Source organism: Vigna unguiculata, chromosome 3 (genome assembly GCF_004118075.2).
Source record: "Vigna unguiculata cultivar IT97K-499-35 chromosome 3, ASM411807v1, whole genome shotgun sequence".
Classification (NCBI taxonomy): Eukaryota; Viridiplantae; Streptophyta; class Magnoliopsida; order Fabales; family Fabaceae; genus Vigna; species Vigna unguiculata.
Genome location: NC_040281.1, coordinates 43,659,737 through 43,803,915, shown reverse-complemented (window position 1 = coordinate 43,803,915; position 144,179 = coordinate 43,659,737). Strand labels below are relative to the sequence as shown.

General features: G+C 30.2%; 11 protein-coding genes, 1 long non-coding RNA gene and 1 other non-coding gene across 23 annotated transcripts in view; 9 read left to right on the top strand and 4 right to left on the bottom strand.

Moving 5' to 3' along the window:
* Nucleotides 1–2,512, top strand: part of LOC114179641 (cytochrome P450 90B1-like) — a 3,983-nt gene extending 1,471 nt beyond the window's left edge. The window contains exons 5-8 of the mRNA XM_028066053.1: nt 113–208; nt 432–510; nt 684–790; nt 2,168–2,512. Of these exons, the coding sequence (XP_027921854.1) occupies nt 113–208; nt 432–510; nt 684–790; nt 2,168–2,392 (507 nt within the window). The 3' untranslated portion in view covers nt 2,393–2,512. The remainder of the gene's footprint in view (nt 1–112; nt 209–431; nt 511–683; nt 791–2,167) is intronic.
* A 10,755-nt stretch (nt 2,513–13,267) lies between these two features.
* On the top strand, nt 13,268–20,852 carry LOC114176517 (succinate dehydrogenase [ubiquinone] flavoprotein subunit 1, mitochondrial). Its single transcript, XM_028061581.1, has 16 exons — nt 13,268–13,611; nt 13,723–13,890; nt 15,071–15,158; nt 15,335–15,481; nt 15,564–15,704; nt 16,669–16,754; nt 16,849–16,941; nt 17,030–17,093; nt 17,221–17,364; nt 17,579–17,766; nt 18,661–18,835; nt 18,917–19,087; nt 19,212–19,281; nt 19,381–19,501; nt 19,587–19,624; nt 20,395–20,852. The coding sequence occupies exons 1-16, from the start codon at nt 13,546–13,548 to the stop codon at nt 20,495–20,497; spliced, it is 1,863 nt and encodes a 620-aa protein (XP_027917382.1). The 5' UTR covers nt 13,268–13,545; the 3' UTR covers nt 20,498–20,852.
* Nucleotides 20,853–24,958: 4,106 nt separating this feature from the next.
* Nucleotides 24,959–29,743, top strand: LOC114177129. Of its 2 annotated transcripts, XR_003603102.1 has the most exons (3): nt 24,959–25,210; nt 25,285–26,417; nt 29,171–29,743. It is a non-coding gene; the product is annotated as an uncharacterized LOC114177129 (long non-coding RNA). The 2 variants fall into 2 exon arrangements; XR_003603101.1 differs by lacking the exon at nt 29,171–29,743 and having other exon boundaries at nt 25,285–26,507.
* A 17,043-nt stretch (nt 29,744–46,786) lies between these two features.
* On the top strand, nt 46,787–50,609 carry LOC114179075 (phosphatidylinositol transfer protein 3). Of its 4 annotated transcripts, XM_028065279.1 has the most exons (7): nt 46,828–47,068; nt 47,326–47,427; nt 47,783–47,876; nt 48,289–48,465; nt 49,084–49,182; nt 49,267–49,512; nt 50,103–50,609. In XM_028065279.1, the coding sequence occupies exons 3-7, from the start codon at nt 47,811–47,813 to the stop codon at nt 50,403–50,405; spliced, it is 891 nt and encodes a 296-aa protein (XP_027921080.1). In that variant the 5' UTR covers nt 46,828–47,068; nt 47,326–47,427; nt 47,783–47,810; the 3' UTR covers nt 50,406–50,609. The 4 variants fall into 4 exon arrangements, with proteins under 4 accessions (XP_027921082.1, XP_027921079.1, XP_027921080.1 ...); XM_028065281.1 differs by lacking the exons at nt 46,828–47,068; nt 47,326–47,427 and adding an exon at nt 46,787–46,805; XM_028065278.1 differs by lacking the exon at nt 47,326–47,427 and having other exon boundaries at nt 46,812–47,068.
* An 8,228-nt stretch (nt 50,610–58,837) lies between these two features.
* On the top strand, nt 58,838–58,911 carry TRNAI-UAU. Its single transcript has one exon. It is a non-coding gene; the product is annotated as a tRNA-Ile (tRNA).
* Nucleotides 58,912–59,019: 108 nt separating this feature from the next.
* LOC114176289 (EEF1A lysine methyltransferase 3-like) lies at nt 59,020–60,116 on the bottom strand. The gene has a single exon (XM_028061273.1). The coding sequence runs from the start codon at nt 59,917–59,919 to the stop codon at nt 59,122–59,124; it is 798 nt and encodes a 265-aa protein (XP_027917074.1). The 5' UTR covers nt 59,920–60,116; the 3' UTR covers nt 59,020–59,121.
* Nucleotides 60,117–61,458: 1,342 nt separating this feature from the next.
* Nucleotides 61,459–67,473, top strand: LOC114178227 (AP-3 complex subunit sigma). Of its 5 annotated transcripts, none has more exons than XM_028064018.1 (8): nt 61,459–61,679; nt 61,902–61,981; nt 62,081–62,123; nt 62,234–62,256; nt 62,683–62,779; nt 64,583–64,653; nt 65,049–65,140; nt 67,060–67,473. In XM_028064018.1, the coding sequence occupies exons 2-8, from the start codon at nt 61,913–61,915 to the stop codon at nt 67,124–67,126; spliced, it is 462 nt and encodes a 153-aa protein (XP_027919819.1). In that variant the 5' UTR covers nt 61,459–61,679; nt 61,902–61,912; the 3' UTR covers nt 67,127–67,473. The 5 variants fall into 5 exon arrangements, with proteins under 5 accessions (XP_027919819.1, XP_027919816.1, XP_027919820.1 ...); XM_028064015.1 differs by having other exon boundaries at nt 62,195–62,256; XM_028064019.1 differs by having other exon boundaries at nt 61,463–61,719.
* Nucleotides 67,474–67,543: 70 nt separating this feature from the next.
* LOC114178226 (pyridine nucleotide-disulfide oxidoreductase domain-containing protein 2) lies at nt 67,544–74,872 on the bottom strand. Its single transcript, XM_028064014.1, has 15 exons — nt 74,355–74,872; nt 73,606–73,785; nt 73,423–73,480; nt 72,633–72,683; nt 72,331–72,413; nt 71,705–71,792; nt 70,026–70,067; nt 69,854–69,928; nt 69,700–69,768; nt 69,108–69,223; nt 68,846–68,958; nt 68,607–68,686; nt 68,325–68,445; nt 68,061–68,127; nt 67,544–67,937 (listed from the first exon to the last, which is right to left on the bottom strand). Exons 1-15 carry the CDS (start codon nt 74,768–74,770, stop codon nt 67,805–67,807), a joined length of 1,692 nt encoding a protein of 563 aa, XP_027919815.1. The 5' UTR covers nt 74,771–74,872; the 3' UTR covers nt 67,544–67,804.
* Nucleotides 74,873–80,082: 5,210 nt separating this feature from the next.
* Nucleotides 80,083–83,909, top strand: LOC114177383 (maf-like protein DDB_G0281937). Of its 3 annotated transcripts, none has more exons than XR_003603130.1 (9): nt 80,083–80,262; nt 80,529–80,600; nt 80,692–80,766; nt 81,731–81,820; nt 82,463–82,532; nt 82,626–82,717; nt 82,900–82,926; nt 83,053–83,189; nt 83,501–83,909. XR_003603130.1 is itself a non-coding variant. In XM_028062702.1 (9 exons), the coding sequence occupies exons 1-9, from the start codon at nt 80,236–80,238 to the stop codon at nt 83,570–83,572; spliced, it is 621 nt and encodes a 206-aa protein (XP_027918503.1). In that variant the 5' UTR covers nt 80,091–80,235; the 3' UTR covers nt 83,573–83,898. The 3 variants fall into 3 exon arrangements, 1 of the variants encoding a protein (XP_027918503.1); XR_003603129.1 differs by having other exon boundaries at nt 82,900–82,941; nt 83,501–83,908; XM_028062702.1 differs by having other exon boundaries at nt 80,091–80,262; nt 82,900–82,941; nt 83,109–83,189; nt 83,501–83,898.
* A 12,998-nt stretch (nt 83,910–96,907) lies between these two features.
* On the top strand, nt 96,908–98,919 carry LOC114179115 (GATA transcription factor 18-like). Its single transcript, XM_028065337.1, has 2 exons — nt 96,908–97,811; nt 98,249–98,919. The coding sequence occupies exons 1-2, from the start codon at nt 97,389–97,391 to the stop codon at nt 98,522–98,524; spliced, it is 699 nt and encodes a 232-aa protein (XP_027921138.1). The 5' UTR covers nt 96,908–97,388; the 3' UTR covers nt 98,525–98,919.
* A 13,308-nt stretch (nt 98,920–112,227) lies between these two features.
* LOC114175249 (epoxide hydrolase 4-like) lies at nt 112,228–115,556 on the top strand. Its single transcript, XM_028060020.1, has 4 exons — nt 112,228–112,968; nt 114,952–115,035; nt 115,118–115,185; nt 115,281–115,556. Exons 1-4 carry the CDS (start codon nt 112,315–112,317, stop codon nt 115,408–115,410), a joined length of 936 nt encoding a protein of 311 aa, XP_027915821.1. The 5' UTR covers nt 112,228–112,314; the 3' UTR covers nt 115,411–115,556.
* A 2,176-nt stretch (nt 115,557–117,732) lies between these two features.
* Nucleotides 117,733–127,714, bottom strand: LOC114175641 (sugar transporter ERD6-like 6). Its single transcript, XM_028060411.1, has 18 exons — nt 127,515–127,714; nt 127,340–127,402; nt 127,158–127,247; nt 123,701–123,760; nt 123,544–123,609; nt 120,406–120,471; nt 120,226–120,301; nt 119,734–119,798; nt 119,546–119,638; nt 119,372–119,452; nt 119,155–119,239; nt 118,996–119,042; nt 118,823–118,885; nt 118,683–118,742; nt 118,511–118,576; nt 118,357–118,416; nt 118,093–118,207; nt 117,733–118,002 (listed from the first exon to the last, which is right to left on the bottom strand). The coding sequence occupies exons 1-18, from the start codon at nt 127,650–127,652 to the stop codon at nt 117,887–117,889; spliced, it is 1,410 nt and encodes a 469-aa protein (XP_027916212.1). The 5' UTR covers nt 127,653–127,714; the 3' UTR covers nt 117,733–117,886.
* Nucleotides 127,715–130,280: 2,566 nt separating this feature from the next.
* On the bottom strand, nt 130,281–135,755 carry LOC114178979 (sugar transporter ERD6-like 6). Its single transcript, XM_028065150.1, has 18 exons — nt 135,183–135,755; nt 134,676–134,738; nt 134,496–134,585; nt 134,325–134,384; nt 134,190–134,255; nt 134,023–134,088; nt 133,847–133,922; nt 132,693–132,757; nt 132,432–132,524; nt 132,245–132,325; nt 132,055–132,139; nt 131,555–131,601; nt 131,402–131,464; nt 131,235–131,294; nt 131,087–131,152; nt 130,939–130,998; nt 130,689–130,803; nt 130,281–130,618 (listed from the first exon to the last, which is right to left on the bottom strand). Exons 1-18 carry the CDS (start codon nt 135,375–135,377, stop codon nt 130,506–130,508), a joined length of 1,464 nt encoding a protein of 487 aa, XP_027920951.1. The 5' UTR covers nt 135,378–135,755; the 3' UTR covers nt 130,281–130,505.
* Nucleotides 135,756–144,179: the final 8,424 nt, after the last annotated feature.

The following is a 144,179-nucleotide window of genomic DNA, read 5'->3' as shown; positions in this document are numbered from 1 at the left end:
GATGATGATACGTGGAATATTTTCTCAGGACAATTGCAAACCACAAAATTCAAAAGATTAACTTTTTTCCTAACCAATAATTATATTTTGCATTTTTCTTCAAAAATAATAGGAGGAACACGTGGAAATAGTCGCTTCCAAGAAGAAGACAGGAGGGGAGGTTGAATTGACTTGGGATGATTACAAAAAAATGGAGTTTACTCACTGTGTAAGTGTCACATATACGATAAACAAATTGGGGTTTTATCTTTCTGTCCTTTTGTGACCCTTTTTGTGATATTATTACTAATTATTATTCTTTTTTTTTTTAAAAAAAAGTTATTATTACTGGGGGATATGATATGAAGGCCGACATTAAGGTGTCTGCAAATCACGTGTGCAATGAATGTTCTACGTTAATAATAAATTGCTCTTTCTTTGTGTTTGGGAAGGTTTTGAACGAAACACTTCGACTAGGGAATGTTGTGAGGTATCTTCACAGGAAGGCTATTAAGGATGTTCAGTACAAAGGTGAGAAATAGGATAGGATGATACAGTATCTCACTGTTTTTGTGTACATATTTGGTTGAAAGAAACGAAAACGAAAACGAAAGAGGAAGGGTTAAGTGTTATAGTAAAAGGGAAAGGTGCCAGAATTCCAAAACCATATATGTTTATTGAAAATGTGTGTTTGTGTTTGAAAGGTTATGACATTCCACGTGGGTGGAAAGTTCTTCCGGTGATTTCAGCTGCACATTTCGATCCTCAACACTATGACCAACCTCACCAATTCAATCCATGGAGATGGCAGGTAACTTCTATATATATAACCATAGACTCTTTTTTTTCTTTTCTAAAGATGATTATCACCACATGCAATCACTCCATTCATGGCAGGTGTGGCCCGTGAATGAACAAAAACTCAATCCCTGATTCATAACAATCACATAACCCTATGTCATTGGAATTATTTAGGGTGTGTATTAAGAGAAATGGGGAATTCAAAAATTAATCAGGGCTCACGGATATTCTTTCTTGTTATATTTTGTTTTCAATCGTTTTCCATTTTCATTGTATTATATTTTTACTAACTCTATCTGTCTCATGTTTGACGCATGGACCATAGCTTTTGTTTCTTTCTTGTTTTTGTAGAATAACACACATCACTCTTCTGTTTCCTACTAAATGTTATCTCTCCACTTCATTTTCCCTTTTAAAAAGAGAAAGACGAAAGAGTTGAATAAAAAAGAATAAAAGTAGTTGTTATGTTATGTTATAGGTAGGTTTTTTAGCTTGGGTTTGTAGGTTCCTTTATAGTACATAATAACACTTTACATTCGGCGCTTCAGAATCAGGCCCCCACATGAGGTAGACACGCCGTACAGCTTTGACGAAACTGAAAAGAATGCTTCATCATCCTTTGATCCTCCTTGTTGACTTAGTCCTAACCAGATAGATACTTCCACTGCACTCAGATTCTCTTCAAATTATAGCTCCCATTTAAAAAAAAATAAACATTCCACTGTTTCATCCACTTTATTATTTTCTATGTTTATCCTTCCATTTCTAAGCAATCATAATCTCATAATTATGAAGCTCAAAGTACACATTTTATGGAAAATTAAAAATGGGTAGTCTGAGATAATCATTGGGTTAAAATCTCTAATCTTGGTGCCTGAATAAAATTAACATGGCATGGAAAAGGAAGAGGGAAAATAGTAGAGTTGGTAGATTAGAGAGAAGAAAGGATCTTGGGAACAGTGGTGGGTCCCAGTGGATGCTGAACACGCCTCTTTTTGTGCACGTGTGTCCATGGCCCTGTTCTCTCTCTCTCTGTCCTTCCACATTATAAATGCCCGTGTGCAAGTGGGTCTCTCCCATCCCACGTGCATCTCTGTCTTTTCCTTTTCCTTCTTTTCTCACTCAACCTTCTTCATTTATTACCTTTTTCTCTCAGTTATTCAAGGACCAAGACCTTCTCTTTCTAATATTGCCTTTTGCTTCTTCTACTCTTACAATTACTAATTGTACCCCGTCATCACTGTGCAATGAAAAAAAACATGGAGGCCCTATTACTAGGCCCGGTAGAAACCTATACGTCATCCACATAATATTTCCCTTTGAATTAAATGTAGAGTAATTATTTTTTGGTATATTAATATGTATTTTGGTGTGGTTGGAATTGCAGGGAAGTAATAGTAAAACTGATAATAACCATTTCATGCCATTTGGAGGAGGATCAAGGTTGTGTCCAGGGTCAGAGTTAGCGAAGGTGGAAATGGCTGTGTTCATCCACCATCTCATCCTGAACTACAACTGGGAACTTCTTGAAGGTGACGAACCTTTTGTATACCCTTATGTGGATTTCCCCAAAGGTCTACCCATCAAAATCCAAGCTACATCATCCATCTAAAGTGCAAACTCTCTCCACCTGCAACATCATTAGATCTTTTCTTTCGTTTTGGTTCCTAGTTGTTTTTTTTTTTTTTTCATTTCATGCTTTTAGGAAATAAAATAAAAAACTATGCTTGTTTAGCTTTCCTTCTTTCTAATAGATGGAAAAAATTTAAATAATAAAAGTCTGTTTCGTTTAGCATTTTTTTACTGAGTTGCAAGTTTATCTAAAATTATATTTAGTTGAATTTGTGTTTTTTATGAATAATTAAATAGTATTAAATCGTGATGTGCTAGCTTACGCTTGATTGTTTTCAAAAGGAGTATATATGTTAACTTTTAAGAACTGATTTAAGAAGATGAACGTGGTAAGATACTCAATGTCCTTAAAAAATGTGTTACATGGTTTAGGTAATAGATAATCCAAACTTATTCAGTAATATTTTTATTAATATATCTTATAATCTTACGTCGTTAAATAGTAGTTGTCAAAATCAATTTAAATATACATTTTTTTTTGTCAAACCCTTTTTAAGGACAATATCATGATTTTGGATCCGGTGATTGATTTCATCAATATTATCTCAACACATTTGAGAATGGAAAATTAATCATTAAATATAATTTATTATTGATAAAATATCTTGCCTGCGAAATATCTTTTTTTTTTTAGGAATGTCGAAGTCATTAGGAACTTGACCAAACCTTCAAAAAATCACTTCCAAATTAAAGTTCTATTTGATTATCACTATATTGAATATATGGTTGAGAAAAGTTATTTTCAAACTTAGTTGGAGAAGTATGTTCACTAATAAATGTCTCATCATAATTAATTCTTCTATTAAGAAAATAGAGATGCAATGTGCCCAAACACCTATATCAATTTATTTGACTTTTATTTTAAGGTGTAGAAGAAAAGGGTATTGAGTATTTACCTTTAGAAGAATTCTTTTGTAAAATGGACATCTTAGAGAATTTTGAGAAATATTTATCTAAAATTGTATGTGGTTGAATTTGTGTTATTTTTTAATGAATAATTAAATACAACATAATTGTATATATTATTAAATTGTGGTTTGCTAGCTTATACGTGATTGTTTTCAAATGGAGTATTTTAACTTTTAAGAAGTATATTAGCAAATTAAGGTCATAAGATAGTCGGTCTCCTTAAAAAAGGTGGTTTATGTAAACAAATCTTAAATACACTATTTTTCTAGAATAAACATTTTCTCAAGTGATACTCTAATGCTCTCTTTAATACTGGAAAAGTAATAACGAAACAAGAAATAGGTAAGTACAAAAAGAAATATAATTAACAAAGATTGTTTTTTAAAAAAGATGGAAGACCTTATTTAATTTTAGAAAAAGAGCAAAGTATAAAAAAATCAAATTACACCTTAATAGCATATGATAAGGACAAATTAAATATACACATAGAGATGGCAAATAAACCCGTGCCCGTGGGTATTACCCGAACCCGTCCCCATTTTGACGGGGAATCTCCGCTTTGACTGGGTATGGGTATGGGTATGGGTAATACCCGAAATTTTTAACTGGGATGGGGATGGGGATGGGGATGGGGATATATATATACCCGCCCAAATACCCGTCCCCGCTTAAATTACTAAACTATTTATAATTTATTAAATAATCTAAAAAATATATATAAATAAATAATATATTTACACGTAAAATATAATATAATATAATATAATATAGTATATATACATATAAATAAAATATACTTATATATATATATATATATATATATATATATATATATATATATATATTTACACATATACATGTAATATAATATAATATAATATACATATAATATATATACATAATAATATAATATAATATATATAATATATACGTATAAAACAAATTAATCATTTAACTAGTGAGATCTTTTATAAACAAATTTATAACATGACAAATTTATAAAAATTTAAAAGAAATATATATATATATATATATATATATATATATATATATATATATATATATATATATATATATATATATAAAAGCATAAAATATCTACGCATATACATATAATATATATACATAATAATATAATATATATTATTATATTTATATTATTATATAATATAATATAATATATACTTAAAATAAATATATATCTATAAATATATATATATATATCCACACATATAATATATATACATAGTAATAATAATATAATATATAATATAATATAATATATATAAATAATTATATATATATATATATATATATATATATAAACATAAGATATCCACACATATAATATATATATACATAGTAATATAATATATAATATAATATAATATAATATATATATATATATATATATATATATATATAACATATTTCTCATTCTCTTTGTTTTTTGTTATACACTTTGTTTACTCTCTCAATTTGATATCCTATCATGGTGGAAAATAAATGGGTTAAAGTTTCCAACCCTTCAAGCAATTGCAAGGGATGTTTTAGCTATTTCAATAACAACTGTAGCTTCTGAATCTGCTTTTAGTACTGGTGGTCAGATATTAACTTCTCACCGTAGTCGACTTCATCATATTACTATAGAGGCTTTGATGTGTACAAGAAGTTGGATATGGAACTCAAACCATCTAGGTAAGTTACTCAAATTTATTAATATTTTTTGTTAGTATTTTTTGTGAATTCTCATCTAATATTCTACATTTGGTGTTTGTAGGTGTTAAAAAATTAAAAGGAAAAGATGTTCTCATGAGTGAAAATGAATCTGATGAAGAAGGTACATTATATTCTAGTAATTAAAATTTTCAATTTCAATTATTATATCATATCTAATTTTTCATTTTTTTTCTATGTGTAGGTGGATCGAATGCAAATGAAACCACTGATCATTTGTAAAATTAATAAATATTTTGGTTATTATAAAATTTTAGTAATGTGTAATTTTTTAGCTTTTATATAATTATTTGAATTTTATTTAGTTGTTATTTGATACTTTAATTTGAGATTTATACTATTATAATATTTTTCTTAATATTTGACATCATGAAAATAAAAAAGAGTATGTTATTTTAATATTGAATATTTTGATAGTATCATAATTCCGTTGGTGTGATTTTTAAATTTTTTTTATAAAAAATATTTAATTGATATATGGAACAATAAAAAAATGGGTATGGGTATAAGAAAATACCCGTTATCCGGTGGGGATGGGGATGGGTCAAAAGTTGTATACCCGTTGGGTTTGAGGATGGGGATGAGAATGAATTTTTATTATGGGGATGGGGATGGGATCATAATACCCGTACCCGCTCCGCCCGTTGCCATCCTTATATACACATTTTTCATCTAATTGTTTAGGAGTCTGGACAAAATTGCGACAAAAAGTTTAAAAGTATATAATATATAATATCTCATATGTGATGATTAATTTTATCAATATTGTCTCAACTTGAAATCGGAACAATAATCATTAATTATAATTCGTTGATAAGACATTTTAAATGCAAAACATTTTCTATTTCAGAACCGTCAAAGTCATTAGGAACTTGACCAACACTTTAACAAATCACTTTTAAATTGAACTTCTATTTGATTATTACTGATTGAAAGATACGGTGGAGAAAAGTTGTTTCCAAAACTAATCGAAGAAGTATATTTAATAATGAAAATCTCATTAGGACGTAAATGGAACAGGTGAGATATGGATAGTATTTCTTATCTGCATAATTTTATAATATCCATGAATATCTGCGAGTATTTATAAAAGAATAAAAATAAATATTTATCAACATATTTTAGTTATAAATTCAAATAAAATATAGTACATAACATTCATAAATTTTAAACAAAGTCCAAATAACTCATTTGAATAGAGAATAACATTGAATGATAGTTTACAAAGAAATAATTTTTTTTAAAACTAATTGATAAAAAAACAAGTCATTCAAAATCAATTTGTTAATATTTTAATCATATTTTTTATTTAAAGTAGAATATAGCGGGTACGGGTATTCACAGGTACGGATACTATGATACCCGTACCCGCCCCGTTAAAGAGCGGGTATTAAAAATACATGTACCCATTATCCATGGATATCTATTTACAATATTCATTTCCTACCCGTTGCGGATTTTATATATGGATACCCGCGATTATAGATTTTTTTTGACATCCTTAGTCACTAGTCCTTATTGAGAGGTCCTTGTTCACAGGTCCCATGTCACTTGTTGCGGATCACTCATTTGTATAGCTTGTATAAAATGAAATCATGCTTTACTCTTATTACTTTTCTATCCAACAAAAATAAACTTATATTAATTTAAATTTAGACACGTTGTTCTTATATTTAATATTTTTTAATCTTCGTCATCCAAAATATTAAAGTTTGAAGGGAAATACTAAAAAAATTACAAATTAAAATATCAATTTTAAATTAATAAAATTTAATGAAATAAAATATATTTAATTAAGTTTTAAGTAAAATTAAGGTATTTTTAATTAATTTTTTATACTTTTAAAATAATTTTTTATTATTTATTTTTTTTATTAGGAAAATATAATTATTATTTTATTCTATTAGAGATCCATGATCACTTGCTTGGTAGTTTTTGGTGTTTGTTTAAAGGTTCTTGACCACTTGCTGCAAACCACTGAGTTGTATAGTTCTATGAGATAAAATCATGCAAAAATGATGTACTCTTGTTACAGTTAGAGATGGCAACGGGGCGGGGCGGGCACGGGTTTCGCTATCCCATACCCATTCCCGTAAAAAAAATTCATCCCCATCCCCATACCCAAACCCAACGGGTATTAAACTTTTGACCCATCCCCATCCCCACCGGGTAACGGGTATAATCTCGTACCCATACCCATACCCATACCCATTTTCTTACTACTTCAATATTAATTTTAATTAATTTTTATAAAATAATAAAATTTTTATGATAAAGGAAACATAATATTATCAAATATTCAATATTAGAATGATGATTGTTTCTTCCATATCAAATACTTTAAAATAAATTATAATTGTTTACATTTTATATAATAATACCAAATAAAATTTCATTAGAACTAAAATAATTATTAAATTTGCAAATATTAATGAAACATAATTGATAAAATTTAAAAATATTTTTTTTAAAAATATAAAAGAAAAAATAATATTCAAATTAAAATATATTTTAAATGTTTGTTTACTTCAATCTTTTAAATTCTAATAAATCTTTTTTTTATACACTAATAAAAGTTATAATACATCATTTGATCAAAATGATACAAAGAACATAATTGATATTTTAAATGTTTGTTTACTTCAATCTTTTAAATTCTAATAAATATCTTTTTTATACACTAATAAAAGTTATAATACATCATTTGATCAAAATGATACAAAGAACAAATAATAATCATAATAAAAGTTTAAAATAAATTATAATTGTTTACATTTTAGATTATAATACCAAATAAAGTGAACCAACACATTTATTAAATTTACAAACATTAATGAAACCTAGTTGATAATATTTAAAAATATTTTTTTAAAGTATAAGCACAAAACAAATATTAAAATTAAAATATATTTTAAATGTTTGTTTATTTCAATCTTTTAAATTCTAATGAATATCTTTTTTATATACTAATAAAAGTTATAATACATCATTTGATCAAAATGATACAAAGAACAAATAATAATCATAATAAAAGTTTAAAATAAATTATAATTATTTACATTTTAGATTATAATACCATAAAAAATTTTATGAGAACCAACACATTTATTAAATTTGCAAACATTAATGAAACCTAGTTGATGAAATTTAAAAATACTTTTAAAAAAATATAAAAGGAAACAAATATTAAAATTAAAATATATTTTAAATATTTGTTTACTTCAATATTTTAAATTCTAATGAATCTCTTTTTTATACACTAATAAAAGTTATAATACATTACTTAATCAAAATGATACAAAGAACAAATAATAATCATAATAATAAAATTTTAACATAGATCTTGTATCTTTTGAACTTCAATTATGTTGGATGGTGATAAAAAAATATTAATGACAATTACATTAAATTTTTATATTGTAGTAAATAAAAGTTATTTATATAATTATAGTGAAAAAATTACAGTATGATTGATAATGAGTTAAAAAATAAAAAATAATTAAATAAAATATATCGAAATAGTATTATACATAATGAAAATAAACAAGAAATAAAATATTAAAAAATTAAAAAATGTTTACAAACAATTTGAGAGACTATTGAAAGAAATCGCACAAAAGAAAACAAATGTATAATTAAGGGTATGATAAGCTGAAAAATATCTTAGAGATCTAAGAAAACTTTTCAAATATCAACATATATACTCGGTATTTTAGAAATAACAAAAAATGTTTTAGTGAAATAAAAAAGTTATTCAAATGAAACAAAACTAATAATAAGAATAATAAGTAAATAATTTTTTTTTATATTACCTAGTAAACGAAATGTTTGTGCTATTAAATACTTAAATTGAGAGTATTAAACATTTTCATGTGAAAGAAAAATATACATTAAATAAAAATATTAAAAAATAATAGAAATATTCAAATGTGAGACATAAAATTTTTCAATTAACATACATATTTTTGAACATAATTACATAAAGATTATGATAAGATGAAAAATATAATTGAAATGCAAAATTAGTTTAATGACAAACCAAATAATTAGAATAAATAAAAAATAATATATATATATATATATATGTGGTTATTTAATTAATTAGAAATATTTTAATAATTTAAACGGGGACGGGTAATATGGCGGGGATATGTACATCCCCATACCCATCCCCATACCCAATTGAAAAAGTCGGGGATTCCCCATACCCATACCCATACCCAGTCAATGCGGGGATTCCCCGTCAAAACGGGGACGGGTTCGAGCAATACCCACGGGGACGGATTTATTTGTCATCTCTAGTTACAGTTACTTCTCTATCCACGAATAACAATCGTATATTAATTATATTAATTGAGTTTAAACACGTTCTTAAATTTAATTTATAATTTTTAATCTTCATACTTAAAAATTACTTTATTTAGACGGGGATATTCAACTGTGTCTTTGCTATTCATCCAAAATATTAAAGTTTGAAGGGAAAAACTAAAAAAAAAGTAGAAAACAAAATATCAATTTTAAAATAATAAAATTCAATGAAATAAAATATATTTAATTAAGTTTTAAGTAAAACTTATGTTTTTTTTTAATTTTTTATATTTTTTAATTAAGTATTTATTATTTAATTTTTTCTTATTATTACATAGATATAATTGTTATCTTAATCTATTACATATCACTAATCATTCGCTGAGAGGTCCCATGACACTTGCTGTGGATTACTGATTTGTATAGCTTGTATGAAATGAAATCATGATTTCCTCTTATTACTTTTTTATCTAAAAAGAATAAACTTATATTAATTTAAGTTTAGACACGTTGTTCTTATATTTAATATTTTTTAATATTCGTCATCCAAAATATTAAAGTTTGAAGGGCAATACTAAAAAAATTACAAATTAAAATATCAACTTTGAATTATTAAAATTTAATGAAATGAAATATATTTAATTCAGTTTTAAGTCAAATTTAGGTATTTTTATTTAATTCTTTATATTTTTTAATTATGTATTTATTATTTACTTTTTTTTTTATTATTATGAAGATATAATTGCTATGTTATTCTATTTGAGGTCTTCATCACTTGTTGAGAGGTTCCTAGTCACTTGTTTAGAGGTCCTTGATCACCTATTGAGAGATCCCTAGTCACTCGCCAAGAGAGGTATCTGGTCAGTCGCTAAGAGTTCCCTGGTCAATATTTGACAGGTCCCTGATTATTTGTTGATTGGTCTCTGGTCACTTGTTGAGAGGTCCATAGTCTATATTGAGAGGTCCTTGATCACATGTTTGAGAGGTCCCTGATCACATGTTTGAGAGGTCCTGGTCCCTTGTTGAGAGGTTCCTAATCTCTACTGAGAGGTCCTTGGTAACTTACTAAGAGGTCTCTAGTTACTTGTTGAGAGGTTTTTGGCCCCTTACTGAGAAGTCCTTAGTTTTTACTTAGATATCCATGGTATCTTGCTGAGTGGTCCCTGGTGTCTTACTAAGAGGTCCATAGTCTCTACTGAGAGGTCCCCGATATATTGCTAAGAGGTCTATTGTATTTTGCTAAGAGGTCTATTGTATTTTGCTAAGAAGTCCCTAGTATCTTGTTGAGAAGTCCCTGGTCTTGTGAGAGGCCCCCAGTCTCTGTTGAGAGGTCCATGGTCACTTGTTGAGAGGTCCTTGGTCACTCGTTGAGAGATTCCGGTCTCTATTAAGAGGTCATTAGTCTCTTGTTAAAAGGTCTCTTATCACTTACTTAGAGGTCTCTGGTCACTTGCTCAAAGGTCCCTGCTCATTTGCTATGAACTACTTATTTGTATAGTCCTATAAAATAAAATCATGCTTTACTCTTGTTACTTTCCTGTCCAACAAGAACAAACCTATATTAATTAAGTTTAAACTTGTTCTTCCTAAATTTAATATATATTTGTTAATCTTCATCATTAAAGAACACTTGCTTTAGTCGGGAATCTTCAAGTGCGTTTTTACTATTCATTCAAAATATTAAAGTGTGAAGGGAAAAACTAAAAAAAATAGAAATTAAAATATCAATTTAAAATTAATTAAGTTTAATGAAATAAAATTGATTTAATTAAGTTTTAATTAAAATTTAGGTATTTTTAATTATTTTTTTATATTTTTTAGTTAAGTATTTATTATTTAATTGTTTTCATTATTACTAAGGTATAATCTCTATCTTGTTCGATTAGAGGTCCCTGGTCACTCGTCATTCGCTTGAGAGGTCTTTAGTCACTCATTGAGAGATCCATTGGGTGTCTGCTTAGAAGTCCCTATCCACTCTTTGAAAGAGGTCTCTGGTCACTTGCTGTGTATAGCTATATAAAATAAAATCATGCTTTACTTTTATTAACTTTATCCTCCAAGAACAGACTTATATTATTAAGTGTAGACATGTTGTTCTTAAATTTAATTTATATATGTTAATCTTCACCGTTACAAAAATACTTGGATTAGTTGGTGAATATTCAATTGCAGTTTTGCTATTCATCCAAACATTAAAATTTGAAGGGAAGAATTAAAAAGAATAGAAACAAAAATATCAATTTTAAATTAATAAAATTTAAAGAAATAAAATATATTTAATTAAGTTTTAAGTAAAATTTAGATATTTTTGAATAATTTTTATATTTTTTAATTAAGTATTTATTATTATTATTTTGTCATTATTAGGAAGATATAACTGCTATCTTATTCTATTATAGATCCTTGGTCACTGGTTAAAAAATTCTTAATCACTTCCTAAAAGATCACCAGTGTCTGTTTAGAGATCCTTATATTTTGTCCTATCAAACAAGAACAAACTTATATACTTTTATTAATTATATTAATTAAGTTTAAACACATTGTTCTTAAATTTAATTTATGTTGTGTAAATCCTCTTAGTTAGAAATTACTTACTTTAGTCAGTGAATATTCAACTGCATTTTTGTTATTCATCCAAAATATTAAAGTTTGAAGGGAAAAACAAAAAAAAGAAATTAAGATGTCAATTTTAAATTTATAAAATTTAATGAAATAAAATATATTCAATTAATTTTCAAGTAATATTTATGTATTTTTAATTAATTTTTTATATTTTTTAATTAAGTATTTATTATTTATTTTTTTTTATTATTACGAAGATATAATTGTTATCTTATTGTATCGAAGTCTTTAACCACTTGAGAGATCCATAATCAATTCTTGTTTATAAATTTTTAATCATTTGCTTAGAAATTTTTAACAAATGATTTACGTTTGCACAGATGACTCTGAAAGTGGTGCTACGTTATTCAGGAACGGTTTTGTTGCATGCATTGGTCTAAACCCTTAAGGTATAGAGAAGAAAAGAGTGTAATGTTTTTACACTTAGAAAAAAATATTTTGTGAAGGGATGTTTAGAGAATTTTGAAGAGTATTTATCCTTTTAAAATTTAGTTTTATACTTTCAAGAAAAATAATAAAAACGATTATAATGAGTTTTTTTTTATCTCATTATATTCATCATTCATATTGACCTTAAATAAAATAATTTTTAAATCTTTGTAATACTTATCTACCTCTCTTAGATATTCGAAAGGAATTTCTTCCTACAATGGTAGGAACCAAATGTATGTTTTCAAATAATATCTATAGACTATATTTAACCTTTTATTTAACTTAATATCCATCACAATTTTATAACACGGTTAATGATATATTGTCATATTCTTAAATTATAACTAATTTTACACTTTACTTAGATCTACATAAAAAATAACAAGAATTTGCTTTACTTTAACTTCCAATTTTAGTTATATATTAGATCACAACTTTTATCAAAGGAAAGTAAGTCATTTTTCAGTGAGAATCTCGTGGCTTTAGCTTTTGATATTGACTCTTTCTTATTATTGGTTTTTTTTAAAAATTAATACAGTTTTTTATAAAATAAATTCCTTCTCCCATACGTTTGTTCATCGTCCGTTTAATCAGTGATGAAAATACAGCCATATGATCATATCTAGCTTTGGAATGCTACGGTGCGTTTCAGGGCTACGTGGACTATCTATATCGTATCAGTCGTGGCATAAAGAACACCACCCACCCTCGCTTTTTCCTATACAAACACTCTTGTCTTGCCACGCGTCACTCTCTCAAATATCTTACGTGGACCACTTCACTTTTTTCTTATTATATACGCAACACTACCCCTGATAGTCACGTTTCAATATATCCATGCATTCTTTCCAAACAACCAAAACCCTCATCGTAAATTCCTGCGTTACTTGCCTAATCGCATTTCGCTTTTTCCTAATTTGGCTTAATTTTCATTCACTTTAAAACTCAGTATCAAAATTAGTTTCTTGCATTTGCTACTTGTCCAAACCAAACGCCAAACACACACATCAAACTATGCAACCAGGGATGCAAACACTATCAAATTAGAATTCCACACCAAAATCACTGAAAAATAAACAAAATATTAGAACGGGGTGGAAGAAAGAAAAGAGAGGGTGCTTCGAAATGTGGCGATGCGTGGCTCGTGCGAATCACCAATCACTGAGATCTCACGTGTCAAGATTTTTCTCTGTGCGAACAATTTCGTCAAATCTCTCATTCTATCTCTCCATTTTCAATTTCCGATTCGGTCATGGAAATTTTGTTTTGTAAACGGCGTTCTTTTGGTCGTTGTGTGTGCAGAGTAGTGGAAACTCCTCCTACAACGTGGTCGATCACAAGTACGATGCGGTTGTCGTGGGTGCTGGGGGTGCAGGGTTGAGAGCCGCCATTGGACTTTCCGAACATGGCTTCAACACTGCTTGCATCACAAAGCTCTTCCCAACTCGTTCGCACACTGTTGCAGCTCAGGTGCGAGATCTTCTCCCACTCTCCACGTTTTGTGTTTATGCATGTTACTTGTTTGTCGCAATTCAGGATTTTAACTTTTTATTGAATCCTTTTGTTTTTTGGCTTTTCGGTTGCTATAACTATGGTACAAGTTGTCTGCATACGTGGAGTTATTCATTTAGTAAGGGTTACCGATAATAAAATCAGTTTGTTGGTCCTTGAGGATCATGACATGAGGGACAATTTGGTTTAGACGAAAAACACTCATTCAAGGACATTGAATGTTATTTCCACATTTTTCTTGGAACTAATAAGCCCTATAGCTAGAAGGGGCCGCTATTTTGATTATTTACTCTAAATTAATCTTTTTATGGACCACAGAATGAGGGCTATTGGCGTGGTTTTAATTTGGGCTGTTAAAAAAGACTGAATTGAATAAATTGATACTGAATTGAATTGTATAAAAAAAAACTGAAATGTTTTGAAAGAAAACTGAATTGAATTGCTCTTTAAATAGAACTATTTGAACTAAACTTAATTATAACTTGTATGATTGAAAAATATGCTTTAAAAATAATATGTCAATTGGTAATAGTTCAAACAATTCTTATAGTAATTCAAAAACAATTCAGAGTAAATTCAGTTTGATTCACTCAAAGCTATCTCAACTGTAATGCAGTTCAATTCATTTAAACAATCAAATAGTTCCGTTTCGTTGAACCACTTTTAGAGTTTAGTACAATTTTACTATAATTCCCTTCTGTTCAATCATTTTGACCACCCCTAGTTTTAACTGGATGACTATAGCAGTGGTAACTTGAATAACTTCTTTCAATTTATCATCTCTACTCAGAAACTTTTAGGCATGTTTTAAATTTGATATTACGCCGGTTATAGTGGGATAGGTGATGTAATGTATTCTCCTTATCGTCTTATGGTCACTTAACACAATAAGACACCTCATCTTTGTTTGATACCACTTTTAGGGGATGAAAGACATTATTTTGGCTATTGTTTTGCAATGATATATGGGGATTTTTCTTTCTTTTCTTACCATACCTTTATGTTGTATTTGTTTGCATGGCTAGTAAAGTACTGGTTGATGCTCAAAAGTGGATTAAGTCGGCCTAACCAGACCAACCTTTTCTTCTGAATTGAATATACTGATTATGCTCATGCATGGCAACAAATTTGTGTGTAGGGTGGTATAAATGCTGCATTGGGAAATATGACTGAAGATGATTGGAGGTGGCACATGTACGACACTGTCAAGGGAAGTGATTGGCTTGGTATGAACTCACTCTACCTTAAAATTTTAAACTTTTTCGTTTTGTCCTTCAAAATTTTCATATAATAAGAAGATGATTAGTTTGCTGTTATGAATATCAAAGCAGAGACTCTTGTATGTCCATTCTTTCTTTTGTTTCCTTTTTGGATATGAAAAGGTAAGCTTCGTGTTCTGCAGGGGACCAAGATGCCATCCAATATATGTGTAGGGAAGCACCAAAAGCCGTCATTGAACTTGAAAATTATGGACTGCCATTTTCAAGAACTGAAGATGGAAAAATATACCAGCGTGCATTTGGTGGTCAGAGCTTGAACTTTGGAAAAGGTAATTGCAGATGGTGGAATATTAGCACTTTTTATCTGAGAGTTCTGATTTTGACCTTTTTTTTCATGTTGCTATGCTACAGGTGGTCAGGCATATCGTTGTGCGTGTGCTGCTGATCGAACTGGACATGCTTTGTTGCACACTCTCTACGGCCAAGCTATGAGACATAATACCCAGTTTTTTGTGGAATATTTTGCACTAGATCTATTAATGAACAGTGATGGTAAGGTTCTCTGGAAAGTAGTTTATTTCTCTGAACAATTTGCAATCAATTAATTGCACAACGTATCAGCATTCATAGGAAAGGATTTAATAGCACAGGACGACCAGAAAGTTTCCTGCACTGTGCTGGCGGAGAATTATATCCTTCAAGTGGATTTTATGCATCCACATTTGCATTTTAGAGTCTCATATTTTCTTTCAACTGTTCAAGTATTCGTCCATTTATTAATAATCCGCCAAATTCGAAATAGTTCTTGTGTCATTGACAGAGGAAATGAACTACAGTTTTGCCAAAGCTATAATACAAAGATAAATAGGTCACAATTTTTCTTCTGCTTGACATTAGCTACTAAAAGGCACATAAAGGAGAGTATGGGATTATAGGAATAACACTTCACTATGTTGGTATGTCCACAAGGCTAGGAAAGCAATTTCAAAATTCAATTGCAAACATGGTTGCCTGTTTTGCCCAGCTAATCTTGAAATTAAAGTTAACCAATACAATGGTATAGTAGAAAGTAAAAACTGAAACTTTAGTTTTTTGTGCATATCCGGGAAATCTAAAGAATTTAGCTTTCCTTCTCACCTTGCCTGCTGACTTCTTTGGTCATATTATTACTAGAACGCAAGCTGCAACACTGGTGAGAGAAGAACAAGAGTAAGTAAAATTATTAAAAATTCTGTCTCATGACACAGTTATAGGACCAGTTTTATGAATGGTACACCAAAAAATATACTTCTTTTTTTATTTATATTTAATATTTAAGATTTGAGATTAAGTGGCTATATGTTCTCATCATTTATTTTTTCACAACTATGACCTGTCCCTCATATGTACAAATATGGCGTTACTTGTTTGTGATGCTCACTGGATTGTCAAACATGTGCAGTGCTGAAAAGATGTTGCTGACTGTGTATGTGTAGGAGTTGATAGAGTTAACAATTTTTCCTTGTTTGAAATACAGGTAGTTGCCAAGGAGTGATTGCGTTGAATATGGAGGATGGAACATTACATCGTTTCCAAGCAGCTTCAACAATTTTGGCCACGGGGGTACATTATTTTCTTTTGCATGTTAGATATTAATTGAAGTTTACAATTGTAATTGTCATGAACATGTATGTGTTAATCTTCTGTTTTGCATCAGGGCTATGGTAGAGCATATTTTTCTGCCACCTCAGCACATACATGTACTGGAGATGGCAATGCCATGGCTGCACGGGCTGGGGTCCCACTTGAGGTATATTTTTAGGCTTTGCAAATTTTGTTATTAAGCTGAAATCTTATATAGCAAGTGTTTTAACATTTTCCTGTCATAAATTTTGAAGGATTTAGAGTTTGTGCAATTTCACCCTACGGGCATATATGGAGCGGGTTGCCTTATCACGGAAGGTTGGAATGTCTTAGTTCTTATTTGCATATAGGCTATCTTTTGATTGTATACTATTGACAGTTATGTACTTTGGCCAATTTAGTCGAAATATATATTGCTTCTCATTTTCTTTCTTGGACCTTGTAGGTTCTCGTGGTGAAGGTGGGATTCTCAGGAACAGTGAGGGTGAGAGGTTTATGGAACGTTATGCTCCTACTGCAAAGGATCTTGCATCAAGAGATGTTGTTTCCAGATCAATGACTATGGAAATTCGGGAAGGCCGTGGTGTAGGTATGGTTGACCTTAAATTAATACTTCTATGTTCTGATAAAAAAATATTCTAACGTATAACTATGCTGTTACTTTGACGTTGTATATAATTGCGGCTATATTATTTTAGTGGGACGTTGTCTTCCTCTAGAAACTAGATATGCACGATATTTTCTTGAACCTTGACCTTCCAGTTAATTTGGACAATTAATTTGACCATGGAAATTGTTTGCAGGACCCCATAAAGATCACATCTATCTACACCTGAATCACTTACCCCCAGATGTTCTCAAGGAGAGACTACCTGGTATCTCTGAAACAGCTGCTATTTTTGCTGGTGTGGATGTTACTAAGGAGCCTATTCCTGTTTTGCCAACAGTGCATTATAACATGGGTGGTATTCCCACGAATCATCATGGAGAGGTACAATATTAAAAGTAATTGTTTAACCTCCATTTGAGAAAAGGAAAGAAAAAGAAAATATGAGAAACAAATTAAAAAATGAAAAATAAATTTAATTAGTCATTGTCATGCCTATATATATTTTTTCTAGAGCAACTATTTCCTATCATTATAAATTACTGCTCTCCGCTTTCTTGGTGCACAATAGTTGAGAAGAACACATACCACAACAGATAATTGTTTGGTTTTATTTTGACGACTCGAACCTTTTCATTGGCTTGAAGTTATGTACCTTACACAAAGAAAAAAGAGAGACAGAATGTGCCAGAAAGGATTTGATTATTCTATGTTATTAAAGCAATTTTCTATGTAATTTGTATTATCACCAAACACCTAAACTTTTAGTTGTTTTCTATGCTTCATCGAAACAGTTAGAAACGGATATAAAGCTGAGTTTGACATCTTTATGTGTTGAAAAATTTTGTGGTATGAAGTTCTCAGAAAACCGTGATTTAGGAAGTCATGTTTGGTACCTAAATGTCTTTCTAATATTTTTGTGAATCATTTTGTACCTGTAGCGTTACGTTATTCCCATTACTATATGTATGTATGTATTTTTTGTAACTAACTAGCACCACACCATTTCACTTCTATCTACGAGAGAGACTCTTGGAGAAATCTATTTATTTCTCAAATTGCTTCTCCAGGAATTTGAATATGTATGTCATTGCGTATGTCACATTGCAAATAATGATATATTTTATTAATTTTCGTTTATGAAATACTTGATTACCTGTTTGGTTTATGGCATGCTATCTTGTCCTATGAATTTTTTATATTTTCATTAAATTTTTATTTAAACAAAGCGAAAAAATGGAAAAAGAATTAGTCTAATACATCTTTTTTCTCATTTAGGTGGTTACTATTAAAGGTAATGATCCAGATGCAGTAGTTCCTGGATTAATGGCTGCTGGGGAAACAGCCTGTGCTTCAGTTCATGGTGCCAATAGGCTTGGTGCAAATTCACTTCTTGACATTGTTGTTTTTGGTAGAGCTTGTGCAAATAGAGTTGCAGAAATCCGTAGGCCAGGCAAGATTCATTCTCAGTTATAAATAGATTGTGCACGTTGAAATGAAGTGAAAAAAAGTTCACCTGTTTAATATTTTGCAGGAGATAAACAAAAGCCTTTAGAGAAAGATGCTGGTATGAAAACAATTGCTTGGCTGGACAAATTGAGAAATTCAAATGGATCATTGCCAACTTCCAAAATTCGGTTGAATATGCAAAGAGTAATGCAAAGCAATGCTGCTGTGTTCCGTACCCAAGAAACATTAGAAGAAGGTAGTACTTTGTTGATCAATAATTATTGTTCTTCTTATCCCCTTCCTTTGCTCAAAGTACACTTATAACCTTTACTGCTCCCATAGTTATATTCTCTCTTTGAATATCATGTACCTTGTGACAGGTTGTCAATTAATTGATAAAACATGGGAGAGCTTCCATGATGTCAAGTTGAAGGATCGAGGTTTGATATGGTAAAAATTCTTTGGCCTATGTCACTTGGGATCCCTATTATTTCAAGGAATCAAATCTGTTCTTTCATTTTAAAAGGTTCTCTGTCTCAATATTCTCAGGAACTCTGACCTGATTGAGACCATTGAGTTGGAAAATCTTTTGATTAATGCCTGCATCACCATGCATTCTGCTGAAGCAAGAAAAGAGAGTAGAGGTGCTCATGCCCGTGAGGACTTCACGGTTAGTATAAACTGCTGTATATATTTCACCCCATTAATATGAATAGTGGGTCTGATTGAATACGGTGCTTGCTTTTAATTTACAGAAAAGAGACGATGAAAGCTGGATGAAACACACTTTGGGGTAAGTCATGTTTCAATTAATGTGCTATTTACATGAGTAGATATTTGGATTGCGTTGGTTCTCTTCATTTCTAGTGGGAATCCTGATGCTTTTAATGTATACAATCCTGTTGATTCGTTAGTGCATCAGAGCTTGCGTCTTTAATCTCTTGTATTAGTAGAGAAGTCAAACCATCAATAAACCAGTGGCGCAAGTGGAATAATATTTTTAGTTTAAGTGCATCAGAGCTTGCGTCTTTAATCTCTTGTATTAGTAGAGAAGTCAAACAATCAATAAACCAGTGGCGCAAGTGGAATAATATTTGAACCAACTTTAAGTTATCCTTTCTTGAAGAACCTCCGTCTCTGGGTAGTTTAGTTGTCATTGCAGGAAGGGACAAGCCTTTATGTAATCCAGTGTCTTTTGCTGTCTTTTATTTAGTAAACCCATCAAATTTGAAGTGGTGACAGGATTCAAAAACGGATATGCATCGATTTTTGGTGGGGAATTGCAACAAATGTTTTTCTGTTGAATGTGGTAATTTTAGATGAAAATTCCATACTCACTATAGTAATTGTGCTGCTATCCGTGGCACGGTATATATTCTGGTTAGTGATCCATTAGGCTTCTTGCTTTGCCAAGGCAGAATGGTAAGGTGCAGGGCTTGCTGGCCATCTAAAACAAAAATGAATATGGTTTTCTGGATTTACCGTAACACTTTCGATGGTGAAAATACTTGTATTTACAAGTTGCTTTGTTTTTGTTAGTGAGCTTTTGTGCATGATTTTCAGATATTGGGAGAATGAGAAGGTCCGGTTAGATTACAGGCCAGTGCACATGAACACTTTGGACGATGAAGTGGAATCATTCCCTCCTAAAGCTCGTGTTTATTAATATACTTGTTAAATTACTACTATGGATGATTTATACGGATTCTTTCACCAAGTATGAAATATGAAATGGCCAGTGCAAGTGAAAAAGGATTCAATAAAAGTGTTGTAGATGCATGATCTTGATGATAATCGTTAGATTCATCATCACTCGATAATATACGATGTCTGTATCGGATGCTGAGAATAATACCCTTCAATTTGAGATGATTTTCTGCACAATAGTAGTTTTAGTCTTTTTTGTATTCATTTTTATTTTTCTAAACTAAGTAGCAAATGAAAGCCTGATTAAGTGTCTTGTGTTGGACTCTGGGAAAGATTAAATAAGTTGTGGAAAATAATTGAAGTGTTATTTTGAATATTGCGAGTTTGTGAAACAATTATATTGTGCTTGTTTAATTTTAAGTGATTGTTGTAAACAAGCTTTTGATATGAAAATTTGTAACAACTTTTTTTCATAAATAAACTGTAAGTGATTTTAATTTTGTAAATATTATTATAATGACTAAATCAAACTCACGAATGAGCAATGCTACAAAATTCACTTATTATATATATCGTAGACTATAGATTTTCGTATATATAACAATTGTTATTTTATCTATTTTTATTTATTCACTTTCGATCGACAACTTTGTTTTCCTTGAGAGCCATTTGAAAAATGAAGGGAATTGTTTAGTTGTCCGTAAATTTGAAATTGGAAAACAGTGTTTTCTAATATCCTTAAAAGAATATTATGAAAAAAGAGAGGATAATTTAACTCTTTCAAGTTAAAAAATATATTAGTTGAAAAGTGTTATTCTTGTTAAATTATTTAAATGATAATTGTATCTTCATACTAGATAGGTCAACTTATGCGATCCGGTTGAACTTTCACATGTTCAATTTCTTGGAACCTGAAACAAATAAAATCCCATTTGATGCAAATTTGTAATATGTAGGGACAAAATCTTAATAAATCAGAGAGACCATTTGGATTGTGGCAAATTGTGAACATGAGATGTAATCATTTAAATAACAATTTTTATTTTGAAATTATTGGTCAAGTCTTGATAATGAAAAAGGCATGTTATGTTGTAGCGATTTCGCTATAATTGAAATGAAGTTGTATCAACTTTAAACAATTTCTTTTAAAAAGTTAAAGTCGTCATAACTTGAGACAATTTTTATTAAGGTAAATTATATCATAAACAAAGTTGTGTTATATTGGCATGATTTAAGTTGTGTTGTGAAGTGTAATGAAGTTGTGAAATGTTGTGATGAATTGTGTTTATAGAATGTCAGTACACTTCACAACATAATTGAAGTTGTGCTAACATGATACAACCTTACTTTTAAGCATAAAAAGATAATTCACCTGAGGCGCGATGACTTTAACTAAGCAAAGGTTGGAGTTGTGTGCTCTCCTCCTCAACCCTCTGCATGTCTTCCTTAACATGTTTATGTACTGGACCACACGGTGGATGCTAATGTTTCGACAGAAAGTTGTGTTGTTTGGCTTCTCACCTAGAAACCACTTATTCATATAACAACTCCTTCCTAAACCAAATAAAAAAAATCCTCCCCTCTCTTTAGAGTGCTCTTTGTATGTATAGGTATTTACAAGGGATATTTTTTCCCCAGAAGCACGGATAGGCAGTTACACGATAGTACTATTCCTCGCTCTATTCTCACGCTGCCTAACTTGGTCACCTATAGCAAATCATGATGTGGAGGTTTGAGAGTACCCCTGATCTGGTGACGTGGAGTGGGCCTTGGGATGTATCCTTGAGCTCAGCCCACCATGCAGTCCCTTCTCCTGGCACAACTATGTGGAGGCTTAGTTGTCAAGGTATAGGTTCTTACTCAATAAAATAGTCATTCTTTTTATTTATTTTGTAATCTTTCGACTTGTAAATTCATGATTTAATATTTGTAGTTGTAGGTCTAATTATTAATGTTTAGATTAAGCTTTGTTAAACTTTCACGAATCCAAGAAAATATTATAAGAGACTACTAACATTAAGACAAAAAACGTTTTAATAAGAGAAGAAGAAAGGAGCATCACAAAGTCAAAATTTAATGTCGAATTCATTAGGTAATTCTCAAACAAGGAAGAGATCATTATGAACATGGAAAACATATTGAAACTAGGGGTGGCAATGTGCGCTTGGCTCGGCAGGCTGGCCTGCCAAAAAAACGCGGGGCGAGACGAGATATTAAGCCCGTTGGCCCATGAAAGCCCGACCCACATAGCTCGCGACACGTGCGAGTTGTCCTGCATAAAAAAAACTTATACTTGTGTATATTAGTTACTTTCTTTCTGGACTTCTGCATGAATGTTCCAAATTCTTGTATAAGTAAAAAAGACAAGTACTATGTATTTTTTAATGTGTTAAAATTTGAAGAATAGATCATGTATATCAAAGTATGAATATGAATATGATGAAAATGTTAAATTATCAATTTATGATCTAAATCCCCCAAAGTTTTTGCTTAATTTGGTGAATTTGTTAAAGTTTCCCAATTTATTGAACATTGAAAATTTTATCATAAAAATTTATAAATAAAAAAATAGATTAGCTTGTAGATGAGACTTTGCAACCTATATTGAAAATGCAGGATGAGCCAAATGCGGGAGGGGCCTAAACAGGCCGAGCCGACCCACATAACATGTGTAAGCATGAAAAGCACCCTCCTAAATCTTGTCACCATTGAAGATTCTTTTGAATTTCTTTTTTACTTTCAAAATTCCAATGTTTTGTCCTTTTTATTTTATTTCTTTAAATTTTCGGTCACACTTAGGAGAGGTCTAGATCTCTTATTTACATTTCATTTAGACTTATTTGAGTACATTTAGAGTAGGAATTTTGGGAGGGCATATGTTATAAATAATCATCTTCATCACTTATATTCTAATTTTGGTTATATATGAATGAGGTATTGAATTTAGGACACAATCGTGAGAGCAAATATATACTTTAAATCTTATCTTGAGCTTATTAGAATCAAGAGACAATTATATATCAAGATGATCATAGAAATGAAGAACTCTTTTTCATCTTCAAATGACACTCAACTTTTCTATCTCTTAATCAAGTCCTTTTACTTTTACTGCTTATTATTAATTTCAATCACTATGCTATTTCATCAGTTTTTTTATCCTTATTGGTCCTTGTTATTAGATATTTATTTTAGTTTAATTGTCATGGTCATGTGTGTACCTTGAAATCTTAATGTCAATATAATCATTAATTAAACTCCATATGCAATTCAATTACGAAAAGAAAAATAAATAATGATAAATTGATAGTTATTACTTGAATTTAATTACTTGTTGACATCATAAATTTGCAATACATATTTGATCTTTATAAACTTGTAAGACTAAAAGCAACCAATAAAAGGTTTTTCATGTCTGAAATAATAATTATGTTCTTCAAAGTTCAAGAAAAAAAAATATTTTAATCTTTTTCTCTAATTTTTTTCATTTAAATAATAATAAATACGTTTCCATATATTGTGGTTGTTGAATATTAAAGATTACTTAAATAATAAAATTTTTGAGTTATTATTGACTTTATTTTAACAGACTTGCTATATTATTAATGAATTTTATCATTGAGAAACTTAAATATGGTATGTTAGATTTGTTTATTTTATACTTGACTTAACATTATATGTGATGACTTATCACATTTTCAAGTGAAGTTTTTAAATTTAATTTATATATTTATATTATTAGTTTATTTTTTTTATTAAGATTGTTTCATATATTATATTAGGCTTTTTATTCAATTAACGACCGTATGAGGAGTGAGGTTTAAAAAGCTGTTTAGTTTTCTCTGTAAAGAAATAATAATTTGTCGTTGTTAATTTTTTTAAAAACCAACTTGCGATAATCAGGGAAATATTGAAGAGATAATTTTATTTTTCTAAAACCAAAGATCTCACTATAAAAATCGATCAAATCAATTTTCTAGTACCTCCTATCTTAACATACTAAGCTATTCTTTAATCTATACTATAACTAAGAAAATAATACAAACAAAGTCATAATAAACACTTCAATTCTTTAACTTAAGCTACTTCACTTTAAACCAGAACAGTTATTATATTAAAAATTAAAATATTAGTATTTTAACAAAACTGGTTTGATCTTGCTATGATATTGGAACTCCTGTTTTTATTTGTTCAATGGTAATACGAGAACATTACTTCTCATTACTCTTTCAACAAGTAATCTTTTTAATTTTAAAAATCTATATGAATTTTTACCAGAATAAAAAATTATTTGGCTTATAAATTTGTTTTTTCTCTTTTAAATATTTTATATTCCCTCTTATATTTAATATAAATATTAAATAACTTATAAAATATTTGTTGATAAAGTATGTTGAGATTCGTTAGTCTATTTATTTATTACTTGAAAAATAAGAAAAAATAACAACCAAGCACGAGTCAGAAGAGGTTATCTAACTAACGGTACCTGGTTGTTCAGAGAATATCACGCGTCTAAAGTTGGAAATCTCAACCGTTCATTCCACTAAAACAACCCTATATAATCACTGGTGTGTTTCCCTTATTCCCAATTCAATTTCTCCCCTTTCAATTCAATAGTTCTCTCATTCCTCTCCTACCTATCACCTATCAAGAGTTTGGATTTCCTATTCGTGACCTGGTTTTCACATGGATCAGATTCCGATCTACTCGCCAACCGTTCTTTTCCTACAAATTGGTGCGATTACTTTTCGATTCTTTTTATTTTCTTGCGTATGTTCTATCACTCTTACGTGTCTTATTTGATTAAAGATTTTCCAAGATTTGAAGCCCTATGCACCGATCTACCGTTCAGAGGTGTGATGATCGTGTTCGTGTTGCTTGTTTCGTGAAGGCCCGATGAATATAGAGCAGATGGCCAGAACAAAATTACCAGGTGCAGCGCTTCATTTGTTCCTCTGTGGAGTTCTTCGCTTTCGGATTCTTGAGGGGAAATGTTCGGTGTATGTTGTAGAATGAATATTTGGGGATGAAGTGGTTAAGGTGAATTTTGTCAACCGACCTTTGCCATGACAGGTGCGCTTGCATGGCAGGTCAATCAAAATTAATAAAAGAAAATTATTTGTGGGTTTTGGGGGAGATCGCACGGGAATTCCCGGGTTCTCCCTCTGGTGTGGTGGCGTGTGTCTGTGTTTCTTTTCCTTCTTTCTCCCTTCCCTTATATCTTTCTTTTCCTCTCACTCTCCTTGCGACGGATACACCACCACTGGACTCGCTTCGTCATCGATCTAATGAGGTATCGTCTAATCTATCAGTTTAACTTCACATTTATAATAACGCCTTTCTTTTTTCGTAACATAGTCCACATACGAATAACAACTACCAAAATCAATGCAATTGCAAACATTGAAACAGGTAATTCGTAGTATATCTCTCGAAAGGGTGAATTAGTAATTGAAGTATACTAAGATGTTAATTCTAATTTTGACCGTTTTCTTGTATTTACTGGGAATATCTAACAGCTTGGATGATAGATTCGTAATAGCAACATTGATCCTTCGGTCGACTTCTATAATAACTAATCGAGAGGCGAAACTACTAGTTAGTTAACACTTGTTTGATATTTTTCCTCTGTTAACTTAAATTTCCCCTACGCTATTACTACGAGTATCATTTCCGATTTTAGTTCTTATCATTAATTGTAACCCAAAATCTGTTCTCCTTCACTTTTAGCATTTCAATTTCCCACAATGCATAGATTTTTCTGTAGATATACTCGTTCGATTGAAGTCTCCGCAGCCGGAAGGGTGTGAATGTTTCACCGTATCAAATATTGCAGTGAACTTCCTCAGCTTGACTAGAAAGAATTGCAAGGTCTCAGGTGTTCAAAAGGCTAAATTCAAGGGAACGTTTCAATATATGTTGTTATTCATCAATATTTTGAGGTAGCTTTCTCAAATTTTAGTGAATGAAGAAGTACCATATTGGTTTTCAGTCTCTTAAATAATTATATTTGGCCTCTGGTTTAATTTTATGTTGTTCATTATGTTTTATGGATGGAACAGGATCACCCAAGTAATATATATATATATATATATATATATATATATATATATATATATATATATATTATGTCCATCAAATCTCCTTAAATTTTATCTTTAATAAGCTTAATAATGATTTGTTTTCTTTTTTGAGTATTGGCTTTTGATTTTATTGAGTTTATTTTTTATGTAATCCAACTGTCAAATGAATTTGTCATGCGTAGATTTTGTCCAATAATGAATGCATTTTTACGTGAAATAATGCCAATTACCTTCTTCATTAATTCCAAATGGGGATTATAGTCAAAGATGTTAATGTGTGCACTTATAAATGGAAATTGTTTCAAGTTAGAATTTTATGTGATCCAAAGTTCAATTTGATTATAAATGAGGATTGATGTTTCATGCAAGGGGCCTTGTTCGTCAATTATGTAATATTTTACTACCAGCATGAGTTATCAAAGGTGATAATGTGTAGTGTGAAAGGAAGTCCTTCATTTTTCGTCATGATTTATTTCACTGGAAATAATCGTTTTTATTTTGAATTCAATCAGACCCTTAATATTCAACTACAATTGGTCGAACCTTTTTTCAGAGGTGAGGCGATATTAGATAATTGGTCTATTTGTTGTTGGTAAAAATATTGTTATGCAGAGAGTAATGATTATTAATTATTAATATTATTATTATTATTATATATAAATGTGTGATATTATTATTATTATTATATTTTTTATAATAATTATTTAAAATTTATATTAGATTTTATATTTAATTTATTAATCATATAAAAAACTATACCTATGTTTTAATTAAACTTGTGAAAAATGCTGTGTTCAAAGTTTTAGTAATAACAGGATTTTGAAAGTTGTGGAATGAGAAAAAAATTCAAGTTCTAAAGGGGTTGGCGATTTTCTTTAGCGGTTATGTTTGTTTGTATGAATATTATGGGTTACTTGAATATGTGGTCTTCATGTGCAAATGGGTTACTTGAATAATCTCTAAATATCTATGTTACAAAGGTGATTAGGCTACTTCAGGTGCCTTTTGAAATTCATTTAGAACAGAAATAGCCACCTGATCTGGACATTGTTGAAGAAAAAAATGTATGGTAGATTTTTAACACTTTTTTAAGCATGTTATTTTTTTGGAGTAGAAATATTAAAAATTAATGAGTTTCACTCATATGATTTGTATAGTTTTTAGATAAACATAAGTAATAGAACAAAGTGTTTTAAGAAGTGCTATGTTGTCAATATTTCTCCATAAAATTGTGGATTTCTTTTTGCATTTTCTTTCCAAGGTGAGAGTATTTTGATTTGATTAACTATTTATAAATTGAGGGGATGAAATATTTTTGAACTATATGTTTGATCCATTTATTTTCATGAATTTAGGAATTATTCTTTTATGTTTTGCAAGCTTTTTGTCGCCTGACCTTTGATATAGCTATGTAAATTCTGTAGTTCCTCAAAGGTAGTTTCTCAAAATGGTAGAGCGCTCAAAGCATGTTTCATAGACCTAATCTGCAAAAGTTGTGAATTTAAGTATGTTTCAAATTAAGTAGATAGCTTGCTTTGAGAGGTTGGTGCTTCGACCACACCCGGATCTGTACCTCAACAGTTTGTTGTGTATGTTTATTGAAAATGTTTTTTAAATAACAATGTGGTATATTTTTATACACTTTACTACAAGTTTTTTTTTTTCTCATTTTAAATAGTAATTTCTAGGAATATATGTTTTCTAGATACCTTCTTTGTAAAGAGGGCTGAATGTCTTATTTCTAAATTAAGTTGCAGTTCATTTCATAATTGGATTAATTTATCATGTGAAGCAATTGAGATAATTCTCTAGTATAAACTTAGATATTATTTATTCTGACAACTTCTATAACGAGGATACAATCAGGTTATTGTTTTACAAAAGGAACTATAATTCATTCTTAAAACTTTTAAATATAATAGACACAGGCTACCAACTGTAAGTGTTACTGAAAGGCTGACAATAATGTGCATTGACTACAACTTATCAGTGAGAAATAGGCAGTAAAGTAAATATGAACCTCTATTTTAGGGTGGAAACGATAAATTCATTGTTAGGAGTAAAAAATTTATATAGTTTTTGGTGAAAAGGATGGAGCAAGGGGAAAATAAAACAATTTCATGCACAGTGAATGAAATGTTTATTATGTTTATTGTATAGTGAATGAAATTCTTAAACGTTTGACATGGATTAGACGATTTAGTTGTACATGCAATAGATCATATGAATAGAATTATAGCTAGACAATTAGTCTTGTATCGTCTCCAGTAGCTTGAATAGTTTGTTTGGTAATGTATCATCTATTATTTACTCAGTTTTGTTAAGAAGCATTGTTCAAATGTTTCTCTCATTGCAATGTACATGTGTCTTTTTTTTTAAGTATACGTGTGTTTATCGCTTTGTTTGTTATAAACAGAATGTTGTAAATAGAGGACTTTGATAGTTTGCTGATAGAGAAACCTTGAGTTGTAATATTTAATATAGTGAATTTTTCTGTAGATGTTGTAAATTGAAGTTCGTTAAACGTTAAATTTTTGTGTTATTGTTCCTTTGTTTAATCATTTTCAACACTTGCAAATTGATCTTTGTTTTCAATTTTATTTGCGTGGTAGACATGTTTTTAGTGAATTTGGGAACTGTTCCACAACAAACTGTTGTGGTGAGCATGAATATTCAATCAAGATGACTTCCGCAAATGGGGTTGAGAAATTCATTTGACTGAAAGACTTTGGATTGTGATAGTTGAAGATGCGTGCTCTTTTGATTCAAGAAGGCCTCTCAAAGCTTTAGAAGGTGAATCCAAACTTTGCATCAATGGTTGAGAAGGACAAGAAAATGTTACAGAAGGCTCACTTCACAATTATGTTGAGCCTTGGTAATAAGGTGTTAAGACAAGAGCCTTGATGGAGAAGACTGCAATATAGAACTTTGAACGAAGCTCAAGATCTTGCATATGATCATGTCCTTGGTGAATCGCATCTTGTATAGTCTTACAAGATGAGTAAGTCAAAAGACGATTAGCAAACAATTGGACGAGTTTAACAAATTAATTCTAGATTTGTATGTAGATTAATGATGAGGATCAAAAACTGTTGTTAGTGTGTTCATTGCTCAAAATGCATGATCACTTTAAAGAGACCTTGTTGTATGGAAGATAGACTTTCTCTAAAAGAAGTTTTAAGGAACTGAAGGTGATAGTCTTGTAACAAGGAATCAGACATCTACAAGTAAACAATAAAAGTATATCATTTATCATATATTATCATTGCAAGAAGGAAGGATACACGAAGTTGTCCAAAAAGATAGAAGAAGGTTAATGTCCAGAAGTAAATGGTGGAAATACATCGTCTATTAGATCTTATGATTGCAAGAAGGAAGGATACACAAAAAAATTCAATCCAAAGAGGGAGAAGAAGGTCAATGTCTATGAGTAAATGGTGGAAATACAAAATCTATCATATTTTACAATTGCAAAAAGGAATAATACACTAAGAAGTTTTGTCCAAAAGTAAATGGTGGGAATACATCGTCTATTAGATCTTATGATTACAAGAAGGGAGAATACACAAAGAAGTTCAATCTAAAGAGGTAGAAGAAGGTCAATGTTGACAAATAAATGTTGGAAAAAAAAATCTATCATATTTTGCAATTGCAAGAAAGAAGAACACACAAAGAAGTTTTGTCCAAAAAGACAAACAAAAGAAGGTTACTAAAATTGACAAAATATTTAAATCTTGCCAACAGTATGATGGATTGTCTACATCTAATTTTGATTCATTATGTTCATATGGTATCAAGTATTTTTAATGATTGTGAGTGGATAATACAAAGTCATCATAAACACTAATTTTTTAGCTTGAAGTTACTTCCTTTTAAACTATTTTATTAAAACTGGTTTGATCTTTGGTAGGATATTGGAATTCTCGTTTTTTAGTTGTTGAATGGTTTGAGTACGAGAACATTACTCCCCATTACTCTTTCAATAAGTAATCTTTTTAATTTAAAAAAAAATTATGAATTTTAATCGGATAAAAAAAAATTTGCTTATATTTTTTTTTTCTCTTTTAAATATTTTATATTCCCTCTTACATTTAATATAAATATTTGAGATTAGTTAATCTATTTATTTATTACTTGAAAAACAAGAAAATATAACAACCAAGCTCACAAGGGATTATCTGACGGTACCTAGCTGTTGTTGAATATCACACGTCTAGAGTTGAAAATCTGAATCGTTCATTGAACTAAAACAACCCTATAATCGATTTGCTTCCCCTATTATCAATTCAATTTCTCCCCTTTCAATTCAATAGTTCTCTCATTCCTCTCCTAGCTACCAGTTATCCAGAGTTCAATTTTCCTATTCATGACCCTAGTTTTCACATGGATCAAATCTACTCGCCAATCGTGCTTTTCCTACGTATCTTATCACGTGTCTTATTTCATTAAAGATTTTCCAAGATCTTAGACAATAACATAAGCAAAGCCCTCACACGAGGCACTGAGTTATCTAGATGGTAACATAAATGAAAGCCCTCAAATGAGGCACCGAGTTACATAGATTAATAACCTAAGCAAAACCCTCAAACGAAGCTACGAGTTACTTAGACAATAACATAAGCAAAACCCTCAAACGAGACACCTGAGTTACCTAGACGGTAAAAAAAAGTCTACAAATGTGGCACTCGAGTTACTTAGACGACAACATAAGCCCACAAACGTGGCACTCGAGTTACCTAAACCATAACATAAGTTAAGCCCGCTCAGGCGGCTCCTTAGCCTACTTAGACGGTACCATCAAATTAAGCCCTTTGAGGTGGCACCTGAGTCTGCCTAGGTCGACAACACAAACAAAGCTTGCCTAAATTGGTAGCACAAAGCTTACTCAGATAAGCAACATTAAGTCAATAATTCAAAACACACAAGATAGCATCCTTGGTAAAAAAACAACAACATACGAGCCACAAAAATGACTAATCCACCTAGAAGGTCAAAGACGACCATATACAGTCCGGCCAAACAACCAATTCACCTACAAGTATAAAGCCAACTACAACTCTGCTAAAGGGTCAACTATAGTCGCAACAAACATCCCTCATACATTAATGAAACTTCCGAGCTTGGTAGGGCTTATGTACATACTTGGCCCAACAAATATGCTAAGTAATGCGACCCAACAAGGCCCATTCAGTTTTACTAACTTAAAGTGGTTGGAATATATTTTGAGATATATTTGTTGGTGCAAATATATATATATATATATATATATATATATATATATATATATATATATATATATATATATATATATATATATATATATATATTAACAGTATATGTGACCAAATCTCGATAGTTTGATTACATGATGATATTCCTTAATACCATATATTTACAAAATATTTGGTATATCAGGTAAGGTACCACATTATTGTTATTATTCCGTTAATTATCGTTAATACAATAAGTTGTTCTATTGTTGATAGTATTTGATATTCTTTTGATATTATCAATTTTTATCACATAAATAATAGAACTAGAGATGACAAATAAACTTGTCCCCGTGGGTATTGTCCGAACCTGTCCCCGTTTTGACGGGGAATCCCCGCATTGACTGGGTATGGGTATGGAGAATCCCCGACTTTTTCAGTTGGGTATGGAGATGGGTATGGGGATGTACATATACCCGCCATAATACCTGTCCCCGCCATATCTCCATTCTCATTTAAATTATTAAAACATTCACAATTAATCAAGTAACCCCTATATCTATCTATCTATCTATATATATATATATATTTTTTTTTTCTTTTAATTATTTCATTTGTCATGAAACTCATTCTCATCTCCAATATATTTTTTATCATATATTTTTTATCTTATCATAACCTTTATGTAATTATGTTAAAATGATGTATGTTAATAAAAAAAAATTATGCCTTACATTTGAATATTTATATTATTTTTTAATATTTTTATTTATTATAAATTTTCCTTTCACATGAGAATGTTTATACTCTCAATTTAAGGTAATATGAAAAAATTCTTTACTTATTATTATTATTAATTTTTGTTTAATTTGAAGAACTCTTTTGTTTCATTAAAATAATTTTTGTTATTTTTCAACCATTAAGTATATATGTTGATATTTGAAAAGTTTTCTTAGTTCTCTAAGATATTTTTCGTCTTATCATACCTTAGTTATACATTTGATTTCCTTTGTGTGATTTTTTTCGATAGTCTCTCAAATTATTTCTAAAACACACATTTGTTAGTTTTTTAATATTTTTATTTATTGTTTTTATTTTCATCATGTAGAATAATATTTCGATATATTCTATCTAATTATTTTTTATTTTATAACTCATTATTAATCATAATGTAATTTTTTCACTTTAAATTCTGTTTGAAGTGGTTAAAATTATATATATAATGATATTTAGGAATAGTATATGATAATTCACTACAAGAAAAACATGAAATGGTGACTGATTTAGTCAATAACCCATATCAGTCACTATTTTTCGTCATTGGTGGTAGTAGTTGATTTATTGTCTGAATCAATGATTAAATTAGTGATCGATTCAATGATCGAATCAGTACTTGATTTAGTGACCAATTTAATTACTAATTTATTTGTAATTTAATGACAAATTTTTTGGTCACTAATGATATTTCTATTTAATTTTAACCACTTCAAACATAATTTAATAATTAGTTCTCTAAGGTATTTTTCATTTTATCATACCTTAATTATACATTTGATTTTCTTTGTGCGATTTCTTTCGATAGTCTCTCAAATTATTTCTAAAACACACATTTGTTAGTTTTTTAATATTTTTATTTATTGTTTATTTTCATCATGTAGAATAATATTTCGATATATTCTATCTAATTATTTGTTATTTTATAACTCACTATTAATCATACTGTAATTTTTTTCACTTTAATTGTATAAATAACTTTTATTTACTACAATATAAAAATTTAATGTAATTGCTATGAATATTTTTTTGTCACTATCCAACATATATTGAAGTTCAAAAGATACAAAATCTATGTCAAAATTTTATTATTATGTTTATTATTATTTCTTTGTGTCATTTTGATCAAGTGATATATTATAACTTTTATTAGTGTATAAAAAAGAGATTCATTAGAATTTAAAAAATTGAAGTAAACAAACATTTAAAATATATTTTAATTTGAATATTTGTTTTCCTTTTATATTTTTTTAAATATTTTTTAATTTTATCAACTAAGTTCATCAATGTTGTAGTTTGCAAATTTAATAAATGTTTTGGTTCACATGAAATTTTATTTGGTATTCTAATATAAAATATAAACAATTATAATTTATTTTAAGGTATTTGACATCGAAGAAAATCCTCCTAATATTGAATATTTCATAATATTATGTTTTCTTTACTGTAATTTATTTTCTTTTATAAAAAATTAATATTGAAGTAGTTAGAACACGGGTACGGGTATGGGTACGAGATTATACCCGTTACCCGGTGGGGATGGGGATGGGAAAAAAGTTTGATACCCGTTGGGTTTACGTATGGGGATGGGGATGAATTTTTTATGCGGGAATGGGTATGGGATAGCGAAACTCGTCCCCGCCCCGCCCCGTTGCCATCTCTAAATAGAACTCATAAACTCTATAAATACATATAGTATTTCACTAGGAAATACACACTCAATATTTTCTTACTCTTTGAGAACTACACTTTCATACTCTCAATCTTATGCAGGTAGATCTTTCCATGTATTCCAGCCTTCTGAAGCATTAATCAAGAGTCATCAAATCACTCAGATCTTGTCACATGTTTAAAGATATACATTTCAGATTCCTATACAAACAAATGTATATACTAAATAAAATAATGTATAATATTATAATAACATATGCTTATTTTTGTATTCATATATATATATATATATTAAGTTAATACATATATTATTATTATTTATAACAATATAATATATTTATATATACGTATGTATATACGGGATAGAATAAATTAAGAAGATGGGTCAAGGATAGCCACATAATAAATTAACCATGAAAATACTGAGTAAAGAAAAAGGAAAATATTAGGGACATTCCATATAGTTAGAGATGGCAAACAAACCTGCTCCTGTAGGGTTTGCCCGAACTCGTTTTCATTTTAACGGGAAATTTTCGCATTGATTGGGTATGGGTATGAGGAATTCCTGACTTTTTTAGTTGGGTATGGGGATGAGTATGGGGATATACATATTACTGCCATAATACTCGTCCCTGTGTCATACATTCGTCTCTATTTAAATTATTAAAATATTCACAATTAATTAAGAAATCATATATATATATATATATACTTTTTATTTTTTATTTCTTCTAATTATTTGGTTTGTCATTAAAAATTCATTCGCATCTCCAATATATTTTTCATCTTATCATAACCTTTTGTGTAATTATGTTAAAATGATGTATATCAATTAAAAAAAATATGTCTCACATTTGAATATTCTATTATTTTTTAAATATTTTTATTTATTGTATATTTTCCTTTTACATGAGAATTTTTAATACTCTCAATTTAAGTGTTTAATAGCATAAACCTTTCATTTACTAGTTAATATAAAAAAATCTTATTATTAATAATTTTTGTTTTATTTGAAGAACAATTTTGTTTCACTAAAACAATTTTTGTTTTTCTCAACCATTGAGTATATATGTTGATATTTGAAAAGTTTTCTTAGATCTCTAAGGTATTTTTCATCTTATCATATCGTTAATTATATATTTGTTTTCTTTTGTGCGATTTCTTTCCATAATCTCTCAAATTGCTTCTAAGACACACATTTGTTAATTTTTTAATATTTTATTTGTTATTTATTTTCATCATCTAGAATATTATTTTGATAGATTTTATTTTTTATTCTTTAACTTATTATCAATCATACTATAATTTTTCACTGTGTAAATAACTTTTATTTACTACAATATAAAAATTTAATGTAATTGACATTAGTTTTTTTTATCACCATCCAAGATATATTGGAGTTCAAAAGATACAAGATCTATGTCAAAATTTTATTAGTAAACAAACATTTAAAATATATTTTAATTTGAATATTTGTTTTTTTTATATTTTTTTAAAAATATTTTTAAATTTTATCAATAAGTTTCATTAATGTTTACAAATTTAATAAATGTTTTGGTTCTCATGAAATTTTATTTGATATTTTAATCTAAAATGTAAACAAATATAATTTATGTCAAAGTATTTGATATGGTAGAAACAATCATCCTCCTAATATTGAATATTTAATAATATTATATTTCCTTTACCGTAATTTTCTATTATTTTATAAAATTTAATTAAAATTAATATTGAAATAGTAAGAAAACGGGTATGGATATATATGGGTACGAGATTATACCCGTTATCCGATGAGGATGCGGATGGAACAAAAGTTTGATAAGGATTGTCGTTGGATATGGGAATTGGAATGAATTTTTTTTAGGGGATGAGTATGAGATAACGAAACTCATTCTTGTCCCCTCCCGTCCTCATCCAAATCTGATTTTTCTGCTGAGTATTTTTTGTATTATCCTTTATTGAGCATTAAAAATAGATTATTTTGATACTTTAAAAATAATTTTAATATATTTTAAAATCATAAATGCAGTTTAAAGATACAGCAGATAAATAACAAAGAAAAATTAATAGAAAATTCAAAATGATTGTCATCCCTACACATAATATAGTAGGATATAAGAAAAATACACAAAACGGTAAATGTCTCTTCATTGTAGTAACTTCAAAAGTTACCCACTCTTCCCATTCCTTTTTGATGTATTTTCATTACTGCACAGTACTGTACTATACTAGTATTTATAAGAGTGGATGTTGTAGTATGTGATAAGCCTCTAATTAATTCCCTCATAAATTTTCACAGCTGCAGATAAGTTTCATAGTCAAGTCATTCTCTCGTACTTCAGCTTTTATCTTATAAGATAAGATTAACTTCCAGAGTTATATTCTATAACTCCTTCACATCCGCACCTGAACAAAATTCCCTTCTCCCCCTCCTTTTTTTAACTTTTACTTTATTGTGTATAATTCGTAACATAATTATATATATATATATATAAAACTTTTTAATACACACATTTCATAATTAATATATATTTATTATTGTATATATCCATATACTAATAATAATACCTGAAAGTTTATTTATAACTATTATAACTAATATATTTTTATTAATTTTATTATTATATTATTACATTTTTATAAAGATTATTATTTTCTTAGTAAAAAAATATCATTTTAAATTAATTTATTAATTTTTTTTTTCTTTTTTCTGATGTAAAATAAAAAATATATAATATAATTCTAATCCATTTTACAAGAAAAAGTACTGTATATAGAAATTTTGAGTTTTCCGGTGCACGTATATATCAATATCATTGTCTAAAAAATTTAAATAGCTAGTAAGATTATGAAATATCTTCTTTAAATCATATTTTAAGGGTGTGTTCCTTTGTGTAGATGGATATGGGACAGATTGTGAGGATAGATTTGTGTAGATTTAGGTGGATGGATATTTGTATTTTTTTGAGTGAATTTAGAGGGTAAAGTGAGTGTATTTGGAGATAATTTTTATGAAAGTTGGTGAAAGATTTGATTGATGTGATAGATAAAATTATATGTTAAAATAGATATATTTATTAAGTTATCATAATACCCTTATGTAAAAAAAAAGAGAATGATTTTGTAATTTGATGTTATTAAAATAATTATAATTAATTAATACGAATTAAAAAAATATTAAAATTATATAAAATTTTAAAATAAAAAAAATTATGAATGTAAAAAAAATTATATAATTAAATTTTAAAAAAATTATATAATTAAATTTTAAACTAAAGTTAAATAATGTTAAAAAAAAGTTAAAAAATTTTAAAAAAAAGTGAAAAGAAGTCAAGAAAAAGGTAAAAGAAAAAAAAGAAAACCAACGACACCGGTGTCGTAATCGGTGTCACCCCTTTTCAAAACAAGGCACCGGTTACGTAACCGGTGCCATCACTCCCTCACTAAGCACAACACCGGTGCCACCAGTGCCATCCAACCCCAACACCAACACACCTCACCACCACCGCAAAAGACCGCCTCGCTCACCACCCTCACTTGTGCCATCCACTCACCACCCCAACACCTGCTTGCCCCTGCAACCACTGACAAAATCAGTGCCTTCCCAAACTCTACGCAACAATGACAGCGAGGGCACCGGTGCCTCCCTCACCACCCCTCACAGCCAGTGCATTATCACCACCCCAACACATCGGTGCGCCACTCCACCTCCAACACCACTCACTCCACCACCCCGCAAGACCAGTGACAGCCCTCCCGCAACACAACACCTCTGAGAGACCACCACACCCTAAAGTAACTCACCTCTCACGATGACCTCTGCTTCACAAAACCAAACAAGCAACCCATGTTGCAGCATTTTAAATTGTGTTGTGTGTGGAGAAGAATCTATTCAGGAATCTTGCTTCAGGAATCTTTCCAGACCATGGCACTAGAGGACGAATATTGTATTGCATGTGCATGTGAGATGAAAAGCGAACTGCATTTCAAATGAAAAAGCGAGGGCAAATACGGTAATTTGCGCGTATTACTCCCTAATCTACTCATTCTACGGTGGATGAAAAAAATTATAGATCCCTCAAATCTGCACTCCCTAATCCGTTTAAATCCATGCAATGGAACACATCAATGTTCATGAATCTGCGCTCCCTAATTGGTTTGAACAGTGTCATCATCCCAAGCGAACAAGCCCTAAGAGTGTGTTCATTTGGGGGTATGGATTTGGGAAAAAGTGTGAAGATGAATTTGTGTGGATTTGAGTAGATGAATTTGTATGTTTTTTTAGTGGATTTAGAGGGTAAAATGAGTGAATTTGGAGATAAGTTTGATAAAAGTTAGTGAAAGATTTGATTGATGTGATAGATAAAATAAATTGTAAAAATAGATACATTTAGAAAATTATCAAAATACCCTTAATGAAAAAAGAGAATGATTTTATAATTTGATGTTATAAAAATAATTATAAATAATTAATACAAATTAAAAGAAATATTAAAATTATATAAAATTTTAAAATAAAAAAAATTAAATTTTTATGAATGAAAAAATTATACAAATATATATATATATATATATATATATATATATATATATATATATATATATATATATATATATATATGAAACTCAGTTTTTCCATCATCACGAAATTAAATTTTTTTTTATCACGAATCATGAACTTGAATCAGTTTTATTATTATACAAAGAGGATATAAAGGTAAAATGATAAATAATGTACGCAAATCTTCACAGTTTGAAGCGCATGAAATTTTGGTATTATCTCGCAAATCCATAGTTACAATCAATCACAAATTATCTCTATAAAACACAAAATAAATTTTATATCATTTCTCCAAATCAACTTATTTATTGAATTTCTTTAAATGGACACACCCTGAACCTTTTCTGCCAGACATGGACATTGACGTCAACATCAAAGTTCCTACAGTTACACCATTTACGTGTTGCCTATTTTAGATTTACCTCAATTTTGTGTTTAGATCAATATACAGCAGAGGAAGAGAGACTGCAAAATGTTGTTAGAATAGGTCGAAGATTTTGTAGGGAACAGGTGAGAAAAAAAATTTACAGAACAGGTGATTTTGCATTTACATAACAAAAGACAGCTGTCACATCTCATTACGTAGCGCATGTCAATGGGGAGACATTTATGGCCAGTTAATTTTCTTTTATTTGATGTGATAAAAAAAAAAACAAAGTAAACTCTATTAAGATCAATGCGAGACTCCTTATTTTATTTGAATTAGAAATCAAGTCATGGCCTAATGAAACATGAAAATCTTTTCTAAGATATTCTAAACTATTCAACCTTATAAAATAATATTTTAAACTATTCAACCATACAAAACAATATTCAAGACTATTCAACGATAAACTAGGATATTTTAGATATTCTAATAAGATTATATGATTCTAATAAAAAATATAGTGTATGTTACATGTTTTACAATGTTTTTTATGGCATTATTAGATAAGATATGTCAATACAGAATGGTTAAAAAGTAGTTTATACTAGGGGTAGTTGATCCCTTGGTCTCTCATTAAAAAATAATCAGAAATTGTGACATGTTCTGTTATGGAGTGACCTCAGTTATTTTTTAACTTTTAAAAAAAATTAATTTTAAAATTTATTTATATATACATACATATAAATAAATATTATATATTTAATTATATAAATATTTTTTAAAATTTTAATTTTAATATCTATTAGATAAATTAAAATAATTATTTTATTATAATTAATAATTTTTACTTATTTTATAAATGTTAATAATTTGAATTATAATATTATTGTATATTTACATTTTAAAATAATATAATATAAAAAATATAATTTTTTAAATTATTTTATTCTATTTTTTTATTTTTTTATTTTTTTATTTTAAATTAACAAATCGGATCAAAGACTTTCACGAATTAAAAATTCTAAGCAACCGTCTCATTTTAGCATAGTGATCCATGGGCACCCTTAATTTTTACACATTAATGTTTTTAGGATCTTTGGCGTAATTTTGGAGTCAAATGCATTTAAGTTTAGATCCAAAATTTAGGTTGAAAGTACACATTACCTGAAGTTTAGGATTCCTAACTTTAGTAAATCCAATATCTCATTACAAAAAACCACAAAATCTCTTTTATTATAACTTTAACATATTTTTATTTCACTCAAGACTTAAATGTCAAGGTTCAATTTTTTTACTATGCCCAACTTTCCTTTAAACACAATTTTTACCCAAAACATATTAATATTAATATTAATAATAATAATATTATTATTATTAAAATTGTAATCATTATAACAATTTAATCTTCTAATAATTTATGTTTCGATTATAACATATAATTAGGTATTAAAAGTAAATTGTTAATCCATTTAATCTTTTTAGATCAATAATTATTTTAAATCGTTTCTACTTTGAAATTTATGAAATCTTTATCCAACTCATTTATACTTAAACATTCCTTTGTACAAATAATAAAATCATTTTTAATAAAATATATCAGTATAATATTTATATAAATAACAAAGTTGGTCTCAATTTGTAGAAAGACAATATTATTTTATTTTGAAAAAAAAATGGAACTAACTTGAATTAAAAATACATATGTAAGGACTAAATTGAATTAAAAAGATATATATAAAGACTAAATTGAATTAAGTCAATGACACTTGATACTAACACGTGACAATGATAATGCATTTTCACGTGTAACACCAGAAATTCAACATGACAACACAATTTTTGCAAAAAAAATAAAATTAAATTAAAAAAAAAGCCATATGTTGATTTATAACATGCCATCGTTAATATTTTTTATTCTTTTTAAATAACTTAATTGAATTTATTTGTTATTTTGTCTCAATTTGGTACTAATTTTTTTAAAACTAAATCAATTTCATCCCTATATCAAATTTAATTTTTATATAAATTTTACAATAGTATTTTTATTATAATTGATATTTTTAACAAAATTAAGTTTATTTAAATGCATATTTTGCACTGATATTTATTTAAATTTTGTTTTAAATATTTATATATCTATAATTTATAGATAAATTTTAGAGTTGCTTTAAAAATAAAAACTTTATAAATTCAAATATAAAATTTTAAAACAATTTAAAATAAATATATTTATTTAAAATTTTACAATTCAATTTATAATAAAAATACCATTGTAAAATTTATATAAAAATTAAATTTGATATATGGATGAAATTGATTTAGTTTAAAAAATATTGGGACAAAATTGAGACAAAATAATAAATATAGGAACTAGATTGAGACGTTTCACAATTAATAGTGTCACGTGACATTGTCATTACCACATCACACTGTCTTTGCCAGGTGACACAATATCATATTGACACGTGACAATTATTATTATTATTATTTTTTCAAATTATAAAAAAATTAAAAATTAAAAAAATTAAAAAAATTATGTGTCGACACGTAACATATAATTAACATCGTTACTATACTAGGAAAAAAAACATTTTATTACAACATATTTTCCAAAATAAAAATTCAATTAAATTAAATAAAAATAGAAAAACCGGCTACGAAAATTAAAAACTGTAGAATGATTTAACCTTTCCTTTTCTATATAAGCGATATTCACGTGGTGGCATCATTCATTTGGCATTTCAATGCTCTTAATTGACCCTTCTAGAGGGAGTAGGTGTTTGGCGCAAAAATTGACCTTATACCCTCCTTTTTAAATTATTTTTATATTTCAAGTATAATAATAATAATTTATTATTATTATTATTATTATTATTATATATCCGCAGTATTTACATTATTGATAACAATTTAAGAAAGTTCATTTCGGATTTCACGGTCAAGTTGTAATAAAATAAATAAATCCATATTTCTAATTCATGGGAACCACCGAAGATGACACACATCAATCCGTGTCAACCGAGAAACTAACTTTTAAAAAAGTGAATTGAATTAGGTTAAACGTACTATTGGAATCCATTTAAAATCACATCTCAACTTAATTTTAGGTGGTCATAAGTTTTCTCAAACATTAAAAAACACAATTATCAAAATATTTATATTTATATGTGTAATAAATATAATAGTAATTGAAGGAATTACATCATACATCTTGTAACAGATAATTTATTTTTAAATGAAAATATAATAATTTTAACCAATTTATTAGTGTTGTATGAGTTTATTCTGCATGGAAAGGAAAGTCGTGTCAAATATTCAATGCCTGGCTGGTTTTGTAATCAAACCATTTGTATCTGTAGTTGCCTTTTTAAGATATTACGAATTGTTTAAGAGTCCTTTTTGTTTTCCTTTCGTGCGTGAATCGTGTTATTCACATGGGAAAACATCCTTTAATATTCTGTACAGATAATATTTTGTATTTTAAGTTTTGAAAACTTTTAAATATAAATTCACATTAAATAATAAGAACAACTTCATTTTAATTTACTTTAGTAATAGTTATTAACATATTTTATTTTTAATATAAAAATTGTAGTTCTGTTAATCTTAGTTAAGTATTATTAACGATTAAGACAATTAAATATGTGTTTAATATTTAATAAATATCACTCATATTTATTAAAAATAGTAATAGTAATATGTCTTTAATATTGAAGAGATTTTCTTTTTTATTTTGTAAATTTAAAACCTTTTGAAGCTTTTTTAAGATTAATTTTATATTATTGTTAATTTTATTCCTTTTAATAAGTGCAAGTGACAACTAATAAAAATTAATATGTATTTAATTATATGATCAATTTTGTTATATTAGTGTTGGAGTTTTTTTTATCATACTAAAAACAAAACAATAGTTAATGCATTGACCAATTATTTACCTTTAAATAATTTTTAACAAACATAATGTACATTATATGTATATATAATATATTTTATCGTATTTTTTTTATTTACTAATAATAATTATCTTCAGGTTATAGTAACATAGTTTGATGAAATAAAAATTAGATTAGATTAAAAATATAGTACCTACACTCTGAACGAGATTTAAATTGACTCTTATAGATAAAAAAAGTTAATAATTTAAAAAATAAGACTTAATTAAAATTATTAATTAAATTCTTAAAATAAATTTAAATATAATAAAAATGTAAAGTATATGATTCAACATATTTTAATAATAAATTTTAAAGTAAATATGAAATTATATTTATAAATAAAAGTCAAACATCCATTTCTTGAATTATGAATTATGAATAACATATTAATTTTGATTCATTGAATCTTAATATCGCGGTAAGTAAAATAAATTATACCTAAACATTTATATTTTATTCCTCCTCTTGAGTGAATGTTTAAGAGGATATGTTGTTCATGTAGGATTGAGTTTTTGAAAGCTTTCTTGGATTGATTGAGTTGTCAAAAGGGATTTTCAATAGATTGTTGGATAAAAGCAAGTTTCAATCAGAATTAATACCACCTCTTTACAAATTTGGTTATTTGGTTGTTTTGAATGTGGATGAAATCAAATTTGACATTATAGGAGTTGTAGGATGAAGAGGTAATTTGGTTTCATCAAATGTTCTATTATATGCTTACATTTGTCCTATGAATGATTTAGAAGTACAAGAAACCTAGAAAATGTTAGAGAACCTTTATAAAAAGTTGTGTAAGTTAAGTTAAGGATTGTTTATGTGTGTAACATAACTCAAGCTCAGGTATACATATGACATATGCATTATGGATGATATGTGTATAAAAATATGGTTATATGTTATTAAAGTTATATATGATTAATGTTGAGATGAAAGACATGTACTCTTTTTGGATGGTCCTTCACAGGTGGTGGATCCTAGTTGATTGCTTATATACATGTATATGAGTTGATATATATGTATTTAAGATTTGGCCTTAGAAGGGTGATATGGCTCATGATGGATTTTGTAGGGATACCCAAGGTGGTATCATGCCTTAGGTGATGGTGATAAACAAAAAACTCACACTATGACAGAGGTATCTCATTCTGATTTCATTGTTGTCTAGTCACGTAGACTAGACTTCAAATGATGAGAAGTTGACGGATACTTACATTTTGTTTGATAGCAAAAGTTTTATCATGCTAACATCACGAACATATACCAACTAAGGATTCGTGAGTTTAGTATATATCAATTATTAACCTTTAGTGATATATTATTTATCTTGATTTAAAGCTTTCGAAGGACGTTTTATATATATATATATATATATATATATATATATATATATATATATATATATATATATATATATATATATATATATATTTAATCCTAATATGATATATAAAAAAATTGATGTCATATACATGACAATGATTATATGAATATAATTATGATATTATGGTTTATTTCCGTTAACTTACTCTTATTTTGTTTATGCGTGTATAATGTAATGATTGAACTTAGTTTAGTAGAAGTTATTGCAGATGAAAGTGGAAGAAAGTAAGTTTTTAGATGATTTGGTAGTTTTATTTTGATAGATTTTGGCTATGATGTATTATAATTTTGAAGACTTTGGATCGTTATAAATATATGATATGCCCATATATATATATATATATATATATATATATATATATATATATATATATATATATATATATATATATATATATATATATATTTTGTAACTGTAATAATATACATTGTACTATTAGTATAATAATTCTCTTAATTTAACATTTAATATTTCTCTCACTTAATAAAATTCACGAGTTTAAAATTTATATATATATATATATATATATATATATATATATATATATATATATATATATATATAATTAGGCTTAGTCATTATTTTATTTTTAAAAAATTGAGACAAGCTAATTGTACAGGTACATATACTTCAATTTAAACTTTTCTTACATAATATGTCATTGTAAAAAAAAAATCTGTAGAACCATCATCTATTTTTAAAAAATATATAAAAAAATATGAACCCATTGTTTATATTAAAAAAATCTTCTTATACATTTTTTATATGTTCTTCATTTGCTTTAAAGTATTCCATTTTCATAATTTCTATTAAAAATAAGTTTTAAACACATATTATATTAAGATATTGTAAATTAATAAAGACTTCCTATTTAATTTATTATTTTGTAATTTTTTTATCTACTTTATATGGGCATATAGTAAGACTATTAAAAAAATAATTTTTTTTATGAGATACATAAAGGAATTATTTTATTATTGTTCAAAGACGTTGACACTACTATTATTCTTAGAATAATTTGTACAAATTTATGGCAAGATGCTCAAGGATAATGTTAGAAATATACTTGTAAATTGAAAGTTGTGTTCCAAAAGGATGTTTATGATGACTTAATACATGAAATTAAAATAATATCTAACTAATAAATAATATTAAAAGAATATTTACTTAGAAATATATCCCTAATTGTGCTTAGGAAGATGTTTATGAACTAATAAATGGGAATAAAAGAATATCTACTTAGAAATATATTCCTAATTGTAATTGAGTAATCTAGAAAATTGGTATGAGTCAATATCATCTTGTAGGAAAAGTTACAACTTAGTAATTTTATCAAATAGAAGTTCATAGTTAACAATTATTCCAATATTGATTTGATAGAATCAATAGACTCGCTTGAAATGGAATCTTTTTATATAGATGATGGAAGATGTGTGTAGATCTCCTTTAACCTCTCCTACTTGGATACGTAGTCACCTTTTATAGTGTTAATTAGTAGCTTTGAGATTTCATATCAATTGGGTATATTTAGGTAAAATATCTCAAAATGAGAATATAATAGCTAATGAATATTGTAATATATAAATTATTGAAATTAATTTACAATTATAATTTAAGAATCCAACACTTAAAATTTGTATTGGGTTTTCGTAGAATTTAAACAACACTTCTTGCATGACTTTTGATCTCCCCATTAGAATTATTAAACTCAAAAGTTCATATTCACTTATAAAGAATTTAAAAACTTTACTTACAAATTTGGAAGAGTTTCTGAAATGATAGATCAAATAGTGAAAATGAGCCAACCTAACATTACTAGAAATTATTACGAGTAACTTTTTTATTACTAGGTATGGATAGTTGGACTAAACCAAGTTCACCTACTTATTTCTCTATATATTTATAATAATTTAAAAAATATAGGATCCAAATTCCTATATCTTCGCTGATATTTGGAACATAAAACTTGTGGATCTGAATTGATTGATTATGCTCGAAAGGTTAATTCAAATTGATTTGACACTATTTTTTTGTGATTCACTGCAAAATTATATAAACATTAAGAACATTATTAGTTTGATGCTATAATCCGAAGTTTATAGTTAATTATGAAATTATAGCGTGAAATGTAGTTTTAAGAAAAATATAGTTGAATTTTTCAAATTACAAAATAGAAATTATGCTTCGTGGCAGTGGTAGCATCTTTGTTTGGAGAAAAAAACACATGGCTTCCGTGTAATTTGCTTTAAATAATATTAAACTCAATCTGACCTGATATGACTATAATGTAATGAAAAAATTAGTGAAGTTAAGAAGAAGACATTAAAGAAGTGAAAGAGAAAGCATAAGTAAGTACACACTCCCTTTCTCTCTATTCAGGCCGCGACTCGAACTAAGTGACACTCGCGTGAGCCACATCACAAGAGACATGCGCCAGAGTGTGCTTGATTGCGAATCCACCCATTCATCTCACTCATTCCCCACTCACTCAAACGCACACACATAAACAAATACAATGCACGCCCATGTCCACTTCCTAATTCTCTTCTCAAAAACCTCTTCAATCATATAGCATTACCCTTTCACCTTCTTCCACCTCCATTCTCACCAGGTTTCTCTTTTATTTCCATTACCGCTATTTCATTCTTTGTCTTCTTCACTCTCTGGATCCGGTTCTCGAATATTAGTTTATATTCTCTTACACAGAATCCTTTCTCTTCTCTTTTTTTTTTTTTTTTCTGTTTTACTCTTTTCACCTGTCTCCTGTCACTGCTTCATCAGATTCGAGGCCTTTATATGTGTGCTTCGCTCTGCGCCTTTCTTTTATTCTAATTCATTTTACATTTTATTCATTCTCGTTTTTGTCAGTCAACGCTGCCGTTTTACGCTAGTGTGTAAAACGGATCGGTTTGAGAAGAGAGAAAAATCAAATTGAGGTTGAAAAGGTTGACCTTCTTCGTGTTGGACTAGGTGAACGGAACAGAATTGGTGCCTTTTTTCGGTTTTGTCTTTTGTACGAATAGATCGGTCGATTGCTTATATTTTATGTTGTTAATTGGTTTTGTATTCGGGGAACCAAGGGGCTCCGGGAAAGTGCATAAAAAATTGTTAGGTAGGTGTTTGGGTATGTTTAAGGTGATGTAGGTACTTGGGATTGAATACAGTGGTTTTGATTTGATTGTTGTTGAGGGGAGTTCTTCTTTACGAGGGTTTCATTGTTGCTAACTTCCGGTTATTGTATTCTATGTTTCGACTTTCATGATTTTGTGTGGTTGTAGATTTTAGGTTTGAAGAGGAAGTGTAATCCTGAAGTTTTCTGTTGCAGGTGGAAGCTAGTGCATTTGGTGGACACCATGTTCCTTCTTAGAAGGCAAGGCCAAAATCAGCTGGAGAATGATTCCTCAAAACAAGATACAAAGGTATACTTTTGTTAAATCGTTAATTCAGAAGCTCCATATCAGATCTGGAAAAATCCCAAAGAAGAGTTCTAACCATACATTCTCTGCAATACACACTCTCTTGTTGATTAAATTTTTTTGAAAACAACAAAATAATATGTGGGGTTCCATGATTATGAAGTGGATCCCTCACGATTCTGTGGTTTTCAACAACTTTTAGCCAATAATAGAGAATACATCAGAGAACGTGTGTTAGAGAAAGCGTTTCTAACCTTTATGAAATTCCAAATACAAAGTTATTTGGGTCTGTTATTATCTTCATCGCAATTGGCATCCTGTAATGATGATGGGAAATTATTATTACTTGTCTACAAAAAGGACATTCATAAATGCTAGCTTTTATGAGGACCAACTGTAACACATCTGTAAACAGGTGAATGAACTCAGGGCTGCTCTTGGGCCCCTCTCTGGTCGTCGACTACTGTATTGCACAGATGCATGTCTAAGGAGATATTTAGAAGCAAGAAATTGGAATGTTGATAAAGCAAAGAAAATGCTGGAGGAAACACTCAAGTGGAGGGCAACTTATAAGCCAGAAGAAATCCGTTGGGTTAGTTTGATTTAACTGACTTTGTTGCCCACATGCTTGATTTGGTGATGCCAAAAATGAAATTGCCTATGCTCATTTCATACTTATAACACTGATCCATGTTGTAAACAATTTGACAAATAAATGATGATCGATCAACATATCAGTATACGTTCTTCATGTTTATCATGTTGTTCTAACCTGTCTTGAGCTGACATAAGGTCCGTGTGTTGTTTTGTTTTTACTTGTGACAGAAGCAATTCGTTTATATTGTCCTTTTACTGTATGATCTTCTGCAAGATACTTCTCTCTAGTCTCTACTGCAAACATCTCCTGTACTTTTTTTTTCTTGGAGCAGCATAATTCTTAGTTTATAAATCAATACTTCAGAGCTAGATTACTCAACATTTCATTCCTTCTTTAATTCTATTCCACCAAACAATTCATTTTCTCTTTTTATTTCTTTTCTCTTTGTATTAATTCTATTTCCTATTCTCTTATTTATTTATTTACTATTTCATACTCCATCCAAATAGAGCATCAATGAAGCCATCATCAAGTGACAGCCTGTTTATGAATATTGCCCTTTCATGTACTATATATGCCCTGTATTAACAATGAATAACTTCCTACATCCAGGCTGAAGTAGCACATGAGGGTGAGACCGGTAAAGTCTCCAGAGCTAGCTTTCGTGATCGACTTGGGAGGACTGTGCTTATTATGAGGCCAGGAATGCAGGTTTGTAGAGTCATGTATTTTTAATAGGGCTTCTCTGTACACGACTGGTTAACTTAATCTGTCTAATCTATTTTCTTTTGTTAGAACACAACATCAGCTGAAGATAATATCAGGCATTTAGTCTATCTATTGGAAAATGCTATCCTAAATCTTCCGGAAGGTCAAGAACAAATGTCGTGGTTGATAGACTACACAGGATTATCACTGAATACAAATATTTCTGTTAAAACAGCTCGTGATATTATTCACATTTTACAGAACCACTATCCAGAAAGGCTTGCTATTGCTTTCCTGTACAATCCACCAAGAATATTTCAGGCTTTCTGGAAGGTTTGTTCTGCTGCTCTGCAAGTTACACTTCGTCTGCTTTTTTCATGGCTTTATTTGTATTTTCTAAAGGGAAGTTTGCATTGCATAGTAGTTGTTTCTATCATTTATATTTTACTTTTAAAGATCAGGCAATACTTGTCTTAGCTTTTTTTTTTCTCATGTTAATGTTATTCTGTTCTGTATCACTTTTAACTTCAGAACATCTGATGATCTTTATATAATTGAATGTTCAAATCATATAATGTCTGTCAGTTAGGGAAATTTTAGTTGGTTTTCAGCAAAAATAAACTCATTTACAATTATACACTATAGTTATTCTTGAAAATCAGCCGTGTAGGTAGTGTTGGTCTTTAAAATGTTTTTCTTCTCAAGCTCTTTTGTGGATGGGGTCTGGGATCATGTAGAAGGATATATGAAGTATGTTAGTTTCTTATCCTCCCATCCTTCTCTTCTGTACTGTTTTTCTTCTTCACCACCTTGTCGTATTTAAAATTTTCCATGTTGGTTGTACTCTATTTGAGGTTGAATTTGAGCTTTTTAATAGTTACCTTTTCCATTTAACAAATTTGAAGTCGGTCTTATTTTGATAGGCCGTGAAGTTTTTCCTGGATCCAAAGACAGTCCAGAAGGTGAAGTTTGTTTATCCTAATAATAAGGACAGTGTGGAGCTAATGCAATCACTATTCGACCTAGAAAACCTTCCAAGTGAATTTGGAGGGAAAACAAGTTTAATGTACGACCATGAAGAGTTCTCACGGTTGATGAGTGAGGATGATGTGAAAACTGCTAAGTTCTGGGGACTAGACCAGAAGCCTTTCAACCTTCCTAAGAAAGGACATGCTGGAGCAGAGGTAGCACCAGAACCCGTGTCTGTTCAGACAGTAGTTAATTAGGTAGTTGAGCTAGTTTTTAAACTGTAGTAGTCATTTATAAACTGAAGTGACTACATATCTGAATCATTAATTCAGTGGCTAATTTAAGGAGCCCAATAAGCGGTATTTTGTATCTTTCAACTTTTTAACCATTTATGGCAATAGCTGCTATTATTCTTGCCGTTTTAGGTAAGCAAACTAAAATTCTGACTGGATTCAACAATATATGTCAATTCTCCAATCCTGTGCAAAGTTAATTTGTTGTTGCTAGACTTGTCCTTGTGCCTATTCAAGCTAATACAAAGTATAAAAAAAAACACTGATCCTAAACAGAGAAATGGATGATAAATGATTGAAATTGATTTTTCTTTGTCGATTTGGATAGGACTTTAAAATGCAATTTTATATGCCAACTAAATCTTAAAATTATTATTAATTTGTTTTCCTGTCTATTTAAATCTCATCTCATTATTTTGATGCATTCGAATTTTATTAACTTTAAATTAATTTAAATTCATGTTTTGTATTTTATTTATTAGAATTCAGTTTTATATTAAAAATGTTTTAAAATTTTAATGTTGATGTACTATAATAGTGTAGAACAATTTTATATTTTTCACCAATTTAAATCAATGTCAAAAGGCCTTTTAAATGAATTATTATAGAGATAGTGAATAAATGTGATTGAAAGATAACAGTTAAAATTATCTTTTAAGTCCCCGGTTACATTCTTTATCATATTTAAAAGTACACTAGTTTTCCTTATTTTAAGAATAAAACAACACGTTTATTCTTTATATAGAACACTTAGAACATCTTTGGTAAAAGCTTGATTTACAAGCTAGTTGCTAACTTCTAGATGATAAGTTAGCTTCTTAAATTAAAGTGTTTGGTAAATTAACTGATAAATTAGTTAATAAATGTAAAATAACAAGAGAAATATGTAAATGAAAGTTGTGTTTTTCTATATGAAAATATATTATTATGTCGGTAAGTCCCATTTCTTTTCAGCTTTATATAGTGTTAGGCCTAGCCTTCTCGTGGGTCTAGAATCAGCCCACTAGGGGACCCAATACCCCCATTTCCAGTCCCTCACTCTCACTTTACTCTTTGGCAGGATAATGGCTTTAGATGCTTCAAGGCTAACCTTGTGTGTGGTAGGGTGAAACTCATTGACAATGGCGGTTCTGCAGAGCAATAGAGGGCATCTAGTGAATCCGATCTTATTATATATATCCGGATAATTGAGTCATAGTGTTATGCTGGTTTGCTATAACATGATATTGTGCCTACTGTGTTGCATGCTTGGAACTGTTTTAATCACTTGCCTGTTATAATATGTTAAAATTAATTTACACTAGCTTACCCTTTCATTTTTTGTGTCTGTTATTGTCTTCTCTTTTGCGATGATCACCTTAATGGTGGGAGCATATGGGATAAATACTGAAGGTGGATCCAATGGTGGTAGCGGTGTTGTTTAGTTGAACCTGTTATCTGTGGCTCTTAGGAGCAGCTGTGTGGCCCTAGTGCCTTTTTGTAATTCATTGTTCTAGGAGCAACCTTTTGCAAACGGTTAAACTTTCTGGATTTGTTTTTGTTTATGGCATTGTGGTATGCCTAAGTTTCCTTTCAAAATACATTCATGGATGACTGTAACAGTATAGTCTGATATGTATATTGTTCATCTGATCGCTCTTTTATTATCATAATTATGTGATGTTTTAATTTAGTAGAATTATTCTATTTAAAAAAGATGTCACAATGTCAATATAATTTTATATATTTTAAAATATTAAATTTTTAAAAACAATTTAAGTTTAATATAAATTTTTAAAATTAATTGAATTTCTTTTAGTTTATTGCCCGTTAGATGCTCAAAATTTATTAATTTTTTTTATCTATTTGATACTCAATTTTTATATATTTTAATTGAGTTCCAGCAAATTAATTTTTGTTAGCTCCTGACATAATTGTCTCGTGTTTTATTTATTAGTATCCATATATTAAGAAATGTGGTGTTTAATAAAGTGAAGAGTTCAAATTTAATTGAACTATTTTTTTAATACTTTTTATTTGTTTTTCGAAAATGTTGCATAATTTTTTTTATTCAAACAAATTATTTTATGTAAATCAGTTGAAGTAATGAATATTGATGAAATTTAATTTTTTTACTATAAATTTAATTTTTTTATTCTTCAATTTAAGCTATTTTTATATTATTGTTTTTACAATTTTCATTGTATATATTTTTTACATAACATCATGAAATATCAGTTACTTCAATTTATAATATTAAACCCTTTCCAATTTGAACTACATACAAAGAATTAGAAGTAATTATCTCCATAGAATTAACATCATGAAATATCAGTTACTTCAATTTATAATATTAAACCCTTTTCAATTTGAACTACATACAAAAAATTAGAGGTAATGATCTCTATAGAATTAGGGTCTTTCTTCCTACACCTCCAAACTTTCTTTAAATTTCCAAAAAACCCTTTGACCCGCAGACACCACACCCCCAAAATTATGTTGACTTCCGAAAGTCAAAATTTTTGACTTCCGGAAATCAAAATATATCACCGAAAGTCAATTTTTGGAAATCAAAATATATCACCGGAAGTCGACTTCCGGAAGTCAAAATATATCACCGGAAGTCGACTTTCGGAAGTCAAAATATATCACCGGAAGTCAACTTCTGAAAATCAAAAATTATCACCGGAAGTCGACTTCGGAAAGTCAAAAAATATTCCCGAAAGTCAAAAAAAATTCTACGAAAGTTGACTTCTGTAAGTAAAAAATCAAATTTTATTTTAAATATTTTTAATTCTTTTTAAAACTTATATTTTTTTAACTTTTTAATGATTTTTTTAGTTTATTATTTTATTTATTTTTTATGTTTTCAAATTTCTTAATATATACTTTTTTTAAAAATATTAATATCTATATGTATAATTTTATTTTTATTTAATATACTAAAAAATAAATATAAATATAAAAATAAGTAAAATTAAAATAATATTAAACTTTAAATAAAAAAAACTAAAAAATAATAAATTTATTCTGCTTCATTTAATTTTATTTAATATTTAAATTCATTTTAAAATAATAAAACTTTAAATTAAAAAAAAGATAAAAAAGAAAATATATATACAAATATATATATATATATATATATATATATATATTCGTTTTTTTTTAATTTTAAATTTCATTATTTATATATTATTGATAAATGTTATTTTAAATATGATTTTTTTATTTTTTTTTATTTTTATTAAATTTTTAATAAATTATATAAAAATAAATTTAAATTTAAAAATATAAAAAGATATATAATTGAAATGATTTTAAAAATTTGATTAAAATAAAATATTTAAATTTTAAACAAAATTAAAAAATTCAAATAACAGAAATTAAAAATAACAGAAATTATAAGAATATCAATAAAATAAATAAAAATAAAAATAAAATTGAAAAATATTTTAAATTAAAATAATAACATTAACTTAACATCATGAAATATCAGTTACTTCAATTTATAATATTAAGCCCTTTTCAATTTGAACTACATAGAAAAAATTAGAGGTAATTATCCCTATAGAATTGAGATAAATAATAATAATAATAATAATAGTGGGTAAAAATTGAAAATAACAAGAAAATATATTAAAATATTAAAAAATTAGTATAAGAAAAGTAAATAAATTACAAACTAAACTCCACCAAAATAAGTTATTTTAATATACTTATCAAATAGTGTTGATAAAACTATTTTATAAATTTGTTAAATAAATTCATATATAGTTTATTGGTCTTATAAATACACTCTTACTATGTCACTTAACCCTAATATTAAATTATTAATAAAACTAATTAATTAAATTTTCGATGATACTATTTTCTTAATTTTAAAATTCTTATAAGTTTTAAAAACTCAAAGTCTATATATAGAATTCTTTAGTAGATATAATAATATAATCTTAATAGAAAAAGAAATTAGTAAATACATCAATATTATTAAAATGCTTCTAAAACTAAATTTTCGTTGTAACAATAAATAAAAATTTATTAAATATTGTAACATCCAATTTAGTATAATAATTCTAATAAATAAAACGTCACATATGATAGGTTAAAAGAAATACCAAAAGATACAACAAGAATGAACAGGAATTAAAAGAAACAGTTTGACAAAAGAATTGCTCACAGAGCAAGAAACTACCTAGGCATCAGCGCTGCAAAAGCTGCTCAAAAGAGTCATAACTAACACCCCTAGACTAAACATTAGCATTATCACCATCTGAACGATCTCCAGGAATCTCCATATCTACCCACACCAAGGATGTGGTGATCATCGTAAAAAGGAAAACCAAACAAAAAATAAACACAACAAAGAAGGGTAAGCTAGAAATAAAAAGTAATTTTCATCATACATATAAACAAGCAGATTTTAAACATATATTTCAGTAAGCACACAAGGCATGTGATGACAAACAATGCAAGATCCTCAGACTCAATTATCCGGATTATACTAAAGGAAGTATGCTCTCGTGCTGGTTTCTAAACTCTGCAGAGTCTATACACAAGGGGTTATCACCCAACCACACCTTAGGATCAATTCCATGATCATCTAAGGTCATTATCCTGCAAAAGACTGGGACCTCCTGCCACTCTCACCACATAAATCATTCTACTCTATATGAGTGTGAACGATTATTAGAGTTCAGGATACCTTCCTTTATCTAGACATCTCCTATATCATGGTATACACTACTCACACCATCACCAAGAGTTTCCCGTGAAACTCTTTTATGAACAACATTCTACTTGCCATTTCAAGTATTATAATCTCATGCCAATGTCCAACCAACCAACCCATTCTTATTTCATATCATACGAAGCATGTCAACATCATATGAAACATACATAATCACATATTCATGCTTTTAAAAGTAATTACATCTATCCACAAATGAAGTCACAGAGTATGAAGCCAATTTGTCTCAGTCTCGTTCAAGATAAGAGCTCTCTGCTACTCTCGCTTAGGCTAGAGGACTCTCACCTGGGCGAGAATAGCAGGTTCTCTCTTGCTCCTCCTACATGCATAACATAAACCCAGCCATAAACACAAAAAATATATGTTCAAACAATCACAGGCATCATCTAAGTATTTCAAACACGAAATCAAACTAAAGCAAGAATAATATATAATAAAAAAGATATGCAAACCCTAGCTTCCCTTACCTTAGACAAGCATTAGTTTAGCCAAACAAGCTCCAACAGCAGAGTACCACACCAAGACCGCTACTTAAGGAGCTGACAACCAAAAGCAAGAAGGAATAGTGAGGTCATGGCCACAAACAGAAACAGGCTAATACTACAAAATAGAAGCAGAACGAAAAAAGGTTTAGGGTTTAGTTCAACTTATGTGAATGAGGAGTGTTCAAAGAGCTTTGAAGGAGGGAATAACTCAGACCCTAGTAGAACTTTTTGTCTCAGTATGGGGAGTAGGGAGCTGAACTGCTTTGGAAATGAGACAGATGTGAAAGTTAGGACTAGAAAGAGAGTTTTGGAAACCCCCTTATAGGCTGACTTGGGCCTTAAACACTTGGTCTGACCCATCCCATAAAACAGAAAAAGGGGGTTTACAAATATGATATGCTTTTAATTTTTAAATATTACATTTTTAATATATACATAATAAAAAATGTAATATATTAATCTTTTGGGATTATTAATATTCTAATCTTAATAATACAATTTAGATTAAAATAATAATGACCTTATTTTTTATTATCATAATAACAAATCCTAAACTATGATAAAAAAACTTTACCCAAACAATTATTATATTAAATTATATATTATTCTTGTATGGAACCAATATGTCCTGCAGAGTATGGTCTTGCCTTTGTTGCTATAGCTGAAGAGTGTTTGGCTCTAGTTAGATATGTCTAGCAGGGTATGGTCTTGTCCTTTTTATAGTTGAAGAGTGTCTGGCTCCTGTTAGAATGCTCTTGCCTAATCTAGAGAGGAAGAGGAAGCGAGTACCGAGAAGTATTCTGATGCTCAAGTCAGTGATCAAGAAGTATATGAGTTCTCCTACTACAATATAGAGATCAAGATGTCCTTTATGTGAGACTAAACTACCTTTTGTACTCATATATCATTAATTACCTTTAAAATGGTCTATATTTTTTTTTGTAGATGTCAATGAATAGCTTCTCGTAACAACCATACCATTAAGCGGGATAATTGTTAATTAATGCCTTGTTTACCAAATCTTTTCTCTAATCAATCTGACTTAGATACATCTGATCCCACCAATGACGTCCCACATGGCCATATTACTACCCAGTTCTATATTGTATATATAATAAAAAAAATTACTTTATTATACAAGTATTATTGATTATTAATAAAATTGATTATGTTGTAGCTAGAAATTTGGACACATACTATTTCTTTTGTGAATTGGTAAGTGAGTTTGTGGTTTCTTTTATGACAATTTAGAGTTGGAAATCTATTGAAAGCTAAGCTTGTGGCTATTGAATGCTTGAATTTGGGTTGGAAGATGCAGTGTGATGATGTGATTTGTGCTTCACTCTCTCATCACGAATGATGTCAAAAGTTGCCACTCATATAATACTTTCTGAAAGAGAACTAACATCTTCAATTTGTTTTAAAAACTAATTGTTTTGAAATAAAATCAAATATAAAGTGGTTTGAAACAATTTTTAAAACAATTTAGTTCTTAGACAAATCTATTTCGAAGTTGAGTTTAAAAAAATTAAATGTATTTTTAGACGGTATAAATCAATGAATTTTTATTTTTATTATTTGTTCATTTCTCTAAAATTGAAAATAACTATTTTTTTATATCTCCAACGAAAGGTTAACTAACTATCACTACTGTTAATTACTTGTGTTGTAAAATACTCTGCATGAGAACACTCTAAAGAAGAATTTAAGCTGTTTAAAATAAATGTTATATAAATATTCTAAAATGAATATTTTAAATAATTATTTCAAAATTGAAGAGAATAAAAACCAAAGAAAAATATCTTACATGAAAAAAAAAAGATTTTATAATTTTGTAAATTTTAGTATAATGATTTCAAATTTTGTGTAGCTTTTTTTTAGAACCCAAATTAAAATTAAATTGTTTTATAAAAATTAAAAACATATTTAAGTATGTATTGAGATTTGTTCACCAAACATGTTGAAACTATTTCGTGCAGGACTTCTTGTCATTGACATAACAAGCAATCGTATGTAAGTGCTCACAAGCATACTTATTGTAGTTAAGTATCATTCAAAAGAATACATTTATGTATATTGAATAAAACAAATGAAGTTATACAATAATTATATACTAACAAAGTCATTACAAAATAGAAAAACCCAAAACAACTATAAAAATACGGGTGGATAAAATATAACAAAACTTTCATTTCTTAGTTTAAAGTTGAGTCTATTGGAGTTTTACAGAAATAAGACAATTTCATGATATATATATATAAGTGAGGTGCAAATTCACCTTACAAGTCAGTTTTATGGGATTGAGTTAGACTTAAAACTCACTTCTAACAAAGTCTTAAAAAACTTAACAATTTAAACTTAATTTGATGTCTTATGTTATATTGATTATAGCATTAGCAATTGTTCATTTTATACGAAATCTTTAGATGAAAAATAAAATATAATATAAAATGGTGGGATCACTTTTGAAGTTGAGTCGGTACAATTCTCATACTTCAAAAGATCAAAATGTTATATTATGATTTAATCAAATATATTTTGAATATTGATTATAACATTATTGTCATAGGTAATATACATAAATCAAAATGTTATATTATGATTTAATCGGATATATTTTGAATATTGATTATAACATTATTGTCATAGTTAATATACATGGTGATTAATGACATATGATATATACAATAACAATTAAAGGAATTGTTAAAATTAAACTTCAACAACAATTCTAAACTTGTTCATAATTTTTCTTTCTAATGATAAAATTGAATTAAAGATAATAATATACTTCTAAAAACAATTTCTTAAATTTATTATATATTTTTAAACCTTAAAACTCTAATTTCTCAATTGTTTGTAAAAATAACTATACAAAAGCGAATAAAAAAAGAATTAATTAAAATAAAATGAACCAAAATTTTGATCTATAAAATAAGCATTAAAGATTTATAATATTTAATCCTATTAAAATATACTTATAAATTAACTAAATCAATTTAAACAAATTTTTAATTCATAAAACAAGCTTAAAATCCATCATTTAGAATGTTCAATTTCACTTAAATTTTTTACTCGTCTACTATTAAGTTTATTTCATTTGTATTAATTTTCAAAAAATAAAATTAATATAAAAGAAAAAGAAAATAGTTTATATATATTTATTTATTTAACATTAACAAACAGGTCCCGTAGCTCAGTTGGTTAGAGCGTTGGTCTTATGAGCCGAAGGTCGCGGGTTCGAGCCCCGCCGGGACCATTTTTTGTTTTTTTTAACTTCTACGAACTTTTTTTAATAATTATGTCATTTTATTTTGAACTTTACAAAATTTTATTTTTAAACACGTTTCAAATGCACTAATTCATATAGAAAAAACAAAAAAATCACGAGATAAAAGATCCCTTGCAATGAACAATTTCCTGAACAAACTCCATTACACAATCTTGATGATAGAATCCACGGACCTACCTAACTACCCTTCCCAACGAAACGGTAAACAACTACGCCAACCCTAGATCCATCACAAGGAGGATCAGTATGCAAAACATCAACATGAAAGTGCTTCTTTGCCTTCCTGAAAAACGCCGATTCCTTCTTCCACCTTCTCAAGTGCGCCATCAAAAACGCCATCTTCTCCTTCCCCTCTCTCACCGCACCCTCCTCTGTTAGCATCATCAAACGCATCGTTTCGAGCAGAGGATCATAAAGGTGATCGTGATACACTACATCCGACGCTACAATAAGATCGAAATCGCGTCCGATCGCTTCCACGTCATCAGCGTGGCCCCACCTCAGAGGTGCAACGGTTAACTCCCCGCCTCTGGGCCCCACCACCCCCGCGTTCGCGTCCGCGTTGAATTTCAGATTGGGAACCACGTGAGGAAGGTCCGTCAGGGTCACGTGGCCGCCCAGAGTTGCGGCGGCGACGATTCCCACGATGCCCGTGCCGGAGCCGAGCTCGAGGATCCTGAGACGGCCGTTGAGCGCGGCGGAGAGAGGGCTGGACGAAGGGTCGGCGCGGTAGCGATCGAGTAGGGAGACGAGAGAGGTGGCGGCGGGCCAGAGCTGGAAGGAGAGGCCCTCGGAAGGTAACTGACGAATGGTGAGCGTTGATTGAATCGAAGAGAGAAAATGGTTCTGGAGCAGGTGGTGATTGGGTGCAGCGTCGTGTAGGGTAGTGGAGGTTCCGTGTTTGTCGTGATCCTCTAGGAGCAGCATTGTGAAGGGGTTTATTATCTCCTCTTCCTCGTTTTCTTGAGTGGCCATTCTTTTCGAGCTGAGCCGTTGAGGTTTTGACTTAGGGATTGCGCCGTCGCCAGACGACGACGTTAGGGCATGTTCAGCGTCCCCATTTATGTATTTATATTCAGAGCGAATTACTCTTATTTTACTTTCCCGTCCCTCTCTTTACTTCTTGTAGACTTGTTTGAGCTCATTCGTATCATAGTTTTTTCAATTTCTTACATTTGGTTCAGTTATTTTCAACTTTCTTAACTTTCTCAATTTAAAAAACAGAAGAAAAACTAAATCAATGTAATTTAGTTCATTAGATTGGTAAGAAAATTACAATAATAAAGTCAGTTGCACAATTTAAGCAATAAATATTTAGTGTGTGTTTTCAGTGTTGATGGTGAGTTTCTGTTTATAGTCTTAAGAGTAATTAACATCTATGTCCTTTTAATCTTACTATTTTTCTCTATTTTCTTTTTACCAATGTTGTCTTTCGATTTATAAGATACTGGGAATTTTGCAGACAGGTGGAGATGTCCACCGTTAAAGTCAAATTATTACAAAATTTGTTTAATTATTATACTTTAAAAGAAATCGCAGAGTGTCTTAACTGTAAGAGTTAAATAATAGCGATATTTTATGGAGAATAAATTTTAATTTTTTTAAATTGTAATTGAGATAAAAATATAGTATTTAAATATTTATTCATTGATTTAAAAGACAAAGTTTTAGTTAAATTATTCATTATATTTAATATTTTATTTGTATATGTTATTAACGTAAAAGAGTTATATATACTTCTTCATAAAACTTTGTATTGTTATCGCATTAGTAAATATGACAAAAAAGAGAAAATGTTAACATTTATTGAATGTATATACAAAATATTTAGGCTAACATAACATTGTACATAAATGGTTTTGTAATTATTTTTAAAATAATTTTGCTAAGTCATACTAAATGGTTTTTTTTTAATATATATGATAGTGAGAAATTATTTGAAACTTCGCCTATTTAAAGTTCATCAATGATAATGGTTTCAATTATCATATCTCATTCAAAATTAGAAAATTGTTATTTTCGCTAAAACCATATTTCCATATTTTATAAAATTCTTCATGATATTATTATTATTACCATTATTTTTCTTTCTAATATTTACGATTATTTTCCATTTCCTAATCATCCTAAACCTTCTTAGCTATTCGAGCATAAAGAAAGTTTAAGATCTGACAGTAAAAGCAATACAAAAGGCTTTAACAATAACATTGAAAAATATTAGAGGGCTAAAATCGTGTAATAATTATATCAAAGAAAAAGGCAATTAGTCATTGAAGTTGACATTTAATTTAGACTTTTTAATATAAATCTATTTACTTAATTAATGCTCATTATTCAAGATTTTATACTGTCAGCTACTTAAAACTAATTTTTTATGCAAATTTTAAAATAATTACGATCAAATTCAATGAATTTAAGCAGTCTTATATATTCATAACAAGATTAAGAATAGTAATAGAAAAAAATAAAAACTAAATTTCATATATTTTTACGCTTATAATTTCCTTATCGCCATAATTATTTTCTGGTCTATCTCTATGTGGACCTTGGACACACGCTGTAATCCTAATACGCTGGCAGTGGTGTGGGCTTAAACGAGGCAACAAAATCATTATCAGTGAGAAATTCGATAAACGGTGCGTTTAAGGATTCCGTTCGTCTTCACAGTTGCAGTAAGACCAAGGAAAACATTGGCCATTGGCGATTGGGGATTGTTTCGATCGGAGATTGAGCGGGTATATATCCCGTTCACACTCCTATTCAATTTCAATTCAAGTAATTTTTCTATTTCACTGTCTCTCTAACTTTCTCCAAATCTCGTCTCGTGTAATTCATCGTAAGATTACTTCACTTCCATATATCATTGATACATTTTCGTGTGCTATATAAGAAGTTGAATTTGAGTTATGACAAGAAAAGGAACTCCATCATTTATGTATATACTTAACTGGTTCCAGAAAAAAGCAAGATGATAAAAGCAGTGCTGGTGATGAACACGCAGGGGAAGCCTCGTCTCGCCAAATTCTACGAATTTCAGGTTCCTTCGCTCTCTTCAAACCCTTTGTTTCTGCATTTCCATTTCTCATTTAATTGATTCAATTTTCACACTTTTTATTTTCTTTTTGTGGGGGATCAGCCCGTGGAGCAGCAGCAGGAAGCTATTCGCAATGTGTTTTCAGGTCTCTCTCCATCTTTAATTTTTTCTTTTCAATTTTGGTTTCCTTTTCCGTCAATGTTGTTTCTTTTGTAGTATTATGCAGTAGACCTGAAAATGTCAGCAATTTTGTAGATGCCGAGTCCATCTTTGGCCCGGTACTTCTCTACTTCCTATAAATTTAATTTGTCTGAGTTTTATTATTTGTGTATTTTAATTGTCATTAATTAGGCGTTAGAAAAAAACATGAGATTAGGGCTTTTTCTTTGCAATGTTTGTTGGCATAGTACTGATTAAAAAGATTTTATTGATTTGTATTGGCATATGGTGGTGGCAAGAGTAATAGCTAGGACTGAATTACCATGAACTTGTTTTGAAACTAAAGTTAGAAGGACTGCTATGATCGTAATTGTGAGTGTGCTTTTATTATAGAAAACTTTCTGTTAAGTGTTGTTAGCTTGATGATTGGCGTAGCCTGTGCTCTTTTTAGCAATTCTTTGGCTTGTTCTAGTAATGCTGTTATCTCATCATCTTTATTCATTTGAGGAATGGAAGTATGGATTTATTATTGTATTCTCCTGCAGGACTCTCGCCTTGTCTACAAGCACTTTGCAACTTTATATTTCGTGTTCATCTTTGATAGTTCTGAAAACGAACTTGCTATGCTTGATTTGATACAAGGTAGACTATGATATCATCTAACTTTTACTGCATTGCATTAAATGTAAAAATTGAAAATATCTATCCTTTAGAGGGACGAGTTGCTCAATAGATTAATTGATCATTGTACTCAGTAATAGTAACTTATTGGTGTGCTTGGGAATCAATCAGTCTGTCTAAAATGTCTCAAGAAGCTACGAATTTTTTATTGAAAAGTGGATTAAACTTTTTTCTCGATTAATATAATTCTTATGAATGGGAAAATTGATATCATGAAATGACAGATTTCTGAATGACCGTGGATAAAAATCCTGCTAAGATCTATCATAAAAATGGTGAATTTTAAATTTGGTTATTTATGATGTAACTCAACGTTGCTATACTGGTTTTACCGTTCCTTGCATCAAAGTAATTTAGATTGACATTTTTAATACACATCATCAAGTGCCTCTCAGAGTAGGTAATCTGTAATGTATGGGACAGTACATAATTACAAATGACGTAGTCTTTTCTATGGGTGTCATCAATATGATGATGAAGGTAGAGACAACCAATGGAGCTTCTTTATGTCCGTAATGGGTTCAGGACTAGGATTATTGAAGTTAGAATTAGAGTATTGTTGTTCTAGGTTATTATAAAATTGACTTTAAGCCTAATTCAACTCTACAATATCTAATTGTAAGGTGATATTTGTATCTACTTATATATTGTAAACTGTCTTTATCTCTAGTTGATATGAGATTTCCAACACATCTCCCTTATGTCGAGACATGTACATCTCATGTGTGAGACTAGATATTTGTGGGTGATCCAATAGCGGGTGGTATGATTGACCTAACAAACAACTAATCACGCTATGATAGATTCTAAATGACTCTGATACTATATTAAGAAGTAGATTTTAAGTCTAACTCAACCCTACAAAATGAGCTGCTTGTAAGGTAATGGTTTGCATGGTGAATTGTCCTTATCTCTAGTTGATGTGAAATCTCTAACATAGGTTTTGGATCTTTTTTTAGTATGAACATATAACATATTTAATATTCAGAAACTTAGTTGAAGTTATAATAAACCTGGATTACAAGATAGAAACTCTTCTAGAATTTCTTACACATATACTGTACGTTAAGGACTTCATACCTACCATAATCATCCCAAAAACTAACTGAAATAATAAAAATTAAATACTAGAAATGATTCCGTGTGAAAATTACAGAATAATGTTAAAATTAATTATGATAAACCGTTTACACCTTTTAAATCACTCTGATATTTGGTAGAGCTTAATGATGTCATTTATCCATGTATGTAGCCAACCTTGCATTGCGGGATATGACTTAGTAGTTGTCTTACACCATAAGCATGTGAAAGAATACCCATATGCATACGCATCTACAATATAGATTTTTAAAGGGAAAGAAAAGAAATTTAATCCATGTTTCTAGGAAAATGTTGTGAAAGCTACTTACAAGTTGATACTAAATACTCTTTTCAAGAATCATAATTTGAATGTTTATTTGGGCTATAAATGTTTTTGTGGTCATTTTGCTTTTTTCACATTCTGAACTCTATTGGAGGTAAATAGTGTTAAGCTTTAACAGTCCATCTAACGTTTAAATTAGTCATTTTCTTTAACCATTTCAATTTTATTGCATATTGTTCCAAGGATCCTGGTAAAGTAATTATTTGCCTTATCATTATATATTATCTATTACATTCTGCATGGCTATTTTGTAGATATGCTAACAGATGTTCATTACTGCTTCTTACATTGTTGTTAATTTTTTCTTTTGATTTGCTTACTTTATCCCTTTCTGCCTTCAGTCTTTGTTGAAGCATTGGACAAATGCTTCAGAAATGTATGTGAGCTTGATATCGTGTTCAACTACAGTAAGGTTGGATGCTTTGTGCCCTCGATTATGAATTTTACGTTCTTTATCTCAAATCGACTGAATATATAAAATATGAATTATAAACTGTTACAATTGCGGGAAATATTTTTTGCTGCATATATGATTTGCTGGTGTTTACTGCAGTCTGTAAGTTTGACTTGCTGGATTCTCAAATATGAAGCAATTGACAATGTTTAACTCTGCACTTTTTACTCTAGATTGACTACTCCTTTATATGGTTTTTTCTCCATTAATTTTGTGTTGTTTTGGAAATGCCCTTCAATTTTGGGAATCAATTCTTTCTTTTGCTTACTAGCTCAATAGTGATACTTCAACCTAAGCAAATCTGCATCTTAAATTTCCATTAATGTGTTCCTAAAATATTAGTTCATCTGCAGTTGCATACTATACTAGATGAGATCATTCTCGGAGGCCAGGTGTTGGAGACAAGTTCAACTGAGGTGATGAGAGCTATTGAAGAAATAGCAAGGTGCTCTCTCTTTCCCTTCTGGTTTTTTACGTGGTCTTTCTTCTTTACATAGGACTGTCCCCACTCTAGCCTATATTACTTTCTCCAAGAATACGATGACTTCTCTCTAAACGTCCCCCTTCTTTATTTGTAGGCAATTGTGCTTTATTTCTTCTACTATCTCATCCCGCCAAACTAACCTAACTGACTTCCTCAAAAGCGTAGACCTCATAATCTATCAATACTCCTAGTCCCTTAAAGTTTCACCCTGTCCTCACGGCGAATGGCTTGTAGATGCTAAAATGAAGTTCCATTTGATGTTCAACTGATTAAAGCATGATGACCAGGCCAGTTTGGCCCTGCAGCCCAAGAATAGATTCCACTCCTTTCAAGTCAAACACAAAACACGTAAACAGCTCCATGCTTCTTTAGTTCTCTGTTTTCAATGTCAGTTTTGGCCATGAAATAGCATCAGAGGCTCTTTAATTAATTATACTGAGATCCCATGGCTCCCTTACGAATTACACTTCTACACATGATTGCAACTGAGGATTACCAAGATCTTCCACCTTATTTTACTTTTGTTGTAGATTAATTTTGTACTACCCAAACCTAAGACCTCCATTTTGTCATTGGTTTAAGACTTCTATCAATTGTAACCTCCTCTTTGCAACCCAAAAAAAAGACTCAACTCTGCCACTATGATTCTTGGTATCGAAAATTTTCATTTTGTCCTTCTTTTCTAATTCTTTGTCTAGTATGTTATTAGGTTGCTCCTAATTCGTGTAGCTTTTGAGCTTCTGGTTTTGTTCTCGTCATAACTTCATAACCCGTTATGTCTTCTTTCACGCAAGGTTCGTCACCCTGATTCCCATCACTTGCCTCCCCGTGCTCTTTCCCCCCTTCCGGTACCTACTTACGTTAATCAAAAGCATACCCTGGTTGGAATATTTTGACCAGTACCTTCACAAACTTCCACCAAGCATGGGTTGTGTCGTTTCCATGTTACTCAACCGTGGAGAACGTTACCTCTATGAGCCTTAACTTATAACTTGCCAATAAATCCCCTCTCTTAACAAATGTTGGAATCATATCCAATATTTTTAACCCACCCATGGCACCAAGATTGGAGCTATGGTGATAGCAATGATAAGACTGCCTCAGAATCTATAAAGAAAAAGAAAGAAGTATTTTTTTATCGATGAACACTAAATCCCAAATGTTGTGCCGGTGTGCTAGCAGCCTTAGGCTAGGGTTAGAAGATATAAAATGAATGATTTCCCATGAAAAGACCAAGATTCTGCCCACTATCAGACTATATAATCCCTGTCAAATGATAAAGATGATTTCTCTCTTGTTCTACCTACCCTCTTACGCCTCTATATATCTTCATGCCCAACTAACTCACTCCCTCACTGATAGATACTTAACTGTCAATGGTATCTATCCAAGTGCTACGTCATTCTGGTAAATAAGAAACTAAAGATGTTGCATTTTTCTTTATGAGGTAAATTAATTACTAGGTCCTTAAACTATTTGGTAATTTTTAATTAAATCCCTAAACTAAGAAAATTGTAATTCAATCGTTGTTCTTTTAATTTTTTTTTGTAATTGAATTAGTATATGACGATATAAAAAAATTGGAAAAAAAGACAGATTTGTATAGGTTTTAAAATCTTAAGAGACTTGATTAAAAATAACAAGATCAACGACCAAATTGTAATTTTTATTTTTAAATTTTAAGACCTAATTAGAAATTCCCAAATAGCTTAGCAAATTAACCTTTTTTTTTATACAAAGACTTTTGTCTGTAGTTTAAATAGATGGAATGATAATGAATCAAAATTACTATATTTTACATATATTTCCGTATAACATTTTGTTGTTTATTTTTATGACTGCATAAACATATATCTAAACGTGGTTTATTGATGAAACAGACTTGAAGCAGCATCCAGTGCAATCAATCTTGTTCCAAAATCTGTTTCTGGTTGGAGGTCCCGGTAAAATAATTTCTCAATTAAACTTCCGGAAGTTGGGTATACACATACAGAGGGGCATAAAGGTGAAATGTATATATGTCCTGGGAAGTTCGTTGGATATTGTTGGCTAGAACTCTGGAGTGAGTGCTCCTAATTTATATACGACTGACATCCAGTATCACAATTGAGTTGAGTTGACCATGGAAGTTACTGTCGATTAATCTTACGACACGGATCATTTAGGCAATTGGTGTGTTTATATTTGTGATTGATTCCCTAACCATGTTTGATTAAATAACTATTGTGTACATCTTAACTGTTCACTCATTGTTCCCAGCTCATCCCAATTTCAGTTAATCTGTTTGATTTAAATTACTTGGGAAGCTTTTACCTCGTATAAATTTTTTCCTATATAATTATTGATCAACCGTGTCATGCAATATTTACTGAAATCATTGCATTGAAACAGATACCAAAAATCATCTCAGAATTACAAGTTCTAGTTTTCTGAAATCCATGTTTAGTTCTGCATCGTTGTTATGCAGATCATCCAATTTGATAAATAATTGTGTTGATTCTTCCATCTACTGCGTTCCAAGTTTTGCAATAGTTACTGCAAATAATTCCAATGGAAGAGCCATCCTTTTCCAAGCCAGTTTGCAGAAGTAACAATGTGGGCATAATTGAGGACCACTATCACCACTTAAATTTTTTCTCTCACATCTTGAAGAGCTAAACGAGCAGCGTTACGTCCAGGTGCTCCCATAACTCCACCACCAGGATGTGCTCCACTTCCGCACAAATATAACCCTTGAAGCGGAGTCTTGTAGTTTGACCTTAATTTCCCAGTCAACGAAATATTCACGTAATTATCATGTATTTGGAACATGGTTATGATTCAGTTATACGTCAAAAAAACAGAACCACATTATATTCCAGGCCACTATAATTTAGCTTACCACCCCTTTGCAGGTCGCATGAGGAAAAGGGAATCCAACCCCATAGCACCATGGAATATATTCCCTCCTGCCAAAACGAACATTTCAAAATGTTAACGGTCACAATGTACAAATTCTTTCTAGTAGAGGACATCGAGGGGTTGGGAAGCTTTGTTTCATTAATGCTTTCTCTTGGGTATCACTTTTGTGCCCTAGAAAAAGCTTTTTGGCTCGCACAAAAATTCCAACTGCATGTTTTTGTTTGGGTGAATATGGCTATGTTACCTGTTAAGCCGATTATCCTTTCAAGATCTGGTGGAGTCAGCATGTCATAACCAATGATTGATGTGCTGAAGCCCGGAGCATATTCATCAATCAACGTGAAGCATTTTTTTGCAAACGATTCCTGAATAGATTCAACATAAAATATTTAATAAGTTTTAGCATTAAGCGGCCAGCTGCTCACACAAGTTGAAGACTAAGGTGGAACAAAAACAAATCCATGCACAGAAATGCATAACATAAGGAAAAAAAATCAATGCAACTAGAAATCCAAAACAAACTGACTCTGTAATCATGATCTTGCCAGTCACCATCCAATGGTTTGTATGGTGTATACTGCACAAACAGGTTAATCACATGCTTACCTATGAAGAACACACATTTCATTAGGTAGATGTTATCAACAAAAGGAAAAACAAAATCAGTTCAACAATGCCAAGAAATCATCATATTAAAGCAAAGTAATAAAACTTCCTCCAGTAAACTAAACGTAGTAGGACATCCTTAAACATAGTTTCAAGTACCAGGTGGAGAAATAGTTTTGTCCAGTACGGAGGGAATTGTCATCTCAATAACCGGTCTTCTCGATGGTGTTCCGTTAGCTGCATCTTGACAAGCGGAGTGAATATCCTCCATGCTACACATATATTAACGGGCAACTGTCATGTTCTGAGAAGAAACAACTTGCAACTGACCATATTGAATAATGTTAAGCAAATGTATATATTGATTAGAAAGCATGACCTGAATCCACAATAGATGATCTAGGATACAATTTTAAGATACCTTTCTGAACCTATATGAATTGTGCCGACGTGCTGTGGGCCAGCATGAGGATGATCTAACTTGCAAGAACGAAATTCGGGCAATTTATCAACAGCTACATTTATTTTTGTAGTCGCCTGTTTCAGTAGATATTTTCCAAATAAAAGAATGCCAATTAATGAAGAATTACTGAGAACTTCCCCAAATTCTGTCCTGAGTAACAATGATTACTGGGAAAAGAAAATAAAAACCTATAACACCAAATCAAAATCTGTCCTTGCCAGGTCTACATAACGGATGCAGTCTGTCAAATGTCAATTGCTAGCATAGAAATTAATCATACTTAATGAAAGAGGTAGTCTCACTGATTCATGTTGTTTATAAAACTATTCTGATCTTGTTCTCTCTTTTTTTCTGGCCATAGGCTGATGAATTTTTGAAGTTTTTACAGGAAATGTGATTTTTCCATTCATGAATTCCAGGCATTCTTCGTTAGCAATCAAATATAAACTGTACATATATTTTAATCTTACCTATTATTCTAGTTCCGTAACACAGTAGAGATTGAGGGTATTAAAAATATATATAAACTGAGAAAAAGCAGTTAACTTACAGAACTGTAGTCAGAGTGCTTAATGGCACGGACAAAATCATCGGGGAGTACATCATCAGGCACTAATTCCTGGTTCATATTAGCAGATTCTATAAATTAATGTCAAGTATAGGTACAGAAGAAGTTAGTATTTGCAGCTAGTTTGAGAACTTACAATGAAAGTTTTATATGGAGTTGCATTGGACAAAACAATTGAAGAATGCACTTCAGTACCATCAGCCAGAGTCACCTATATGCAAGCCATATCTACAAAATTTAATTGCTAAGATCCACTATTAAAAATCCACTTGATTGAGCAAAATTCAAATGTCAAGAACAACACTAACCCCACAGACAGTGCTAGAATTTTCAATCAACAACTGAGACACCTATAAGAATACAGAATATTACAGCTGGTTAGAGCCCAGGAGAAATTGAAAAAGAAAAGGGAGAGGAGGGGCAGAGGTTAGAAACAAAACATTAATTCTCCTTCTTTTATTCCCTGTGAAACAAACAATATCACAAGTTGATATTTTAAATTTGGATCAGAAGAAATTTAATTAGTGAATGAGGTCCTTTCAAACAATAAGCAGGGAGATTAAAAAAAGAAAAGAGACAAAGAATGTGCTTGCTTCCGTTAAGGAATCTGAGCTGCGAAAACTTCATTGTAGCTAATGTTGAAAACTAAAAGATTAAGACCAGCCCAGCAATCTAAGTAAAAACAATCTGAATTCCAAGTTTTCCTTCATTGGGAAGATTTTGATGGCAAAGGACGACGTTAGGATAAAAAGAGCGAACTTGCTAACAAGATTCTGCCTAGGAGGACCAACACTTTAATAGACTAATTTTTTGTACCTGATATAATATTAATAATCTAAAAAGTTAAATAAAATAGTAAAATCAATTATATATAAAAAATTTAATAGTGTAAGTTTTAATTTGACTAAAAGGATATATGAAAAAGTAGATTCAAACTTAAAATTTAAGGAATGGTGTAAAATTAGTTGAAAGCACATGATTATGGGCTCATCAAATAATAAAATCAGAATATTAAAAACATAAAATAAGTTTTATTGTTATTTGCAAACAAATATTCCCTTGAACATTGTTAGAGATCTAACATCAACTAAAGATAAGATCAATTTGCCGGATGCAAACCTAGTTTTGTAGGACTAAGTTAAACTTAAAGTCCACTTTTTAATAAACACAAAAATTGCATGGATGATATCACAATATAAGCAAAATTCATTATACTTACTAATATCGTCCCCAAAGTACCCTTCATTTGAATGAGATTCTATTTCAAATAATCATTTTTCTTTCTTGATATCAAGATCAAACCAATAAAGGAGAGTTTAGAGAAAAAAACTTTCTTTTTTAAATGAGATTAATAAAGTAGATGGCAATTATCTTTCTTAACTAGCTAAATTTTGCTTAATTGACGCATAAATTAGTTATTTTATCATCCTTTCCCTCCATATTCTTCTTCTTGTCATAATAAAATTCTTATTTTATAAGAAATTGTTTACTATTTATTACTCTTGTTGACCCTATTCCTCGTACAATTGACAAGCCTTTTAGCTAGCAAGTTATGGGAAAAACTACTTTTTCAAACGGACAATACCTTCCCCTCTTCTGTTTCCACAACGGCCTCTGCAAGACCAGAACGTACTATTGACTATTGAGATACCCTAGAGTTTGTATTCTTATTCACATTTGAACAACCTTCGATTAGGCCAATGATTATGGTCAGCTTTTCTAGCCTGGTTATTTCTATTTCTAATTAGAAATTTATCAGAGATAAAAGTTAAATATTTTGATACCCTTGACTTGCCTGTGGCCTCTAGTTTCATGGCTTCAATTAACTTGGATCTTGACTAAATTATATTATTTTCTGGTTGTATTTAAAGATCCAGTGGAAAAAGGACACAAACCTATCCGAATCTGCTTACAATGTGAGAATTTTTGCTTTGCTTACTATGAAGGAAGCCAATTTGAGAGTTAATAGAGATTCTTGATGGCATACCTCAGCATTGGTCACAATATGCGCTCCAGCTTCAGTAGCAGCATTACCAATAGCCTTGGATACTGAGCCCATTCCACCTTCAACATATCTATATGAAATAAATAGCATGCTATTTACTCAGCTTTTATGAACAATACAAAGTTATAGACAAAGGGTAGCTAATTGATAGTTTATGTCTCAACTATAATTAAGAAATAATTATTCAAGAATGTAACTTAAGAATATCATATTTAGACAAAATTGGTAGTGACATTTTTCTTTGGACAAATTTATCTACTCATGTTTATTTTTATGCCTATTTTTCTACGTCTAATGCATGTATGAAAGAAAATTTAAACACAAATCAAAGAGGTTAATAAACCCCATCTTTGGAGAAAAGGCCGTCATGCATAATACTTGAAATATGAAAGAAAGTACTCGGTAACCTATCATGTGCAAGTATGAAATGGAGAAAAAAACTGTCTATGGATTCCTTAGTCTAAATGCTTTGGGTAAGATGCACGGGACAGTACAAGTAAACTTAATTTCAGATCACTCCAGCGTATGAAAAATATTTTTGTCAAAGAACAGTATTTCATTCTGACCATGCACTAGAAAGATATCAAACTAGAAAGAGAAATACATACGACCAAATACCACGATCCCCATCAGTTTCTCCCATCACATGATGTAGCAGAACATAGCCACTTCCTGGGTCGTGGACACTGGCCTGCATTACAGATATGGAAATACTATGTATGCTGTGAAAGATGAAACAAAGACTATGCTATTTTTTATCACAAAAAACTCCATAGAATAGTTGTACAGAAATTCTAAGTCTCTGTCTCTCAAAAAAGGATCAAGAATATCAAAGTTTTCCACTTTGGTGCCTTTTTTTGGTTAACAATACAGTGGTGCAATTTTTTACAGTAAAGATAACTGCCCTTACCGTACTGCCAATCACGGCATCAGTTGCAAGGGTTGCCTTCAGAACATCTGCCTGCAGAAATAATGCCATACAAGACTTTACACCATTAAGAGAAAGAATATGTAGAAAGTGCAACCTTATTAACAAGATTTATTCACAACGTATTTGATTTTGAAAGATCATTGGATGAACTCAACCTCAAACTAATGAGGAAAGGTTGCTTAAGTCAACCCCCTCACACCCAAGGGTAGACATCTAGAGCATGAAATTTAGAAGACTAGACACTAACAAGGAGCCCAACATTAGAACTAAGATGGACACCAATACCTTACTAGAATTAAGAATGAACTAAGCCTATCTCAACTTCAAAAGTTAACCCAAGAATGAAGGATTTCCCTCAAGTTATTATAAGGGAAGGGATATGTTGCTTTTATATTGAGCCAGCACGGAATATTAACACCGTGAACCAACAAAGTAGATATCATCATATTAGTATATTGAGAAATGTATGCTTATGAGATGGAATATATCACAAAAGAAAAGATTAAGATTATATGCAATCTTTATTCCATGATCAGACATGCAACCCAGTGTCAAGTTGAACACTTGAACTAGGCTTTTGAAAATATGTTTATATTATAAATAAATAATAAAAGGAAGGACAGCAAACTTCTGAGACATGAGATATGAACACAAACAAAAGTCTATAACATCAAAGAACTGAGAAGATACATGATTAATTTTCAAGGCATGCAGTCAATTTGAAGTTGAAGATCTAAGTGAAAAGTAAATAAAACCATAAAATTATTACCTCAAACCAGTTATTCAAAACTTTAGAAGCTGGGGACAACAGAAGGTCCATAAAGTCCCTGCCAAATAAATAAACAGTTTCAAATTAGTTGCTATCATGTACTCTTTACAGTTTTGCTATTCAAGGCATCCCCAAATCATTGGTCATAAAACAAAATCCTCTTGGATAAACAAACACGCTTACACCATATCCTTTTGTCCCAAGGAAGACACATGCCGCAGACAACTCGCCCAAAATACAGAATTCTGTATTTTATTCTTCAACTTTTCATTAATAGACGCTTTATGCTGCACAGATTCAGGTGGAGGCGAATCCAGCACTAGATCCATGAACTTAGAGAAGTTCTCAAGCTGACTCTCATATCTAAAAGATTAAAACAAAGAATTAAGAAAATAAAAGGAAAAGCAGGACATCTTATCAAATCATGAACATACAGTCAATGCAGGTTGAATATAAGGTGATCAAATACACATCTTTGCAGAGATTAGTGAACAGATTGAATGAAGAATACCAAGACATATTTTATAAGCTGCATTACTGTTTAATATCAGCTGCATTACTGATTAATAAACAAATAACTTTCAAAACTTTTATGGTTATCTATTCAAAGCTGGTGAACCATTGAAAGAGCGAATAAGATGCAGTTTCGTAAGTAGTTTTGGTGATGTCAGAACTAAAGTTTGACTCTGGTAAGGCCTTTCGACATAGTTTATCGATGTGAAATTCAATTCTGATTTTGGAACAACATCAAAAGTCAATCAGAACTGAAGTTTGACTTCGGTAATTCGTGATAACATAGGTAGTTGGAGTGACACTCCTATTTTTTTATATTAATTAATACTAGAGAGCTTGTAAGAAACTGTATCTAGGTTTTGTCCGTAAGCCTGATATAGAGTAGAATAATGCAGCAGAGTGGAAGAAAACAGAGAGACCTTGGATAAGCCTCAGCATCTGCGAGCGAGAATTTGGATATCTCAGAGTGGTTGAGTTGCTTATCGGGTCCCAAAAGAAGGTAGCGTCCATCAAGGCAGGGCGTGAACGACGACGGATTGCGCTTCAGAAGCTTCAAGCCATGCTTCCCCAACTCCAATTCCTTTATAATGGACGGTCTCAAAAGGCTTTGGAGGTAACTGCACCGCGAAAACTTGAACCCCGGAACAAGCTCCTCTGTCACGGTGGCGCCTCCGATCACGTGGCGGCGCTCCAGGACCGCCACTGACAGGCCTCCGCGCGCCAGGTATGCCGCCGCTGTGAGGCCGTTGTGGCCTCCGCCGATTATCAGCGCGTCCCATTTCTTGCCCTTGAGAGTGGCGGTGGCAGTGCTGCTGCTGAAGCTCCTTCGCCACATTGTATTAATGTTTAGATTTGTGTTAATTATGAAAGTATCATGGTTTTAATATTATTGTGGGGGGTTTACAGGGTTCGCGGATTTGCAAGGTGTGGGTTTATGAAATATAAAAGGTTTATGTCTTTGTACTGAATCTCAGATCGGTTTCTTTACTTTTTTATTTTTTTTTATTTTTATTTTTTTGTCATGTATCGATTGTGTCACCTAACAATATGATGTAATAGTGTTATGTTTCACAAGTAAATATTTGTTAAGTCTATATTTGATACGGGAAGTTTAATCTGAATTTAATGGATGTATTTACGAAATTTTAAGAATTATATAATTATAAAATGAAATATTAGGATAATATAATTATAATGTAAAATATTATGGGTATTAAAATTTTTTAAAGATTATAAAAATATGAAAAATATACATACATAACACATATAAGAAATATATTATGTATAGTAATTTATTATTTTATTTTATTCATAATATATATATATATATATATATATATTTATATATACGGGTCCTCTTATAAGAATTTATTATTGAATGCGATGATAATGAATTTGAAACTAGTTTGAATGAAGTTAAACGCAATGTTATTTGATGTTATCTTCAAGTCATAGAAAGTTTTATCATTCTTGATGTCGATACAAGTGAATTGAAAGATTTCCTTTATTTATGATTGAATCAATTAAATCAAACTCAAAGTGCATTTTTCATCATATTTTACAAAATAGTCGTCAAATCAGCTTACGAAGATTTTTTTTTTTCCTAAAAATAAAGTCATAAAATTATAAATCCAAGAATTTTCCTTTTCAAATGCGGATTTATACGGGTTACTTAGAGACTTAAGCAAGTGTCAATTGTATTAACACATGTGTTATTGTCTTAATCTCAATTCAATTTCAATTATTTTTTAAATCGAACATTTTTTTCCTTTTTCAAATTTAATTTTTATATATACAAATATTTTTATAAAATTTTAATACAAATTTAAACAAAAATGCAATGTAAAATATTTTTAGAAATATTTAATAAAAATATCAGTATTACATATCTGTAAAAATTAAATTTTATCTCCATTTGGAAATAGACAAAATTACTCCATTTAAAAAAAATAACAAATACAAAAATTAAATTGAGATAAAAAAATATAACAACTGATACTGATAATAACACATAACACTGTGATACAGTTAATGGTACTGACATGACACATTACAATTAAATTTATATATATATATATATATGATTAAAAAATTACAAATTAACACGTTATACATTTTTAATATTATTAATACACATATTTAATATTATTAATACATTACTAACAAAAAAAAACTAAATTATATCACATTTTAAAAATAGGAACCTAGTCTAGAAAAATAAATTTAGGGATGAAATTTTGATATGAAAATTGTTAGAGAAACATCATTTTGAAAGGAGAATCTTAAAATGAAATTTAAATATTTAATACCGGAGTATTCCAAAATTCATAAGAGATTTATTTGTCTACATATTACTGCATTCGATCTTTTTGGTCCAAATGCTGTCTCGATAGTTATGTCACGTTGTCCTTAAGCCTATAAGCGATATATAGACTTTAGCAACCACGATATATTATTTGAAACATAATTTCAGTTCTCTCTAAAAAAAAAGATATAACACCTAATTCTACAAGAAAAAATATTGATTTTTTTCACGAGGTGGGTAGAGTTAGAAATTTAGATTTAGAATTTCATATTTTTTTTGTTACAAAATTGACCCTATACCAATTTCCATTTTATTAGGGAGTTTTCAATACATCCATAATTATGAGCTTCATGTTATTCAGCCCAATAGACATCTCAGATTCAGGACATCCCAATTAAATGAAATGACAGTTTCTCATTTGGAATCTGTACAATACAAATTTTTATCAAATCACACATCACCCTATACTATACTTTCTAGTTAGTTCTTTTAGAGGTTTATCTAGAAGATTTGTGATATAACTAGGAAGATGTTTCAAATACCACGCTCCTTTATTCAAAACAACTTTAAAAAATTATTCAAAAAAATGATAAAATAAAATTCAATAAAAGAATAATAAATACAAAAATACAAAAATAATCAATTCAAGTAGTTAATGAAAACAATAAGTTATAAAGAATATAAGAAAATTGAGAAAATAAAAAGCAAGAAAATTTTTTTTTAAACATTAAGAGAAGAACTCAATATTGATGATTAAAATTTCTCAAAACAACATTCAAGAATACAATTAGAGATTAAAAAATGATCAAGAAGAACGTAACAACTTTAAAAAGGAATTCAAAAAAAATAAGTAAATAAAATTTAAGAAAATAACAATAAATAAATAAGTTAATGAAAATGACGAGTTAGAATAAATTAAGAAAAGTGAGAAAATAGAATTAAAGAAAAAGATTTTAAGAAGTTTAAGAGAAGAACTTAATATGATGATTAAAATTTCACAAAAAAATAATAATTCAGGAACATAATTAAAGATTAAAAAAAGATAAAGAAGATGATAAAAACTTTTAAAAACATTTCAAAAAAATTTAGAAAATAAAATTCAAGAAAAGAACAACAATTAAAAAAAGTGCAAAAATAAAAAATTCAAGAAGTTAATGAAAATTACGAGTTAAAAAAAATTAAAAAAAGTGAGAAAATAGAATTAAAGAAAAATATTTTAAAAAGATTAAGAGAAGAACTCAATATGATGATTAAAACTTCACAAAACAAAATTCAAGAACATAATTAAACATTAAAAAAGGTATCAAGAAGATGATAAAAACTTTTAAAAAGAATTAAAAAAAATTAGAAAATAAAATTCATGAAAAGAACAAGTAAAAAAAGTGTAAAAATAAATAATTAAAGAAGTTAATGAAAATGACGAATTAAAAAAAAGTGAGAAAATAGACTTAAAGAACGATATTTCAAGAAGTTTAAGAGACGAACTCAATATGATGATTAAAATTTCACAAAACAAAATTCAAGAACATAATTTAAGACTAAAAAAAGGATGAAGAAGATGATAACAACTTTTAAAAAGATTTCAAAAAAAAATTAGAAAATAAAATTCAAGAAAAGAACAACAAGTAAAAAAATGTAAAAATAAATAATTCAAGAAGTTAATGAAAATGACGAGTTAAAAAAAATTACGAAAAGTAAGAAAATAGAATTAAGAAAAAAGATTTTAAAAAGTTTAAGAAAAACACTCAATATGATGATTAAAATTTTAAAAAAAGATTGAAGAACATAATTAAAGATTCAAAAAAAGATCAAGAAGATGATAAAAACTTTTAAAAAGAATTCAAAAAAATTTAGAAAATAAAATTCAAGAAAAGAACAAGTAAAAAAAGTGTAAAAATAAATAGTTAAAGAAGTTAGTGAAAATTAGGAGTTAAAAAAAATTAAGAAAAGTGATAAAATAGTATTAAAGACAAAGATTTTAAAAAGTTTAAGACAAGAACCCAATATGATGATTAAAATTTCACAAAACAAAATACAAGAACATAATTAAAGATTAAAAAAATAATCAAGAAGATGATAACAACTTTTAAAAAGAATTCAAAATAATTTAGAAAATAAAATTCAAGAAAAGAACAAGTAAAAAAGTGTAAAAATAAATAATTCAAGAAGTTAATGAAAATGACGAGTTAAAAAAATAAGAAAAGTGAGAAAATTAAATTCAAAAAAAAGATTTTAAAAACTTTTAGAGAATAACTTATTATAATGTTAATTGGTCAATTCTAATATGTCAATTCAAATATTGCTCCATCAATCTCAATGTGGATGCACACCCAAGTTACACAACCAATATTTGAGTAGTTATCCCGACATCATTAGGACTCAAGAAATAGCCATAAACAAAATGAAGCTTTCATTTCGCAACAAAATTATAAGCAACGACTCATATATAACCATTTGAAATTTGCATTACGAATAAATGTAACTTTATAGCGCTTTCAAAATTGGAGGCACAATATCAACCCAAGTTAAAAGACTTTGAAGATTGGAGGCAGTATTGTTAACTGCTATCAATACAAAGAGCTTCATGAAACATTTTAAAGGGACAATTTTGAAAGGGACAATTTTGACGTGCATGAAAAATTTACACAGAATAAAAATCATGATCCATACTCAACTCACATTTTCAAAACAAATAAATATGAACTCAATTTATAATCCGAAATCCTTCTACTTTAGCCCATAAAACCATCAAAAGACAAACAAGTAATTTATCAACAGTTCAATAACAAGGGGCAAATCAAAATTTTCTATTGCAAACAAAAAAAGTCAAAGTTCACTTTGACAATTCTATTTATGGTGGCTCAACTAAAATTATACCCATACAAAATTTGCACAGTGAACCAAGAAAATCAAAGTGCAATTCGAGAATTCCACGCGAGACAACCCAAAATATACCCTTTTGGAACTTGCATTATGTACCAAAAAAAATCAAAGTGCTATTCACCAATTCCGTTTAGAGAGTATACCCAACTCAAGTTATATAGGGTTTTCAAAATTAGTGTCACATCTACAACTTGAAATTTTAGAATGAATAAAACAATATATTGTATGTTGTCAAAGTACAAAGTAGTTTTTGATACTAATAAACTTAATATAAAGCTCAATTTTAGCATGTCAATTGCTCTCACAAACAATCTCATATTCTTACTATGACGAATAAGTAATTCAAATTGTGCTCCATTGGTCTCAATGTAGATGCACGCACAAGTTACAAAGCCAATATTTGAATTGTAATATCCCGACATCATTAGGACTCAAGAAATAGCCAAAAACAAAATGAAGTTTTCATCTCGCAACGAAATTATAAGCAACAACTCATATATAACCATTTGAAATTTGTATTAGGAATAAATGTAACTTTATAAGACTTTCAAAATTGGAGGCACAATATCAACCCAGATTAAAGGATTTTGTTAAAGGACTTTGAAAATTGAAAGCAATATATAAACTCAATTGATAGGATTTTCAAAATTAGAGGCACAATTGTTAACCGCTATCAATACAAAGAGCTTCATGAAACATTTTAATGGGACAATTTTGACATATGCATAAAAAATTTACACAAAATAAAAATCATGATCCATACTCAACTCACATTTTCAAAACAAATAAATATGAACTCAACTTATAAAATTTACTGTAATAATAAATTATACTCTTATTTGTGATTTTATAATGTTTAAACTTTCACTTGACTTTTACGTATATTTTATTAAACATGCCGATAAAAAAGATTCCTTTCAAAATCATCGAAATCTAATGGGTGATGCGAAGCAACGTGACAGATAGGGCTTTGATAACCCTTACCCTTTATTTATTTAAATTTTATTTATTATTTATCTTAGTTTTTGTAGCCTCCTGTTCTTGCGGAAAGCAGTTCTGGAATGTGGTTGAAGAAGTGCAGGTAAGAGCTTCCAAGTCACGCCTCCGCCCAAATGCCTACAAAAAACCCACCCTTCAAGGTTTGGCCCATTTTCTCTTTACACATTTCAAATGATGTATGTACCTACCATAAACGCCGCAAATTTTATCTCGTTTTTGTTTTTAGTCACAAATAAGTAAGTAACCGAATAAACTGTATGTACTGTATCTTCATGTCTCCCTACTTATTAATCATGCATCATTATATTCTTATAATTTCACTTTGCAATATTTCTTCATCTAATTAACAACTACCCTCTCTTGGATGAATCATTTGATGCAATCTGAGTTTGTTATCTTTCAATAGATAATTCTGGGCTCTTCTTCCAAGGCTCGTAGAGAGATTCTTTCTGAGATGGGATACGAGTTCACAATAATGGTATGTGTTGTGTGTAATTGCTTCAATTTTTTGACCGTACTTCATTAATTTGATGGAAGATTGAAAGAGTTTGGCTTGGCTTGCAATTTAGACTGCAGACATTGATGAGAAAGGTATTAGGAGGGAAAAGCCAGAAGATTTGGTAATGGCATTAGCTGAGGCAAAGGTATGAAAGTTTTATCTTCGTCTTATTATTATTATTTTATTTATGTCGAGACAAATCAAAGAATCACTTCTTTTTGGGTGCTGTGGGATAAGAATTACACCCCAAAAATAGGTCTGAGTTTGTGTTGGTTGTTCTGGAGGTGATTGATTCCATAAAAACATTTGGTTCTTTTTTGACTTCGTGAAATCCTTCGACACAGTTGTCCCTTTACTTCCTCAAGCGTTATAACCGGTTTCTTTTGTTGATAAATTCGTCTTCATCAGAGTCTCTATCTCTATAGTAATGTTGTGCTAGTGCATTGGGCAGTTATAGGTAGCCAGTGGCGGGTGAATCGCATTATATTATATCCATGACAATTATAGATCCAAGAATACTGGTGTTTTTGTGTAAATACTTGAGTTCACCTGGTTGAGGAGAAAAAGTGGGAAGGTTGAAAAATGGGTGAGGATTGGAGATGGTGTGGGATGGGATGATATGATTTTTATTTTTTCTAAAAGTTTGTTGTTAGCTGGTGAAAAATCTATTTCAGATAATTTCATGCTACACGAGTGATTGAATATTTTAGGGGTGAAAATGTAGATGAGTATGCAGAAGGATTTCAGATAATATTTATTTTAGAAGAATGCAAAACTTTTTCTGCAACAAGTTCATTCTGAATTCTAATCTCCTTAAACAAAGGACACCATCATGCATTAGAGCCGGTTGTAACACAAGATCATGGTCTTTGCTTAATTTCTGATAATATTTATTTTAAAAGAATGCAAAACTTGTTTAAGGTCTTTGTATCTGATTATGGTGACTGAGTATGCAGAAGGATTTCAGGCTGTCATCCGCCCTTCCAGAAATTGCTTCTAAAGAAACTAAATAAATAAAATAATGGAAAATATAGAGCAATTTGAAAATCTCATCATCTATTGATTCTTCCGAGCTGCGTTTAGTATTCTAACCTTGATATTCTTATTAGGCCGATGCTATTGTGCAAAGACTCCCAAATGGAGGTCGATCGGAGGAAGATGATTGTACAACACTGTTAATGTTAATTACTGCAGACACGGTATTCTGTATTAACTATTTTTTGTTTCAACTATAGATCCTATTTCCATCGGTTACAAATGCATGACTTTAATTTTCTTTTAGCGGATAATATCTGTACTACTCTAACTCTGTTCCGGTCTCTGCAAACTTATCCTGACGGATAATATTGTCCAATCATCTCATCTTCTTGTTGCAGTTTACAATCATATAAATAACTTAATTTTTGTAGAAGAATATAAATATTTAGGTTGAAAAGAATGGAAAGAAGTTGCGTCTAGTAGAATAGTATGGCATCCTCCATAGAGAAGCTTATGGAATATGTTCCCAGGCCTTTAGTTTCCCTTCACTTTCATAATGAATCAGATTAGTTATTTATGAACCTACGGAGAACATAAATTAAACTCAGTTTTACTTCTACGTGTATTCTTGTTTGATGCAAATGCCATTTTATTACAAAATCAAGCTATAGATTTGGCTTCATGTACACTTTTTTTTTTTGTGTTTGGGGTCACCATATTTTCTGTTTCACACCCTATATGTTCTTGCTTAAACTTTAAGTTACAATCTAAATCCTATATGGCCAGAAACCTTATACTGATTTTTGTTTTGTTAAAAATTAGACTGCTGTAAAACTGTTTGTGTTGTTGCAAATATTTTGCAGGTTGTAGTGTATCGAGGAACAATCAGGGAAAAACCCACCAGTGAAAAAGAAGCACGTGAATTCATCAAAGGTTTGCAGCTATGGACAGATTTAGTTCACTGCTTTTGTTGTCACGGTTATTGACAGATTTAACAGCCACGTTCACACATTCGAATATTTGCAGGATACTCTGGTAGTCATGCAGCAGTCGTAGGATCTGTTGTAGTGACTAACCTTTCAACTGGAAAACGTTGTGGGGGATGGGATAGTGCAGAGGTACGAGAAAATAAATTTCCTTCTTCGTATGCATAAGTATTACCACCGTTTTGAACGTTCCCCTTACCCTACCTGGCTCAAGTCTTCTTTTATCTAACAACCAAGTTGCATTGTTTACATTGACACATTTTATTGATTGATTCAACGTTTCTCTTGGCTAACGTTTTTGACTATTATGGCAGGTTTACTTCCTTGAAATTCCAGATGAGGTCATTGATAGTCTGGTAAACATTTTAGAAGTACACTTTTCACCCTTACACTGAATTAGTATGAAGGTGAAAAGAGTACTTTAACTAGTTTCTCAAAACATATGATCTTCTGAAACTTTCTTTCAGGAAATTCTAGTCAACCTGAATACTATAAGTTTTCTTATTTGATGGGAGCTTCTCAGATTGACGAAGGAATTACATTCAACGTTGCTGGAGGGTTGATGCTGGAACATCCATTGACATTACCCTTTGTGGATGCCGTAGTAAGTTATCTAACTTTTCAACAACACATTCACTCTCAGAAGAAGCATATGCATGCACATTGAAACATGATCCTTATGGAACTGTTAGCTTCAAATCCACTCATAATAAGCATTACTTTCAATACCTTTTTTATTGGCCGTAATTATCGAGGCATTGTAATCTTTTGTTCATGTATATCCACAACAAGCAAATATTTGCATCTATATTTATCACTCATTTTCTCCATATCTGTGCCAATTAAGTTAATTTTCTGATGTGGATTCGTCCCTCTTGTTTTCTTAAACAAAATGAGCTGTGATGCTTGTGGTAGGTTGGCTCGACTGATACAGTGATGGGACTTTCCAAAGCTCTTACTGAGAAACTCTTCTTGGAAGCTCAATAGCTGGCGCCACAACACTGTCACTATATTCCAAGAGATACCAGGTGCTGGCTCACGGCGAAAATTACTGCAATTATATTCAGAAGTTTTGTTTGACCAATTCTTGTAAGTCAAAACATAAAAAGAATGCTTGTTATTTAACTTCAATGCTTTGTCTCTCAGTCTTGCATGACGTATTGGTTGTATCCACAATCCACTCTTGTATTACAAATTTATCATACAGATGAATGCATCAGAGGCTATTCCTCTGAATTGCATTTACGAAAAATGTTAATTCCTTCCTGAGCACGTGAGGATCTTGGAAAGATTTTGTTAGAGTTGAGTCACAGTTAGAATCTCACGTTAAATATAAATGGATAACAAGAACATGTAAAGAATAAAAGACCTACAAATCTATTATTCCGAAAGTTGTGTTAAAGTTGATATCATAACATATAGTTTGTTTTACAATGAGGGAGTTGTATCCCTGGCTTTCCGAAATTTCAGGAAGAAGACTTCCAGAATCAAAGTTCTGGAATACATAAATTTATTCCGGAAAAGGTTTTCTATAATAGGATGTCTATTGTAAACTTTCCCCAATGTATGTATACAATGTTTTTCAGAACAATTCTTCCGAAACACCTCTACATAAAATGTTACCAGAAAGAACTTTTCCGAAATGAGTTTTTTTTTTTTTTTTTTCATTTTCTCTTCTTCCTTTGCAGCATTTTTCCCCTCTTCTTTCTCTGCACCAGTGGTGATGGTGATGTTTTTTTCTATTAATGTAGCGGTACAGTTAGAAATAGTGGGGGTGCAGGATGCAATAGCCTAAATTAGATTATATTAGAAAAAACAAAAGTTCTAAGAAGTAATTTTATATTAAACTAAGAATACCTAGAATGATCCCTTGTCATTTAGGATTCGTCTAGTAAGCAACACTTGTCAAGTTATTGAGTACTAACAACTTATTGGAACCTAATTCCTAAAATCAGTTAAAAGCTGTTGAAACATGAATTGAAGGATCTGTATAGACACTTAAATTAGACTAGTTCCATGTTTTCATGTATTATCAAATGAATTAACTATCTGAGTTGCGTGATTGTAATGTGTACCTCATACATATCATCTTTCTAAGCACGTAGGGATGGAGAGTTTCACTAGGTCATCTAACGAGCCTAAACTACATACATGCTCATATTTTCGTGAAGTGCTAATAACAATGTTCACCATTACCTGCTTAAGTGGAACACAGCCAAACCTATCGGCATGTGGATAAATTTAGTATTATACACAATAGTCACTTCAAAATCATATAAATATAATGATCAGATTTTATACTAACCTTGTTACCGGGAGAATCAATAAGTACTCTGTTAATAATATAGTACTTTGTTAAAAGATATTGTGTTGCATAAAGTCCTAAGATTGTTCATTACAACTACTTAGGGTGGGTTATATGCATTATGTGATTGAGATACAGAGATTTGATATCATTTCTTTTCAAGAGTAGTTCAGCGAGTAACTATGCGTAAAAATGTCAAAAATGAGTTTTAATAGTTACTCAATCCGGTTCTATACGGATTCAAGATAATTTAGGTTAGAACATTTTTTAAATATAGGTTAAAATAAGTTCGACTCATTTAATCCGCATATTAAATGAGTTAGAGTAGAGTGAAGATAAGTACTATTAAATGAGTTACAGTAGAGTGAAGATAAATATTTTATTAATATTTTTTATAAGTTTTTTATTAAAATTATTTATTACTTTTAATTATATATATTTACAAGTTGATCTTTGTACGTAATAGATTATTAATATTGTTTAATAATACTTAAATAGTTTAGATATTTATACATTGATATTTTAATTTTCAACAAATATTATTATAATAATATTTGAAAATTACTTAAATATTTTAATTTTACTATTATATAAAAAGTTGAATGGAATCAATTCATTTTAACTGTACTACAATAAATATATAAAATAAATAATAAAGATAAAATATTTTTATTTTTGTACTCAAATAGGTCCTAATTTTAGTTAATTTTGTTCAATTAGATTTTTTTTACTAACACTGATTAAATCATTAATGGCCATGAACAGTGACGGTCACATGTTATTTCGTGATTTTTTAATTTTTAAATTTTTTTTAAATTTTTTTTAAATATCCACATGTCAATTTAACAATGTGCCACGTGTCAAGTCAATGTTTTAATATTAAATTTAGTTTCTATATTCGTGATTTTTGTTCAATCTAGTCCCAACTTTTTTAATGTGAACCAATTTTGTCCCTCTCCAAATTGAAACCAAATTTAATTTTTATATTAAAATTTACATTTTTAAAAAAATATTTTTATATAATATATTAAAATTCACATAATTATAATTTTTATATAAAAATTAAATTTGATCTCATCTTCGATAGAGACAAAATTGGTCAATTTTAACAAAAAAATGAGACTAAATTGAATAAAAATAATAAATATAGGATCAAATTGAATATAAAACAATGACTCTGACATGTGGCACGCTATTGGATTGACACGTGGACATTTAAATAAAATTTAAAAAAAATTTAAAAATTAAAAAAAATTTAAAAAAAATTACGAAGTGACACGTGACCGTCACTGTTCATAGTCGTTAATGATTTAAACGGTGTTAGCAAAAAAATGATTTAATTGAAAAAATAGATTAAAATTAGAATCTAATAGAGTAAAAAAAACAAAATTATGAATAATTTGACAAAATTCAATGAAAATTGGGATAAAAGATATTTTAACCAATATTTTATAAGTGAATCAGTCATTTGACTAACCAATTCGTCAATTTGTGATGAATTGAACAAAATTACAAGATTTCTGATTTACTGTAAAAATTAAGTCAGATGACATTTTTATAGCTCATCGTGGTGAGATAAACCCCTAATTGTGAAGAATTAGATGGAGATAAAATCGAGATGACTATTAATAGAAAACACAGCTTGTAAAGGGCATTAATTCCTTCACTGATGGTTTTACTTTTACAGTTCTAGTACGAAGAGAAAACAAATATTTTTTCAAGCGTTAAGAGGTGTAAGTACTTACAAATGCTTTAGCACTCGTTCTGGTGAAATTTTGGGTTAAAAGGAAATCAACTCTTAAATACATGGTCCACACATCGGTTACCCTCATTCCTAAATTATTTTTTTTATTAAATTACCCAATGAAAGGATTAAAAAAACTCTAATACCCACTACAATATTAAAAAAATATTTCAGTGAAAATAAATTAAGAAATAAAAAGTAAAGCACAACCATCACTTTTAAAGTTTCATTTTCAAAATATAATTTATTTATTTATACTTTTTCTTCAAATTTGCTCGTGTTTTTGAGTTTAAACAATTACATTTAAATATAAAAAGTAACGTTTTTCTTCTAAAATTAAATTATGTTTTATATCTATTGGTTTATATTGTAACAATCCAATTTTTGTAATCATTCAGTAATTATAAGTAAGATCATAACTTATTAATAACAACAGTAATTATAGCAATAATGATAATTAAATTGAGTTTCAATTTAGTTCTTAACAACTAAGACAACAAGAGTGTATTTCAAAATATGATTTACATAACTCATAAGTAATCCGAGTCAAGAATTAAAAGTTTAATACAGTCTTTCAAAAGATTAACACATATTTTCTAATTTATTTTGAAAGATTAACACATATTTTCTAACTTATTCCTATGTTATTTCTTTAGTGGATAGCTCTAGCTTCATTGCTAGTGTCCCATCTACTCCCGAATATACATAATACGATCATCACAAGAATAAGAGAAACGAAAGACACAAAATGTAAGGGTGAGCTAAATATCACAAAAATAATCTATAATTGAAAAAATATCATAATTTTCACCATAATCTTAAATTAAAGTCAGTTAACTAAAACTCAAAGCATCAAACTACAAAGAAACTTCAAGACTCTAGACTCGGACTTCCGAAAGATTAGTATATTGAATAGACTTGTGAGACTATGCACCTATCATGCATGCTACCAAATCCTCCATTGATATTTCAACACTTTACAAAATCCTCCATTCTCCATTGATGTTTCAACACTCAGAACCAATGTCCCAAACCAAGTCATGATAGGGTTAACCCCACTAGCTCCCTAAGTATGATTCTTCGTATCATACTGTCTGTCATGTGGAGCCTCCTTCAACTCCACCACCTAAATGTCCTACTCTATGTGAGTTAAGCATGAGTCAGGATAGTCTCACATCACAAGTACCCTTTAATATACTTGACATCATCCTAGATTAACATTCTCCTTTAGAAATGTCTAATGTGACAAATAGTACATTAGACTTTCACAAGTATTGTTCAAGAGATATAGCATGACTCTATAATAGATACTCTATTCATAGTTTAGTTTTTTATTCATAAAATATTCATTTTTCTGGTCTTCACAAACTATACAGATAATTGTACAAAAATTTAAAAATATAAAAAAATAAATTTTAATTGTACAAAATTTATTTTTATCATTATTTTAACACATAACACAATACAATAATAAATATAATTTGTGATAGGTAAAGAAAATTATTTTGTAAGATATAAACCACTCCTAATATAAACAAAATGTCACAATGTTATATCGTTCATGGGCAATGCTACACATATAAGTTTTTCTGAGAATGAGGACTTTCTCAACCCTTCATATTTCTCTCATCCTTATCCTCAATTTACAACATTTGCAAACATACAACTAGAGATGTCAAATGGGCGGGTAGGGTACATGTAGTAGCTCCCCTATACCCTACCTGCTGGATAAATATATGTCCCGTACTCGCACCTATATCTGTTGAGTATTCGTTATGCAGACATCTACATAATTTTTTAATATTCATGTATATCCACGGGTACCTGCGGGTATTTACAAAAAAGTAAAAATAAATATTTAACAACATATTTTAATCGTAAATTCAAATACAATACATAATATTCATAAATTTTAAACCATGTTCAAATGACCTATTCAAAATAATGTTGAATGACAGTTTACAAAGAAATGATTTTTTTAAAACTAATTGATAAGAAAATAACGCATTCAAAATTAATATGTTAATATTTTAATCATGTTTTTTTTTAATTTAAATTAAAGTATAGCGGGTACGGGTATCCACGCGTACAAAGATACTATGTTACCTGTACTTGCCCCCTTAACATGCGAGTATTAAAAATACCCGTATCCGTTACCCACGACTATCCATTTACAATATCTATTTCCTATCCATGTCACATTCATTATTATGATATTAAATTTGATTATCCTTTCTTGATTCTGACAAAGCATAAAGAATTAACATTTCAGTCCCCAAATAACTCATCAATCTAACATGTTTCAAATCATATATTTTAATTGAAAATTCCTTAAACCACTTTGATAATTAGTAAATCCACAATTTCACAAAATTAAAAGTCTCAATCAACCTCACATTTAAATCAGAATACTTTTCAGAATAATTTGTTATCTTTCTCATATTTAAGTCAACATATATTTATACCTCAATATTTAACTCCCCTTACTTAGATGAGGTACTCACTGAATTTGTGTTGGGCACCGCCAATTTCTCCCAAAATTTGTCCTATACACATAGTTAAACCCTAAAATAATAAATTTTATGATTCTATGGTCAACACTGGATGAAATTTTATCTAGATTACAAGGAAGAAATCACATGCAACCCTAAAATATTTTTCATGCATTATAAAAACTAAAAGCAACCCCAAAGAAATATTTCACTCATCTTGATTGCTTATATTGTTTTTAATTTTAAGAATGACGAAAAATATTTGAAACTTTTAAAAGAAGAGAAGATAAGAGATATGAAGGAGATGGAGTGAAGGTGAAGAACGAGTTCTATGCTATGATGAATAAATCACTCGGTTCCCAATTCAAATTCTTTACTAAAAATACTAACATACCCTTAGTTATTAGTTTTAATATATATATATATATATATATATATATATATATATATATATATATATATATATATATATATATATATACTTATGTTTTATTTGTTGGGTCGTCGCATATATAATTAATGTTATGAACATTTTTCTTCTATAAATTATTGTGTGCAATATTTACACAATATTTATTTCTATGATTACAAACATAGCTTACCCAATAACTAAAAATGATTAATATATAAATTTAATAATAATAATATATAACTATAATATATAAAAAATTCTCTCTTTTGTGTTCACAATTTCTATTTTTATCTTTTATAATATAATTATTTATTTATTTATTTTTTAAAGACTAACAATTATTTTTACATGTTTTCTATAAATTTATTCTAATAGATTTTTTTGTCAATCATAAACAGTTATTTTCTCTATTTATTCTTCTTTCTTCTTAATAAATATAAATTTACTTTATATACTAACATAATAATAATATTATAATATCATCACCTACTAATATAATAATATATATATATATATATATATATATATATATATATATATATATATATATATATATATATTTAAAAAATATATACATCGGCGCTATCACGCGTATGTGTTTACCCTAATGATTTATAATTACAATAGGAACAAGATTTAATTTTAAGATAATTTCACAACGGTTAATTTATTCTTTAAAATACATAGCTCCGAATAATTAAAAATTATTAATATTAAAATTTAATAACAACAATAATAATTTATAATTACAATATAAACAAGATTTAATTTTAAGATAATTTCACAATGGTTAATTTATTTTTCAGAATATATGTGCACTTATATATTAAAATAAATCTACTATTTCATTTATTATTGTTCGAGATTTTTTTATTTATTTCAATATGTATAATAAATCTTCTACCGGTGTGTGTATTATCGTAAAGTGAAATTTTTATGTTAATTTTTATTTTGACAAATATCAAAGTGTTCTACCATTGGAAAGGGTTAGAAAGAAGTTTACAATAGTGTCGAGAAATTCTATTTGAGTTCAATAGGGACAAAAATTAACTATTTTTATCGTTAATGTTATAAAGTTTCATATCAATTAATTAATTATTTTCCAATTTACTAATTTTATGAGCGTGATAAATTTATATACATTTGCATATTTAGTTAATTTAGTATGATATTATATCAATGATCGAATATACCAAAATATATATTTACCACGATATATAAATAAACATAAGAATAAGTATAAATGCATTTATTTTTTAATAAAAATATAAAATATCTTTATTTGATTATGAAATGCATTTTAATTTATGGTCAATTATAGTTCTTTATTATTATACACTTCATTTAATATTATTACTTCCCCTTTTAATTCTTGATCATTATATCAATATGTGAAGCTAATGTAAGTATTTCTCTTTATGGTTGTTTTGTTTTTTATTTCTTTGTAAACATATAAAGTTTTTTTCTTTGTGATTTTGAGACTTGAAACTTAACCATGATGTCAATATTCATAATACAAACTAGATTATACCGTAAATAGTCAAAGTTTAGAGTAAATTAATATTTTTGCTTTTTTATGTGTATAAAGGATTTTCTTAAGCAAATGTTTTTTAAACTATAATTTCAAAGAATTTTTTTTAAATTTTTTAAAAATATTGGTCGATGGATTTATTGTTGCCTATTGTGCTTTTATGCGCTTTTTGGCCTTTTTTGAGCGCTTCTACATGCACTTCTCTTCATTACGTTGGTGATTGTTTGAGCTTATGATTGGAGGGTTGAGGATTTGAAAGTGTTGCTTTGGTTCGTTGTGCTAAAAATGAGAATTTTTTTTTGTTTGGATTAATTGTTTTTTTTTAAAGCATTGGTATCTTGACAAGGGAAGAGGATTTTGTTTTCTCAAGTTTACGATTTTGACAAGGGAAGGAGATTTTAGGGTTAGATAGAAAAAAAAAATCTCACTATTAAAAATAGTCTCGAACAAATTGGATGAGGATTAAGAACATAGTGTAAACATACAAGACTAATCTAAGGATCTTAGATTATAGATCACCATGGACCTCCTATACAAAATTGATCCAATCCATTTCAATTAAAATTCTAAGAGCTTGATAACATTAAACACATAAGTTTTTCATATAGTTTTTGATAATGTTTTACACACTCAAATGAATATATTGTTAATTTTAAAAATTAAAAGCGTTAAAAATCTTAGTATAGTTATAAAATAATAAGTTTGAATCCTAGTTTTAAATTTGGTTTGATTATAGGTGATGGAGAGAGGTTTCTGCCAAAAAGAATAAGTCTCTAAAAATTATGATTGATTATGAACATAGTCATATTATAACACGAGTCATGTTAAATTAAATCACTATATTAAAGGATGAAAAATAATTAACTACAAATTATTATACGTGAATAAAGAATGGAAGAAAGGATTTTCAATCAAGAATATAAAATTAAGTTGAGATAAAAACATAAATAAAGTAAATGTCAAAAAATAAATTTGCAACACATAACAGATTTTATTTTCAAGACAGATCAAATCTTATTATTACCTACCTATAAATAAAATCGATATTTTATTTAGTTTCTAGTTTCCAAACCCTTTAACAGGGGCGGAACTAGCATAGGACAGGGGAGCCACGGCTCCCCCATTTTTTTTTGAATTTTTTATATATATATTTATATATTTTTAAAATTATATTATATATTATTTATATTAAAATTATATTATGGAAAATTATAATAAAAGATAAAATAAAATAAATTAATAGAGATATTAATTTATAAAAGAGATTAGAATTTTTTTTTGACTATAAGATCTTTCCACCATGTAAATTATCATGAAAGTGTATGAAGAGAGATAAATACAAATAGATAGGTTGGAAATACATAGATTGAGATTCATGTATACATTCTTGCATGATTTCTCACACTAGTATCTTATTATGATGTATGTATGTTAGTTTATGATTCTTTTTAGGATGTTTCTTCCAAATTAAGTTTATCCCAAATTAATATAAACCCTAATTATAATTTTAGGGATTCTTTTATGAAATTGGTATGAACCCTAATTATAATTTTTCTTAAATTATTATAACCCTTAATTATGAAATTTAGGGATTTTGTATTTTTCGCTACCTATGGTAAATTTTTTTTAAGTTTTGAATTTATACAGTATAGCTTATTTAATTAAAGTAGTATGAGTTTTGTTATGTTTTGCATTGTGATAATTGTGATTTGTGAATATAAAATTTATTTTTTTTAAATAGGTAAGAGGTGATAAATTTATATTAGAAAGATTATGATAAAAAGTAAAAAAATTGATTCCTTTTTTTCAAAGAGAAAGGTTTGTGATGAAGATGAAAAAGAAATGCATTTACCTTAACTAAACTTGAGAAATTTAATAAGAACCAAGAATTTAAGACAATATAAAACAAATATATAAAGTTCTTAGAGTTACATATAATGAATTTAACAATTCATTATAACGTGATATGAGAAAAACGATATCAAATTTGACAATACCACCAAATCAAATTGATGAGATACGAATGACTTGTCTAAAATGGTATTCATGAATTGGTATCATGATATAATAGCAAATGATAGTAATATTTTTTTGAATTCTACTATTATGTATGTTTGTTTTAAGAAGAGGAAATGAAGAGAAAAAAATGAATAGTTTTTCTTCTAAAGAAAAATTATATATAACAAATCTAATTTGACCCCTACAATTTTAGTTCAAGTTGCGTCAGTGCCCTTTAACATATTCTGAACACAAGAATGAGAAAGGAAAATGTATATGTTTTGACCCATTCTTTATTTCTTTGCTAAAAACGTAGGAGTTCTTAAACATTTGTTAATGCTCTACTACTCCTCTTCTTTCTATATATAATTTCTGTTCTATTTGTAACACATTCTATTTACATTACACATTTAGGGATATCATGGGGAAATTTTAATTATATATTCTCATGTATCATACAATACAAAATAGTTTGGGCAAGACGTTAATATACCAAATAGTCAAATATTCAAAGTTATACTTTAGTTATTTGTCTTTTTCTTTAATTACTGTCTCAAAGTGAATCAACGAATACATTATTGATATATATATTTGGAAGTAATGAATTAAGATCTATATGGCAACCATTTTCCTTCGAGAGTCCAAATTTTAAAATATAAAGTTTTCGTCTGACAGAAGAATCAATCCATTTAATTGAATATTTTGGTTTAGAAACATGAATTTATTTCCACAGAATCCGAGAATGCATCTTAATTGTTTTGGATTTTGTTTTAAAGAAAAGAAAAAGTGGGTAGTACGCAAGGGATCGGTTAATGAATTAGGCAGTGTTGGAAAGTAGTTGAGGGTTAATTAAAAATGAAGAAACTTAGTGAGGTTATAGCATAATTAGTCGAAGGGCGTACAGTATAGTTAATAATAATAAATGAAAAGATAAAGAAATGGTCTTTTAAGGCGCATAGTATATGCACAGTGGTTTAAGACCACCTTTGACCAAAAGGTTAGATCTCCTTAGAGGAGACAATTAGAGGTTACAGTTTGTAGGCTGAGATGTTATGATACTGACAACAACTCAACTTTCTTAGGGTAGCATGACTTAATAGGGGTTTCTCTTACAATACAATCTCCTTTTCTAAACGTTGGTCCACACCCTTCACCCTCGTTTTTTTACTACTTTATTTCCCTCTTCATATTCCATTTCTTCAATTACCTCCCACTGCCAAAGAAGATCCCGTCAACAACAACATCACTAGATCCATTCAAACTATCTCTCTCTCTCTCTCTTTCTCTATGGATCACATTTCGACCAAAAACATATACTATAACAAAGTGAATTGTCCCTAACCCCCAAGTGAGAGAAAGACAGACATTCCAGTTGTATCTTGTTGCTTTTTAGGAATGCAATTTTATGTGTTCCCAAAGTTTATCATGCCAATTATTGTCTTATTTATTTAATCTTCCTCAATATACGTATAATACCACTCTTATTTATTCTATACCACACCTAATACTATAATAATTATCATCATAATATTAAAATCTGCCTACCCGCGTTGTTTAACACACTTGCATGCATGCATGCAAACAAATCCCCCCACGATACCCACGTGGCATCTAGATTCACGATATTATTGGTATTATTATATTAATTGTTGGCAGTAAATCAAATTTAGGATTTTCGTCGAATTAGGTGATGGATACGATTTGGGTAATTATTATTGGTATTTTTATTTCTTTTTCTATCGGCCTCTTACATTGGGAAAGTGAAACACTGTGACAGGTGGGTCCCATGAAATCCAACAATCATGATTAGGGAGAGCATTACATGTAAGACCGTGTAGAACTGCTGTTGTGAGGCGGTGACCATTACTTGCACCACTCGCATGCACGTACGCTCTCTCCCCTTCTACCAATACAACACAAGTACTGATATTTTGGAGTACACAACAAGAAATATACATCTACTGCACTCAAAATACCATATTTATTAGTTTCTAATAAAACATACGGTTCTCAAATAAATAAATAAATATTTGTCCTCGTTCGAGGTTCTATCTCTGATAATGATTAATAGGAACTTTATTTATTTAGGATGAACAATAGTGTGCGATAGATACATACATTCCTTCACACGTCACATGCGAACCAGAAGCAGACAGAGCAGAAGAGGAAAGGCTCAGAGTTCGAAGTGAAGGTGAGGATAATGTTTAAATTATTAAAAATTAGAGGGGTAAAAAGTATAGTTATTATTAATTAGATTAGATTAGATGGTTTAAAAGAGTAAGTATTTAAAATTTGATAAAACGAGGAGGTGAAAGAGTATGATCCACGTAAGAGGAGGTTGCGTGAGGATGTAGAAAATGTGTGTAAATGAAAACATAAGCCTGGTCTTGGGCTAATCGTAGTTTACAAAGCGAATAGAGAGAGGGCATCTTTTGGAAAGCGTGGTCGTCCCCGTTTGTCGAACTATGGTTCATCAATCTCTAGACGATCTGATTCTCTCTCTCCTCCCGTTTCTCTCTCCGTGAATGTGTTTTGAATCTTTTGATCGATATTCCAGAGGGTTTGGGCATGATGAATGTGGGGTCCGTAGTGCGTTTTTTTTTTAATAATTTTGAAGAGATTTTTGGTTGGTTTTAGTAATTTATTCGGATTTGATTTAAAAAAATTTAGAGAGGCTTTATTTCTTTTTGGTATAGGAGTTTCTATCTTTGACCCATAGAAATGTGTTGTTGTCTAGTGGACTAGACACATAAGAAGCCAAGTAAGAAGCCAGGCAGAGTTGCTTTGATGATTGCAGGGTATCTCATTTGGGATAGCTTTATCTCTTTCTCTCTCTTGCTCTACTTTTTCCCAGTGTGATCCAAAAACCAATCCAAATCTCAGGATCTTCTCTTCCGGATCAGTTTTTCTTCTCCTTCTTCTTCTATCTACGGCTACTAATACTGTTGCCCCCATCAGCAACTGCTCCTAAAAAGCAATGTTGGTGTGATGGGGTTTGGATTCGGGGCATGAGGTTACTATCATGACAATTGACGAACTTGGCTTTGTGTTTGGATTCACGTGATCCTCCCAGTACGGATGGAAACAACTGGTCGTTGTGTTCTTGTTCCTGCAGATTTGACGGATTGAACGGCCTATAACAACTAACGGAGATGTTTTCTACCATTTCAAACAATCAATGCTCATTCCTCCCTTCAACTTCAAATCATAAATCATAATAATAATTCTTTCCACTAACCCCACCACGAACTCATCAAAGACCGTGACCACCAAAATCAAATTACTTACTACCATTTTATTGCTACATTTGACTCGGTCAAAGTAGCAATTCAAGGAATGATTGATTTAAATTAGGTTATGAAATTGAAATAAAGAGTTATTATTTGAAAGAAATGAAATTGCAGAAGTAAGTAAGAGTTGAGAATATGAAAGGTTTGGCAATTAATATATGGTATTACCAAGGAGAAGGGGAGTAGATGAGATAAGAGAGTAGAGCAGTGGTATGTGGTTAATTAGCAGTATTGGGATTAGAGCGTGTTAGGGAAGAGAAGAGAGCGTGGGATATTAGATAGATGATATAGATAGATACACTAACATAACACTACTACTACTATTCCATTTTCCTTGGGGGATGGCAGTGGCAGAGATACGGATACAGACAGAGGTTTTGATGTATTGGGTTTGCGACTAAAAAAGCCTCGTGATCGGAGAAGGCAGATCCGTGGACGAATACTGTTACCACTGTCACGTGCCCACTTTTGACTACCCAATGACCACACCACACTTCCTAACCTACCCCTCTCTCTCTCTCTGCTATAAATTAACATCATGCATGAGAAATTTTTATACACACACAACACAAACAGTGCCGCAACGCTTCCTTCCACTCATTCTCACTCTTTCTTTCTCCCCAACACACCCCCAGCCACTGGGTCCCTCTCTGTTTTTCCATGTCTTTATAATTTTCATTCATACCCCACTATATTATATTGCACATACATTTGTGCATCTCTCTATTCGCAGTTAACGACAACGTGGACTGCACCTGCTGACTCGTATTTCGCCATTTTATTAGCTTATAAAGCTACCTGACAACACCCACTTCTCATTTCCCCCGTACCATTTTAACTCTTTCTTCCCACTGCTTCCTACCCTCTTTACATTTCAAACGTTTTATCATTACATCTCCATTGTACTTCTCTGCCCTTTCGCTCTCTCTTCATATCCATCCCTTCTTAAACCCCAACACTCCAATCGTCTTCCCTCCACCACCACCACCACTCACCACTCACCACTCCAATTAATATCCACCAACCCAATCATGCATCGTTCTTGCGGGAACTCCCAGGCTCACGTGATGGGCACCTGCACATGCACCATGCTTCACACCGAAACCAACTCCTACTCCATCCTCTTCTCTATGCCCAACACCCACGCCCCCTATTATGATTACCAACACGACATCTATCCCTCTTCCTCCGTCGACTGCACGCTCTCCCTCGGAACCCCTTCCACGCGTTTCACCGAAGGCGAGGAGTTGCGAAACCGCCACGAACATCGCTCTTCCGTCACCAACTTCCGCTGGGACATGCTGCAATCCAAACACACCTCGCAATCTCAAACCAATAAATCTACCAGAGCAACCAATGCCGCCTCCAACAACGACTCTCTCCTCGCTCGTCGCTGCGCCAACTGCGACACCACTTCTACCCCCCTCTGGAGAAACGGTCCCCGTGGCCCTAAGGTATAATAAACATTCATTCATTAACAAATCTTAACATCATATTCTTCATTTTCCCGGTATGTCTTATTTACGGACTTCACATTATTTTATCATTTTAATTAACAGTACAAAATGTTGCAGACGAATATACGACACTACCACTTTTTTATGTTAATTGTTATGTCAAATTTGTGCCTTGGTAAATGGAACTGGACATATTTTATAAAAGTAACATCAAAAGCTTCTACTTGGGAACCAGGTTTAAAGTAACACCGTGGTATCTGTACATGTTTTTTTTTTTAAATAATTGAATTTGGAACAATACGTTTAATACCAGCATTGATTAACTAATAGTGATGAAACATTGATAAGCCATTCATCTGATGTATTTTTATAAAACATTTAGTTCTCAACTTATTCGATTTTACTAACGTTGCGTTTGAATTGGATTGATGCAGTCACTGTGCAATGCTTGCGGGATCAGATATAAGAAGGAAGAGAGAAGAGCATCAGCTGCCGCCGCCACGTCGGCGGCGGTTCCCGGCAGCGTGATGGAATCGTCGCGCTCGTACGGCAGCCAAAGCAGTTCGTGGTACGCACACCCGCAGATGGGTAACGAGTTACGTTTCATGGAGGATTCCGACGATAGAGATTCGGAGGATGGCATTCCGTTCTTCTCTTGGAACCTTAACGTCCCAGACCGAACGAGCATGGTGCACGACTACACGAGATGATGAACGATGGCGATATCCTTAATACGTTAATAATAATAGGGAGAGAAAAAAATGACAAAAGCGAGTAGCAGCTACCTTGACGTTAGAAGACCACACAGGTGTACGTCGACGTTTTACGATGGTGATGTAGATGTTTTTGATTGCGATGGTTGCATTATGGTCTCGTCAATGTGATGTTTTTTTTTTTTGACCTTTTCCTTTTTGTTTGGTTCCTTTTCTCCGTCTTGCTGCGAAAGATGGAGTGAGAAGGGGATAATTCTATGTTCTTAGTTTGCTTTTTCTTTGGTCTTGGTTCTTTAACTTTCTCTTTCAGTTACTTGTTAATCCTACCTTTCTGTTGCTTCACTTTCCCTCTCGAACTCTCCGTTATATAGTATATTATTCTATTCTGTATTGATGATGACCATGACAGTGTTGGCATGTGGACCGTTTGATGTGTTTGGTGCAAAGCCATTATAGCTTTATGGTCCATTTTGTTGTGTTCTAAGCCGAAGTGGTTCCCCCCCTCTTATCACCTTCTCGTATTTTGAGTTCTCTATACCATCATCAGGCATGGAAGAGAATTGCTAAAGAGAGAACACATTTAAATATAAATATAAAACTGGTAGTAATTTAATATTTGTCTCTGTAAAATTTTTATACATTATGTTATGTCTGTGAATTAATTTCCTTATCCACGTGGAGAGAATTTTGAAGAGGCATTGATACGATGAGTGGATACACTTTGGGAAAGGGAGAGAGAGAAAGAGAGAGGTTAGTGCATTTAATCGGGTGTTATAATTCTGACGGTTGGATATGTATGTTGGATCACTGTTCTCTCTGAACCGGACACCCTGCGGTTCAGAACAGTAAACTGAAATGTCTTTTTGAGCACTTCATCGAATCCGTCCGGTTAGAGTTGCAATGCACTGACTGCCAACTATGACTACTTTTTTCATCATCAAATCCACCATCATTAGAGGTACTATTTCATTTGCGAATGGACTCATCAAAATTGTCTTTTCTTATATTAACAAAATCAATATTTTCCACTAACAGTTTCTTTCAAAATTTTCACGGAAGCTCAAGTGAAAGTAACAATCTATTGCTTCTCGCAGAATGCTATTTTAAAATCGCGGTATTCCACGTTACAACACAGATATATAATGGCACACTTCATCAGGGTGCAATATGGCAATATACAGAACATTAATATTTAATGCACCATAAGAAAAAAAAAAAAGTGGTGGAATAATGCAATCTAATGCTATAGTATGATTGATGCAATTGTTTCCGCGGCACATGTGCTGGAGAGAAAAAGGGTACTAGCACATGTAATAAATTTTGATGTTAACGTTTCAATATCCCACTTTGTTACGTGGTTTTGGCGAACCATTTGATTCACAACAACCGTTGAACCACAATTGAACCACACGAATATAGCATGAAATCATGTTTCAGCTACTAAAGTGCTAAAGAAAACGAGTGTGTTTACTAAGCTTCCCCCAAAGATAAGCCTATTCAAGTAAGGATCAAAATATGTTGCATTTATTTGTTTTACATTGCATTTTATCAATAAAACATTGACACGTGTAAAGAAAAAATGTTTTTAATTTTTGCTCCTAAATTTTTTTTATTCTATTAAACAATATATAACTAGTATATTTTGTTTTCACAAAATAATGAACTAAAAATTATATAAAAAAAAGTTAGAAGTGAGAGACTGTCCGTGTGCTCGTTTAACATGTGTAGTCAATCCCATGATGGCCAGAAAATATGATCAAGAAAAATATGAAACGACGGAACGGGTAAAGGTCCATCCATGTTTTGAATGGAAGTGTTTTAGGCACAAACCTCGGATAATGGTGTTTCTTTTTCTTTTTAGTTTCTAAAAAAATCACAATTTTGTTTAGTTTTAAATTTTGTATACATTTTGTTATTATTAGTTTTATTTTACTTCAATTGAACCTTATATCTAACATATTTTCTATAATTAATAATTAATTTAATTGATTAAGCTATAAATAAATATATATAAAAAATTAAGGACCTGACAATTAGCAATTTTTGTAAATATATGAATATTAAAATAATAAAAGGGTTAAATATGTTTTTGGTCCCTCAAGTTTTAGCGAAATTTGAAATTAGTCCCTCATCAAAACTTTTGACCAATTTAGTCCTTCATCTTTCAAAATACATGAATTTAGTCCTTTTAACCAAATTTTGTTAAGTTTATCTGATGTTTCAAGCGCATTTCATGATAGTATTTAAATTATTTACACTGTTTGACACATTTTTGTTTCAATGTTAACTTAAATACTATCATGAAATGTGTTTGAAACGTTAGATAAACTTAACAAAATTTGATTAAAAGGACTAAATTCATGTATTTTGAAAGATAAAGGACTAAATTGATATAAAATTTTGATGAGGGACTAATTTCAAAATTCATTGAAACTTGAGGGACCAAAAACATATTTAACCCATAATAAAAAATCAAACTTAGAATCTAGGTTATTTATTTTGTCTTACAAATCATGATGAAAAGTAATTCTAAATGCAAAGACATAATTATGAAAAGAACGGCCTATATTAAAAAAAGCCGAAGATGAAAATAACATAAGAATGAAAAGAAAGATTGTGGACAAGGATGAACATTGAAATAACACAACCCATCTACTAGCATTGGCCATCATCCTCCTACTGGTCAAATTTTGTAAAGTGCATCTCATTTTATAATGGTTTAGACCCTCTTTCTGGTATGAATGTTTCAGTTGTGAGTTTTGTCTTGAAAACATCATTGGAAAAAGGAAAAAGACATTTACTGATTTTGACTCGTAAACAAAAAAACAAAAGCTTTTATGCAGTGTGTTTAAAATCGGGTTTATATCAACCTGTTGAAACAAGGTATATGTCTTCATGGTTGATGAAAGAGAGGCCAAGAGTGGAGAGCTTGATGGATTGGAGATGACTTTGAAAGCATTGCATATCTTTTACAAATTAGTGAGGGATCTAAATAATTGAATATAGTAAAACATATTGTTCTTGTATGCAGGACCAAGGATGCAAAAAGTATTATTTTCTACATTTAACCTATCGTCTTTCTTTCATGTGGATATAATCAATCTCTTCTCTTTCGGTTCATTTTATCTGGTCAGTTATTTGTCAAAGACACTTCTATACTTAAGTTAGTGTTCGATTAAGAATTCAATATATGCTAGATGCAAAAATATTAAATGGATTACCAACAAACCGTTTTTATAAATCCTCTAGTAGGTCTTTTATCTTAACGATGATTTAATAACAACCTAATTACCTTTTAATCTCATTTACCATCATAATCTCATAATTAATTACTAGATTTGCTTATTGTTCATAATTGATCGATATGCAATTACTGTTGAGCGGCCTTCCCTATCATGATCGCTTGGTACAATATGTATACATATCCACTACAAAAAATCATGTCAATTGTGATGTTTATTTTGTATACTACGATCCTTTCAAACATCATTATTTATGCGTGTGACATCTTTTGAGAATATCATAATTCCTGCCACCACAAAATATAACATGGCATATTCAAGTCAAACGCCGCTACAATCGTCACTTTAAACATTGTATAAAGTGACATTTTGAATACGTAGTTAAAGATGACATTATTTACTTATTGAGAAACAAATTAAATGAAAACAATGACATTTAAAAATAACATAATTCACATTATATTATGACATTTGTAAATATCATTATTATAAATTATTTTTTAATAAAATATTTTATTAGTTATTATTATCCACCTATATTTATAATTTCATAATTCAATAATATTTTATTATTTATTATTTTCCACCTATATTTATAATTTTATAACTTAATATCTTTTTCTTAATAATGATAATTTAAATTATATAAAAAATTATAAAAGTAAAAAATAATATCAATTTACAAATAAAAATAAACATAAGAAGAAATTTTATTAATTATTCAATAATTTCAAAGTTCTCGAGAGTTGAAATATCAAAAGATAAAATATACAACATTAAAAGTTATTGTGAAATCTTAATACAATTCTACATTTAAACCCAATCCTAACCTATTTTATTTTTCCACTACTTGATTGTGTTATATCATTTTGATCTTCATGTGCATTCAATAAATAAATAATAAGTAATTGAATAATTTTAAAATAGAAATACGACAAGTTTAAATAATTTTTTTAAATAAATTATACCTCATTACTAGACAAATGTACCAAAGGAGTGACCATTGCAGTGAGAGAATAGGTTCCGCAGAACAATCATAAAATATATCATATTATCAAATTACAAAGTTTTAAAGAAAACAAGAAGTGAACTTCTTATCAATTATAATAATTAGTTTTAAATTATACTAATGAGTTTTTATTAGTCAGATTTTATATATCAGATTTTCCCTTTATTTAGGTTAATTGTTAGTGCTAAATTGGTGGAGTTTGTTCCCTGATTCTTTCCAATTTACGTTACCAATCTGTATATTTATACTACTGCAATCCAAGAATAAAACATCAATTCAAACTATATCTCTATATGGTATCAGATTAATACACGATCCTCTCATTCCTTACTTTTCCAGCACAGGACGCCACTCCTTCCTTTCTTTTCTTTTTCTTCCTTTTTTTTTTCCCTCTCATGGCCACCGAAAACTCCTCCATTAGAAACCCTTATGAGCCCTCTAAACCCTTCACTTGCATCACTCTCAGCAGTGTCACCAGGCTTCTTCCCTCCAATTACCTTACCTGGAAACTTCAAGTTGAAGCTCTCCTTGATGGCCATGATCTTCTCAAATATCCCGATGGATCCTTTCCTGCGCCAGCGACAACAGTCTCCACCACTGATGACCCTCCAGTGACAATTTCGAATCCTGCTTATCAAACTTGGCGTCGCCAAGACCGTCTTATATATGGTGCTCTCCTCACCACTCTATCCCCTGAAGTGGCCTCCTTGGTGTCTCAAACAACGACATCCCATGATCTCTGGACTCTTCTCCAACGCACCTATGCCAAGGCATCCCGCAGTCACCTTCGACAGTTGAAAGAGCGTCTCCACACGGCATCCAAAGGTACCCAATCCATCACCACCTACATGCATTCTCTGAAGCAAATTGCTGATCTCCTTGCATCACTTGGCTCTCCTGTCTCCGTTGAAGACATGACTGACCATGTCTTACGTGGCCTCGACGACAGCTATAGAGCTGTCATTGATGGCGTCAATGCAAGGGACACTGCCATTCTTTTTGATGACCTTCTTGAGAAGCTTCTCATTCATGAACTCTCTTGTTGCTGCTCAACGGTAGGTTCCTGCTCCCATGACAGCCTTGCATGCACATGCTCGACCCAACCATTATGACAAAACTCGGTCTGGGCAATTTTCTGCATCCTCAACTTCACGCCCTGGCAATCGCAAACCGTTTCTTGGTCGCTGCCAATGGTGCAATGTCAAGGGTCATGTTCTGTCTCAGTGTCTTACCTTCAAACAGCAGCACCCTAGTGTCCCACCGCCTCCTCGTTCCTCTTCTGCTACCCCTGGACAGGTTCAGGTCCATACTGCAACTGCTAGCACATCTCCAACTAATTTTCTGGTTGACAGTGGAGCGACCCATCATGTCACAAATGATCTTGCGAATCTAGCGCTTCATCATCCGTACACGGGTCCGGACTCACTGTTTATGGGTAACGGTTCAGGTTTAAACATCTCTCATTCTGGAACACTTTTACTTAATGATTTATCCCTCTCACATGCTTTGTGCGTTCCTTCCATGCAACAGAAAATCATTTTTGTCTCTCAGCTTACCAAACAAACTAACTCTGCTGTTATTTTCTTGCCAAACTCTTTCCATGTGAAGAACCTGCAGACGGGTCAAACCACCTATAACGGCTTATGTGTGGATGGACTCTATCTCTGGCCAGCCAACTCTCCGTCCGTCCACTCTGCCCGCACCACCTCCTCTGCTTCATGGCACCATAGACTTGGGCATCCTTCCACTTCTATCTTTACATTTATTCAACAACATTTTTCTTTGGGTTCACCTAAATTCCAGCAATCAGATTGCAACTCATGTCAAATTAGCAAAAGTCATAAACTTCCTTTTCATGAATCCACTCTTAAATCATCTTATCCTTTGGAAATAATTTTCTCTGATGTATGGACTTCCCCTGTTTTATCAATTGATGGTCTTCGCTACTATTGCATGTTTGTTGATCATTTTACTCGCTATATTTGGCTATATCCGCTAAAACGCAAATCTGATGTGCAAACTCTGTTTCCCAAATTTAAATCGCTGGTTGAAAATTTTTTTCATCACAATATCAAAATTCTTTACACGGATAATGGTGGCGAATATATTGGTCTTCGTTCTTTTTTAAGCACTCATGGAATAAGTCATCACACCACCCCACCTCATACACCTGAACATAATGGAATTTCAGAACGCCGGAATCGACACATTGTCGAAACCGGTCTCTCTCTTCTCCACCACTCAGGCTTGCCCCTCACATATTGGCCTCACGCCATGACAACGGCAGCCTATCTCATAAACCGTCTCCCAACACCAATTCTTGGGTACCAATCCCCTTATGCCAAATTACTCAAAATTAACCCGGATTATCATAAGTTAAAGTGTTTTGGTTGTTTGTGTTTTCCCTGGATTAAACCCTATGCTAACCATAAACTTGCACCAAAGTCTGCTATGTGTATTTTTGTAGGTTACTCGGCTGATCAACATGCTTACTTGTGTCTCGATCCCACCACAGGAAGGATCTACACCTCTCGCCATGTCAAGTTTGTTGAATCTGAATTTCCGTACAGCTCCCTAATACCTCAAGCCAGGCCGAGTGCAGAGCAACCAGCAGAGCAACCAACAGGCCAACTTCAGCTCTCCATACTCCATCCTATAAACCAACCCATGAACAGTACTACCCTAAACCCACCGGAGGAGGTCTCGGCTGCACCTTCCTCTTCATCCTTCACTAACTCCCCACCTCTGGTCCAACCCTCCCCTGGACACTCTGAATCCCCTCCAACCTCACCACCATCCCCACCATGTTCTGTGCCTCCATCCCAACCCGATGCCAACCCTACCAACAGACCCCAAACTGATGGAGGTGGTATCATTACTCGGTCTAAAAACAACATTGTCAAACCCCTCAAAAAGCTTAACCTCCATGTCCATCCCTCTTCTCCACTTGAGCCCAACACCTTCACCCAAGCTCTTCGTGACCCTGATTGGCGCTCCGCTATGCAAACTGAGTTTGACGCCTTACATCGCAATTGCACTTGGGACCTTGTCAGTCGGTCCTCTACTCAAAATTTGATTGGTTGCAAATGGGTCTTTCGAATCAAACGACACCCGGATGGCTCGATTGATCGGTACAAGGCTCGGCTAGTCGCCAAAGGTTTTCACCAACGCCCTGGTTGGGACTATACCGAGACATTCAGTCCGGTTGTTAAACCGGTCACCATACGCACTGTCCTCACACTTGCAGTTCATCAAGGGTGGTCCATCCGCCAACTTGATGTCAACAATGCATTTCTTCAAGGGACGCTCAAAGAGGAAGTATTCATGCTCCAGCCTCCTGGTTTTGTCAACAAAAGTTTCCCTGATCATGTTTGCCGCCTCAAAAAGGCACTCTATGGGCTAAAGCAAGCACCACGCGCCTGGTATACGGAGCTTCGAGTGTTTCTACTTTCTCTTGGCTTTGTCAACTTAACTGCTGATGCATCTCTCTTTATCTCTCAAAAATCTGGTTCCACACTATATTTATTAGTATATGTTGATGATATCATTGTCACTGGGAGTTCCCCTACTGAGTTGTCCAACCTTATTTCCACCCTTGCTGCTCGATTTTCGCTGAAAGACCTTGGATGTCTAACCTATTTCTTAGGCGTCGAAGTAATTCGTTCCGCTACAGGACTGTTTCTTTCACAAAGAAAATACATAACTGATCTTCTCCACAAATCAGGCATGGCTAACACAAAATCATCCTCCACTCCCCTGTCCGCCAGTGCTCCCTTATTCAAGGATTCTGGTGATCTCCTACCTTCCCCAACTGAGTATCGCACCCTCGTAGGAAGTCTTCAATACTTAAGTCTTACTCGCCCGGACATCGCCTTTAGCACCAACAAACTTGCGCAATTCATGCAACATCCAAGAACGACGCATTGGTCTGCCCTCAAACGGGTGCTCCGTTATTTGGCGGGTTCTTGCAACAAAGGCATCTTCATCTCGGCAACTGCTCCGCTAACCTTTCATGCTTACTCAGATGCAGATTGGGCGGGTGATAAGGATGATTATATCTCCACCACTGGTTACTTGTTATATCTCGGTCGCACTCCCATCTCTTGGAGCTCCCGAAAACAACGCTCTGTTGCTCGTTCCTCAACCGAAGCAGAATACAAAGCCTTGGCTGACACGGCCAGTGAGCTTCTATGGGTCCTATCCTTGTTCACTGAACTTGGTCACATCCCCACAGCCAACCCGGTTATATATTGTGACAATCTTGGTGCCACAAGTCTCAGCGCCAATCCTGTTTTCCACTCTCGGATGAAACATATAGCCTTAGCCTATCATTTTGTTCGTGAAAATGTTCAAAAAGGCAAGTTTCGGGTATCCTTTGTATATATTGATGATCAACTTGCTGATATACTCACAAAGCCTCTACTTCACCCTCGGTTTGATTCATTACTGTCCAAGTTGCCTCTCTCTTCCAGATCGTCCAACTTGCGGGAGGATATCAATTATAATAATTAATTTTAAATTATACTAATGAGTTTTTATTAGTCAGATTTTATATATCAGATTTTCCCTTTATTTAGGTTAATTGTTAGTGCTAAATTGGTGGAGTTTGTTCCTTGATTCTTTCCAATTTACGTTACCAATCTGTATATTTATACTACTGCAATCCAAGAATAAAACATCAATTCAAACTATATCTCTATACTTCTGACCTTGATGCAAGACATTCACAATGCAACTTCTGAAAAATCAAGTCAACAGTTATTACTTCAACATAGAGTTTGAAAATAAAGACACTATAGGAATGTCTTTTAGCCAAGAAATAAAAAACCTTACCTTCAGGCAAATTACACACTTTATCCATCCCTCGAGTTCTTGTGAAATGTCTCACAAAAAGGTTCCTTTTTAATAGAAAGAGCTACATTTTCAAAGTTCAAACCATGTAAGAATATTATTGAGATGAATAAAATCCTAAATTATATAAACAGAGAAATTAATGATATGTAAAAGTGTCAAAACAAATATTGGGTTAAGATTAAAATAGGAATTAAAAGAGTATTTACACCTTATTGGGTTGAGATTAACAAGTGCATAGTGTCAAGCATTAAGACATAGGTGAGTATTAAGATTTCCCTAAATCTCTATCCGAAACCAATACCTGAAAACACTTACTTGAACGTTAAAATGTGTATTAAATTGTATAATCTAGAAGCTATTTATGGATTCAAAAATACATTATGAAATGTGCATTCCAAATTATATTTTAAAAATACATTAAAAAATGTGTATTTTGAAAGGTATGTCCAAATTCAATTATATCTTCTGAATTATACAAATCCAAAATGTATTTTAGAATATATATTTCGAAATATATTTCCAAATCCAAAAATAAATTTGAAATTCATTAAGAAATAGTGAAGAATTAACTTTTACCTTTATTTATAATAAGAAAGGGGTAAAGAAGTAACTTCCACCTTTATATTATAATTTTTGTGGTGGTAATTTGGAGTTTATGGGTGCCAAAAGGGAAAGATGGAGAATGAAACAGCCATAAAAGAGGTGCCAAAGTGAATCTTGCAAATGGGCCTCAAATTAGAATATAAGGTGCTAGTCATTTTATATCATGCATGGCATTAACAAACTAACTATACTCCGAGCCTCCCATCTCATGTTGCCGAGGCCAAGGCTTCGATGGAGATAGCATAATTTTATCTTCTATAAAATGAAGTCATGGCACACAACTTTTAAAATTAAAAGAAAAAAAATTGATTAGCACTACTTCTTCATTGAGAAGTTGTAATGTGTAGTATATAATGTGTTATCATTTTGCACTATCTTTAAAAATTATTGTAAGTGAAAATTTTATAAATTAATTTATATTTTGACTTCAAATTCATGAGGCATAAAACTAATGACAACCATGTGAATGTTGTGCACTCGAGATATTAAGGTATTTTTGAATCATTCTCCAATCTATTATAAACAAAAACATGAGTTTCATGAAAACTCTCCCACCTCATGAAACACGTCTTCTAATTCGACTTTTTAGAATATTGATCACTTCACCATGTTATGTCCATGTCATCTTATTCTTGAGAACCCATCACTCATAAATAAAATGTTTTGTATGATGTCTATTGCTTCTACTCGACCATTCATATAATTAATGTAAGGGCAGAAAAATCTTTCATTACTATGAGATGAGTTTTTTTTTTTTTTTTGAAAATTGCAAAATTGATTCAACTTTTTCTCGTACTCTTGTAGCACATGACTTAAATTTATTTCCAACTTCCAAATACTCTATTTAAAATTGACTAATATGATAAATGTAAATACACTTTTGTTCGAAAGGAGTCATGTAATCCTATTAAAAGACATCCTTTTGTGCTTAATTCATTTATATTCCAAATATCTCATTCATCATTTTCACAAAATTTTGAGAACATTTAACATTGATCTACAAGCGCTCGACATGAAAATGATCGGATTAAATTCATCACAGTAAGTGCTCCCATAAAACAAACAAAATGTGTGTATATTGAAGTTTGATAAAAATTGAATAAGAGACTTGACTATACATATTAATTAAGTAAAAGTTTAAACGGTCTTATTTTTTAAAACGTGTTGCAATTTTTTTTTTGTTATTAGTGTAGTATTGACGATGTTAATTAATATGAAGGTTTCAACTCATAAAATTTTTTAATTTTTTTCAAAATTACAAAAATTGTGATGTGTCAAATTAGGATTCTATCGTGTGGCAAAGACAGTGTGACATGACAGTGATTGTATCATGTGTCATTGTTGATGTGAAAAATTTCAATTTAGTCTCTATATTTATTATTTTGTATTAATTTAGATCAAATTTAACTATTATATACAAGTTACAATGATACTATTAACAAGATTAAATTTATTTAAATTTATATTTTTTATTAAACTTAAAATTTGGTTAAATATTTATATATCAATAATTTTTATACAAATGTTAGGGTTAGTTTAAAAATAACAACTTTATAAATATAAATGTAAAATTCTTAAACATTTTTATAACAATTTAAAATGTTATAAATTGTTAAACAAATTTATTTTAAAACAGTTTTATAACAATTTAAAATGTTATAAATTGTTAAATGAAATTTTAAATAAATATATTTATTTTAAATTGTCATAAAACAGTTTTAAAATTTTACATTTGAATTTATAAAGTTGTTATATTTAAATCAACTCTAACATTTGTCTAAAAATTATTAATATATAAATATTTAAAACAAATTTGAAATAAATTTCAATGCAAAATATAAATATAAATAAACTTAATTTGGTTAAAAATATCAATTATAATAAAAATATCATTATAACATTTATATAAAAGTCAAATTTGGTTTTACTTTGGAATGAGATAAGGATATTTTGACCCATTTTTTTTACCCACTTTTAACCTAATGCTCTTATCACCCTTCAATAATTTATTTTGATTTTTCTAGTGGTGTGATGTGATGATCTAAGAGTAATTGGAGTGATGGGTTAAAAGTAGATAAAAAAAAGTGAGTCAAAATATCATCATCCTTTGGAATGAATGAAATTGATTTTGTTTAAAAAGAAATTAGGACTAAATTGAGACAAAATAACAAATAAAGAGACCAAATTGAAATTTTTCACATAAAAAACGACATGTGTGAAGATTCTTTTGAACAAAAAAAAGGAAAAAAAAAACATAAGTGACACGTGGCATAATAATTAGCGTCGTTAGTGTAAAAAAATCAAATTGCAATACATTTTAAAAAATGAGAATCCAATTCAGACGACTTAAAATCTGAGGATCCAATTGATATTTGTGAAAAAAAATGGGGACAATTTGAAGAACCAACCAAAAAATTAAGATTTAACAAAATAATTAATACTACGTTAATTGTTTCATTATATTGAAAATAGGAAGCTAAGATTATGAAATAGACAAATTTTTTGGTTTAAACCAAATATGACAATAGTGTGAGACCTATAAAATAATTACAAATTCATAATATATAATATATCTCAGTAACTAAGTGGGTATCAATATGAATCTTAAGAAACATGTTAAATTACAAAAAACAAGAGTATTACCTAAACCTGCACTTATTACTCTAGTTGTAGGTTTTGTCAGAACAAAAGCAATATTACCCGTTGCTACTTTTGACATGTTTCATCCTCAATAGCAGTAAATTAGTGATGTGCTTGTTCTTGTTCAGCCTGGATTCTCACCTGGATGCAAGTAAAATGGGTTTGATGGAATCGATGATGTATCCATGTTGCTCAATTCCATGAAATAAAAACAGAGATAAAAAGAATGAAGCTTCAAAAGAGAAGAAAAAGAAATCAAGAATCATTGGAGCTGCGTAGTAGAGCAGAATTAAGCCGCTCTGATGTCATATCATAGTTATGGTATGCATTGACATAAGGAAGAAGAAGGTAAACACTAGGGGAAAAATTATACATATTTGTTATTGTATGAGAGTGTTTTTAGAAGTGAGATAAAAGGTAAGAATGGATTTATATTGAAACCCAGAACACGAAAGACAGAGAGGCCCAACAAAAAACAGGCAGCCCAAAATATAACGAGAGAGAAAAGAAGCGTGTTAAGTTAAGGTAGATCCGAGAAAAAAGCTTCATGCGAAAAGGTAGTTTGAAACATAAAATATGACATGGTAGTTGTGTCTCCATACAAGGATTCTCTTATATTAATCATATTCAACAATACCCATCACCATCTTTTCAAGCGTGAAAGTCAAATTCCAAGATGGAGAGATGCCTTAAAGTCCACAAATAATTTCTCACCAAAACGGATGGGCAAAACATTATATTAGGCGATGGGGTGGTTCAGCAAAACTAAACAAAGTTGTTGTATGTTCTACAACACAACTTTGTTAAGCCAACATATTCTACTCACAATAATCTATACACGATCCAGATTGCGTGTAAGAAAGCTGCACAAATCCTTTGCTTAGATTTTATTCATGTGGGATCAATGGATCATACTCATTTTTATCAAATAGATTCACCCAACAATTGCTTGCTTGAGATGTTAGTCAAATAAACACATTTCTTAATACCTAACTCACACACTTATTTCTACCTCTACTTACGAAAGACTACATGTACGGACATACTTAATTCTCATCTCTACACGTATAAAAGAGGTATTATAAATTCTTGTGAGAGTTCAAATTAAATTAATTTATGTTTAATTTTTCATCATAATATTCAACAAGACCTTTAACTATATTAGTGCACCCAATCAATTAGAATTAAGTGTGGGACCATAGTGTATATTGTTACATTTACAACTTTTGTACTTGACAAAAAACAAAAAAAATACAGTTAGCGAGCGACAAGTATCTGCCAGCAATGTGTTGAAATGTCCTTCGTTAGTATGTATGACAAGTGATAACAACCAGCACCAAACCCCACTAATCCAACTTAACATTTCTCTTATATAAACCCTTCTCCATTATCCACAATTTCACAGCTTAACGCAGAGTGATCAGAGAGAGAGAGAGAAAATGGTGAACCTGGTTGCAGCGCAGAGGCCATTGCTGCATGGGTTAATGAAGATGGCGGGGATCAGGCCGTACACGGTGGAGATTGAGCCGGGGACCGTGATGAGTTTCTGGGTCCCTTCAGAGACCATAACGAAGCCCAAGAAAAAGGAGGAAAAGCCCACAATCGCAGCGAAGCCCAGCAAGCCCATTGTGGTTCTGGTGCACGGTTTCGCCGCGGAAGGAATCGTGACGTGGCAGTTCCAAGTGGGGGCGTTGACGAAGAAGTACGCTGTTTATGTTCCGGATCTTCTGTTCTTCGGAGGGTCCGTGACCGATAAAGCCGACAGGACGCCAAGGTTTCAAGCGGAGTGTCTGGCGAGGGCGTTAAGGAAACTTGGGGTGGAGAAATGCATAGTGGTTGGGTTCAGTTATGGGGGAATGGTGGCGTTTGAGATGGCTGAGATGTACCCTGAAATGGTTGAAGGAATGGTTATTTCTGGGTCCGTTTTGGCCATGTCGGACTCGCTCAGCGCCGCCTCACTTGAACATCTTGGGTTCTCTTCTTCTTCGGATCTCTTGCTGCCTACCTCTGTTAAGGGTCTTAAGGCCCTCTTGTCCGTCGCTGCTCACAAAAAACTCTGGTTTCCCCATCGTTTGCACAAAGATTTTCTTGAGGTATGTCTCTCTATCTATATCTATCCCTTATTTCGGTTATGTATTTCATTCTTATTCTTTTTCTACACTATACTTAAAAATGGCATTACTTTTATACTATCTAAAAATTTATTTATTACTTTAAATGGTTTTACTAAAAATAAAAAATAACTTATAGTATAAATATCATAAAACTGATAGCCTTTTTCAAAGCTTAATTTCATAAGAATTTATTAATTATTTTAACATGATAGTTGAATTGAGACATAAGCAAAGTATCATAAACATTAAAAAAAATACATAAACAACATAAAATTGTGGTTGGACCTTAAAATTCCTATAGTAAATGATTACTACAATCATAACTATGGTTCTCATTACTACAATAAAAAAACAAGAGTACTCAATCATAACTATGGTTGTGATTACTGCAATACACACTAAAGATCCTAAGAAATAAAAATGTCTTCAAATAATTCATGTTAATTACATATTTTTTTCTTTTTAAGATCTAGATCAGTCAACTCATCTTCATTTCTATTAAAATTTGTCCTCCTTCTTCAATGTTTTCAATTTCTTCCTTATCTTGTATTATACATTTTTCAATGCATTTATTGTTATTTGTTAGAGAACACTTATTATTTTCCTACTTCTTTTATATTATTTTTTTCACAATGGATAACATCTGTATTTTTTTCTGACAAGATAATGTTTCATCCTTATCATGTCATTCCATCATGAGAACAAAAATTACATTTTATTTATAGTTTATTTGTAATAAGAAGACTTTCACAATAATTCTAAATAATATCAAACTCTCTTTTTTACTTATCCATTTTTATAAAGAAAGAAATTAGAAGTAACATATCTAAAGCAAGCAAAGGACCACCAACAAAGGAGTAACACTAACACATGTTAAGAAGTTGAAGGGAACATTTAAGGGACCATCAACATTTATACTCTCGTTTAAGTAGAAATGAGAAAAAAAAAAAATAGAAATAAGTGATGACTAGTAGTGTAGATGAAGAAGGCAACATAGCAAGTGGGCATGAGTGGAGGGAAAAAGAAGACCATTGAGCCTCTCTCTTTATTAAGTTTTTGTGCAAAAAAATCAATCAAATTTAAGATATTTTAAAATAACTTAACCCTTACCAGAGCGTGATTTGTGTACAATTTCATCCATAATTTAATGTATGATTTAAACCTGAATTACGATTCTTATGTAATCCTAATGAAACATGACATATTCTAAAAAAATGTTATAGCAATTCATATTACGAGAATAAAAAATCATAACGTAAAATATAAATATATAAATATATATATTAACATTTACTAGTGGTATTATTATTTTTTAAAATAAAATATATTTCTTACTGGCCAGAATGTTATTTTTATAATTTAAGTAACAAAAATATCTTCTTTTGTTTACATAGTTTATGATTTTAAATTCTTTTGTTTCATATCAATGCATTTTAGTAAAAAAAAAAAAAATTGATAAGAAAATGGACCTGAATTTTAAATTTATCATAATGATCTTAGATGTTGGAACTTGATATGTAGGTGCATTCATTTATGTTCGTGGTTATTTTAAAATAAATATGAGGCCACGTACTCTCCTATATGATATATCATCAATAGGTGATGAAGATGTAACCCTCCCCAAATTCGTAAGAACGTGTCCATTGATTATAGAAATGGACAACATAAGTGAGTGGGGTCTGTATGTTTAGATATACTTGGTGGAAATTCCCAAAGGAGATCTATAACTGGATTCATCATAGTAAACCATATTAAAATAGCCTCAAATAGTACCTTTTCTTTAAAGGGGTGAGGCTCAGCAAATTGGATTACAAAACGATTCTTTTGATACAGAAAATAACAAAAGATGCCATGATTTTGTGGAGACAATGATGAAAAGAAGAACGTCTATTAGTTCAACCACCTTCACCAAATAGACAATTAGATACCTAAGTTTGAAAATAATGATTTTATTTATTGCAGGTGATGTTCTCGAATAGAAAGGAACGGGGTGAACTATTGGAGGGATTAATAATTAGCAATACGACCACCCCCAATTTTCCACAGGTAATTAAAAATTATTAGCAGTAATTTGCAGAGGTAGGTCTAGGTTTTGCATATATGCATGACCTTCATGTTTCCTTTGCAGAGAATACATCTTTTATGGGGCCAGAATGATCAAATTTTCAAACTGGAGCTTGCACAAAATATGAAAGAGTAAGGGTCTAGATAGAAGAAAACAAAATCAATACCATAGTTATTGTTGTTTATTACTGAAATATTATTAACGCGAGTGATGTATGAAATGACAGAGAACTAGGGGATGGCACAACGCTTGAAAGCATAGAGAAAGCTGGTCACCTTGTTCAGCTGGAGCGACCCTGTGTCTACAATAGATGCCTCAAGAACTTTCTTGCTTCCTTCTTGGCCAAAAATCATTGATGTTTTCAAATCTATTTATCTTCTCAGTTGTGATATCTTGTTCTTTAACCTAAGATGGAGATATCTCATACCTATGTTGTCTCTATCCGTCGTATTCTGAACAGCTAGAGACTGCTTTTCCTATTATGTTCCTTCCTTTCCTTCCTTTTCCAATTGTTTTACTTACTTTTTTGAGACAAAAAAAGAAGTATTTCTTTCTTAAATTTTTAAAATAATAAAAGACTGTGTTAAGCAATGAACTCGAGCAAAACTATTGCAACCTCTTATTTGATAAATTCATATGATTGTATTTTTCTTTTTGGTTGACATATAATTAAATACAATAAAAATTCTTTATATATACATATTTTTTAAATGACGGGTCTTTAGATGAGAGGATTCATAAGATAGATTCAATGTCGATGAGATTTTAGTTTGTTTACATAAGAAAATTGACAAAAGTTCTAATTCAAAACCTGAGTTTATGAATGACTTCTGATTCAAAACCTGAGTTTATGAATGTTAATCTTTAAATATTGTTCAATATTTTCATTCATATTTGATGGGAAAAACAATAACACAAACAATATAATAAAGAATGCAGCGGATATAATTTTTCCTGACTTGCAAGAATCTATGAGGAGCAATAATCAAAGAGCAACAATAATAGATCACCAAAAACACAAATAAAAGCACCACGATTTTTAACGGGAAAAATCCCTCAAAACAAGGGTAAAAACCACGAGTCGTCTAGACCAAAGAAATAGCTCCATTATGATCAACAAGAGTACAAAAGAGTCTCAATTAATAGCACAAATGAGTGCCAACACCAAACCAAATAACAAAACAACAAAGTTTTCAAAATAGAAAAGAACAAGAGAGAATTTCCCTCTACCTCTCCCTCTATGTGTTAGAGCTTTCAGTGTGTTCTGACTTTATTGTTTCGCCTCTCTCTTTATTTTATAGCCTCCTCTCCACTAGGTTAAGTGACACATTGGCCTTTCAAGTTTTGGACATTTTCTCTGCATAGAAAGGGATCCTAATACCCAACAATATTTAATGTTAGACTTAGGTTTATACTGATAATAAAAATAAAATAGTATATTAAAAGCATTTACAATCGGCTATTTCCAACTATATTTCTAAAATAAAATATTGAAGAAATATTATTTCTCAAATATATTTAATTTGTTGAGAAATATTAGTTGTATTTGTTTGTGTAAAATTTGTACAAAAAGAGAAGAAAACGGATGCTAGATAAGACGAATAATATGAAAAAAACAAAAGGAAATATATAAAAATATTATGTGAATAATATTTAGCCACCAATTAATAGTTGGAAAATGAAACTGGAATATCTAAGGCGTAAAGCCCTTCAAACTAGTAGGTAATATTAAGTGTATGAGTGAATATGCTTTTAAAAATTAGTAGGTAATATATGTTTTTATTAAAATTAAAATAGAAAATAAAATTATAAAAGAATATTTAATGTGAAAGTTCTTAAAACTAAAATTTCGTTAACTCAAAATAAATTAAAGAGATGGAATTAATTTCTTAATAGGAAGCTAAATACTCGAGTTTAACATTAACTGATATTTTAACACAATTATTGATTAAAATTCAGTCTCCACTTAAACAGAGAGTGACAATTATCCGTGATAGCATATGTTTTCGACATTTTCTCACAAAGCAACACATACTAAACTCTAAGTAATGTTTTTGGATCGATACTTACAATACACATAATAACCTTTGGAATCATTTTTCAAGATATGTTTTGATTAATTTTTGTTTGGAATGCTAGTTTTCTTCTTCTTTTAAATTTAACAACTTAATTATTTTTTTGATAAAATATATGGGGTGACTTCCATCAATTCTACTCTACATTTGTCTGTATTAAGTCGAAGAACAATGATATTTTAATTATTAAATTTTAACAATTTTTTCTTATAATATGAAGTGTCATCTTCTAAGTGGTTTTGGAATATCAAGAATAAAAAAATGAAAAACTAGTGAACCACTTAAAAAATGTCACTTAAGGTTGTAAGAGAAATTTGTCAAAATTTAGTAGTCAAAAAATCATTTTTCTAAGTCGAAACACGTATCAACAATATTATCTAAAATGTTTAACAATAACAAGTATTAAACTCTTTTTACTCCATGCTAAGATTTTGTAATATAGAAAAACATATATATGAGTTGATATTAGAGAGAAAACAAATATCAAACTAAAAAGTAAGAAAATCTACATAATAGTAGAGATGAATATGTAATCTCAAATTTTTAATAGCTTTTTGATCTGATTTTTTCAATTTAATCTCATTATTTTAAAATGGCTTTTTGATTTAAAAGCAGTGAGTGTAATAATTTGTGTTAGTTGAGGGTTACAAGGTGGCACTATAACTTAATAATTAGGTGGTGCTTGAGAATAAATTTTGATGTAGATAGAAATCCAAAAGTGGTTGTTCTGTATCGTGGCTCTCACCATGGTCCCCCTCTATCTAATAAACGATGCCTGAATTTCTTCCAATGTTCTGTCCTTGGTCTCCGGAACCAAAAGTATCGAAAAAACAACGCTGATGGCAGAAAAAATGGCGTAAATTGTGAATGTTCCTGTTCACAACCACACACTACTCAGTCTTATCACAACTACAAGTACCATAACTTTGAATAAACAAACACAATAGAGAGAAAGAAAGAGACCTGAAGTGCTCCAATTCAAGAGCAAATTTGCAGTCATGGTGATTACTGATGCAGTGAACCAGTTCAAAAACGTAGCTGTGCTTCCAGCGAGGCCTTTAATATTTGGTGGAAGTATCTGAAACCAACATCATCGTCATTTTATTAGGAGACAATATACTTACATATCTCAAAGAGAATTATACCATTGTTAATTATCATTAGCAAAAATAAATAAATACAAGATTCAACACATTTCTATAAGCGGAAAGAGGTGTTTCTGCATACCTCAGACATTATAATCCAGGGGATTGGTCCAATGCCTAGAGAAAATCCAATGACCAAAGCCTGAACAGAAACACACTTGATCAAGTTGAAAATGTACAGAAAATACGAAGCATGAAATGAAAGAACCCTGCTAAATCAATAAAATCATACATACCACAAGCCCCATAACTGAGAGCATTGCTAGTAATTGATGAAGGTCAGAATCATTTGACACCACTCTCTGGATTCAACAAAGGAAACTTATTATTTAACACAAACATTATACCAATTAAGCTTTAATGCTGAATAGATCAGCTTCAAATTAGTGATTAATTAGGATTACCAACCTCCAAATAGAATGAGGTAGCTACAAGGAGGAGGCTAAGTGTCATTATAGATGAGGATAACTGCAATGGAATTAATTAATTAATGTAAATTAAACTTTTAATTTTTCAAGAGATAAATAGTTGGTTGTCTTGATACTCACTATTAGGAGCATCCTTCTCCCACTTCTGTCGACCAAGGATGTAGCAATCCCAGTCATCGCGACCTATGCGTTGAAAGATTAAAAAAGTTCATTAATAATTAGAATTTACAAGCTTCACAATTTGAGACTCACATAAAGTAAATATCTATTATAGAGCGTGTGTAGATTATGACCTGCATAGCTCCAAGTCCAAATGTAGCAACATCACTCGATGATATTCCTGTTATACCACCTCAAATATCTATTATATTGCTATTTATATATTCATACAAAGCGTGGCATTACACCGAAAGTGATAAATAATTGATAGAAAAAAGTATTTAATTAATTACCTGCACTTGCAAATATGTTACTAGAATAGAAAAAAACACCGTTGATACCAGAAAGTTGCTGGAGCACAAGTAGTCCAATACCTACCTGCAAGGTGCATGCACATGCACCCAGATAGCAGAACTCAGAAGATTTCATTTTGAATATCGACCAAACAAAATTATAGCAAAAACAATGATAAATTCGAAGAAGAACACCAAAGTGGATTCATATATATACCATTAAAGGAAACCAATATCTTTTCCTCTTGAGATCTCCAAACTGTAAAGTATCTGTTCTGTTATTCGACACCAGAGAACCCTAGCATGATAATTAAACGTCTTATTAAAAAGTGTGGTCCAAGTGAAGATGGAGTGGCCTTTGAGTTATGTGTGTGTGTGTGTGATGAAGGACCTGAATTTCTTGTGCTTCCATAGTAATATCAACGTTGGGTCCTCGTAAAAATTTTAAGGAGGCTTCAAACTTTTCTATCATGCCCATTTCGGCCTACACATTAAGAAAGAAAACTGAAATTCGAAGAGATTGCAAACAATAATAGAAATTATCCAATTATTATATAATATATTTTGTATGATCCATACCAACCATCTAGGAGATTCTGGAATGAAATATAGCCCGGGTATTAATATTCCACAGGGAAGAACTCCTGCCAAAAAAGGAACAGCGAATTCTTCATTATATTAACAAATATTTGTCTTCATCTTTAGCTTTCATAAATGTTGTCCATGTTTTAGTCGTAAAACTTCCATTTTTCTTTAATTTCTGTACAAGAGATCTATAATGTACGATGGCTGTAAATAAACCGATCCCTATTTGAAGTAAAAATGTAAAATAACTTGGATCTGTAAATATATTGGTTAGTTTTGTTTACATGGAGGTTCTTGTTTTTTTAGGGTTTTTTTTTTGCCCTAATTCAGCTTAATTGACCCATATACATGAAACTATTTTTTTTCTTTTTCTTTTTTTACTTTATCTCTACATAGTTGTCACATTTTTTTTTTCATCTCGTTGTCTCCATCATGGAACATTATTCATTAATTTGACAGTAGAGATATATAGAGTTAAACTTTCACCTAATACTGCTAGAACTCTCCAATTGACAAAAAGGCCCAACAAATAAGCCAGCATTATCCCAATAGTAACCGAGAGCTACAGAAAAAAGAAGATAAGTATATTTATATATATCTATGAATAATTAGTTGGATATATAAAGTAATAGATGTAATAAGGTTCCCTAGCTAAACCTAACTAACCTGGTTCACAGATCCAAGAGTGCCTCTCAAGGTTCTAGGTGATATCTCTGCTATATAAACAGGTACCTAAACATACATATAAATTTACCAGTTAGTTTCATCACAAAGTCACAACCTGCACCAATTATTTGTAAGAGATTTTTACTCCTCATACTTTTTACGTGATTTTATTTTATTTTTAAATTACTATTAATATTAATGAAACATTTTACTTCTTAAAAATATTTTTTAAACTTTAATTCTTTCTCATAATTAATGTATTTAATGTTTTGATTTAGGTGTATTGGTTATGCACCTGAACTTTTTAAGTAAAGTTTTTTTGTTTAAAGTTATATTTTTTTTCATATTTATTTCACTTAAATAAAGATTCGTATTCAAAGAACTTTTTTAAGAAAACTAGGGAAAGAATAATTTAGTTTATATAAAAAATGTTAAGAAATTAATTTGGATATTATTGACAAAAGACTAGAAAGAAGGAGTATATTATTATAAAATTCTTACCTTTTCAAACTACATATAAAAGTAAAACGGTTTTCTGATGTATGTTTTGTCATCAAATGAGAAAGAAAGATAGGAACTTGAAGAAATGAAAGAGAAAGATATGTGAATGTGAGTTGATGAATAAAAGAACGTATAAATAAAAACCAAAAAAAGTATTTATGTTAACTGTGGAAAAATTAAAATCCTGATTAATCTTTTGATAAATAGTTATTTTATGATTCAAAAAAGACCAAACACTTGTTTTATATAAATTGTACAAAAGATACTGAAAATGGGATGAAACTATATATTCAATGTATATATGTGCATGATAGAAAATGAAACAGAAATGAGTCGTATTTTCGCGATTTTTGTATTCTTCCTGGTTTTTCATGAGCATGAGTTTGTTTTTCACTGGTGGAGTTGCCATATTGTTCAAACAATTTAGATGATTTTGGACTCAGATTCCTCATTAGTGATGGAAAAGGAATAGTTTCTTCGTTCTTAACCTCAAGCAAATTTTTTATGTGCTATTTGTTTGGGCTTGGTCTTCACATTGGGCTTGTACAATTAAGTTTGGACAGTTTCTTATTGCACCGCCGCAATTCAAAACAGTAAAAAATACTTTTGAATTGCATAATCTAGAGTTTTTTTAAGGAAAAATTGGCTTCCAGATTCTACAATCCGGAAGTTATTTTTAACTTGTGCATTGTACAATTTGAAGGTAAAAAAATGATTTCTGAATCGTGTAATCTAAAAAGGACAAAATGGAAAACTTATTTATATGGGGATCTAAGAAGGAAGTTTTGGAGGTGCAAGAAGAAACTTGCCTCGAGTTTGTTGGAGGTGACAAATCTATTGTTCCTTACGGTTGAAGTTGAAGATGGTCATTGATTAGATTTTTCAAGATCTAATATAAATGCAATAAAATAGATTTGATCTATAATCTGGATCCATTATAGATCAAATTTATAATGAAACTAGATTATAGATCCATTATAGATTTGATCCACTTGGGTTTGGACAACCCAACTTCAACATTGGCCATAACTAACTTGACTTAATCTAGGCTCACGTTGATTTTGCTCCACCTGGGTCTAGGTCAACTTGACTCGATTTGGCGCCAAGTCAACTTAGCTCAATCCAAGCCCAGGTCAATTCAAATTGATTTGAGTCCATGCTGACTTAACTTGACCCTGGGCCCAAGATGACTCACCTAGACCTTGGGCACAACATGACTAGGTTCAATTGTGTGCCTGAGATGACTCGGTGACCCTTAAGTTCGGATCAACTCACCTCAACCTTTGGTATGGACTAACTTCTTTCAAACTTTAGCTTGGTCAACTCAGCTTGACTTCTAGCCTGGGATGACTCAACTCAACCTCTTGCTGAGGATGACTCATCTTGACCTCCATATTAGGCCAATTCAGCTTGATTTTTTGACATGGGTCGACTTGACTCAACTTTCGATCTGAGCCGCCTCAACATGAATTTCAGCCTAGCCTAACTTGTATTGATTCTTTGGCCTAGGCCAACTCATCTTGACCTTCATACCAAGTCAACACAGCTTAACTCTTTGGGTTGACTCGACTCGACCTTAGCCCATACCAACTCATCTTGGCCTTCAAATTGAGCCTACTTAATTTGATTTTTTGGTTCGGACTAACTCGACTTGAATTTAGGATCAAGTCGACTCATCTCAATTGTTTGGCCTGGACTAACTCATCTTAACCTTTATAGTAGCTCAACTCAGCTTAATCATGGGTCCATAATGACTCCATTCTACCCTTTGGTCGGTGTTGAGTCGCCTCGACCTTTGGCTCGGATCGACTGATCTCAAACTTTGACCAAGGCTAATTCTTCTTGACCTTAAGTCCAAACTAACTCGCCTTGACTTTCGGTGACTCAACTCAACATTTGGTTCGGACTGAGTTGCCTCGGCCTTCATCTCAACAAACACGTCTTAACCTCTGGCCTGAGCTGACTCACTTTGACCTTTAATCTAGGTGGACTTAGTTTAACCTTTAAACTAGATCGACTCACTTTGACCTTTGGCATGGGTCAACTTGACTCGATTCTTCATCTTGACCTTTGGCGCGAACAAACTCATCTCTACTTATATCCCTTTGACTCATTATTTTAAGCAATTCGACTCACTTTGATTCAGACTGACTTTATTTAACTTTGGATCCGTATGGACTTGGTTCAACCTGATCCTCAACTGTCTTGTCTTGACTTAAATACACCTTGATTTTGAAATTTTAAAATCCAAAAAAATATCCAATTTAAATGTAATCCAAATTCAATTAAGTAGATTGGACTTAAATTCCAAAATATGAATTTAATTTAGGATAAATTCATTTTAATAGACTTAAAAGTAATATAATTTAAATTTTTTATCCATGCTACTTGGTACTCTCCATACCATTTTATATGATAAAAGTCATAAAACCAATCTAAACAAAATCGCAAAATATTTTTTTTCCGATTTAAACTTTATTTAAAATTAAAATTGATTTTGACTTTTATATATTTGATTGAAATATTGTTTAATAAAAATATAAACCTAAATTCTAAAAATCTCAACCATGCCTAGCTACTGCTATGATATTTATTAATCAAGGAACCAATAAAGAGCTATCAGGAAATCAGGATTACCACATAAGAGATTATTCCCACGCCAAAACCTTCCATTAATCTTCCCATAAATAGAAGCGATGAATCCTAGAACAATAGTAGTCAATATGATTACCAAGTCATTACTAATAACAAAGTAATTAAATTATGCCAACAAACTTCAAATGTTAATACTTACTTTCGCTATAGAAATGGCGAGCCATCCAAATATATTTGGGACTGCTGCGAATATTAGTGACTGCAATTCAACGTGCCAAAATATTAAATTTCAAAATTAGAAATTAATTTTTTATTAATTTTAAACTTAATTAAGTTTTAAGTTTCTCACAATTTTAGATATTTTTAATTGAATTTTTATTAAATTTTGTGACTATTGAGTAATAAAAAGTTTTATAATTTTTGATTGAATTTATGATATTTATTTATTTTAATAATCGGATACTGTAGTTTTTCTTATCGTAACTAACAGACTCACATCATTTAAAAGTCTAGATCTAGTGCACCCTCCCATAAATTACTTCTACTGTTGGTAAGTGAAAATAAAGAGGAAAACAAAATGAAAACCTACATAGGATAGTGGGAAACTGCAGTTTGTGTTGATTTTTCAGTGTATGATTATCGAAAGTGGTGCAAACTCATACTGCCATTCAATTGGGCTCCTTTAAGGCTGCAGATGGCAAAGAATAAAGCCACTAATTTATGGATTTCATAATAAAATAACATCCAGTGTTGGAAGTGAAGGGTTTAGTTTATCTTTATTATTTACATACACAATTGAAGAGTTTTTGTTTCGTGCATGATATTTTCTAGGAAAATGTATTAGAAAGTAATATTAGTTTGAATTTAAAATCATGTTTGGTACCTAAACATTGTCATTTCCTATTACACTTAAATGTTTATGTATCTTAAAGTATACTCTTGTTCAATATTGAATTAAAGATTTGAATGTTATGTGAAGTGAATTGTCAATTAGGAAAATCATAAAATTATCAAATATCTTAAAAAGAAGACACATATTAGAGACCTTAACTCATGTAAAAAGGGATATTACATCAATTATAGACCTAAATAATGTAATATGTATGTTCCTTTTGTTGTTCTCCACTAAGTTGAACATATTATTACATAGGTTGAGCCTACAAAGATGTAATATATCCTTTGCCTTAAATTGTATTTACACCAATGCAATATATATAATCGTTGTAATTTGTTTGTATATCTCATCAGTATATGAATTGATGTAAAAGTGTTTTATTTTCTACTTCGCATAAATCTATATCGATGACTAACCCAATGTAAAATATATAAAATAACTATTGTAATGTTTTTTTATAGTAGTGAATGCTTGAGAATCGATAATAACAAAGAATATATTGGTCAATTTGGGACATATTGCAAAACTCATGGAATAAGATATGAAAATACATGTGAAATTCATTAGATGAATGGAGTAACTAAATAAACAAAACAATTGCAAAGAAAGTTAGAAGTATACTTTCTCGAGTAAAAGTTTCCAAATAATTTTGGTGTGAAGTGGTGAGAACTATAATTGATCTAATAAATTTGTCACCTTTAGGATCATTGAATGCAATGCTTTTAGATGAACTGTAACTTGCACAAAAATCTTTTTATGGTCACTTGAGAGTTTTCAAGTATAAGACATTGATTTATATTCCTAAAGATGAAAGTTTGATGTTAAAGTTTTAACTCATTTCGGTTTAGGTCAGGTCGGACTAGTTCAACCTTTAAGTTGGGTCAGTCTAGTTTGATCTTCGATCTGGATTGACCCAATTCAATCTTTAGTATAAGTTAGTTCTGTTTAACTTTTGACTCGGACGAACTCAATTTGACCTTCGGTCTGAATTGAATCAACCTTCTGCTCGACTCGATTCAACTTTTTGAATCGGTGAACTTTTTTTATCCTTAAACAATAAAAAATTTTATAACTCGAAAAATTTCAATATTTCAATTTCTTTTTTAAGTGAATTTTAAATTCTACTATTTTAATTATTTGAAATACTTTATTTAATTCCTTAATTTTAATTTTTTCATCCAAATATATTATTTTCCTTAGAAGAATTTTAAAATTTTCAAATAAATAAATTATTCTCTTAAATTATATCATTCAAACAAACAATAAAATTATTTTTTACTTTCTCTTTCATTTAAAAAATAGAGTTTGATTTCAAAATCTTTGTAAGGTGTAGATTGGAAAGGTTTTGGAAGGTAAAGTCGTGAGGTTGTTGTGCGAAAGATTGATGATTTTAAGGTTTGGAAAACTAGAGAGCTGAACTTGGTTGCTGAACCTGTTGTTTGAGAGATTGAGATTTTGCAGCCATGAAAAGGGACGGCTTTGGGAAGTGAGGTTAGTGCTTCCACTGAACTTGTTGTTTGAAACAAAAACAGTCTGGTAATCGAAAGAAAAACAGAAAAAACAGAAAGAAGCTAATACACTAACAACAACCAACCTGGTACCTGCCCTAGTTTAGGAAATTTCTAGACAAATCTAGAACCTCCAACTTATACGTGTTCCACCAGATGCTTCTACTTAGGTTTTCCGGAGAAAGATTTAGTCCTTTTATAATATCATCATTTGAACAATTAAAACCGCTTTGAAACTAGGGAGGGTTACACAAATTGAAACACCTTTGGCACCAGCTCCTGGTCTTCCTTTTTGCATGAATATTTAGATTCCACGAGAACAACCAGTATAACGAGAATGAAGAAAGTGCAAAAAGTTTCATTATCTTAGCTTCACTATCTCTCCAGAAGAACCAGTAAAAGTGTCCCTATTATATTATGATGATTCGTACGAAAGACAAAAGATGTAAAAAATATGCGGAGAGTACAGCCAATAAAATAATAGGTTGGAACTTGAGTCAATTCAGCTCACCACGGATTCGGATGAATTTGATTAAAATTTTTTTACAAATTTCAGTACGGGTTAATTTTTGACCTGATCTCCCTAGAACCCGGCTCACACACCGTGGTGAGCCGAGATGGTTCACTAACCCGTAAATAAAGGGTTACATAAATGTTTTTTTATTATATTGTGTTTTGCATCTGAGTCACATTAGATTATTTTTTTTAGCCAAACACATTGGTAATTTGTATTTTTGTGATTTTAGAGTTTAACATCCTTTTGAATTGTATTTGAATTTTATTAATGTTTATTTAGTTTTTAATCATAATTATAATTTAGTTTTTGTTGAGACAGAAGAAAAAAATTGTTTTTTTTAATTAGGTGAGTCAATGAACCAATTCATTTAACCCATCCACCCGTGGTGAGCCGGACTAGATTTGAATTTTTTTGACTCACGAGTTGAGTTGACTCATTAAGTGATCAACCCGTGGTGAGTCGGACCAGATCGGACTGGGTTACCCGTTTTAACATCTCTATCATAGAAATGATAGGATCACAATTGTTAATGAAATCACGTCATGTCCATGCACATATCACACAGTAAAAACTACATTTCCATTAATCTTTAAAACTAAATTTAAAATTGATAAGACAAAATTAAAAAAAAAAACTCAAAAAATAATAGGAAAACATTTGGTATTAAATTCTTCACAAATTGTTGAAATTGGAATATGTCCGAAACGACCAAAACATATTGGTAATAGTATAATACCTCTTTACGTCCGAAGTATTCCGCTATTTGGCCGCTGACCGTTGCTCCCACCATTGCTCCAACGTTAGATAAAGATCCGAACATTGAAAACTGCCTCAACAAGATATTCAACAAATCAGTAATCTGATGAAAAATATCTTTAATTAAGATCCAAAGCCATATGAAATCTAATAACTAAATACCCTTGATATTGAGAGATTAAGATCTCGAATCATATCAACTTGTGTTGGAGAAGAATAACCACACTGTATGAATAATATAATGAAGAAGGCAATGCAAACCCAAAACAAAAATAAATAATCAAAACAAAAAAGGAGCGGAGAGTGAAAAGGGCATTGTGATGTATAATGTAAACACCGTGAAACCGAATTGGATAGGACCCAATGCAACGACGAGAACGCATAGCACAACAAAGAGATTGTTACTTCCAGCGGAGCCGTGGACGAAAGGTGTCCTAACGTTCCTAGCATCCTCATGGTACTCCGCAAATGGCATAGCTTCAGCACTAATCAAAGTTCTTAGATTATTAGTTCCAATTCCTAAGCTTTCGCTAATAAACACTAACTTGATCCCAAAAAAAAAAATGTGGGAGATTGTAAGAAACTAAAGAGGAACGAGATCTGAGAAGTGTAAAGTGGAGCTAGGTTTCATCTTAAATGTCCGAGTCATTTGGATGTGAGATAAATATGTGGCGACCAAAACATTAAGGAACCTATGGCCATGACCTTGTCTCTGCCCTGTACAAGGTGCATATACCGTCTATGTTATTATTCATTTTTGGATATAATTCTGCCATGTGGTTGTCATTAATTGAATGTGCAGTACAGAAAAGGAAAATGCAAAATCTATTACTCATTTTATTACAAGTTGGGTTATGAATTAAATGTTTACATTATCCCAAACTGGATTAAATCTACAAATGTTCACCTCTAAATTTTGCTTCCAATATTAAAAAAAAAAAGTTTTGCAAAATGCATCCTGAAACTTAAAATCAAATCCTTAAGGTGATTTTAATGAAAAAAAAAGTTAAAAAAATGCAAAATTATTTTTTAATCCTTTATTAAATAAATATTTGTATTAATTTCTATTTAGTGAACACTAACTAAAATAAAAAATACTAAAAATAAATAATATAAGCACATAGAGGAATTTATGATAAGGTTAGTATAAGCTTAGTTTTGGATGATTTATGATAAATTTTTGTGGGTGAACGACAAACTAAAAAATTATTTTTAAACGTTTTTTATAATTCTTATTTGGCTTAATTATCATTTTAGTCCCCTAATTTGTTGGTTTGGTTCATTTTGGTCCTCTTATTTTTTGTTGATTCAATTTGGTCTTCTAATTCTTTACAATGATTCAATTTGGTCCATGTCGCTGACGTTAACAACGTTTCCGTACATGTCACGTGTCATTTTGTGAAATTTTATAATTTTTGTAATTTTTTTTAATTCTTTTTTATTTTTTTTAAAAAAATTAAACTACCATGTGTCACTTTATGGTTGTGACACGTGTCAACTTGATATTCTTTTTAAAATTTTAATTTTTTAATTAAAAAAAAAAAAAGTGCCACGTGGCACATCACGATTGTGCCACGTGTCAAACTATCATTGGTTGTTTTCAATTTAGTCTCTCTATTTACAATTTTGATTCAATTTAATCCCATTTTTTGAAATAATTCAATTTTGTCCTCTCTAATTTGAGATCATTTATAGATCAAATTACTCCTTCTAACTATTCAAATTATTATTTTTTTTTTACATGTGTACAAAATTTGAAGGGTGAAAAATTACAAGTAAAAAATATAAAAAATAAAAAAATGAGTATTTAGGGAGAGATTTGATGTATAAATGATAAAAAATTATTTTAATATGAATGTATAAATTGTAATTAAGCTTAATTATTAATTTGTTATCAAATTAGAGAGGACAAAATTGAATCATTTAAAAACATTGAGGGACTAAATTGAATCAAAAATTTAAATAGAGGACGAAATTGAAAACAATGTTAGCTTGACAGGTGGCACAATCGTGACCTGCCACATGGCATTATGATTTTTTTAAATAAAAAATCTCAATTTGACACGTGTCATAACCATAAAGTGACACGTGACAGTTTAATATTTTTTTAAAAAAATTACAAAAAAATTTACAAAAATTTACAAAAAATTACAAAAAAAATTACAAAAAATTATAAAATTCCACAAAATGACACGTGGCATGTATGGAAACGGTATTAACGTCAACTTAACAATAGAAATACCATTTTAAAGAATTAGAGGACTAAATTGAACTAACAAAAAATAAGGAGACCAAAACGAAACAAACCAACAAATTAGGAGACCAAAATGATAATTAAGTCTTCTTATTTTAAGTTTTAATTTGTTAGATTGGATTAAGTTCGGTTCTTTAATTGGTAGAAATGTTCTAAATTGACTCAGAACAGATTTGGCTGTAAAATTGGAAATATTCAGTCGGTTACTCAATTATGCAGAGCGCTGGAATAAGTTTTCTAGTATTTTTCTTGTAACGGATTGTATCTCCTATGGACTTTTCTAAAAAATAGAGGAAATATTCACCTATAAATAAGTGACAGCAAGAGGGAAAAGGTGAACATGGCGAGAGTATAAACACCTACCCAAACATCCGTTTTAGGTTTAAATAAATATTCACTCCGTAGAATCCAGGATAAAGAAACAGTAACACGAAATGGAAATGAGAAATTATGGTTGTTTTCGTAGGAAGGATGATTGGCGAAATGTGATAAAGTGGCATATAAATAAATAAGAAATAAATTCAGAATTAAGAATTAAACTGTTTGAATACTACCTACCATCTGCACCAGTATTTCCACATCATTGTTCCACAATACATAAAAAATAGCCCAAAAGGATCATACATACTTCTGGGGGCTGTTGCTGTTATCGTTGAATACAACCACAATTTGTGGTACAATCATTGTATTTCTTAATTTGATTAGCCGCACATAGGAGAATCATCATCCAAAACTAGGCAATAAGAATACTATTATTATTATTATTAGGCAGTAATTCAAGTCATCGACCCCATGTTTACCATAGGAACCTATTCCCTGGCAAAAATACAATTCGTAATAGAAATACACTTATGACTACAAAGCTTTTTTTCCATTTTTCTTTTGCTACAATATTATTTTAAAAAAATTATATCAGTAGCTTGTACAGTAAAAGAACAATTGCATTGATTTTTCACCCCCCTTCATTTGTTACAGAAAATTTGATACATGATAAATACAAAAGCCCTAAAAAAACACATGATATTGAACTCCTTTAAACAAGACAGACTACCTGTGTGCTCTCCCAAAACATATCTATCTGAAGGAAAACTGAATTTCTTCCAATGTTCTTCCCTTGGTCTCAGGGACAAATTTCGCTATAAAAGCAATAGTTATGGCAGCTACTACTGCGTAGATTGTAAATGTCCCTGTAGACATTCAAGTCAGCATTGTATTGATATTGATATAAGCATATAAGCATACAAGACACGCACTCACCTCCACTGCTCCAATTTAAAAGTAAGTTAGCTGTCATCGTGATAACCCACGAAATCAGCCAGTTTCCCATTGTCGCTATACTGCCAGCAAGCCCCTTTATATTCACAGGAAGTATCTGAGAAAACAACCCAGAAATTACCCCACATATTCAATTTACACAATTAACTCAAGACCTGAAATCATGTTACAATTACTAAATTCATCCTCCTAATAATGATTATTTGTTTTGAATGCTAAAAGTGTTTCATACCTCAGACATTATCAGCCAAGGGATGGGTCCAAGGCCTAGAGAGAACCCAATCACCATCGCCTACAACATTCGTGATCAATCAGACGAATGCTAAAAACTTAAATTGTAAATTGTACAAGGAAACTCCAACCAAATCCAAGAAACATACCACAAGTCCAGCAACAGAAAGTATTCCCAAAATGCTGAATAGATGTGAATCCTCTGATACAACCCCCTAGTATCAATCAAATAAGATAGTTAAAAGCATAGCTAGTCTTCTGAAATTGAATTAAGATAGTACCATTACTACTACCAACCTCTAGATAGAATGCTGCTGAAACAATGACAAGGCTAATTGTCATTAGACATGAAGATATCTGCAGATGTGATAAGAGATCAAATTTCATTTAACTTAATAATCATATTTTATTATAGTAGATATTAGAAAACGGTTATGACAGAATTAATTTTGCTTCATACTCACCATTAAAAGCAGCCTCCGACCACTTTTGTCCACCAGCCATGTGGCAATTCCAGTTGCTATGACCTGAAAAAAGAAAGCTGATAATAAGAACAAAATTCACAATCATTATATTCGCATTAAACATTATATGCAGTCTAGGCTTTATTATGCAACCTGAATGGCTCCAAGTCCAACTGTAGCAGCATCGCTTGATGAAATTCCTGTTACAACACATAAATCAGACCATTTCAGGAGCAACTCAAATCTGGGAGGCATTACAACTGTCATCTAAATCCAAAAATCAGTTTTTGTTACCAAGTATGAAAACTCAACCAAAAAAGGATAGACTGAAGTATATCAGAATTGGCCATTTTTGCTTTCCTTTCGGTCAAACAAATCATTAGGACATTAAAATCAGCTGAGTCAGTGAAATGAACTAATGAAGTGGATTTTATGCTATTCAGTTACAATTTCCAACATATATCTAACATCTCAAACCGTGTTATACTTCATGTAAAGGAATTTTGAGTAATTGAAGCTTTAAAACTCCCTTCACCCTACAGATTATTGAACACCAATCACCCTCCTTTCACCTTCCACCCCATCCTCATCCCCAACCAATAAAATTGTCATCCAAAATTAAATATAATTTAACAGTTGATTGGTATCTAAACCTGCGTTTGCAAAGATGGTGGTTGAATAGAACAAAACTCCATTGATGCCAGATAATTGCTGCAGAACAAGTAATCCAATACCAACCTGCATGATCTCAGTTAGCAAAGAATGCTTGACTTTTTGGATAAAAGACAATAAGTGCTGGGAAGAAAGGATTTAGAAAAAAACTTATCCAGCATCATATCATACCATTAAGGGGAACCAATATCTTTTCCTCTTGAGATCTGCAAATCGAATTGCAGCTCTTTTTCCCATTGAAGCCACAGATCTCTAGAAAAGAGAAATGATTAGCAGTGCATGTTTCAGAAACACATATTACAAAGTCTTAGCTGCACCTGGCAAAATTTAGCCACACAACAATGACACAAAAAAATACCTTAATTTCATAAACTTCAACAGATATGTCGGTGTCAAATCCTCTTAACACTTGCAAAGAAGTCTCAAATTCATCTGTCATCCCCATCTTGGCCTGTACTTCCCCACCAATCGGGGAAAATAAATAAAATGAAAGAAAAGCAGAAAGATAATCAGCGAGAGTATAAAATGCCTTGCCATCCTTTTTCTGAAAGGAACAAGTATTTTAGAAAAGATTAGAAGTACAGAAATTCGATCAGCATAATGCATAACTTATCCATACCAACCATCTGGGGGATTCTGGTATGAAAAATAACCCTGGTATCAATACTGTACAAGGCAAAACTCCTGCAGCAGATCATATAACATCGTTGGTTATTATTTAGGTTGCAGAAACCACGTAAATATATGCTCTACACATTAACGTTTACAAGAGAAAACCACGTACATATATGCTCTACACATTAACGTTTACAAAGAGAAAACCACTTAAATATATGCTCTACACATTAACGTTTACAAAGAGAAAACCAGAATCTACTGAACCTTTTGTACCTTCACAAGAACATCATTTAGCAGACACTTCAAAATTGTAGTCATGTGTCATAAACATGTTGGACATGTAGGGAGACACTTTGAGTTTGAATACTTGTAACTTCACCTTGCATTTTGTTTACATTTATTTGTAGTAGAAGTATTCCATTGTTATAAAATATTAATTAGAAAAATTATAGCATTTAATATGTTAATAATAACTCATGATCACTCTTAAAATAAGATTCCCTCTTTCGATTTAAAATTTGTATTTTATGCTAATTTTATATGTTTAAATTATTATATCATATCTATGCTTTGCATCCCCAATCAAATTTTACTCCCATATCTCAGGTCAACCATATTTTATTTTAAAGTTAAATATGTTTTTAGTCTCCAAACTTTGACATGAAATTGGAATTCGTCCCCATCCCAAACATTGATATAGTTTGGTCTCCAAACTTTAAAAATAAATAGAATAGTCCTCCTAATCCAATTGCCTTAAATATTTTTTATGTGTTAAATGGCATTTCAGGCTGCCATTTTGAGTGATTTACACTGTTTGACATGTTCCAACTCAAGTGTTAGTCTAGAGCACCGTTTATCACGTAAAAAAATTTAACGCAATTGGAGTTAAGATAACTATATCCATTCATTTTTTAAATTTAAGGACAAAAATGTATCAAAGTTCGGGACACGGACAAATTCCAATTTTACGTTCAAGTTAGAGATTACAAACATATTTAACCCTTTATTTCATAAATGTTGCTCATCCCCTGCAGACACAAATTGCTTATGTTCATTTCTGTAAAAACTTGATGAAACTAATTTGTAACCAAGGTATCTCAGAGTTTCATTCATCCATCCTCAAAATCTAAGCCAAGTAAATAACTAGAACTTTACCTAAAATAGCAAGCACTCTCCAGTTGACAAAAAGGCCCAACAGATAAGCCAGCAGAATGCCAATTGTAACAGAGAGCTGAGCCAGCAAAATTACAAAAACAATGACTACTAAACTCCAATTAAAACAAGAAAATAAATAAAACTATAAGAATTGTTATGCTACAATAGATATCAACCTGGTTCACTGATCCAAGGCCACCTCTCATGTTTTCAGGGGAGATCTCTGCTATATATACAGGAACCTATCAAAAACAAAAGAACCAGAAGACAGAACTCTTTCACTCAGCATTCTAACCAATAAGACAAACCAATAGAAATGATTAAGAAAGTTGATCCCATTTACCACATAAGAGATTATCCCAACGCCAAAACCTTCCAACAACCTCCCCATAAACAAAAACGAGGAATCCTACAAAACAAAGCATTACTGTTTACACAGCCACAGCCACAGCATCAAAACTAAACCACGCGTACTTACTTTCGCAAAAGAAATAGCAAGCCACCCTATTATATTGGGAATTGCAGCAATCATCAACGACTGCAATGTTAAAAAACATGCCAAAAACCACCAATTACTCTTCACATTGATAGCTTTTCCTTTAAAATGTTGACCTCAAAAACACAACAAATAAATAAACCAATAAAATACCCCTTTGCGGCCTATATATTCAGCTATCTGACCACTTGCTATAGCCCCCACCATCGCTCCCACATTCGACAAAGATCCAAACAAAGAGAACTACAAAAAAATCAACATATTAAGCACCAAAACTTTAAAGCCAAACCATGGGAAATATAATCAAAAGAACACACATATACATAGTAGCACCTCCGAAACCGAGAGCTTTAGATCGCGTACTATAGCCCCTTGCGTTGGAGAAGAATAACCACACTGTACCAAAAAAAAAGTCAAAATAATTAAAAAATAGACCTTTTCTCAGTCCAACTCCTTTACCAATAATAACAAACATTAACAATAATCTTATCCAACAATAGACGAGGTGGACTGCATGAAACACACGCTATTCGTGCTCAATTAAATCTAAATTCTTTATCCTACTTCTTTTAATGATAGATACTAGAGGCAATCACAACGGCTGCGGGCTAAGTTCTACTTCCAAATAATTTTGGGAGATGTATATCGTGTTGGAACTCTTGATAATTTCTCTAAGCTAAAAATTATCTATCACCTTTAAACTAAAGAGGAATATGTCCTTTCCAAGGAGAATAAGTAGAGCAATAAATCTGACGATTGTGATAAAATCAAACATGTGCACAATAAATTGTAAAAGTGAGATAAAATCAAGTAAATGCACAATTCTCGGTCTTTTCTTACAGTGAAGCCGAATTGGATAGGACCCAAGGCGACGATGAGGACGCAGAAGAGGACGGAGACAGCGCCTTCACGGATGACCTGAGTAGAGGATCCCATGATACTGGACTGCCGCGAACCCATCTTGTACCAACTCCCCGTGTGGAGAAACGGTTTCTGAAGATCCCTCGCATCTCCAGTCTCTTCCCTGAAACTCATCCTCAACCTCCAACCAACCAGTTCCAACCAGTGGCACTCGAAAACTGAAACAAATTACTCTCGCAGACAGAAGGTGTTCGCGAAAATGTCCCACAGAGGATTAGGATGTCGAACACTGTTTTGCTGTGCTGTGGTGAGCTGTGACGAATGTTGTCGCTTGTGGCGTGACTGAGAGACTAGAAGCGTCAGATTCGGTGCTTAAATAAATTTGTCAATTCGGTCCACCAAACAGGGGATTATGTTGCTTTGGTTGCGTTGGTTTTCGCATGGTGGTTTTAAAATATCTGGTGGATCTCACTCGCTGCTGTTTTGGATTTTTGCACCCACCTACGGAACTCAATTATTCACTAATTTCTGCTGGAAATGGTAACAAATCTAAAAGCCTGAGCCTCGTCACCAACTCACGCTCAAATCATTTAAACATATGACTGGCAGCTGAAACGTTTAGTCCACTTTGCACGAGGGGAATGCCAAATTTTGTGTCATAATTTGCTTTTTAAAATACAGTTTTAGTATTTATATTTCAAATTAAGTTTTTCTAAAATAACAATTTTACCTTTTTGTAATTTGAAAAATATTTTTTCAATCCATCAACTCAATTGAATATTTTAGTTGTGGTTTTATCAATTTCAAATTGTTTATACGATAACTTGTTATTAACATGTTTATTTTCTTTCAATTTGTTTGGTTTAAAGTATAAGATGTTTAGAGAGAGATTAAAACAAACCTTTTTTTATTAAATTACATGATTAAAATTATTTAATTTTAAATTCAAAGAACTACAAATAAAAGTTAAGGAATTAAAGCGTATTCAAATCCTGTTGTATATAATTTCGAGAAACTATTATTATATGGAGTTTTTATTATTTTATATAATTTATTTAATTATAATAAGTGCTTTATAATATATGTTAAAATTCATTTTACTTTAAAATAAAATTTAGGTGTTGCTTTTTCATCTCTTGAATGTAGATGGATATCTTGAGTGCCATGAAACCTTTTCTTAATAAACCATTGTTTAATATTTAATATAGGTTATGTTTGACACATCATTTTAATTATTTTTTTATTAGTTGGAAACTTGTATTACTTTATTATCAATATTAAATAAACAAGTTTTGTTTAATAGTCAGCAACTATTTTTTGAAACCTACTATAAGTGGCAATTTTTAAAATTCTGACATTTCATATTTATTTTATCTTTTCTTAAAATATCTATCAAGATTACTCTTTCACTATTTCTTTTTTAATTCTTTTAGTATGAGACTGACTTTAATAAATTTTAAACTCTAATACTTACCACTTGGATACAAATATAACTCTCATGAGTAACATCCCATGCAAAGTAATATTTAGAAGAAATACATTAACTGTACTTTAAATGAAACTATTCACATGCATTTAATCTTCTTAAAAGAAACGTATGGAATCTTTCATAAGATATATCTATAATTATTAGTAGTATTATATGTGTGTGTGAAAAGTAAAGACGTTTTCATACAAATAATATGGACTAAATAATATATGAAGACTAATATTTTTTATATATAAATTAAAATTTAGTTAGTGGCAAATCATATTTATTTGCCATCTTAAATCTTAAAATAAATATAATTAAAAAATTTGTAAATAAAATATTAAGCTTAATTAGTGGTTTGGTTTTCTAGTTTGTTGCTATGGTTCATTTTGGTTCAATTTAATCATCTAATTTCTTAAAAGTGTTCAATTTAGTCCTCTTATTATTTTTTATTTAATTTAGTTATCTGTTTTTTAAACTATCAAATTTTTTCATTTCTCGATTTGAGACCAAAGTAGTAATTAATTTATTTTTTTACATCCACCTAAATACTCAATGTTTTTACATTAGGTAGAGTAATTTGATGTATAAATTCTAAAAAAATATTTTAACATGTACATATAAGTTGTAATCAAGCTAATTATTAATTTGGTCTCAATTTGAAAAGGACAAAATTGAATATATGAGGATTAAATTGAATTAAAAATAATAAAGTGACTAAATCGAACATTTTTAATAAATTGGAGATCTAAATTGAACCAAAAAAAATAACAAGAATACCAAAATGAATCTAACCAATTGAAAGACTAAAACAATAATTAAATAAAAATATTATAAGTTTAAATTAAATTAATATCTGTTATCAATAAAAATAGAAATTGTATAAACATACCTAATTCTGTCATTTAAATTTGTCGCTTACTTAAACCGATAATTTGATTAAATGTCAATAATTTAATAAGTTATTTTAACATCTCTGTCACACCATTAAATATCTATAATTTAACAAAGAAGTTTAACATCTTTCTCACACACCAATCAGTGCGTAGCATTTAAGTTATCAAAGTAAGAGTTGTAGGACACCTAAAGAAATTCAATAAAACAACAGCATGTGTAATAAATAAATATGTACTTAACATTATTGACAATGATTGTATTTACATAGGTGCTTGAGATGGGAGAATGCATGGTATTGGCATGATTTGGGTTATTATTTAGTGCTATGTTTTCTGGTCAAATTTAGAAAGTTTCGATATGCTACTAGAGTAAGCATGTTGAATTATTTATTATTGGCTTAGTTATCATATCATTTATGAGTTTATGAGGTGGAAGTCTTATCCGGTATGTACTACTTAATCAAATGCTATAATTCATAATATGGACTATTTCCATTATAGGAATTATATACTTTAATGCTTAAGTTTTATAATACATTATCCGCATTATACAAAATTTAGAATTTTCGGTCCTAATCAAGGGTCGGATTATAAGAATAAAATAATACTTTTTTTATACTTAAAAATATGTCTTTTTACAATAATCAAATTAAAATATTAGTTAGAGTTTAAATTTTATAAAACCTTAGTTCATCTATATTGTAATGCTAATTCTATAAGGCTTTACTTCTTTCTTTGGTTATACTATGTTATATCAATTTTAAAACTGTTTTAACTTTTATTCCAGTGAAAAATCTTTTAAGACGTCACCAACATTAATTTTAATTAGTGGCTTATTTGGTTGGTGGTTAAAAGTTCTTGAGACAATTTTTTTTTTTTATGACTCAGCAATCTTATTTAAGACAGGTGACTTACTTTTTATGTTATGTGAGTATACTTTAATAACAAGATTTTATAAGAATCATGTCTTAAGCTTACGACTTTCTTTCTGACCCTATACGAAAATGTTCTTATAATTTTTTTTTTTTAATGGATAAAAGTTGCAAAAATGCACTAAATGTGATATTGTAAAATGGAATTCATAGAAACTATCTCTTAAACGTATATAAGAAGAATTTGAGAAAAAACATTTATAATTTTATGACAAAGTCGAAGATCATAATATATCTTTTTGAAGCTTATAATATATCATGAAGGAGGAAACTTAAAAAACATGAAAATCATGAGTACATTTGAAAAATTTTAGAAAAAAATAATTGTTTTTATGTTTTTCGATTTTTGGTTTTTGGCTTTCTTCTAAAAATTAGTTTATGTTTTTATGTTTTTTGCTTTCTTTTAGAATTTATAAGTTTTCTTAAACTTGTGTGCTAGAAGTAACAAAAATTAATGTAAACATTTTTAGTCATATATTGAATCTTATTTTATTAAAGAGAGGATTCTCCTTGGCTTATGTCTTAGGTTCTTATCAAAGATTAACATCTTTGTAGCGAATTTTCACTTGACTTATCAATCTATTAGATTGTGACGTCCTCCATCCTTGTCTTATTCTACATTCTTCTCTGATTTATTCTTGTCATCCCTATGGAAGATTCAAATTCAGAAATGATCATAAATTAAAGGTTTAATTAGTCGGATGATACCCACTTTCGTTTGGATGTGTCAGTTTGGTACCCATTCTTAAGAAGGTGTTAATTGCATCTCAACTTGTTTGAAAAAGTGGCTCAATTAAGTCTCTTTCAGAAAAAAAAAATAGTAACATTGTTAACGACATACCACGTGTTAGTCTCGAGTTTTTTTTTTCTTTTTTTTTTTTTTATTTTTATTTTTTTGAATTTGTTTTAGCCACATGTTAGGTCCCTAGTGTGACACGTGACAAGGTACTGCCATGTATTAGTATAACTACTGAATGTCATTATTTTTATTTCAATTTAGTCTCCACATGACATACTATATTGAAACAAATAAACATACGTAGAAACTAAATTGAAACAAATAGATATACGTGAAGACTAAATTGAAATCAAGACAATGACACTTGGTAGTGACACTGACACGTAATAGTACCTTGTCATGTAACACTCTTAAGACCACGTATGACAATGTTACGTGTCACACTAGAGACCTAACACGTGACAGTACTTTGTCACGTGAGAATAACTTGTATATGCATAAGTTATGGATTATAAAGGATAAGCATACCAAAGAATTAAAATTTCCAAGTCATGCTTTTTCTAAGCATGTGTTTTGTTTGAGTTTATTTATCAATTAAGCATGATATATAATAAATTAATAATAAATAATATAATATAATAATTAATATATATATATATAAATAATAATTAATAACAATAATTAAAATATTGTTAAAATTTAATATTTTTAACTTATTCAAAATCATTTAATTTTATTTTTACTATTTAGGATAATTTAATAATTTTAAAATTTAATCTAACTTTTTATTTAATCTATCACATCTCTTAAATTATTTACTAACTTTCGCGAAATTCATTTTCAAATTTATTTACTTTATCCTCTAAATTCATTTAAAAAAATATTCATATTTAACCTCTAACTTTATCCTCTAAATTCATTTAAAAAAATATTCATATTTATCCCCTAAAAAACCAGATATATTCATTTATATCTATCCAAATTTATTCTTACACTCTCTTTCACATCTATCTCTTTAGAAATATACACCCTGTCATATAAGCCCTCAGGTATGGTATTCCTATTAATGAGATGTACTCCTCTTACTGATTTGGGAAAGCATTGGGACGAGGATACCAAACCTTAGGTATTCAGATGCAATCACAGCAATTCAAGTACAACTATAACGTCACATTCTCATATGATCATTTAAATTATCTGGAAAAATCCTACTTTTTTTTTTTTTTTCATCGTTGATAACCCACGAAAGATTGTATGCAATTTAATTAGTATTTTAAATATAATCAGTTCACATATGTACCTTTTTTTCCTTCTTTAATTTAATAGTATTTTTATCCTTATATACATAAGAATAATTTAATGTCTATATTTTTTTAAAATAATAATATTTTAATTCACTATTAACTCATCACTCCAATTATCATTTAATTATCTTTTATAATGATATAATATAATATGATAATTTAAGAATAATTAAAAATATAAATTAAAAATAAATTAAAATATTATTATCTTTTTTTAAAATGGAAGATAGTCGAATAATATAATAATATTATAATATGTAGTAAAAGAAGGAGAGAGGTAAACATTTAACCTTCATTCTCACCTCTATTGGGTAAATTAATTGTTACTGTTATTTTGATCCTTTTTGTTGCTTTTATGTTGCTCCAAATTTTGGGACTATGATGAGGAGAGTGTGAGAATTGGTGAGATATTGAATTGAGTGTGCGAAAGTGATTTGCTTGTGTTTGAGAATAAAATTAATTAAATTATTACTGGTATCTATTAATTTTGTTGGTTTTAAAAATGATAGTTAAAAGAGTTAAAATATTTATTTAGTAAATTATAATTTTGTTTACGAAAAAGAGAATCACTACAAGAAAATGTCTTATTAGTAACCAATTTTAGTGACTAAAAGTTGTTAGTCACTATAGTGACTAATTTAGATACCAATTTATAAAATTAAAATTTATTGGTTACTAAAATAGTCACTAATATAAATAAAAAATTATAATTGGTCACTAAATTTGTCATTAATTAATTAGAGAGCAATTTAGTAACTAAGTTATTTTGGTAGCCAAAACTTAGGTAGCTAATTTTAGTGACCAGTTTTCTTTGGTAGCCAAAACTATGGTAGCTAATTTTAAAAACCAATTTAGTGACCAATTATAAATTTTTTATTCATAATAGTAACTATTTTAGTAACCAATAATTTTTTTTATTTTATAAACTTGTATCTAAATTAGTAATTATAGTACCTAACAACTTTTGGTCACTAAAATTGGTTACTAACAAAGCATTTTCTTGTAGTGAATGATCAATTATCTTTATTTTATTATCATTAATTTTGATTTTATTTTCTTCTTTTATATTCTTATCTATGTGTGATTTTTCTTGTTTCTCCTTACTTTCATCTCTTCTAAGAGTCATTTTTTACGATTTTCGTATATTACATTCCTTGAATGTCATATTGCATGTGTGTACCAATTATTTCATCATCATTTATGGTTAGTATGCTTTTCTTTCTATTTGTGTTGATGATATTTTTATTCTGTTTTGGATTTGTATTAAATTAGAAATGTATTTTTTTTGTCTACTTTTGTTTTTCGGTATTTTTTGATTTATGAGTTTCGAGAGTTTTTTTGCATATATCTTGATGAGAAAGTGTATTTTTTCTATAAAGCTATTAATTAGATTAGGGTTTAGTCTTTTGGTGGATAATACATTAATTAAAGCATAATTCAAAGTTGAGTTTTCTGTGAAAAGATAATTTAAGTTTAGGAAGAAAAAGACTTACTATCGAGTTGAGAAGAATAATAATTTATTTATTTATTTTTATTAAGGATTAATCTTAAAATTAACTATGCATGTTTGTGAAAAAGTTGAGACTTGAAAAGGAGAAAAAGACTCTCAAAATACTACAAGTCTCCTATTGAGTTTATTTTCTTGATAAATAGAACCAAGTTTTATTATTTTAATTCATTCATGTTATATACTTATATTTAGTAGTGTTTTATATATTATAAATTTTTATTTCATATAAAAATATATAGATATGTCAACTAGAAAATTTGAATCAAACTATTTAAAAATCCAAGAGAAGAGAATAATTGAGGCTATAATTGCATCACAAAAAAGAGCTATGAATAAATTTTTAAAAAATAGATATGAAAAATGAATTAGAAACTACAATAGGGTCAAGAAAGATTAAATGGATTAGTCTTATTATCTATTGAAAAAATGTTAAATAAAATTAATTATGATAATATAATAAATAATTTTGCATCAAAAAAAGCTAAAAAAATAAATTTTAAATAAAAGACCTCATTTTTAAGTTTATTTTAGGCATTCTAAACTCTTGAGCCGCCTCTGGATACATGTGATGTGCTTGGCATGGATGTTGATGAATGTAGTGACTCCTTGGGAGGGAGTACTACATTGATGTGATTGCTAGGTGGTGTATTGATAGAGATTTTGTATAGAGACTATCGTGACTTTGCTAATATCATACTCATGTAGATAAAGACATCTAGTTGTGAGAGTCGTAGGAGGTTCTTATTTGGAACTTCGGTACGAGATTGAACCTCACATATAAGGGGTCCCAATGTGAAGTCTATAACTATAACTTTTGCGAGGAAAAAGTGAGTTATGACAGATATAAAGTCTCTAAGTTTGTTCAATGCACTGGTCTTTCGAAAGTAGAATCAAATGTTTATGTTATGTTTCAACTGTGAAGGTTGAGTGACTGAGCCTTGAGGGTTGTGTTGAGGTGATTGAGTCATGAGGGTTATTTTATAATAAACATTTGATTCTTGTTGCTAACTATTGATTTGAAGTTGATGATGAATTTTGTTTGGAAAGTAAATTTTTGTTTTTGGATCAAATTTATAATAGAGACATAGAGAGTGTGATAAATTGGTGGACTATAAAACTTTTGTTCATATAGTAGTTATGCTTGTCTGAATAAAATGTTTGTTTATACATTATTATTCAATTTTCATTAACTTACCCTTTGTTTTTATGGTGTTGTGGTATCCATCAGCGAAAATCATATGTTATACGTGAACATAATATCATATAGGTGATGGAAGGGAATAATTGAGACTATAAAGGTTTTAGAAATGTTAGAGTAAAATGTATATATGCATGTCTTATACTTGTAATGTTTATATTATTCTTTTGAAAAAAAAATTGAAATACTTCTTAGGATTGTAATTATATGATGTATATCTATATTTCAAATGATTTTGGCGGTTATTAATCATGGGATGGGATGAACAAATTGGTAATATGATATATATGCTAATTCAAGTTGTTACATAAAAAAAAAACTTCCCTTCAGTTATATTAGTATTAACGTTTGTTATTGAGATTGAACAATAAATACCTAAAAAAATAAATAGTAATTATATTATTATTAATAGATACCATTCAACAATATCATAATCTTTTTCAATATATTTTAAAATGATAACATTTTGGATAATATTGGTCACATAAAATATTCTCGAGCCTGAATAAAGAGTTTGAACTTTTCCACTTATTGAAGTATAAACTAATTTAAATAAAAAATTATAAAGTCAAAGGACAATTGATTTAGGAAAGTCATGGGAATGGTCATAGTCAAGTATAAATACTCTCCCCTTAAAATATAATAATCCATTACTGAAGTGTGTTAGCATGGAACTATCAACTTTACTTTTCAAAATTAATTCTCTGTCTTTTGTGTTTGTCTAGTACAAATAGTAGTGTACGAGAATGCTGTGGAACTAGGGAAGAGATGGACACAAAGATTGGTTCGAAAAATTGGCGAGATAGTGTATCCATGAAAACATTGTTAAGACTAGATTTGCAAAAGGTTTCAATTTAGAACCCTTTCGTTTAGATGTCCACTTTTATTTAGTGTTTGATTGTTTCTGACAATAAAAAGTTCAAGCT

Excerpts from the sequence above, each read along its gene's own strand:
- LOC114175641 (XM_028060411.1), bottom strand. The coding sequence starts at position 127,652 with ATGCCATTTGCGGAGTACCATGAGGATGCTAGGAACGTTAGGACACCT. Across the intron at positions 127,403-127,514 it reads CTATCCAATTCGGTTTCACG|TGTGGTTATTCTTCTCCAAC; the intron begins GTGTTTACATTA and ends TTATTCATACAG. Across the intron at positions 118,577-118,682 it reads CTACCTCATTCTATTTGGAG|AGAGTGGTGTCAAATGATTC; the intron begins GTTGGTAATCCT and ends TGTTGAATCCAG.
- LOC114179075 (XM_028065281.1), top strand. The coding sequence starts at position 47,811 with ATGTTCCTTCTTAGAAGGCAAGGCCAAAATCAGCTGGAGAATGATTCC. Across the intron at positions 48,466-49,083 it reads AGCCAGAAGAAATCCGTTGG|GCTGAAGTAGCACATGAGGG; the intron begins GTTAGTTTGATT and ends TCCTACATCCAG. Across the intron at positions 49,513-50,102 it reads TATTTCAGGCTTTCTGGAAG|GCCGTGAAGTTTTTCCTGGA; the intron begins GTTTGTTCTGCT and ends TTATTTTGATAG.
- LOC114175249 (XM_028060020.1), top strand. The coding sequence starts at position 112,315 with ATGGTGAACCTGGTTGCAGCGCAGAGGCCATTGCTGCATGGGTTAATG. Across the intron at positions 112,969-114,951 it reads TGCACAAAGATTTTCTTGAG|GTGATGTTCTCGAATAGAAA; the intron begins GTATGTCTCTCT and ends TATTTATTGCAG. Across the intron at positions 115,036-115,117 it reads CCACCCCCAATTTTCCACAG|AGAATACATCTTTTATGGGG; the intron begins GTAATTAAAAAT and ends TTTCCTTTGCAG.
- LOC114179115 (XM_028065337.1), top strand. The coding sequence starts at position 97,389 with ATGCATCGTTCTTGCGGGAACTCCCAGGCTCACGTGATGGGCACCTGC. Across the intron at positions 97,812-98,248 it reads ACGGTCCCCGTGGCCCTAAG|TCACTGTGCAATGCTTGCGG; the intron begins GTATAATAAACA and ends GGATTGATGCAG.
- LOC114176289 (XM_028061273.1), bottom strand. The coding sequence starts at position 59,919 with ATGGCCACTCAAGAAAACGAGGAAGAGGAGATAATAAACCCCTTCACA.
- LOC114177383 (XM_028062702.1), top strand. The coding sequence starts at position 80,236 with ATGCCTACAAAAAACCCACCCTTCAAG. Across the intron at positions 81,821-82,462 it reads TGTTAATTACTGCAGACACG|GTTGTAGTGTATCGAGGAAC; the intron begins GTATTCTGTATT and ends AATATTTTGCAG. Across the intron at positions 83,190-83,500 it reads TACCCTTTGTGGATGCCGTA|GTTGGCTCGACTGATACAGT; the intron begins GTAAGTTATCTA and ends TGCTTGTGGTAG.
- LOC114178227 (XM_028064015.1), top strand. The coding sequence starts at position 61,913 with ATGATAAAAGCAGTGCTGGTGATGAACACGCAGGGGAAGCCTCGTCTC. Across the intron at positions 62,124-62,194 it reads TATTCGCAATGTGTTTTCAG|TATTATGCAGTAGACCTGAA; the intron begins GTCTCTCTCCAT and ends TTTCTTTTGTAG. Across the intron at positions 64,654-65,048 it reads TCGTGTTCAACTACAGTAAG|TTGCATACTATACTAGATGA; the intron begins GTTGGATGCTTT and ends GTTCATCTGCAG.
- LOC114178226 (XM_028064014.1), bottom strand. The coding sequence starts at position 74,770 with ATGTGGCGAAGGAGCTTCAGCAGCAGCACTGCCACCGCCACTCTCAAG. Across the intron at positions 72,684-73,422 it reads TTTTGAATAACTGGTTTGAG|GCAGATGTTCTGAAGGCAAC; the intron begins GTAATAATTTTA and ends TTATTTCTGCAG. Across the intron at positions 68,128-68,324 it reads AAGGATAATCGGCTTAACAG|GAGGGAATATATTCCATGGT; the intron begins GTAACATAGCCA and ends TCGTTTTGGCAG.
- LOC114178979 (XM_028065150.1), bottom strand. The coding sequence starts at position 135,377 with ATGAGTTTCAGGGAAGAGACTGGAGATGCGAGGGATCTTCAGAAACCG. Across the intron at positions 134,385-134,495 it reads AATATATAGGCCGCAAAGGG|TCGTTGATGATTGCTGCAAT; the intron begins GTATTTTATTGG and ends TTAACATTGCAG. Across the intron at positions 132,758-133,846 it reads GAGAGTGCTTGCTATTTTAG|GAGTTTTGCCTTGTACAGTA; the intron begins GTAAAGTTCTAG and ends GATCTGCTGCAG.
- LOC114176517 (XM_028061581.1), top strand. The coding sequence starts at position 13,546 with ATGTGGCGATGCGTGGCTCGTGCGAATCACCAATCACTGAGATCTCAC. Across the intron at positions 13,891-15,070 it reads CGCACACTGTTGCAGCTCAG|GGTGGTATAAATGCTGCATT; the intron begins GTGCGAGATCTT and ends ATTTGTGTGTAG. Across the intron at positions 15,705-16,668 it reads TCTATTAATGAACAGTGATG|GTAGTTGCCAAGGAGTGATT; the intron begins GTAAGGTTCTCT and ends TTTGAAATACAG.